Source organism: Dendrobates tinctorius, unplaced genomic scaffold, assembly GCF_039654945.1.
Source record: "Dendrobates tinctorius isolate UK_male_01 unplaced genomic scaffold, ASM3965494v1 ptg000011l, whole genome shotgun sequence".
Classification (NCBI taxonomy): Eukaryota; Metazoa; Chordata; class Amphibia; order Anura; family Dendrobatidae; genus Dendrobates; species Dendrobates tinctorius.
The window spans coordinates 6,842,877-6,987,055 of record NW_027361679.1 but is presented as its reverse complement, the minus strand read 5'-3'; the positions used below and the strand labels follow the sequence as shown (position 1 = coordinate 6,987,055).

At 45.3% G+C, this 144,179-nt stretch overlaps 1 protein-coding gene across 1 annotated transcript; it reads left to right on the top strand.

Moving 5' to 3' along the window:
* Positions 1–90,998: 90,998 nt before the first annotated feature.
* LOC141100905 (uncharacterized protein C4orf54-like) lies at positions 90,999–124,845 on the top strand. Its single transcript, XM_073589668.1, has 2 exons — positions 90,999–95,358; positions 124,262–124,845. Exon 1 carries the CDS (start codon positions 91,112–91,114, stop codon positions 95,348–95,350), a length of 4,239 nt encoding a protein of 1,412 aa, XP_073445769.1. The 5' UTR covers positions 90,999–91,111; the 3' UTR covers positions 95,351–95,358; positions 124,262–124,845.
* The last annotated feature ends 19,334 nt before the right edge of the window (positions 124,846–144,179 follow it).

The following is a 144,179-nucleotide window of genomic DNA, read 5'->3' as shown; positions in this document are numbered from 1 at the left end:
AACACTGACATAAACGATGTACTATTATTAGTCTTGTTCACTGTACTGAAATTTTGTAGCCTGTCAACACAATTGGGTTTAAGCCTCTTTTTGCATGAAGTGAAACACACTGATTTTCGGTAGGGTGGCACACCACATTTAGCAAGTGGACCTCCTAGCGTAGCTATGACACACATGTTCTACCAGGCTCCTGTTGCTTTAACCAGGGAGTCCATCTGAGTGCATCTGACCTTTTATAGATGGGAGAAGAAGACTTTTGTAATGCCAACTTCATACTGGCCTGTGACTCAGCTGTGTATAAAAAAGGCAAACATACAAAAAGGATTAAGCAGCCATGCTGACATGGATTTTCAAAGTAAGAACATTAGCTTTATCAGGTCTAAGGGCCCCGTCACACTGATGAGTCACAAGTTTTGTGACACAACAGCGATCTCACCAGCGAGATCGCTGTGTGTGACAGCGAACAGCGACCGGCCCCCCCTGCTGGTATTGCTGATCGCTCTTGGAAAGTCCTGGACATTTCTTTGATCACTGGTCTCCCGCTGGCCAGCACGCATCGCTGCATGTGACAGGTGGGAGACCAGCGATCAGCTGGTAACTAACGTACACATCGGGTATCTAAGGGACGTGCGTCCCTTAGATACCCGATGTGTACTTTAGTTAGCAGAGCGCTGATGCAGGGAGGTGGTAACTAAGGTACACATCGGGTTTCTAAGTGACGCACGTCCCTTAGAAACCCGATGTGTACCTTAGTTACCAGCTTCCTGCATCAGCGCGCTCGTCTGTTTGACAGCTCACCAGCGATCATGTAGCGACTCACCAGCGATCCTGACACGTTCATATCGTTGTCGGGATCACTGGTGAGTTGCTTTGTGTGACAGGGCCTTAAGATATCTATTCACACTGGTATGTCAGGCGATTGTGAGGGCGTAGGAGCTAACAATTGATCCGGCTGTTTAACAATGTAAATGCCGTGATTGATAGCAATCGCAGCACTTTAGAAGGTAACAAGAGATAGGGGGCTCCTGTTATGAATGGGTCACCGAGGAGGAAAAAACAACACAAGCCAAGTCTCAGAAAACCAGAGAGGTTGGTAACTATGCAGATTGCAGATCCCTGATCTTACCACACAACTAGCAGCAGTCGTGGAGCGTACCTACGATGATCCTAGACGCCTCGTCACAACCGGAGAGCTACATAAGCCTAAAGCAGGAAAAGAGGAAAACTAACTGCCCCAGAGCAGACCCCAAAGGAAAGACAGCCCCCCACATGTATTGACGGTGAAACAAGATGAATACACAAACAAAGGCAGAAAAATAGGCTGAGCAAACGATGGGGCCCGACTAACTAGAAAGAACAGGAAAGGAAAGACACTGTCTGTAATCTGCCAAAAACCCTACCAAAATAATGTCCAACACTTCTGATAGCAAAATTAACCCTGAAGTCACTAGACTTCTCCCACTATATCAGCACTCTGAAATATTCTGAGACAGAGCAAAAAGAGGCCAATCTAATAAGGAACCAAAAGGCAAATACAGATAAATAGGAGTGGAAATTCAGCACAACCCCAGCAGGGGCTGGCTGACCACAAAAAACTGAATTGACCAACAAGAGCAAGTGTGAACAATAGCAAAAACAAACTTATCTTGAGAAGACTGGAACAGAGCTGAAGTCCATGACCTGAGAAGCAGACTGAATCACCAGCACCAGGATAGGGCGTCGGCTGTCTTATATCCAGTCTGATACTCCAGAGATCCAATCGTTATCCTCCTCATCAGGTGGCAGATCACTACCAATTAAACCAACCTCACTACCTCCTGTCACCACCAGAGGGAGAACGGAAGGAGAACTCTCAACTGGTGGAGTGGAAAATGAGTTCACAACAGGCTCCCTTTCCTACCCGATCATCACCACTGTGACATGATCACAGGGACCCGATGGTTGCCATGACACCAGGAGGACCAGTAATGACCTCCTGGACTGTCAGCTACGGTGGCCAGGAGCATTATCCATTTTCACATGTGAAAATGACAAATCTGTGGTTAAAACTACATTTTTGTGGCAAAAATGCATCCTTTTTTTCACCACTCAATGGTATAAAACTCTGTGACACACCTTTAGTGTCAATATGATCACTGCACCCCTAGATAAATTCTTAGAGAAGTGAAATTTGTAAAATGGGGTTACTTACTGTTCTGGCACCACATGGGGCTCTGCCAATGTAACATAGCACCCAAAAACCACTCCAGCAAAATCTGCACTATAATATGGCGCTCCTTCCCTTCTGAGCTTTCTACTGTGCCTGAAAAGTAGTTCCTGATTACATGCAGGGTTTTAGCACCCTGAGGCTATGTGCCCACATAGCATTTTAAAACGCACAGTGAAAACTGGACTCCTTCCCAGAAATCGCGTGGTTTTTTCAGTTCGATTTCACTGCGATTTTACCGCGATTCTGTTTGTGATTTTCCGCGATTTTCTCAAGCACTTTCCAAGCGATTTGAAGCATCGCTTGGAAAGTGATTGACTGGTTGGTCACACTCGTCAAACATAGTGTTTGACAAGTGTGAGCAGCATTTTACTATTAAGGCCGCCTATGCAGCCTCAATAGTAAAAGATAGAATGTTAAAAATGAAAAAAAAAAATTGGGATATATTTACCTTCCGACGTCCCGCGCTGCCATCCCGGGCCTCAGCGTTCCCAGCGATGCCTTGCGAGACCTGTGATGACGTTGGTCTCGCGTTACTATAGCGATCTCGCGAGACCACGTCATCACAGGACCTTGCCGCAAGGCATTACTGGGAACGCTGAGGCCCGGGAATGCAGCGCGGGACGCCGGAAGGTAAATATACCCCGATTTTTTATTCTTTTTTTTACAGGGGTATGGTACCCAGGGCCTGGAGGACAGTCTCCTCTCCTCCACACCGTGGGTACCAACCGCACATGAGACGCTTAAATTTGTGCATGGTGGGCATAGCCACATGCGGGAAGTAAGCGATTCTCATGCATTCCTATGGGTGCGGAATCGCGGCAATTCTTTGCGATTCCGCACAAAAGAATGATCATGCTGCGATTTTTTCCGCGATGTGATTCCGCCGCAGAAAAAAGCGCAGCATTAGCACAGCATGTGCGTAATGCCATAGGAATGCATGGGGGGCGTTCTGTACACGATTTTTAAACGTTTTTGCAGCATTTTTGCGCCGAAAATCGCTGCAAAAACGCTTAAAGATCGCATCGTGGGCACACAGCCTGAGGAGGAATTGCACAATAAACTGTGTGGTCTTATTTTTCCTATTAGCCCTTATACAAATGTAAAATTTTGGGCAAAAACAACATTTTAGTGGTAAAAATGTAATTTTTCTTTCTTCACAGATCAATGGCATAAAATTCTGTGTCAACATGCTCATTGCACCCCTAGATTAATTAATTGAGGGGTGTAGTTTGTAAAATGGGCACACTTGTGGGTGTTATGGCACTTCAGAGGCTCTGCCAATGTGGCAGACCACCCTCAAACCATTCCAGCAAAATCTGCACTCCAAGATGGCGCTCCTTCCCGTCTTTGCACTGTGCCTCAAAAGTAGCTTTCGATCATATATGGGGTATTGGCGTACTCAGGAGAAACTGAACAACAAATTCTAACATTCATTCTCTCCTTTTACCACTTGTGAAAATTAAAAACTTTTGGCCAAAGCAACATTCTAGTGGAAAAAAAATGTAATTTTTCATTCAATCAGCCCAATCTTATACAACTCTATGAATCAGGTATCCTTCCGCACTGTATTCCTCCGCCACTTAAAAAAAAAAAAGTCCCTAGTCTCACTTTATGCCATTGCTGTGTGGGAATTTCCCACGCAGCAATGGCATAAAGTGAGACTAGGGACTTTTTTTTTTTTAAGTGGCGGAGGAATACAGTGCGGAAGGATACCTACCTTCCGTCATTGGATTCCTGCAGCCCGTAGAGAACGGCAGCAACAGCTGATGCTGCCGTTCTCTACCCAAGATCGTCGTGGGACACACTCGTGGACTGCTTCGGATCGTGGGTGAGTATTTTTGTGGTTTGTTATGTTAATATTTATTCCGTAGACGACAATGGCTTCGGGGAACAATGTGACAAGTATTGGTAAGTATGTTACTCTATGTTATATGTACTGTATGTCTATGTATGTATTGTATGAATGTATTGTATGTATGTAGTATATATGTGGTATGTATGTAGTATGTATGTAGTATGTATGTAGCATGCAGTATGTATGTAGCATGCATGTAGTATATATGTAGTATGTATGTAGCATGCATGTATGTGGTATGTATGTAGCATGTAGTATGTATGTGGTATGTATGTAGCATGTAGTATGTATGTAGCATGCATGTAGTATATATGTAGTATGTATGTATGTATGTAGCATGTAGTATGTATGTAGCATGCATGTAGTATGTAGCATGCATGTAGTATATATGTAGTATGTATGTAGCATGCATGTAGTATATATGTAGTATGTATGTAGCATGTATGTATGTGGTATGTATGTAGCATGTAGTATGTATGTAGCATGCATGTAGTATATATGTAGTATGTATGTATGTATGTAGCATGTAGTATGTATGTAGCATGCATGTAGTATGTATGTAGCATGCATGTAGTATGTATGTAGCATGCATGTAGTATGTATGTAGTATGCATGTAGTATATATGTAGTATGTATGTAGTATGTATGTGGTATGTATGTAGCATGCATGTAGTATGTATGTAGCATGCATGTAGTATGTATGTAGCATGCATGTAGTATGTATGTAGCATGCATGTAGCATGCATGTAGCATGTATGTAGTATGTATGTAGTATGTATGTAGTATGTAGCATGTATGTAGTATGTATGTGGTATGTATGTAGCATGTAGTATGTATGTAGCATGCATGTAGTATATATGTAGTATGTAGTATGTATGTGGTATGTATGTAGCATGCAGTATGTATGTAGCATGTATGTAGTATGTATGTAGTATATATGTAGTATGTATGTAGCATGTAGTATGTATGTAGCATGCATGTAGTATGTATGTAGTATGTATGTAGCATGCAGTATGTATGTAGCATGTAGTATGTATGTAGCATGCATGTAGTATGTATGTAGTATTTTTTTTTTTTTTTTTTTTTTTTTTTAACATTTAACACATTAGCCGGATGATGGGACTACTACTGTCCCATCATTGGCTAATGTGTCAATCACTGTCATGGTAGCAGGCATCGCCCAATGGGACTTGTAGTCCCATCGGACGATGCCTGCACAGACCCCCGAAGCCTGCACAGACCACCGGCAGGCCGGCACAGCCCCCCGGCAGGCCTGCACAGACCCCCGAAGCCTGCACAGACCACCGGCAGGCCGGCACAGCCCCCCGGCAGGCCGGCACAGCCCCCCGGAGCCTGCACAGACCACCGGCAGGCCGGCACAGCCCCCCGGCAGGCCGGCACAGCCCCCCGGCAGGCCGGTACAGACCCCGGGCAGTCCACACAGCCCCCCCGGCAGGCCGGCACAGCCCCCCGGCAGGCCGGCAGAGACCCCCGGAAGGCCCGAAATGACGGCGCATCATGATGCGCACACACCGCGCATCATGATGACGTCAGTCTGTCAATCAACTTTGAACTTCCGATTCCGATGCCGAATTCCGATATTGAAAAAATATCGGAAGTCGGTATCGGAATTCCGATACAGCAAGTATCGGCCGATACCCGATACTTGCGGTATCGGAATGCTCAACACTAAGGTTTAGTTTCCAAAATGGGGTCAACTGTGGGATTTTATGCTATCTTGGCATATCAGGGGCTCGTTAAATATGACATGGTGTCGCAATCTAATCCAGCCAAAATGGTGCTCCAAAATTCAAATAGCGCTCCTTCCATTCTGAGCCCTGCCATGTTCCAAAACATTAGTGTACTCAGGAAAAATTGCACAACAAAATTGAATAGTCCATATTTTCCTGTTACGCTTATGAAAATCAAAAATTTGGAGCTAAAGCAACATTTTTATGGAAAAAATGGGGGTTTCCACTGCTTAGACACATCAGGGGCTCTGGAAAAATGGCACAACATCCGTTATCTATTTCAGCTAATTTTCTGCATCAAAAGTCGAATGATGCTCATTTCCTTCCGAGCCCCGCCATGCGCCCAAACAGTAGTTCTCCACCACATATTGGGTATTGATATACTCATGAGCAATTGTGCAACAAATTGATTGGTTCATTTCCTCCTTCTACCCTTGTGAAAATGAAAAATTTGGGGCTAAAGCAACATTTTTGTGTGAAAAATCTTATTTTTTTATTTTAACAGCTCAAGGTTATAAAATTCTGTGAACACCTGTGGAGTCAAGGTGCTCACCACACCTCTAGATAAATTCCTTGAGAGGTCTAGTTTCCAAAATGTGGTTACTTCTGGGGGCTTTCCACTGTTTAGGCACATCAACGGCTCTGCAAATGCGCCATGGTATCCGATATCTACTTTAGCCAAGTTTGCGCTCCAAAAGTCTAATGGTGTTCCTTCCAAGCCTTGCCATGCACCCAAACTAGTTCTCCACCACATATGGTGTATAGCTGTGTTAAAAAAAAATTGCACAACAAATGAAAAATTTGGTGTTAAAACAATTTTGTGGAAAAAAAATTTTTAAAAAAATGTTTTTCTTCAACATTTCTTAATTCCTGGAAAGCATCTAAAGGGTGCATAAGGTGCTCACAGCACCTCTAGATAAGTTCCATGAGGAGTCTAGTTTCCAAAATGTGGTTGTTTGAGGGGGGATTCCACTGTTTAGGAACATAAAGGGCTCTGCAAATGTGACATAGCATCCTCTAAATATTCCAGTCAATTTTGTGCTCCAAACGTCAGTTGGTGCGCCTTCCCTTCTAAGCCATGCCATGTGCGCAAACAGTAGTTTTCCACCAGATATGGAGTATCAGTGTACTCAGGAGTAATTGCACAACAAATTTTATGGTCCATTTTTTCCTGTTACTCATGTGAAAATGAAAAATTTGGACCTAAAGCAACATTTTTATGGGAAAAATGTAATCTTTCATTTTCATGGCTTATGGGGTGTAATTTCCAAAATGGGTTCACTTGTAGGGGTTTCCACTGTTTAGACACATCAAGGGCTCTGGAAATGTGACACAGCATCCGCTATCGATTCCAGCCAATTTTGTGTACCAATAGTCAAATTGCGTTCATTCCCTTCTGAGCCCTGCCATGTACCCAAACAGCAGTATTCAACCCATGTGGGTATCAGTGTACTCAGGAGAAATTGTGCAACAAATTTTATGGTCCATTTTCTCCTGCTACCCTTGTGAAATTGAAAACTTTGCAGCTAGCACAATATTTTTGTTGGAAAATGTATTTTTTCTTTTTCACGACTTGACAATACAAAATTCTGTGAAGCACCTGTCAGTTTAAGGTGCTCACAACACCTCTAAATTAAATCTTTGAGGGGTGTAGTTTGCAAAATATGTCCCTTGTTAGGGGGTTTCCATTGTTTAGGCACATCAGGGGCTCTGCAAACACATAATGGCATTCGCTTTCGATTCCAGCCAATTTTGTTCCAAACGTCAAATGGTGTTCCTTCGCTCCTGAGCCCTGTCATGCGCCCAAACAGTAGGTTTCCACCAAATATAGGGTATCGACGTACTCATGAGAAATTGCAAAACAAATTTTACAGTCCATTGTTTCCTGCTATCAGGGCCAAAATGGAGCTGAAAATCAACCCTGGCATACAAACCAAAGCAGCCCACATGCAAATTGCTGTTTTTAACTAGGAGTGTATTTTTTTTATGCAACCTTTTCTGTACAGTTTCTGGGTGAGAGCACTAAGGGAGTTCAATGGGTGAAAAATGTCAACATATGTCTCTTATTGTCTTTAAAAGTTGGGAGATACGGCATAGTGTGACTGCCCCTTTGCCCCATGACCCCGCAGAGAATTTTTGATTTTTGAAGGGGGGAACCAGAATTAGGACTTGTGGTCAGTGTATATTATAACTTATACACTCAGCCCATTCTTCCACAATGTTAAAGAGGTTTGCCACCCAGTGCACATTGTTAGTCAGCAATGCAGCTTGCCGAATACTAACAGGGTGTAATGTTTGGAGTCAGCTTTACCAGGTGGTTAGGCAGTTGTCACGTAACCATAAGTGTGTGATTTGCCAAACACATTCTCATCCACTTCTCTTAGTTTTCTATTGAAGGAAGCAGATGAGAACGTGTTTGGCACAGCGAGGGCTCACTCACACTGGTGTATAACATGGCTGAGTGCTGTACAATGTTTTATCAGATAGCACTCAGCCCAAGGTTATACTACGAGGCAGTGTAGATCTGTGATGATTTATCAGATAGCACTCGGCCCAATGTTATACTATGGGGCAGTGCAGATCTGTGATGTTTATCAGATAGCAATCACCTCAAAGAAACCACCAGAGCACTAAGTGAAGGAGGACATGACTTTGGGAGGGGTGGACCTTTAACTCCTGCAGCTTTGTTTGTATAGCGGTGTAGATTTTATTAAGCAAGAGTGATATTTCTTTAAGAGGAGGGAGTGTGGTGTTTGCAGGTACGCAGGATGCAGTGACGAGTCGCGAGACAATTTGGTGCTTTCTATATTAACGTTTAGAAGACTAGAGGGAACTTTCCTCAGTCACGGCCTGATCAACAAAAGGGGGTAACACGGGTTGCCCTTGCAGGGGCTCTATACAAGTAAACACAAACGGGTAGACCACGACTACTTCCGGCAATAGCCGGTCACTATAGGGCCGCGGTATGGTCGACTACGTGTCCTTAATTATATAGTCAACTTAGCAGTCCAGACGTCCCTCGCCGTTCGGGATGGTGGTCCTTCGGCGTAGAAGTCACTGGGCCCAGTTGCTGAGGCGTTGACGTAGTCTTTGTGCGCTCCGGCGCGCTGATGACACTGGAGCCCCACAGGCCCCGACGGAGTTCTTGGATGGATGGGCCACAGTCCCTGGCCTGGGGCAAGCGGCAGCTATGTAGGGTGGCGAATCACAGGCCACCTGCGCAGCTAACGGCTGCGACGGGGAGTCCGTGGCCAGCAGAGGCTCGGCCCCTGCTGCGGACTGAAGGGCAGTGATGGCCGTCGACGGCACTGTACTTGCCGTGGCCACTGGTGAGAGCAGGGCGGCTGCGGGTGGCGGGGAACAGGCCGCAGCCGCAGGCTGGAGCGAGATGGCAGCGGCCGCGGGCGACCGTGGGTAAGCCGCGGGTAGGCCGCAGCCACGGGCTGAGGTGAGGTGGCAGCGGCCGCGGGTTGAACTGGGGCCGCAGTGGCCGCAGGCTGGAGCGGGGCAGCAAGTCTCGGATGATCACCTTGGTGCCGTCCCTCTGGAGTCCTCAGTGAGCGTCTTCCCTGGCACTGGTAAGTCACTCTAGCTTGCAGTCGCTCCCACGGTCTCCTGCTGCCTGTCCCGGTCTGCTGACTCATCGTCCTGGGAATTCCCCGCCTCTTTTATACTGGTCCCTCCCCCAGCCCATCTGTCTGTTACAACGGTTCATCCCCAAACTCTGTCCCCCCGGGGACAGTTTCCCCCGGAACCCAGATGACGGCTCCCTTGGTTCCGGCCCGGACACTTCACGGGGGCCGTTCCTCCCACAGGAGCATAGTATGTCTGTGCCTGACGTGTTACTGTGAGGACGGTGGGGCTTATATTTAGGCAGTAACTCTGGTTTTATCCCTCTTTCTCTCACCAGATGAACTGGAGGAAACATGTCTGCAGTTTCAGGGAGTATAATACTGGGGTTATCACCTCACATTACAGATGATAGGAGCACATTCACCTCAGACATCATGTACTAGTGTTGTATAAGCTCCTACATTATATATGGGATCAATATTACCTCAGAAATTCATGTAGCTGCCATGTTGCCTCATGTGTTTGCTACATTTTACCTCACACACTGCAGACACAGCTCCCTCTTCTATGCTGGTGCAGAAATTGTCTTTCCTCCAAACGAAGAGAATGCCGCCTTGTACTTGTCACAGTCCTTGGTACAAACAGTTCATTGGAGAGATCTCTGTATTGCCCTCTGATATACTTGTACATATATATTAAGTCTCCCCTAAGTCTTCTCTTTTCTAGAGTAAAGAGACCTAATTTTGATAACCTTTCTGGGTATTGTAGTGAACCAACTCCATTTATCATTTTAGTAGCCCGGCTTTGAACCCTTTCAAGTTCAGTAATGTCTTTCTTGAACACCGACGTCCAAAATTGCACCCAATACTCCAAGTGTGGTCTGACGAGTGATTTGTACAGAGGGAGAATTATGTTTTCATCTCGTGTCCCAAGACCTCTTCTAATGCATCCCATGACCCTATTTGCTTTGGTGACAGCTGCCTGACACTGGGCACTCCAATTTAGCTTCTTATTGACTGAGATGCCTAAGTCTTTTTCCATGTCTGATTTCCCCAGCAGTTTCCCATTTAGTAAGTAATTATAGCATTTGTTTCTCCTTCCCATGTGCATAACCTTATACTTATCTGTGTTAAACCTCATTTGCCATTTTTCAGCCCAATTCTCCAATTTACTCAAATCTGTCTGTAGTTGCAAACTGTCCTCCTTTGTGTTAACTACCTTACATAGTTTTGTATCATCTGCAAATACTGATATTTTACTGTGTAAGCCATCCACTAGATCATTAATAAATATATTAAATAGTAGGGGGCCCAATACAGAACCCTGTGGTACCCCACTAGTAACCCTGGCCCAATCTGAGTATGCACCATTAATAACCACTCTTTGTTTTATATCACTAAGCCAGCTACCTACCCATCTACACACATTTTCCCCTAGCCCAATCTTTCTCATCTTACTTACCAATCTTTTATGTGGGACAGTGTCAAATGCTTTAGAGAAGTCGAGACAAATGACATCCAATGATTCTCCTTGGTCCATTTGAGAGCTTACATCCTCATAGAAGCTGATCAGGTTAGTTTGACAGGAGCGATCCGTCATAAATCCATGTAGATATGGAGTTAAACATTTATTAACATTGAGATATTCCATAATGGTATCCCTTAGAAACCCTTCAAAAATTTTACCCACAACAGATGTTAAGCTTACCGGCTGTTATGGTCGGCGGAACGCACGTAATAAAAATAAAACCAGGTGCGTTCGCTGCCCGGGGTCCACCGTGCGGTAGATGACAAGACCGCTGCTGGACAATGGCAGATACTCCAATGAGTGAAGTAGTGCGCTCGGGTTAACGTCACCCGAGCAGCTAAGGCCGGCTCTGTTCACGCACAGAAAACCTTTTAACAAATAAATACAGAAACGCTGGCCTTGTTAAACGCACAAGGTAACCAGCGGGGGCATCGCAAACGCGAACGCCAGTGGACTGCTAAGCGCAGCGCGGCAGAACTGCTAAGCGCAGGCACGGCGGTAACTCACGCCGCTAGACGACGGTGCCGACAGGCGGACACCGACGGGCGCTAGTGCTAGGTGCGGTAGCACAGTGGCAAGTAGCTAGCCACTACCTGGAGCTGACTATACACACTCTGTCACCACTCGTAATATCAGAGGGTAGGGGTTTCATAATAAGTCATCCACCAGAACATGCATCCATCACCATTCACACATAGCATAGTAGGTCTACACTAGCGCATGGCCGAGCCGCCATGCGGGCTTTTTATAGCCATGCACTTCCGGGACCTTCCAGTAACCTGGGAAGAACCAATCGGATCCGACGCAGGACCTGGACATGTGACCCCTGCTCTCCACTGAGAGGACAAGTTGCGGGCATGCCCAGTAGCACGGCACGAGGACTTAGCCTCTGGAGCGGTTCTCTGCAGAGCAGGTTGCGCTACCATTGCTGCACCAGAGGTGGCAGCAACATCCAGGCTCACAGAACGAGTCTGGGCAGAATGCCTGGCTCGCCATGATTGCCGAGCAGGAGTCGAAGCGGAATGGGGGACCACCGGATGTCTGGCTCTGGATTCCCGCTGTGCAGCGTCAGGAATCCGACGCCTAACACCGGTCTATAGTTTCCAGGTTCCCTTTTTGAATATTGGTACCACATTTGCTTGCCGCCAATCAAAAGGAACAGACCCTGTTTCTATAGAGTCTTTAAATATAAGGAATAGAGGCCTGTCTATCACATTACTTAACTCCCTTAAAACCCCTTCCCGACCTGTGACACAGCGTATGCGTCATGAAAGTCGGTGCCAATCCGACCTATGACGCATACCCTGTGTCATGAATTCAAAGCCCCCCTGTGGGTCGGATGATCGGGGTCAATGAAAGGTCACCCGACCCGCAGATACAGGGGGCTTTGTAATTCACCACAGGGGGCGTCGCTTCGCCCCCACATGGCTACGATCGCTCTGATTGGCTGTTAAAAGTGAAACAGCCAATCAGAGCGATAGTAATATTTCATCAATGAAAATTGATGAAATATTACAATCCAGCCATGGCCGATGCTGCAGTAGCATCGGACATGGCTGGAGACACCGATTCGACCCCCCCACCGGCGATCCCCCCCGCCACTGAATGACAGCGGCGATCTGCCGCCGCTGTCATCATCTGCCCCCCCCCCATTCCCTTCACTCCACCGCCAGCTTCCGATAACCCCCTCACCCACTCTCACCACCCCCGGCACCTTCTAAGTCCCCCTCTCGCTCCCGGTGTCCAGCAGGTCCGGTTCATTGGCGCCGCCATCTTGGAAAATGGCGGGCGCGTGCACAGTGCGCCAGTCCGAATCTGCCGGCTGCAGATTCCATTATTTCATTTTGATCACTCTCACAGTGATCAAAATGAAATAAAAAGTAAATAAACCCCCCGATTATCACCCCCATAGGTAGGCATAACTAATAAAATAAAGAAAATATTTTTATTTTTATTTTTCCATTAGGGTTAGGGTTGGAAAGAGGGTTAGGGTTAGGGTTGGAAAGAGGGTTAGAGTTGGAAAGAGGGTTAGGGTTAGTGTTGGAAAGAGGGTTAGGGTTGGAAAGAGGGTTAGGGTTGGAAAGAGGGTTAGGGTTGGAAAGAGGGTTAGGGTTGGAAAGAGGGTTAGAATTAGGGTTAGGGTTGGAATTAGGGTTAGGGTTAGAATTAGGGTTAGGCTTGTGGTTAGTGTTATGGTTAGTGTTGGGGTTAGGGGTGTGTTGGGGTTAGGTTTATGGTTAGGGTTAGGGATGTGTTGGGGTTAGGGTTGTGGTTAGGGGTGTGTTGGGGTTAGGGTTGGAGTTAGAATTGAGGGGTTTTCACTGTTTAGGCACATCAGGGGGTCTCCAAACGCGATATGGTGCAACCATTGATTCCAGCCAATTTTGCGTTCAAAAAGTCAAACGGTGCTCCCTCCCTTCCAAGCCCCGACGTGTGCCCAAACAGTGGTTTACCCCCACATATAGGGTATCAGCGTACTCAGGAAAAATTGCACAACAACTTTTGGGGACTAATTTCTCCTGTTACCCTTGGGAAAATAAAAAATTGGAGGCTAAAAAATTATTTTTGTGGAAAAAAAATGTTTTTTCCATTTTCACGTCTCTGTATTATAAAGTTCTGTGAAGCACTTGGGGGTTAAAAGTGCTCACCATACATCTACATAAGTTCCTTGGAAGGTCTAGTTTCCAAAATGGGGTCACTTGTGGGGGGTTTCCACTGTTTAGGCACATCAGGGGCTCTGCAAACGTAATGCGACCGCAGACTATTCCATCAAAGTCTTCATTTCAAAACGTCACTACTTCCATTCCGAGCCCTGACATGTGCCCAAACAATGGTTCCCCCACACATATGGGGTATCAGCGTACTCAGGACAAACTGGACAACAACTTTTGGGGTCCAATTTCTCCTGTTACCCTTGTGAAAATAAAAAATTGCGAGCTAAAAATTCATTTTTTGAGGAAAAAAAAAGATTTTTTATTTTCATGGCTCTGCATTACAATCTTCCGTGAAGCACTTCGGGGTTCAAGGTGCTCACCACACATCTAGGCAAGTTCCTTATGGGTAAAAAAAAAAAAAATAAATAAAAAATAAAAAAATAAAAAAATAAAAAAAAATAAAAAAACAAATCTGAACTGAGACAAGTAAGTTAATGTGTATGCACAATGTAAGTGCATTTTAACACATGACCATTAACCAGAGAAAACAAAGCAAAAAACACAAATATCCTGAACGAAAAGTAAAAAATATACTGCAAATAATGCATAAAGGTAATAATAATAATAAGGGTATTTAGTAAACATAATTTTGATCAAAATAATGTACAAGCCATCCCGCCACGTCACGGCAACCCTTGTGGGACAGTCCCTACTCTAGTATTTAAAACCTTATCACTTGCCAAGTGGCGTGAATGTGAATAAGGGTCGAGCGGCTGAACCACTTGTAACAGCTTAGGCCAGACTGGATGGCTTTCCCAGCTCAGAAAAAGGGCGGTCACACCCCTATATGCACTGAATGCACAATGAAATGAATAAAAAAACAAATCTGAACTGAGACAAGTAAGTTAATGTGTATGCACAATGTAAGTGCATTTTAACACATGACCATTAACCAGAGAAAACAGAAAGCAAAAAACACAAATATCCTGAACTAAAAGTAAAAAATATACTGCAAATAATGCATAAAGGTAATAATAATAATAAGGGTATTTAGTAAACATAATTTTGATCAAAATAATGTACAAGCCATCCCGCCACGTCACGGCAACCCTTGTGGGACAGTCCCTACTCTAGTATTTAAAACCTTAACACTTGCCAAGTGGCGTGAATGTGAATAAGGGTCGAGCGGCTGAACCACTTGTAACAGCTTAGGCCAGACTGGATGGCTTTCCCAGCACAGAAAAAGGGCGGTCACACCCCTATATGCACTGAATGCACAATGAAATGAATAAAAAACAAATCTGAACTGAGACAAGTAAGTTAATGTGTATGCACAATGTAAGTGCATTTTAACACATGACCATTAACCAATTTTGATCAAAATTATGTTTACTAAATACCCTTATTATTATTATTACCTTTATGCATTATTTGCAGTATATTTTTTAGTTCAGGATATTTGTGTTTTTTGCTTCAAGTTCCTTATGGGGTCTAGTTTCCAAAATGGGGTCACTTGTGGGGGGTTTCCACAGTTTAGGTACATCAAGGGCTCTGCAAATGTAACATGATGCCCGCAGACCATTCCATCAAAGTCTGCATACGAAAACGTCACTACTTCCCTTCCGAGCCCTGACGTGTGCCCATACAGTGATCATCCCCCACATATGGGGTGTCAGCGTGCTCAGGACAAACTGGATAACAACTTTTGGGGTCCAATTTATCCTGTTACCCTTGTGAAAAAAAAAATTGCGGTCTAAAAATCATTTTTTTTTAGGGAAAAAAATGATTTTTTATTTTCACGGCTCTGCGTTATAAAGTTCTGTGAAGCACTTGGGGGTTCAAGGTGCTCACCACACATCTAGATAAGTTCCTTGGGGGGTCTAGTTTCCAAAATGGGGTACTTGTGGGGGGTTTCTACTGTTTAGGCACACAGGGGCTCAGCAAATGTAACATGACGCCCGCAGACCATTCCATCAAAGTCAGCATTTCAAAATGTCACTACTTCCCTGCTGAGCCCCAACGTGTGCCCAAACAGTGGTTCCCCCCACATATGGGGTACAACAACCGTACTCAGGACAAACTGGACAACAACTTTTGGGTTCCAATTTATCATGGTACCCTTGTGAAAATAAAAAATTGCCGACTAAAAAATTTTTTTTTAGGAAAAAAAAAAGATTTTTTATTTTCACTGCTCTGCATTATAAACTTCTGTGAATCACCTGGGGGTTCAAAGTGCTCACTATGCATCTAGATAAGTTCCTTAGGGGGTCTAGTTTCCAAAATGGGGTCATTTGTGGGGGAGCTCCAAAGTTTAGGCACACAGGGGATCTCCAAACACGACATGGTGTCCGCTAACGATTGGAGCTAATTTTCATTTCAAAAAGTCAAATGGCGCTCATTCCCTTCTGCGCCCTGCCGTGCACCCAAACAGTGCCCCCCTCCCCACATATGGGGTACCAGCGTACTCAGGACAATCTGGACAACAACTTTTGTGGTCCAATTTCTCCTGTTACCCTTGTGAAAATAAAAAATAGCGTGCTAAAAAAACATTTTTGAGGAAAAAAAATGATTTTTTATTTTCACTGCTCTATGCTATAAACTTTTGTGAGGCACTTGGGGGTTCAAAGTGCTCACTACACATCTAGATAAGTTCCTTAAGGGGTCTAGTTTCCAAAATGGTGTCACTTGTGGGGGAGCTCCAATGTTTAGGCACACAGGGGCTCTCCAAACGCGACATGGTGTCCGATAACGATTGGAGCTAATTTTCCATTCAAAAAGTCAAATGGTGCTCCTTCCCTTCCGGGCCCTGCTGTGCACCCAAACAGTGGTCTATGACCACATATGAGGTATTGGTGTGCTCAGGAGAAATTGCCCAACAAAATATAGGATCCATTTTATCAGGTTACCCATGTGAAAATGAAAAAACTGAGGCTAAAAGATAACTTTTGTGAAAAAAAAGTACTTTGTTTTTTATGGATCAATTTGAGAAGCACTTGGGGGTTCAAAGTGATCACTATGCATCTAGATAAGTTCCTTGGGGGGTCTAGTTTCCAAAATGGGGTCACTTGTGGGGGAGCTCCAGTGTTTAGGCACACAGCGACTCTCCAAACGCGACATGGCTAGCGCTAAATATTCCAGCATATTTTCCATTCAAAAAGTCAAATGGCGCTCCTTCCCTTCTGAGCCCTGCCGTGCGCCCAAACAGTGGTTTATGACCACATAAGAGGTATTGGTGTACTCAGGGGAAATTGCCCAACAAATTTTAGGATCTATTTTATCCTGTTGCCCATGTGAAAATGAAAAAATTGATGCTGAAAGAAAATTTGTGTTGGAAAAATTAAAATGTCCATTTTTTCCTTCCACATTGCTTTAGCTGCTGTGAAACACCCGAAGGGTTAATAATCTTCTTGAATGTAGTTTTGAGTAGCTTGAGGGGTGCAGTTTTTAGAATGGTGTCACTTTTGGGTATTTTCTGCCATATAGACCCCTCAAAGTGACTTCAAATGTGAGGTGGTCCCTGAAAAAAATGGTTTTGTAAATTTTGTTGTAAAAATGAGAAATCACTGGTCAACTTTTAACCCTTATAACTTCCTAACAAAAAATATTTTGCTTCCAAAATTGTGCTGATGTAAAGTAGACATGTGGGAAATGTTATTTAGTAACTATTTTGTGTCACATAACTCTCTAGTTTAACAGAATAAAAATTCAAAATTTGAAAATTGCGAAGTTTACATTATCACTCTGCATTTCCCCTGGCAAATCCTTGTCCTGTGTGAACACTGTTGAAAAAAAAGTATTTAGAACATTTGCTTTTCCCACATCGCTCTCTATGATTTCACCCTCATTGTTCTTTAAAGTTCCGACACCATCAATTTTAATCTTTTTACTGTTTCTATAATTAAAGAATAGTTTGGGGTTTGTTTTACTTTCCTTAGCAATGAGTCTCTCAGTTTCCACTTTTGCTAAATGTATTTGTTTTTTACACATTTTATTTTTTTCTCTATAACTTTTTAATGCTTCCTCATTGCCTTCTTGTTTTAGCTTCCTAAATGCCTTGTTCTTGTTATTTATTGCCCTTTTTACATCCTTATTTAGCCACATTGGTGTTCTCCTGTTCCTAGCCCTTTTATTTCTGTACGGTATGGCTAGCTCGCAGTGGGTGTATAATACTGATTTAGATATTTCCCATTTATTTTCTGTGCTCCTATTTTTGAGCACATTGTCCCAATCAATTCGGCGAAGGTCCTTTCTAAGCTGATCAAACTTTGCTTTCCTGAAATTCAGCGTTTTCGTTACCCCCTTCCAGGGCACCTTACTGAAGGATAAGTGGAATTGTATTATATTGTGGTCACTGTTCCCTAGGTGCCCATCGACTCGTACTTCTGTTATTCTATCTGGCCTGTTGCTTAAAATTAAGTCCAGAAGGGCTGTCCCTCTAGTTGGGCCCTGCACAAGTTGTGACAGATAATTATCCTTGGTTACTGACAGAAATTGGTTTCCTTTCTGAGATACGCAGGTTTCAGTTTCCCAGTCTATGTTGGGGTAGTTGAAGTCCCCCATAATAATCACCTCATTGTGATTTGCTGCTTTGTCTATTTGTTTCAATAATAGATTTTCAGTGGTTTCTGTTATATTTGGTGGCTTATAACAAACCCCTATGAGGATTTTATTACTTTTCTCTCCGTGTATCTCCACCCATAGAGACTCCACCTCTTCATTTCCCTCTTGTATATCTTCTCTTAGTGTGGGCTTTAAAGTGGACTTTATATATAGACAGACTTCACCCCCTTTCCTTTTTGTATGATCCCTCCTAAACAAATCATATCCTTGCAAGTTAGCCGCCCAGTCATAGCTGTCGTCTAACAAGTAAGTAAGGGACAGGAGTTTGGAGGCTGCTGACTGAAGGGTATCAGTGGGGATGTTGAAGTCACCCATGATGACAGTGGGGATGTCAGTTGAAAGAAAATGAAGAAGCCAGGTAGAGAATTGGTCAATGAAGGCAGTGGTCGGGTCTGGAAGTCGGTATATGACGGCCACTTGGAGGTTGGAGGGAGAGTTGATGCGGACAGAGTGGACTTCAAAAGAGGGGAGGATTAGGGAGGGAAGAGGTGGGATTGGGTTAAAGGTGCAGTTGGAAGAAAGGAGAAGACCCACTCCTCCACCATGTCTATTGCCAGGGCGAGGAGTGTGGGTGAAGTGGAGGCCGCCGTAACACAGCGCAGCAGGGGAGATGGTGTCAGCCATGTTTCTGTGAGGCCAAGGAAGGCAAGATTGCGAGAGAAAGAGGTCATGAATCGCATGGAGCTTATTGCAGATGGAGCGGACATTCTAAAGTACTCCCGAGAGAGGGAGCAGGAGGTTGGGTGTCAAGGGCACAGGTTTTAAGTTGGAAAGATTGCGGTAGTTTTTCTTAGGGAGCAGTAGGAAGGGGTAGTAATGGGGGTATGAGCTGTGGGGGTCCAGGATTGGGAGATATGTCGCCAGCAGTGAGAAGAAGCAGAGAAAGGGAGAGTAGGTGGGAGAAGGAGAGTGGGCAGCTTGTTTTATGATTCATTCGGGCAGATTTGAGGTTGAGGAGCAGTTCAGCAGAGGAGGTCAGGTGGTGAGGAAAGAGGGAAGGGGAGATGATTATTTGGTTAGAGGGTGCTGGGGATTAGGGATAGTGAAGGAGAGTGAGGATTAAAGGAGCAAACGCTGTGAGGGCATATGTAAACTTGGTGAAGGAGTAGGAGGGTTAATAGAAAAGCTAGATCCAAGTAATAAGAAGTGCTTACTCAGCAGACATACCCAAAAGACATAGATACATAGAGTGGGGTCCTGAATCCTGCCGTGACTAACTGCCGTAGTAATAACTGCATCTTCAAGATACTTTTGCTGCAGTGATACTTATGCTGCAGGGAGACACGTGCCTGACCCCGCACATGTTCCCCCTTAGGAGGCATCTAAACATATAGGACTGAGTAGAGGATTAGGTGAGAAGGATTGTGGGAACTGATTTGGGATAAATTACCAATTGGCTAGCACACCAGGGGAGGTTACACAATCAAAGGCACAGGGCCTGTCTACATCCATATGCTAGTAACACCTTTCACCTGATAACATCTCTACTGGCCCCAACATGGATATACAGCAGTAAGTATTGAGTTACATGCAACAAATGAATTTAGCAAACATTCAGCAGGCACTGTTATATACCTTTAAATGTGCTGACATGACTGCACAGCTCATACCCCCCATTACTACCCCTTCCTACTGCTCCCTATCTAATAATAATACATGTGCTGACATGACTGTACATCGGCAAAGGAGAATCCTAAATGTGTGCAGTGCATTAGTTGTGAGAATTCAGAAGCCTGCAATGTCAGGATTCAGCTTTGCAGGTTCCAGCAGTCATAGAATCATAGAATCATAGAATCATAGAATCGTAGAGTTGGAAGGGACCTCCTGGGCCATCTGGTCCAACCCTCTGCTCAAAGCAGGATTCGCTAAATCATCCCAGTCAGATGTCTGTCCAGCCTCTGTTTGAAGACTTCCATTGAAGGAGAACTCACCACTTCTCGTGGCAGCCTGTTCCACTCATTGATCACTCTAACTGTCAAAAAGTTTTTTCTAATATCTAATCTGTGTCTCCTCCCATTCAGTTTCATCCCATTGCTTCTAGTCTTTCCTTGTGCAAATGAGAATAAAGTTGATCCTTCTACAATGTGACAGCCCTTTAGATATTTGTAGACAGCTATTAAGTCTCCTCTCAGTCTTCTCTTTTGCAAACTAAACATTCCCAAATCCTGCAACCTTTCCTCATAAGACAGGGTTTGCAGACCGGTCACCATTCTGGTCGCTCTTTTCTGAACTTGCTCCAGTTTGTTGATGTCTTTTTTAAAATGTGGTGCCCAAAACTGGACACAATATTCCAGATGAGGTCTGACCAAAGAGGAGTAGAGGGAAATAATGACTTCACGTGATCTAGACTGTATGCTTCTGTTAATACATCCTAGAATTGCATTTGCCTTTTTTGCTGCTGCATCACACTGTTGACTCATATTCAGTCTGTGATCTATTAGTATACCCAAGTCTTTTTCACATGTGCTGTCACTTAGCCCTATTCCTCCCATTCTATATATGCTTTTTTCATTTTTATTGCCCAGATGTAGTACTTTGCATTTCTCCCTGTTAAAAACCATTCTGTTAGTTGCTGCCCACTTCTCCAGTTTATTTAAATCTTTTTGAATCCTCTCTCTCTCTTCTCTAGTATTAGCTATCCCTCCTAGCTTTGTGTCATCAGCAAATTTAATCAGTTTACCCTCAATTCCTTCATCTAAATCGTTGATAAAGATGTTGAACAATACAGGGCCCAGGACAGAGCCCTGTGGTACCCCACTTGAGACATTCTTCCAACTGGATGTGCAGCCATTTACGACCACTCTCTCGGTCCGATCACTAAGCCAGTTATGAATCCACCTAACAGTTGCCTTGTCCATTCCATACTTAGTCATTTTTTCAATAAGGATTGTATGAGAGACTTTGTCAAATGCTTTGCTGAAGTCAAGATATACTATATCTACAGCATTTCCTTGATCCACCCAATCAGTGATACCGTCATAGAAGGAAATTAAGTTAGTCTGACATGACTTATTAGTAACAAACCCATGCTGACTCTGTTTAATCACTTCATTCTTATCCAGGTATTGACATACTGTACATGTTGTTTAATAATTTGTTCAAAGATCTTTCCTGGTATAGAAGTCAGACTCACCGGCCTATAGTTGCCTGGGTCCACCTTCTTCCCCTTTTTGAAGATAGGAACAACATTTGCTCTTCTCCAGTCTTCTGGCACTTCTCCTGTTCTCCAAGAATTTTCAAAGATTATGGAGAGGGGTTCAAAAATTTCTTCTGCTATCTCCTTCAGTACTCTGGGGTGTAATTCATCTGGACCTGGAGACTTGAATTCATTTAAGTTAGCTAAGTGTTTCCTCACTATCTTTCTGTTTATAGATATCCTGGATTCATCACATGGACGCTTCACTCATATGCGATTTTCATACTTATGGTCCTGTGACAACGAGCTTCTCTTCCTGCTTCTTTCAGTTTTTCACGGAACATTGAGAGAAATAGGGAGAGCAGCTCGTGTGTACATGACCAAATTGCATGTGTGCTGGGGGGGGGCGCCAAATTCTTGCCCCGGTGGCAGAAAGCCTAGATACACCTCTGCATACACCCAGTGTCAATAATATGAGTCCAAGAAATCAAGATATGGCATCCACACAGCTCTGATCTCAACATCATTGAGTCTATCTGGGATTACATAGAAGAATTTCCAGAAGCCTAAATCCACAGAAGATATGTGGTTAGTTCTGCAATATGTTTGGCATTACCTCCATGCTGCGTTCCTTCAAATTATGTACAAGTGTGCCTAAAATAATCAATGTTTTATGCTGTTTTGAAAGCAAAGGGGTGGTTGTACCAAATATCGATTAGATTTAGATTTCTCTTTTGTTCATTCACTTTGCATTTTATTAATTGATAAAAATAAACTATTATCACCTCTAATTTTGAAAGTATTCTTTTCCACATAGGTATGCCTAAAACTTTTGCACAGTGCTGTATATGTAAAAAAAATATGTAAGCAAATTGTAACATTGATCTTTTCAAGCGAGTACAGTATGAGTGGATATAAAGCTTAGTAAAGGCTTAGCAAGCTCTCTCGTCCTCCTGTAGTGTTGATCAAGATGCATTTCATTCCATTGGTATAAATGACTCTGATTCTATGTTTAGCTGCCCGGATGTTACCTGAACCTAATGTCAAGTGAAACTTCTTTCCATGACCCATCAAACTGATAAACTGATGCCTTTAACATACACAGTGTAAAATACAATAAATTACCATACATATACTGTAATATATCCCAACATGTTATTGGGTATTAGATTAGAAAAGACCAATTTCCTATGAATCATAAAATCACTTTCACATTATAGTAAGTCGTTAATATTTCTCTATTTGCTAAATCTCTTCTTTTCCCATTTAGAGTTGACTGGCTAAAAGCAAAAAAGACCACAAACAATAGTGCTTCACATTTATGGGGTAAGGTATCTTTGCTTCATACACTGGCAATTATCGCATGTACTCAAGTATAAGTCGACCCAAGTATAAGCCGAGGCACGTAATTTTGCCACGAAAAACTGGGTAAACTTATTGACTTCAGTATAAGCCGGATATGCATTTTCCCCTCAGCCCTATCCTGGTATGCACGGCTCTCCCGTCCCTGTCCTTGCATGCATGGCTCCACCCGACCCTGTATGCTTGGCTCCCCCGTTCCTGTCCTTATATGCATGGCTCCCTGTCCTTGTATGCATGGCTCCCTGGTCCCTGTCTTGTATGCTTGGCTCCCCGGTCCCTGTCCGTCTATGCTTGGCTCCCCAGTCCCTGTCCTTGTATGCATGGCTCCCTTGTCGCTGTCCTTGTATGCATGTCTCCCCCTTCGCTGTCCTTATTCTTCTATGCATGGCTTCCCCGTCCCGTCCTTGTATGCATGGCTCCTTATCCCCTATCCTTGTATGCATGGTTCCTATAAAAAAAATCCTACTTACCTTGCATGCGTGCCCTCGCTGCATCTTGTTCCGGCGCCAGAAGCTCTTCCTGTGGAGCGATCACGTGACCATGCTCATTAAGGTAATGTATATTCACTCCACGCCTATGGGAATAGAGAGGAATGAATATTCATTACCTTAATGAATGGGGTCACGTAATCGCTCGGCTGGAAGAGCTGCTGGTGCCGGAACTAACGAGATGCAGCGAGGGCACGCAGGAAGGTAAGTAGGATATGTGCTTGAAGCCGGTGGCTGCGGCTGTCACTGTGCACTATTACAGAAAATTTAATATTCATTGCTCTTTAGCAGCGGCACAGGCTTTAGCCATAACCACATGGCTCCTGCGTCTGTGACCCGCTGGTCCGCCACTCCCCCTCCCCCGTCATCTTTCTAGGAAAACTGACTTGTGTATAAGCCGAGGGGGGTGTTTTCAGCACAAAAAATGTGCTGAAAACTTGGCTTATACAGAAATATATACAGTAATAGAAAACATAATAACTTTTTCACTCTTAAATAGTTTAATTTTATTACATGAATGAATAGTACACATGGAAATAAGAAAATTTGTAATATATTTAATCAGAGACATCAGCTTCTTTCTCCTTTAGGACTGATCATTTACTGTATTCTCCAAAAATCTCAATTTACAGATAAAGTCTGTATTCAGTGAAGACAGATTGTTACATTACTGAGATAGAAGATGGCAATTATTACTTATAAAATTCAGTATATGCAGGAGGGGAAGGAGGAGGGAGGAGCTCTGCCTCTAGCTCCTCCCCTATGACAGTCTACATAGAATTGTATCAGTAGCAACCGCCATCTCCTATCTCAGTAATGTAGTGATCTGACTTCACTGACTACGGATTTCACCCGTTTGAGAATTTTGAGAATGAATGATCAGTCCTGGAGGAGAAAGCAGCAGATTTCTCTGATAAGATATATTACTTAGTTTATTATTCATATGTGTCCTATTGATTTATGAAATAGAAATTAAAATGATGGTTATATTTATAAAAGAAAACTCCACCTCACAGCAAAACATCACTATAAATACATAATGCATAAATGAAAAACCTGGTGCCCTATTTTTTATTCCTTTGTCACTGTTCTATGATTCCCAGTCCTACCTTCACATATGTAAATTGGTTGCCAGCATTCTCCACGCAGTGTTCTAGGAGTCTGAGACTGCTTTTGGCTGTTCCATCTATAACAGTGGATAGAGTCTTGGACTATCAAAGCACAGTGTGCATAGTCTAGTGTGAGAAACTCCTAACTGCTCTTCGATGGAGCCGTCCGTAGTAAGGGAATCGTTTCAGTCTTATAGAATACACTATGCATAGAGGATGCTTTCAGACATTTTAAAAGCTTTAAGTAAGGACTGGATATTGGACGAACTGCACTAGAAAAACTAACGAGGACATCAGGTATTTCAAATTCATGTTATGGATTTATTGTGAAATAAATCATAGCACTACTGTGAGGGTGCTCAAGTAGGTTCCCAAGCCAGAGAAATAATAAGAAAGAACTTGGCACTCAACTTATGGTAAGGAAGTCCAGAATTTTTAATATGCAGTCAAAATATCAGGACGTTTCAGTCCCAGTTGGACCTTCATCAGCCCAGCTGCTGTGAGAAACGGAATGGAAGCAAGGCTATATGTGCCTGGAGTATAAGGAGAGCCCAATGTGGGCAAGTGTTGGATATAATCCAGCAGTTACAGCAAAAAATGTATGGGTCAGGTTGACCAGGAGTAAGATATGGAGGCAGGCGCTGTGCCACATCTCTCCTACACTGACTCGGCGTCGGCGTTTGTTGACATACAGTGGACGCCGAGTCAGTGTAGGAGAGACGTGGCACAGCGCCTGCCTCCATATCTTACCTCTGGTCAACCTGTCCCATACATTTTTTGCTGTAACTGCAGGACTATATCCAACACTGTCTCCCACATTGGGCTCTCCTTATACTCCAGGCACATATAACCTTACTTCCATTCCATTTCTCACAGCAGTTGGGCTGATGAAGGTCCAACTGGGACCGAAACGTCCTGTTATTGTGACCGCAAATTAAAAATTCTAGACTTCCTTACCATAAGTTGAGTGCCAAGTTCTTTCTTATTATGGATTTATTGTGACATATTTATTGTGAGGTGGAGAGTGGTTTAATTTAACACTTTGCTTCTAGGTGAGGGGCATAGGAAGAAGCTTTATGCAGTTTAGGCAATAAAGTACCAAAATAATGGTATTCTTGCCATTTCCAGTGTGATCTGTATAAAGCGCTGAATCTTGAATTTTCTGGGGAAGGGACAGCAAGTTATTGTACCTTATGAATCACTTGCAACTAAGAATTCTTTCTTTTGACATTTACACCCAACTTAATTTCCATATGTATTCCAACAGATCTAAAAAATAATATACACAAAACTGCAGTCCTACAAAGAATTGAGTTCATTGCCCCAATAATATACTAACAATGCAACAGTAGGAATATACATGTATATGTTGTCTTACCAGGTGCAATCAGGTCGGCGCATGGGATGGCCGGAAGTGACGCAGCAGCGGCCGTGCATCCGCGACCGACCTGATTGCGGCGTTCATGTGGTACACTTGGGGAGGTCCAGATATAAGAGAATCAGTGATAGCACTATCCACACAGTCCCTCGAGGAAGCCCACCACACGAAACGTGCGTTGGGGCCACGGCAGCAAGCACTAGTTATCCCACATGTGTAAGCACCTTTTGGCAGCACTCTTCAAGGCACTTTACTTATTGTGACAATCCTAGTCTTCTACTTAGGCTATATATGAGCATGAGGACTATAGTCTTTTGGGTAGTCTCCATACATTCGCTATGGAGATATTGTATCCAAGACCTTTTGGATGTATCACACATAATTTTTGCTGCCGAGATGTATAACTGTTTTCCCTCTTGACATCCAACATCTGTCATGTTCTAGTGCCTCTGTGCCCTGTCTTCACCATATCCATTCATCTTTTATAATTTGTTATTTACCATTATTATATAATTTTTTTTGCTATATGTATTTGTATTTAATAAACTTTTTTATATTGATTAACACAAACAGTGTTGCTTTTTCTAATATTATTAGCACATTCTTGGGGATTGAAGTCAATTTTTCTTTGTAGGATTCTAGTATCTGGGAATTGCCCCCCTCTATACGTTTTATATTTATTTTGGTTTATTATTGATGTATCTGGTATGATTTTTTTAGTAAAAATATATATTAAACTGCACCTCCCCTCTCCAAGATTATGGCTAGCACTACACAGCGACAGTAGTCACGTGGCATAAGATTGCAATGTGAAGCTACTACAGGGCATCTAATTATAGTGCAATCACCATAGGTTGCTGCAGCAGAAATACAATCCAAATGGATTTCTGCATGACCACTTTCAATATCAATTGTTGCACCTGGTAACACAACATATACATTCCTACTGTTGCACTGTTACCAGTTGCCGTTAGCCCTAGGTTATATACTGTATTTTCAGACTATAAGATGCACTGGAATATAAGACACACCTAGGTTTTAGAGGAGGAAAATATAAAAAAGTTGATGCCATCTTGGTGTACATCACCCCCCATTCCCATCCTGGTATACGTAGCCTCCCATTCCCATCCTGGTATATATTGCCCCCATCACACTGCACACATAAAAAAATAACTATTCTACTTACCTTCAATCCTCTCACTTGCCGTGTTCTGTTCTGATGTCAGCAGCTGATTTCAGCTTGGCTCATGACTCCTGTTACCGCTCCCCCACCCCCCATTCAAAGCCACAGCAGGTACATCCGGACTATAAGACGCATTTTTGGAGGAAAAAAGTGCATCTTATAGTCCGAAAAATGGTACATATAAATACACACAGCTACAGATTTTTCACATGTCATAAGAAATCTAGCAACTCCATAGATGAAGAATACTTGACCGTTGACATGACACAGGACTCATGGTGGCATTTACCTTTTCTGCTCTACACAATAATTTTTCCAGTCCTCTGGAGTTCAAACCCTGTACTTTCTGCAGGCTGACATGACACTGGTATTGTCAATGTTCCGGTGAGATAACTGCATAACTAGCTCTTATGTCCCTTACCCCAGAACCCCAACTATGATTACAAATAAAAACTATGACACTGTATTTTGGATAATTTTGGCCACATCCTTTATTTAAACAAACATATAATAATACATTCACGCTAATATAATAATAGTAGGGTCCTTGAAGCTCCCAAAATCTGGTAATTACCAAAACAGAAACCATAATAACTCCCAGCTGTTACACCACTGGCTAAGGAGCACCATAACCCAAAGGGTTCCATAGTACACTTAAACTTCCAGGGATCACGACATTCCATTGCCACAAGTCCCCCCAAAATTCACCAGTTCAAAAACCATCTTTTTGCAATTGAGGAATCCATATCCTAATGGATCCCCCAGACCAATTTAGAGCCAACTTCAAGGACCCCCAACCACCACAACGAGGGCACTTTGAATACCTTAAATGCCCAAGACCCCCCTACACCAAAATGATATGGCCTTTTCAATCCCCTCCTGCAATCCCATTGCCCAAAGATCACTGCCCATCACATTCAAATGAACTCCATTCGCTAACCAAAAGTAATTCCACCATTTTCCAGATCAAAATGACGAACTGCAACCCACCATTCCTATTAACAAAATTAGACACTGCCCTATTCACTTTTATCAGTGCCTTGTTAATCTTTTCAACCGACCAAGTGTTCCGCCAGCAATTATTTCAGACCAAACTGTAATCGTCCCTGAAAAAGACATGCAAAGGCGTAACAAGTTGTTGTTGATATCATTGATCAAATCTCTAAAAGGGCGAACTCCTAGGTCGTTACGCCCTACATGTAACACCAAAATATCAGGAGCCCTATCTATACGAGCTCTGTGATGCACTTCTTGCAAAACCCTGCTCCAACCCATGTCCCTAAAACCAAGCTACCTGATCACCGCCATGTTCCTGTTGTAACGCCGGTATGTTTGCATCTTGTTTCCCCGACATTACTCTGCATGTCCCTGCATTAACTCTTTGCGCCTTTCCCCCTAACTAGCAGGGATACTGTTGTCTGTTGCCTCTATGGATGCTGCTCAGTTCCCTGCTCCGCTGCGTAGCCGTACATGCGTGTGTGGCTCCGCTGCACTGCTTGACCACCCGCTTGTGCGGTCCCTGGCTGCTGCTGTGGAAAGCTATCCGTGGGTTTCTAGGTCCTCTGCACTGTGTATGGCTTACCACGTGTGTTCAGGCTTGCAGCTCTCGTCAGGTTTCCTCTGCTATGCTGATTTGTGTCTGGCTGTGCTTAGGGTGCGCGCGGCCACACCTCCCCTGTTTTTATGAGGAATGGGTGTGTGCTTCAATTGCTGCTCCAGCCTATCGCTGTGAGGCAGCTCCTATATAAAAGTTCCCTGCCCTGTGGGGCGTTGCCAGAGCTTCGCCTTATGTCTCTTTATGTCTGTGTGGTGTCAGCACCTGTCCTTCTTGCCTGCAGTTGTAGGTGAGCTAATGTCTGTTTTGCTGCCCTCCAGGAGGCAGAATATCCTGGTCCCTGTTCCTGTCTGCCCTCCAGGAGGCAGAATATCCTGGTCCCTGTTCCTGTCTGCCCTCCAAGAGGCAGAATATCCTGGTCCCTGTTCCTGTCCGCCCTCCAGGAGGCAGAATATCCTGGCCCTTGTTCCTGTCCGCCCTCCAGGAGGCAGAATATCCTGGTCCCTGTTCCTGTCTGCCCTCCAGGAGGCAGAATATCCTGGTCCCTGTTCCTGTCCGCCCTCCAGGAGGCAGAATATCCTGGCCCTTGTTCCTGTCCGCCCTCCAAGAGGCAGAATATCCTGGTCCCTGTTCCTGTCTGCCCTCCAGGAGGCAGAATATCCTGGTCCCTGTGTTAATATTTGGAGTCTTGCCCTGTACCTGTTTCCTGTTGTGTCTTGTTTCCTGAATCCTGAATCTGCTCCTTTACCTGACCCTGTCTGAACTGTGTCCTCTGTTATGTTCCTGAGGTCCCTCTGTGTCTTTAACCCCTTCATGACCCAGCCTATTTTGACCTTAATGACCTGGCCATTTTTGGCAATATTGACCAGTGTCCCTTTATGAGGTAATAACTCAGGAATGCTTCAACGGATCCTAGCGATTCTGAGATTGTTTTTTCATGACATATTTGGCTTCATGTTAGTGGTAAACTTAGGTCAATAATGTTTGCATTTATTTGTGAAAAAAACAGAAATTTGGCGAAAATTTTGAAAATTTCGCAATTTTCACATTTTGAATTTTTAATCCGTTAAACCAGAGAGTTATGCGACACAAAATAGTTAATAAATAACATTTCCCACATGTCTACTTTACATCAGCACAATTTTGGAAACAAAAATTTTTTTTGTTGGGAAGTTATAAGGGTTAAAAGTTGACCAGCGATTTCTCATTTTTACAACAAACTTTACAAAACCATTTTTTTTAGGGACCACCTCACATTTGAAGTCACTATGAGGGGTCTATATGGCAGAAAATACCCAAAAGTGACACTATTCTAAAAACTGCACCCCTCAAGCTACTCAAAACTACATTCAAGAAGATTATTAACCCTTCAGGTGCTTCACAGCAACTAAAGCAATGTGGAAGGAAAAAATGAACATTTTAATTTTTCCAATAAAAATTTTCTTTTAGCATCAATTTTTTCATTTTTCACATGGGCAACAGGATAAAATGGATCCTAAAATTTGTTGGGCAATTTCTCCTGAGTACACCGATACCTCATATGTGGTCATAAACCACTGTTTGGGCGCACGGCAGGGCTCAGAAGGGAAGGAGCGCCATTTGACTTTTTGAATGGAAAATATGCTGGAATATTTAGCGGTTGCCATGTCGCGTTTGGAGAGTCCCTGTGCGCCTAAACATTGGAGCTCCCCCACAAGTGACCCCATTTTGGAAACTAGACCCTCCAAGGAACTTATTTTGATGCATAGTGAGCACTTTGAACTGCCAGGTGTTTCACAAATTGATCCGTAAAAAAAAAAAAGGACTTTTTTTTCACAAAAATTTTATTTTAGCCTCAGTTTTTTCATTTTCACATGGGCAATGGGATAAAATGGATCCTAAAATTTGTTGGGCAATTTCTCCTGAGTGAACAGATACCTCATATGTGGTCATAAACCACTGTTTGGGCACACGGCAGGGTCCCGAAGGGAAGGAGCACCATTTGACTTTTTGAATGGAAAATTAGCTCCAATCGTTAGTAGACACCATGTCGTGTTTGGAGAGCCCCTGTGTGCCTAAACATTGGAGCTCCCCACAAGTGACCCCATTTTTTAAACTAGACCACCCAAGGAACTTATCTAGATGTGTGGTGAGGACTTTGAACCCCCAAGTGCTTCACAGAAGTTTATGACACAGAGCAGTGAAAATAAAAAAATAATTTTTTCTCCTCAAAAATGATTTTTTAGCCCACTATTTTTTATTTTCACAAGGCTAATAGGAGAAAATGGACCACAAAAGTTGTTGTGTAATTTGACCTGAGTACATTGATACCCCATATGTCAGGGGAAACCACTGTTTGGGCGCATGGGAGAGCTCAGAAGGGAAGGAGCGCGATTTTGGAATGCAGACTGATGGGATGTTCTGCGGGCATCATGTTGTGTTTGCAGAGCCCCTGATGTGCCTAAACAGTAGAAACCCCCCACAAGTGACCCCATTTTGGAAACTAGACCCCCCAAGGAGCTTATCTAGATGTGTAGTGAGCACTTTGAACCCCCAAGTGCTTCACAGAAGTTTATAAACGCAGAGCCATGAAAATAAAAAATAATTTTTTTTCCTCAAAAATTATTTTTTAGCCCGCTATTTTTTATTTTCACAAGGGTAACAGGATAAATTGGACCCCTAAAGTTGCTGTTCAGTTTGTCCTGAGTACGCTGGCACCCCATATGTGGGGGGGAACCACTGTTTGGGCGCACGGCAGGGCTCAGAAGGGAAGGAGCGCCATTTGACTTTTTGAATGGAAAATTAGCTCCAATCGTTAGCGGACACCATGTCGTGTTTGGAGAGGCCCTGTCTGCCTACACTTTGTAGCTCCCCTACATATCACCCCATTTTGGAAACTAGACCCCCTAAGGAAGTTATCTAGATGCATAGTGAGCACTTTGATCCCCCAGGTGCTTTACAGAAGTGTATAACGCAGAGCTGTGAAAATAAAAATATTTTTTTTTTCCTCAAAAAATGATTTTTTTAGCCCGCTATTTTTTATTTTCACAATAGTAACAGGAGAAATTTGACCCCAAAAGTTGTTGTCCAGTTTGTCCTGAGTACGCTGGTACACAATATATGGGGAGGGACCACTATTTGGGCACACGTCGGGGCTCGGAAGGGAAGTAGTGACGTTTTGAAATATCGACTTAATGGAATGGTCTGCGGGCGTCATGTTACGTTTGCAGAGCTCCTGATGTACCTAAACAGTGGAAACCCCCCACAAGTGACCCCATTTTGGAAACTAGACCACCCAAGGAACTTATATAGATGTGTGGTGAGCACTTTGAACCTCCAAGTGCTTCACAGAAGTTTATAACGCAGAACCGTGAAAATAAAAAAAAAATTTTTTCCTCAAAAAATGATTTTTTAGCCCGCAATTTTTTATTTTCACAATGGTAACAGGAGAAATTGGACCCCAAAAGTAGTTGTCCAGTTTGTCCTGAGTACGCTGGTACCCAATATGTGGGGAGGGACCACTGTTTGGGCACACATCGGGGCTCGGAAGGGAAGTAGTGACGTTTTGAAATACCGACTTGATGGAATGGTCTGCGGGCGTCATGTTACGTTTGCAGAGCCCCTGATGTGGCTAAACAGTGGAAACCCCCCACAAGTGATCCCATTTTGGAAACTAGACCACCCAAGGAACTTATCTAGATGTGTGGTGAGCACTTTGAACCCCCAAGTGCTTCACAGAAGTTTATAACGCAGAGCCGTGAAAATAAGAAATCTATTTTTTTCCTCAAAAAATGATTTTTTAGCCCGCAATTTTTTATTTTCACAAGGTTAACAGGATAAATTCGACCCCAAAAATTGTTGTCCAGTTTGTCCTGAGTAAGCTGGTACCCCATATGTGGGGGGGACCACTGTTTGGGCACACATCGGGGCTCGGAAGGGAAGTAGTGACGTTTTGAAATACCGACTTGATGGAATGGTCTGCGGGCGTCATGTTACGTTTGCAGAGCCCCTGATGTGCCTAAACAGTGGAAACCCCCCACAAATGACCCCATTTTGGAAACTAGACCACCCAAGGAACTTATCTAGATATGTGGTGAGCATTTTGAACCCCCAAGTGCTTCACAGACGTTTATAACGCAGAACCGTGAAAATAAAAAATCTTTTTTTTTCCTCAAAAAATGATTTTTTAGCCCGCAATTTTTTATTTTCGCAAGGTTAACAGGATAAATTCGACCCCAAAAGTTGTTGTCCAGTTTGTCCTGAGTACGCTGGTACCCCATATGTGGGGGGACCACTGTTTGGGCACACATCGGGGCTCGGAAGGGAAGTAGTGACGTTTTGAAATACCGACTTGATGGAATGGTCTGCGGGCGTCATGTTACGTTTGCAGAGCCCCTGATGTACCTAAACAGTGGAAACCCCCCACAAGTGACCCCATTTTGGAAACTAGACCCCCCAAGGAACTTATCTAGATGTTTGATGAGCACTTTGAACCCCCAAGTGCTTCACCGAAGTTTATAACTCAGAGCCGTGAAAACAAAAAAAATCATTTTTTTTCACAAAAATCATTTTTTTAGCCCCCAATTTTTTATTTTCCCAAGCGTAACAGGAGAAATTAGACTCCCAAAGTTGTTGTGCAATTTTTCTTGAGTACGCTGATACCCCATATGTGGGGGTAAACCACTGTTTGGGCACACGTCGGGGCTCGGAATGGAGAGAGTGCTGTTTGAAATTTTGAACGCAAAATTGGCTGGAATAAATCGTGGCGCCATGTCGCGTTCGGAGACCCCGTGATGTGCCTAAACAGTGGAAACCCCTCAATTCTAACTCCAACTCTAACCCCAACACACCCCTAACCCAACCCTAATAATAACCCTAACCACAACCCTAACGCCAACACACCCCTAACCCTAATCCCAACTCTAACCCTAATCCCAACCCACCCCTCACCCTAATTCCAGCCCTCACCCTAATTCCAGCCCTCACCCTAATTCCAGCCCTCACCCTAATTCCAGCCCTCACCCTAATTCCAGCCCTAACCCTAATTCCAGCCCTAACCCTAATTCCAGCCCTAACCCTAATTTTAACCCTAACCCTAATTTTAACCCTAACCCTAATTTTAACCCTAACCCTAATTTTAACCCTAACCCTAATTCCAACCCTAACCCTATTTCTAACCCTAACCCTATCTGTAACCCTAATTCCAACCCTAACTCTAGTCCGAACCCTAAATGGAAAAAAAAAATTCTTTTTATTTTATTATTTGCGCCTGGCTATGGGGGTGATAAAAGGGGGGTGTATTTACTTTTTTTTTCATTTTGATCACTGTGAGAGTGTATCACAGTGATCAAAATGAAAAATGAACGGGCAACCGGCAAATTCATGGGCGCCACCATCTTGGACAATGGCAGGCGCACTGCGCATGCGCCCGCCATTTTGCAAGATGGTGGCGCCCATGATCCGGACGCCGGGAGCCACGGCGGGACACCGGGAGCACGATCGGAGGTCCCGGGAGGATCGGAAGGTGGGAGGGAGCGATAGGAAGGGGAGGGGGAGCAGATGATGACGGCGGCGACCGATCACCGCCGTCCATCGGTGGCGGGGGCCGATCGGCCCTGCCAGTCGGTGTGTGGGGGGGGTCGGGTGTCGGTGTCCAGCCATGTCCGATGCTATTGCAGCATCGGCCATGGCTGGATTGTAATATTTCACCAAATTTCATTGGTGAAATATTACAAATCGCTCTGATTGGCTGTTTCACTTTTAACAGCCAATCAGAGCGATCGTAGGCACGTGGGGGCTAAGCCACGCCCCCAGGGATTAACTGTAGCATGTCCTCTGTGTGCGGGTCGGGTGACCTTTCAGTGACCCCGGTCACCCGACCCGCAGGGGGGCTATTTATAGCATGACGCCTACGTAGGCGTCATAGGTCGTTTGGGCACGACTTTTCATGATGCCTACGTAGGCGTCATGGGTCGTGAAGGGGTTAAACCCTGTGCCTAGTGACTGAGACTCTTTGCTAACTGACTTTCCATGATCTAACCTGGGTTCATCTTGGAAGTAGGAGCCTGGTCTGCCCGCTGAGTTTCTGCTACTATGTGCTCAGCTTGTTATTCGGTGCAATCCCCGGCCGATTCCAGTCCAACCCGGCCGGGCTTGCACCAGACCGCTTGGGTTCCTTTTTAGGTCGCTGCCAGATGTCCGGAGCCTGATGACCGTGGCCTATCGTCCGGAGCCTGATGACCGCGGCCTGATGTACGGTGTCTGACGATGTGCTATGCCTGATGTGCTGTGCCTGATGTCCTCCACCAGATGTTCAGATCCTATGCTTCCCTGCCCGATGTCCGGAGCCTGCCGATCGCTGCCAGAGGTCTGGAGCCTGATGACTTCGGCCTGATGTCCGGAGCTGATGTTCTCAGCCTGATGCCCGGAGCCTGTCGATCGTGCCCAGATGTCCGGAGTCCGATGCCAGTGTGCTGATGCTCTATCTGAGATCCAAGTCCTGATGTCCTGCCTGAGACCTGATGTCCGCTTGGTGTCCTGATGTCCTGCCTGAGACCCGATGTCCTGTTGTCCTGCCTGGTGTCCTGATGACCTGCCTGAGATCTGATGTCCACCTGGTGTCCTGATGTCAACCTGGTGTCCTGATGTCCACCTGGAGCCCTAATGTCCTGTTTTTGACCTGTTGTCCTGATGTCCAGTCCATGTTCCTGATGTCCAGTCCATGTTCTTGATGCCCTTCCCATGTCTCGATGTCTGGTTAGTGGTCCTGGTCATCCAGCCTGTGTCCAGATGTCTGGTCCTTGGTACAGGTGGTCCAGCGTGTGTTCCAGAGTAGGTCCCGCCTGTGTTCCTGGAGAGTCTCCAGCATTGTTTCCCGGTGATGACTCTGCCTGGCTCTAACCAGCCGATGACCTGTGTTGCCATACCGAAGTTCCTGTTCCTGTCCTGCCTGTGTCCCGATGTTCCGCCGGTTCCCTGAGGTCCCCCTGTGATAACATCTGTCCTGGGTGTGTGTCTGATGTTCTCCTGCTGAGCCAGTGCTATGCCTGAGGCCTGAGAGGCCGTCCTGATATGCCCGTGCCAGATGACCCTGAACTGCATAAACCCATGATGACCCCTGCCATCGTCTGAAGTCTGTCTGAGGTTGGTGTCTCATGTTCTCCTGCTGAGCCTGTGCTACGCCTGAGGCCTGAGAGAGGCCACCCTAGTATGCCAGTGCCAGACAACCCTGGACTGCATCAACCCATGATGTCCTCCTCCCTTCGTCTGTTATCCTGAGACGTGTACCCTTCCCTGATGTGCAGAACCAGGAGCCTGGCATCATTATGTTTTGTTCCTGTACTATGTCTGTCTTTGAGTAAACTTTATGTCTTATACCTGAAGTTGTGCGGTGTCATGTTGTTCTGCTACTCTTCCACATGCTCAGCTGCCACAGATTCTGCTCGCTGCCCTTCCCTAGTCTGGGTAGGTTCAGGTTACTCTATGTGGTCCAGTGGGTCCACATTCCGTCCCCACCTGGGATGCTCACCCCACGTCGGCATGGACGGTCGACGTGGAGGCTCCGGCTGGGCCACGTCCGCGGTCGCAGTCATGACACCTGTCTACCAAGATGTTTACCCTCCTTCCTCACATCCGCCCGCAGCGCTCCCCAGTGGACGTATGAATGGCCCAGGATCCATATGAAAAGAGGATTGGAACCTGTAATGAAAACACAGACTTGTTAACAATATTCCACAAATATTTAGATGCAACCACCGCCACACCCTAATGAGGTAATTGCCCGACTAAACCCTGAGGTCTAATGTATCAATGATAGCGCTTAGACTCCCACTGCCCAATGCGCTGTACTGTTTCAGCACCAAGCCCACCTACAACTCCTTCCGTCGCCGCCCCAATATGAAAAGTTTGGGGCAAAATTTGAGGAATCTAAACCGAAAAACTGTATGCACTTCCAAAACACTGCAGTAAACGGATATTTGGACAAAAAAGACCCGTCTACGTGACACAGTAAAGGTCCATCCCAACTGGGCTTGAAAACATTGAAAAACCGCAAAAAACATAACAGACACATAGCGGATTCTGGAATGGCTCCTAAAACTACCCGTTTTCCCCTTCCTTCCTGATCCATTTTTTATTTTTGGATACAGAATTCTATCCCCCCGTTGTACCAATAACATCCGCGACCAAAAGTCCCCCAATCACTTTTTTGCTAGGAGACACAATCTCCCTCACCCTTAACCCCTTCACCCCCAAGGGTGGTTTGCACGTTCATGACCGGGCCAATTTTTACAATTCTGACCACTGTACCTTTATGAGGTCATAACTCTGGAACGCTTCCATGGATCCCGGTGATTCTGACATTGTTTTCTCGTGACATATTGTACTTCATGTTAGTGGTAAAATTTCATTCAAATAACTTGCGTTTATGTGTGAAAAAAATGGAAATTTGGCAAAAATTTTGAAAATTTCGCAATTTTCCAACTTTGAATTTTTATGCCCTTAAATCACAGAGATACGGCACACAAAAAACTTGATAAGTAACATTTCCCACATGTTTACTTTACATCAGCAGAATTTTGGAACCAAAATTTTTTTTTGTTAGGAAGTTATAAGGGTTAAAAGTTGACCAGCGATTTCTCATTTTTACAACACCATTTTATTTTTAGGACCACATCACATTTGAAGCCTCTTTGAGGGGTCTATATGATAGAAAATACCCAAAAGTGACACCATTCTAAAAACTGCACCCCTTAAGGTGCTCAAAACCACATTCAAGAAGTTTATTAACCCTTTAGGTGCGTCACAGGAATTTTTTTGAATATTTAAAAAAAAATGAACATCTAACTTTTTTTCATAAAAAAATAATTCAGGTTCAATTTTTTTTATTTTACCAAGGGTAACAGGAGAAATTGGACTGCAAAAGTTATTGTGCAATTTGTCCTGAGTACGCAGATACCTGATATGTGGGGGGGAACGACTGTTTCGGCGCATGGCAGAGCTCAGAATGGAAGGAGCGCCGTTTGACTTTTTCAATGCAAAATTGGCTGGAATTCAGATTGGACGCCATGTCACGTTTGGAGAGTCCCTGATGTACCTAAACAGTGGAAACCCCCTACAAGTGACCCCATTTTGGAAACTAGACCCCCCAAGGAACTTATCTAGATATGTGGTGAGAACTTTGAACCCACAAGGGCTTTACAAAAGTTTATAACGTACAGCCGTACAATTAAAAAATCATATTTTTTCCACAAAAATGATCTTTTCACCCCAATTTTTATTTTCCCAAGGGTAACAGGACCCTAAAAGTTATTGTGCAATTTGTCCTGAGTATGCTGATACCGCACATGTGGGGGTAAACCACTATTTGGGCGCATGGCAGAGCTCGGAAGGGAAGCAGCGCCATTTGACGTTTTTGGCTGGAATTGAGATCGGACACCATGTCGCGTTTGGAAAATCCCTGATGTACCAAAACAGTGGAAACCCCCCACAAATGACACCATTTTGGAAACTAGACCCCCTAAGGAACTTATCTAGATGTGTGGTGAGAACTTTGAACCCCCATGGGCTTCACAGAAGTTTATAACATAAAGCCATACAATTAAAAAATCATATTTTTTCCACAAAAATGATCTTTTCACCCTCAATTCTTATTTTTCCAAGGGTAATAGGACCCTAAAAGTTATTGTGCAATTTGTCCTGAGTATGCTGATACCCCACATGTGGGGGTAAACCACTATTTGGGCGCATGGCAGAGCTCGGAAGGGAAGCAGCGCCATTTGACGTTTTTGGCTGGAATTGAGATCGGACACCATGTCGCGTTTGGAAAACCCCTGATGTACCAAAACAGTGGAAACCCCCCACAAATGACACCATTTTGGAAACTAGACCCCCTAAGGAACTTATCTAGATGTGTGGTGAGAACTTTGAACCCCCATGGGCTTCACAGAAGTTTATAACATAAAGCCATACAATTAAAAAATCATATTTTTTCCACAAAAATGATCTTTTCACCCTCAATTCTTATTTTTCCAAGGGTAACAGGACCCTAAAAGTTATTGTGCAATTTGTCCTGAGTACGCTGATACCCCACATGTGGGGGTAAACCACTATTTGGGCGCATGGCAGAGCTCGGAAGGGAAGCAGCGCCATTTGACGTTTTTGGCTGGAATTGAGATCGGACACCATGACGCGTTTGGAAAACCCCTGATGTACCAAAACAGTGGAAACCCCCCACAAATGACACCATTTTGGAAACTAGACCCCCCAAGGAACTTATCTAGATGTGTGGTGAGCACTTTGAACCCCCCAGTGCTTCACAGAAGTTTATAACGCCCGGGCGTGAAAATAAAAAATTCGTATTTTTTCCACAAACATGATCTTTTAGTCACCATTTTTTTATTTTCCCAAGGGTACCAGGAGAAATTGGACCTTAAAAGTTGTTGTCCAATTTGTCCTGAGTATGCTGATACCCCATATGTGGGAGAAAACTACTGTATGGGCACACGTAGGGGCTCGGAAGGGAAGTAGTGACGTTTTGGAATGCAGACTTTGATGGAATGGTCTGCGGGTGTCATGTTGCCTTTGGAGAGCCCCTAATGTACCTAAACAGTGGAAACCCCCCACAAATGACACCATTTTGTAAACTAGACCCCCCAAGGAACTTATCTAGATGTGTGGTGAGCACTTTGAACCCCCCAGTGCTTCACAGAAGTTTATAACGCCCGGGCGTGAAAATAAAAAATTCGTATTTTTTCCACAAACATGATCTTTTAGTCACCATTTTTTTATTTTCCCAAGGGTAACAGGAGAAATTGGACCCCCAAAAGTTGTTGTCCAATTTGGCCTGAGTACGCTGACACCCCATATGTGGGAGAAAACTACTGTATGGACACACGTCGGGGCTCGGAAGGGAAGCAGTGACGTTTTGGAATGCAGACTTTGATGGAATGGTCTGCGGGTGTCATGTGCGTTTGGAGAGCCCCTGATGTACCTAAACTATTGAAACTCCCCACAAGTGACCCCATTTTGGACACTAGATCCCCCACGGAACTTATCTAGATGTGTGGTGAGCACTTTGAACCCCCAAGTGTTTCACAGAAGTTTATAACACTCGGACGTGAAAATAAAAAAATCATTTTTTTCCACAAAAATGATATTTTTGCCCCCAATTTTTTATTTTCCTAAGGGTAACAAGAGAAATTGGCCCCCAAAAATTGTTTTGCAATTTGTCCTGAGTAGGCTGATACCCTACATGTGGGGGTAAAACACTGTTTGGGCGCATGGCAGAGCTTGGAAGGGAAGGAGCACCATTTGACTTTTTCAACTCAGAATTGGCTGGAATTGAGATCAGACGCCATGTTACATTTGGAGAGCCCCTCATGTGCCCAAACAGTGGAAACCCCCAATTATAACTCCAACCCTAACCCCAACACACCCCTAACCCTAATCTGAGCCCTAACCCTAGCCCTAACCCTAGCCCTAACCCTAGCCCTAACCCTAGCCCTAACCCTAGCCCTAACCCTAAGGCTGTGTGCACACGCTGCGGATTTTGCTGTGGTTCCGCAGCGGTTTTGGCTGCTGCGGACCCGCAGCAGTTTCTGCTGCGGTGTACAGTACCATGATTCCCTATGGGAATCAAAAACCGCAGTGCAGACGGTGCGGAATTTTCCGCGCGGATTATCTGCGGTTTTCAATCCGCAGAAAGAATTGACATGTCAATTCTTTCTGCGGATTCTCCTGCGGTTTGCCATCTCCTCTATTGAGGAGATGAAAAACCGCAGGACAAAACCGCAGAGCAATCCGCAGGTAAAACCGCAGGTCTTTTGACCTGCGGTTTCACCTGCGGATTTTACAAAATCCGCGCGGATGAATCCGCACCTAATCCGCAGCGTGTGCACACAGCCTTACCCTAACGGGAAAATGGAGATAAATACTTTTTTTTTAGTTTTATTATTTTTCCCTAACTAAGGGGGTGATAACGGGGGGTTTGACTTACTATTTATGGCGGTTTTTATGTTTGGCGGCTGTCACACGCTAAAAGACGCTTTTTATTGTAAAATAGTTTTTGCATCACCACATATTGAGAGCTATAATTTTTCCGTATTTTGACCCACTGAGTCATGTGAGGTCTTATTTTTTGCGGGACGAGTTGACGTTTTTATTGGTACCATTTTCGGGCACGTGACATTTTTTGATCGCTTTTTATTCCTATTTTTGGGACGCAGAATGAACAAAAACCAGCGTTTCATGAATTTCTTTTGGGGGGTGCGTTTACACCGTTCCACGTGCGGTAAAATTGATAAAGCGGTTTTATTCTTCGGGTCAGTACGGTTACAGCGATACCTCATTTAGGTCGTTTTTTTATGTTTTTGTCGGTTTTATGCAATGAAAACTATTTTATATAAAAAATAATTATTTTTGCATTGCTTTATTCTGTGAGCTATAACTTTTTTATTTTTTCGCTGATGATGCTGTGTGGTGGCTCGTTTTTTGCGGGACAAGATGACGTTTTCAGCGGTACCATGGATATTTATATGCGTCTTTTTGATCGCGCGTTATTACACTTTTTGTTTGGCGGTATGATAATAAATCATTATTTTTTGCTTCGTTTTTTATTTTTATTTTTTAAGGGGTTCACTAAAAGGGTTAACTAATGGGACAGTTTTATAGGGCGGGTCATTACGGACGCGGCGATACCTAATATGTGTACTTTTATTGTTTTGTTTTTTATTATTTCCAAAAAATGGATTTATTGAGGGAATATTTTTTTTTTTTTTTATAATTTATTTGGCGATTTTTTTTAATTTATTTTTACATTTTTTTTAAATTTTTTTTTTACTTTATTACATAGTCCCAGGTGGGACATCACTGTCCTGTGACAGATCGCTGATCTGTCACATCACAGATCACTGTGACAGATCAGCAATCTGTCACAGGCATTGAAGAAGACTTCCTCTTGCCTGCGCTTTGCAGGCACTGAGGAAGCCAGCTTCCTCAGGTCCCCGAAAGCCCCCGTCGCCATCTTGGATTCGGGGGCCTGGAGGATAGGAGCCCCCCGCAGCAGCGCTGCACATTGCGCTGCCGTGGGGGGCTCAGGGAAGCACGGAGGGAGCCCCTCCCTCCCGATGCTTCCCTTTAACTCCCGGTACACCGCGATCATGTTTGATCGCGGTGTGCAAGGGGTTAACGTGTCGGGGGCGGTCCGTGACTGCCCCTTACACATAGTGCCGGGTGTCAGCTGTGATAATCAGCTGACACCCGGCCGCGATCAGCGGCGCTCACCACGTGGGCGCCGCTGATCGCGGTAGACGTACTATGCCGTCCACGGTCATACGGGCCCGGGTACCGTGGACGGGATAGTACGTCGGATGTCAGGAAGGGGTTAAAGCTCCTAAGATAGAGATTGAAAAGGATAAACAAAACAGACAGACCTCAAAATCTGAACTACAAATTGAACCCAATACCCCCCTAACCTTTCCAAGACCCCAAATAAAACCGGATGTCTAGTATCCTTCCGGCCACTCCCCCTATGGAAACCTTTTACTGCCTGATTAATTAGAAAATATTTTGTCATATCTCTCTGACCACGCAGCTAAAAGCCGAAAGCCAAAGCCGCGATAACAGGAGAGGCCTTTGCCAATGACTATCCCTCGGGTGCTCCCTGACTTAGCCACATCAGCAGTGCACCTACATGATACTCGTCATGTTTCAAATAGCCTAAATACTGCAGATGTTAGCATGACCCCACAGCGGCGGCCCGTGGTAAAAAGCTTACTGCAGGTCAGAAGGCATGGGATGATGAGACTACTCTTCTCATCAGCCTACGTCTGCTGTCACTGATAACAGTGATGGCAGGAGCCGCTGATGGCAGATGCAGTCTCTCGTTAGCCGTCACCTGTGCTGACACTTAAAAAAAGTCAAAAAATTGCATGCATATTCAAATAAACACATTATACTTACCTAACACCAAATCCCCGATGCCCTCGTCTCCGAGAAAAAATGGAAAATAAAAAGACAACATATACTCACCTTAATGCCCATGTCTCCTAGACAAAAATAAAAAATAATAAACCACCATATACTCTTCTGTCTGCCATAGTCCACATAATCTCAAGTGTCCCACGGTGATCTCAAGTGTAAAACAGTCACATTGGGAGATGTGACTGTTCTACCCGGGTGCTGGCGAAACACTGACAGGTTATCGCTCCTGCAGTGTATCACTGAGATGCTGTGAGAGAGGTTACTGGAGTTCATGAGCTGATCAGCTCCACTGCTCCCACTTATGGCACCACCACTGTGTGAGTACTTTCTCACGCAGCGCTTACAGAAAACTTTTGACCTCTGTCATTGCCAACAAAAGATATATAACAAAATATTGAGATGAACTTTTGTTAATGACCAAAAACTTATTTTCCACCATAATTTGAAAAATAAATCTTGTCAAATCAGACAAGGTGATTTTCTGGATTTGTTTTCTTATTTTGTCTCGCATAGTTGTGGTCTACCTATGATGTCAATTACAGGCCTCTCTCATCTTTTTAAGTGGGAGAACCTGCACAATTGGTGGCTGTCTACTTTCCCCCCCACTGTATTACTAGAGATGGGCGGACACCTCGATATTCGGGTCCGGCAGGTTCGGCCGAACACTTACAAAAAGTTTGGGTGCCAGAACAGTACCCGGTCCCTATTCACTTGAATAGGGGGCCCGAACATCCAGTGTTTACCACACTGTCATGTGTATGACAGCCCGACAATCACCGCTTTTGATTGGCGGTGAAATCATCCCCTCAGGCGGGAGAGCCATGGCTCCCATGCCGTCAAAAGACAGTGTGATCGCTCAGCTGTGATCGGAGGTATAAAGTTTACCTCCGGCCACTGGTGTTAGCGAATGGGACTACTGATCCCATCATTTGACGCCTGCTGTTGCTAATAACAGTGAGAGCATGAGCTGATGGGCGTATTCATTAGCCAGCTCCTGCGCTGTAAGTAATTAAAAAACGGCATGGGTTCCCCTGTATTTTTGATAACCAGCCAGGCAAAATTCACAGCTGGGGGCTGCAACCCTCAGCTGTCAGCTTCAACAAGCCTGGTTATCAGGAACAGAGGGGTAGCCACACTGTTTTTTTAAATTAATAAATAATTTAAAAAAACGGTGTTGGTCCCCCCATTTTTGAAAACCAGCCTTGCTAAAGCTGACAGCTGGGGGCTGGAAGTCTTAGGCTGGTAAGGGGACCATGGATATTGGCCCCCCCAGGATAAAAATAGCAGCCCACAGCTGCCCAGAAAAGGCACATCTATTAGATGTGTCAATTCTGGCACTTTCCCTTCTCTTCCCACTTGCCCTGTAGCGGTGGCAAGTGGGGTTCATATTTGTGGGGTTGATGTCACCTTTGTATTGTAAGGTGACATCAAGCCCACGGCTTAGTAATGGAGAGGCGTCTATAAGACATCTATCCATTACTAATCCTATAGTGGTATGGTAAATAATCACACAGCAAGAATAAAGTACTTTACTATAAATATAAAAAACACACTTTTAGCTTTCTATTTAAAACTAACAAACACATTTAGGCGGGGATCATGACACGAGTCCCTCGCATCAACACCGGGCGCAGCCGCCGGCACTCAGGACCCGGAGCTGCAGCTGCATAGAAATACATGCAACCACAGCTCCGGTCATGAGTGCAGGCAGTAGCGCCGGGTGTTGATGCGAGAGACTCGTGCGAGTTTCTCGCATCACACACGGTAGTGTGATCCCAGCCTTATACTCACCAAATGCCTAATTCCACAGAAGCCCTCGTTCTCCTGTCATAAAACTAAACTAAAATTAAAAAAAACTATCCCTCACCTCTCTGTCTGTCCCACGCAGTAATTCATGTCTGGGGGAAAAACAGTTTTCAACCTGGACAGTGCCAAGATGCGACCGTCCAGGCTGAGAACCACTGGTGACTGAACTGCTGCGAGCGCAGCCTCAGTGACCAGCGGTGACATAATTGAGGTTACCTCCAGTCACTGAGGCTGCGTTCCCAGCAGGTCTGAACTGCCGTGACCTCGGTGAGATCCCCCCAGCAATGTGCTAGCTGGAATCTCACCCCCGCAGGTTATTTTTTTAAATTATTTATTTACAGCGCAGGAACGGCTGATGAAGGCCGGCGTCACACTACTGTAGAATACAGATGAGTGCAATGCAAGAAAACATTGCATAGCACTCGGCCCAGCGTTAGTCTATGGGGCAGCACACATCAGCGTTTATTTTCTCAGCTGTATTCGACATGCGTGTAAAATAGCAGCATGCTGTGATTGTCACCATGACTTGGCCGAGACTCGCCAAAGCAAGTCTATGGGTGCAAGAAAAAAGATTGCACAGCACTCGGACCATGTGAGTGCTATCTGATTTTTACGAAACCGATGTCCTTTGAAAAGCCATTCATGTGCCGCATGCAATAAAATCACACTGATTGGTTAGAATGGAAGAGATAGAATATAGTACATACACATAGAATGTATATATATGTGTGTATGTGTGCCACTGACCTATATATATACAGTATATATATATATATATATATATATATATATATATACAGAGGCGTAGCTAGGGTTTTGGTTCAGGGGGGGCGAAACTTCTGAGTGGGCCCCTAACCAGAGAACCTCAATAGATGACCGCGCTGCTGCCAAAAATAATCTACATGTAAAAAGACCAATATTGATATTACCGCCATATGGTCAGTGGTAAATAATACCAGTCCTACAGAACATATAATAGATTACAGCAGAGTTACAGATAGTGACTTACCGCTGACGTTTTTTCTGATGGAGTTATTCACTTTTCACGTCTTTTCCATCTGGCTCAGACCGTCATGACTTCTCCAGCCAGGACTCGGCTACAGAGAATACAACAAGACACGTTTCACTTCTCACATTTTCAGCACTGTCACCAATTGGACTATTCTCAACCAGCACAAACTGCTCATCCTGCTGATACCCCAATGCTGAGCCGCTGCTGCCGTATGTGTCCCTATTACTGCACCTGATACCCCAATACTGAGCCGCTGCTGCCGTATGTGTCCCTATTACTGCACCTCATACCCCAATACTGAGCTGCTGCTGCCGTATGTGGGCCCTATTACTACACCTGATATCCCAATACTGAGCTTCTGCTGCCATGTGTCCCTATTACTACACCTGACACCCCAATACTGAGCCTCTGCCATATGTGTCCCTATTACTACACCTGATACCCCAATATTGAGCCGCTGCTACCGTGTGTCCCTATTACTGCACCTGATACCCCAATACTGAGCCGCTGCTGCCGTATGTGCCCCTATTACTGCACCTGCTGTGTGGTTCTGTGTGACTTCTAAATTTTAAAGCAACCCTCTACAATATGTATCCCTATTACCACACCTGATACCCCAATACTGAGTCGCTGCTGCCGTATGTGTCCCTATTACTGCACCTGATACCCCAATACTGAGCCGCTGCTGCCGTATGTGTCCCTATTACTGCACCTGATACCCCAATACTGAGCCGCTGCTGCCGTATGTGCCCCTATTACTGCACCTGCTGTGTGGTTCTGTGTGACCTCTAAATTTTAAAGCAACCCTCTACAATATAGTAATGCCGGGTGCAAGTGCCCTAGAAAACAGTGCCCACATTTTGTCCCCTAGAATGTAATAGTGCCCTGTGTGCCCCTTTGAGTCACAGTAACCCAAGTTCCCCTATAATAAGTGCCCACTTTACATTTAGTAATGTCCCAAGTCTCCCCCCTGTACAGCTCCTCTATACACAGTATGATGCTCTCTTATACACAGTATAATGCCCCCTCACTGTATGATGGCCCCGTCACTATAATCACTGTATGATGGCCCCCTAGATAGCATCCATATAGCACAGTGGTCTCCAACCTTTCTGACCTTGAGAGCCACATTCAGCTCCCATCTCCTTCAAAGTAGTGTTACTCAAAACCCCCATTACAGGTATAGTGATAACCAATGCTTTTCCACATAAATCATTCCAAAGCATCACACTGAGATCCAGGGGTTCCCACAATACTCCCATTCAGTATTCTCCCATCAAGGACTCCCAACACACTGTCACATCCAGCTTTGAGCACCTCCTCTAACAGGTAGTACCATCCTCCAGCGTACGATACCTAAAACATCTCTAAACCCCTAAGACCAGGATATGTGCAACCAGATCTGCTCTTCTGTGCAGGGCTACTCACATAAATCACTATTTTGTGATGTACTCTTCATACCTGTTTGCTAGACCAGGAGCTAATGCACCAAGCTGGCAGACAGTCGCAAGCCACAATTCATGGGACTGCGAGTAACATGTGGCTCCTGAGCTACAGGTTGGGGACCCCTGATATAGTATAATACACCAGATAGTCCTCAATATAGTATAATGCACCCCCATAGGCAGAGTCTATAGTATAATGCACCCCCATAGGCAGCCTCTATATTATAATGCACCCCCCATAGGAAGCCTCTATATTATAATGCACCCCCATAGGCAGCCTCTGTATTATAATCCACCCCATAGGCAGCCTCGGTATTATAATGCACTCCCCATATGCAGCCTCTGTATTATAATCTACCCCCATAGGCAGCCTCTATATGATAATGCATCCCCATTGGCAGCCTCTGTATTATAATCCACCCCATAGGCAGCCTCTGTATTATAATGTGTGGCGCCCCTGAGGCTTCAGTCGCCACAGAGGTTCTGCACCTTCTCCTAAGGTGTAGTGCCCCACCATCCAGGTAGGCTGGGAACTCCCTTCCGCATTCCAACACCTGCACCCCACACACAGGAAAGTTCAGCAGGGACCCATCCATGCTTTATGCTGGAAAGGTCATAGGGTGCCCTTGGTGGTCCCTGGCTTCGTAACACGAGAGGTGCTGGGGAGGCGGGTGGAGTTAGATATAAAAGAGAGGGAAGGTGTAGCATTTCAGGTCAGTCTAGGGTGAGTCCCAGAGAAGGAGGTCAGTCAGACGAGGGTCTGAGAGAGAGAGAAAGAGAGCAGGCTGACAAAATTTCAGCCTGAGAGGAGCTCAAGGTCGGAAGAAGGCAGTCAGTCAGGAGAGGCTGAGGACTGGTCTTAGTGGAACGAGCTCCCTAGGAAAGGAAGAGAAGGAGAAAGAGACGTAGACTGGAGACTACAGATTCCATAAGAGAGATAGAACAGATCGGAACGAAGGAAAATAGAAGGACGGTGGGAAGCTGGTTGAAGAAAGATAGAGAACCCTTCCAGTCCAGAGAGCGCAAAGACCGGGGCCCGGTCCCCGAGGTTGATAGGATCTTTATGTCCGGCAACAGACACCGGAGGAGTAGTGAGCCGCTAACGCCTTGCTCCCATCATAGACTTGGGACACAACAGCAACTGAATAGAGAGATAGGACGCAGTGAGGAGTCCCCGAAGCAGGCTACAGCTGTCTGTCATACAAGTAAAGACTAGGAACACCTTGAGAGAGGCATTCCAGGGTAACTAAGTACTGGAGTGCTTCGCACCTAAAGGCGCATTGGAGGAGTCGTTCAGTAAGGTACATGTTGGTGGAGTGTGGAAGGGAGAATCCTATCCTGCCTGGAGGTTGGCTGGAGCCCTGACCTGGAGAACACAGTGCGGAGGCAGGCAGTTGTGTGAACTGCAAACAGTGAGTAAAGCTTTGGAACCGCATACTCGGGTGTCCTCCAGTTATTCCCGCACCACTACACCTGGGTACCAGCCTACATACCATTCTGTGCCTCTCCTTATCCATTGCACCTACACTGCCCTGGGACTACAGCTCCACCTGTGGGGAGCTACACCATCTTTGCTGCACCACACCATCAGTCCCAGCGGATCTGTATGCAGCGTTGGCTTACCATCTTACTTGCCAAACACCACGGGTGGCGTCACGGACTATTCATATAAACTTTAACACCATTAACATCACCGCCACTGATATTGGGCGCCCAGGGCCACGGACCGGGTCACCGCTGCTGTGACACATTCCCAACTCAACACCGGCCTGGTACCGAGTAACCCCGCTGCCCTGGGTGTGCGAGGGCGACCCATAATGCTCTCCCTATAAGCAGCTTCTGTATTATAATGCACCCCATAGGCACCCTCTCTCTTATAATGCACCCCCATAGTCAGCCTCTGTAGCCCCAGAGGCAGCCTCTATACCCCCATGGACAGCCTCTTTATTATAATGCACCCCCATAATCAGCCTCTGTATTATAATGTACCCCCATAGGCAGCCTCTGTATTATAATGCACCCCCATAGTCAGCCTCTGTACCCCCATAGGCAGCCTCTGTACCCTCGTAGACAGTCTCTGTATTATAATGTACCCCCATTGTCAGTCTCTGCACCCCCATAGACAGCCTCTGTATTATAATGTACCCCCATAGGCAGCCTCTGTACCCCCATATTCAGCCTCTGTATTATAATGTACCCCCATAGGCAGCCTCTGTATGATAATGTACCCCCATAGTCAGCCTCTGTACCCCCATAGACAGCCTCTGTATTATAATGCACCCCCATAGACAGCCTCTGTACCCCCATAGACAGCCTCTGTACCCCATAGGCAGCCTCTGTACCCCCATAGGCAGCCTCTGTAACCCCATAGGCAGCCTCTGTACCCCTATAGGCAGCCTCTGTACCCCCATGGGCAGCCTCTGTAACCCCATAGGCAGCCTCTGTAACCCCATAGACAGCCGCTGTACCCCTATGGCAGCCTCTTTACCCCCATAGGCAGCCTCTGTACCCCTATGGCAGCCTCTGTACCCCCATAGGAAGCCTCTGTAACCCCATAGGCAGCCTCTGTAACCCCATAGGCAGCCTCTGTACCCCTATAGGCAGCCTCTGTAACCCCATAGACAGCCTCTGTAACCCCTATGGCAGCCTCTGTACCCCTATGGCAGCTTCTGTACCCCCATAGACAGCCTCTGTACCCCTATGGCAGCCTCTGTAATCCCATAGACAGCCTCTGTACCCCTATGGCAGCCTCTGTACCCCTATGGCAGCCTCTGTACCCCCCATAGGCAGCCTCTGTAACCCCATAGGCAGCCTCTGTACCACTATAGGCAGCCTCTGTATTATAATGCACCCCATTAAAAAAATAAATAAATTTAATACTCACCTCTCTTCCTCCCGGCTCCTGCGCTGCTCCCTGCTCTCCCGCTCATCTCCTGGCAGTGGGCGCTGGGCAGTGATGTCAGCGCGACCGCTGTCAGGGAGAGGGGGATGATAGAAGGAGCGCTCACTCCCTCTCTCAGCACTGCGGTCAGCTGTATGGGCTATATGCCGATACAGCTGACCCTGCAATGACGGGCGGGGGGCCCACCGCTGGCACAGGACCCCCCACCGCCTGCTCAGGGGCCCATAGTGGCAGAGCAGGGAGATCAATTCTCCCTGCTCTGCCGCAGAATGTAATTGTATCGGCGCGCTGCGCACGCCAATACAGTTACAGTAGTGTAGCTCGGGGTGGGCCCCCTCAGACCGGGGCGACCTCCCCCTCTGCTCCCCCCGGTAGCTACGCTACTGTATATATATATATATATATATATATATATATATATATACACACACACAGTTGTGCTCAAAAGTTTACATTCCCTGGCAGAATTTTTGCTTTCCTGGCCTTTTTTTCGGAGAATAAGAATGATAACACCAAAACTTATTCTCCACTCATGGTTAGTGGTTGGGTGAAGCCATTAATTGTCAAACTACTGTGTATTCTCTTTTTTAAATCATAATGACAACCCAAAACATTCAAATGACCCTGATCAAAAGTTTACATACCCTAGTGATTTAGGCCTGATAACATGCACAGAAGTTGACACAAATGGGTTTGAATGACTACTAAAGGTAACAACCTCACCTGTTACCTGTGACAAATGCCAAATGTTCAGGATGCAAAGACTTCCCCTGACGAAGGCACACCGTCAAAACACGTGTAGGGGAAGTGGCACCATCAAATGATTCCTGGCAAGACATGCATGCTAACTATATTTGTGATATCTATTTAGGATACTATGGGTCAAATATCCACACTTTAGTGGTGTACCTTAAATGCATTGTAGGCACTTCAGACGTGTTGAATCATTGGAATATGGTATATACAATTTATGATTAGTGGTTTGGATGCAAAGTTACTATGCTTGGTACATTAGCTTCTCACATTTTAACCCTTCTATCCTTATGGTGTATTAGAATTACATCTTAGTCTTGCCCACTATCTGGTGGTGCCACTTATTTTCTTTGGCTCATCACCATGCACCATTGGCACTGTCTTAAATGTACTGTTTGTCCCTTTTAGTACTTCTAATAAAATATTGCAATTTTAATTGTTCATTATACGCTTTGTTTTATATGCTTTCCCTGTTTTAGCGCAGAACAGCTATTTACATAGTCCTACTTGGATGCTACAAACAACAATATTAACAGTAAAATATATTTTCTACTAGATAATATATATATATACTGTATTTTGATTTGTAACAACATTCGCTAAGGATTTAAATTTTGCTGTTATATATTAAATACAAATAGAATAGGTAGATATATAGATGTCTGTCACAAATACAATTAGTACAGTGTGTTTGCAGCTTACTGAGCATGTATTTAATAAATGAATCTTTTTCTGAAAAAAATGGCGTGGGCTCCCGCACAGTTTTCATAACCAGCAGAGGGAAAGCAGACGGCTGAGTGTCAATATTTATAGCCTGGGAAGGGGATAATTACCATGGAGCTTCCCAGGCCATTAATATCACCTCACAACTGTATACTTTGCCTTTACTGGCTATAAAAATGGGGGACCTTAAAAAATGACATAGGGTCCCCCTATAATAACCAGCAAAGGCTATGCAGACAGCTGCGGGCTGATATTAATAGCCTAGGAAGGAGCCATGGATACTGACCCCCTCCAGGCTAAAACATCAGCTCTCTAGGATGCGCCAATTCTGGCACTAAGCCTCGCTCTTCCCACTTGCCCTCCTGTAGCGGTGGCAAGTGGGGTGATAGTTGGGGGGATTGATGTCACCTGTGTATTGTCAGGTGACATCAAGCCCTGAGGATAGTAATGGAGAGGCGTCAATAAGACGCTCCCATTACTAACCCCACAGTCACATTATATGAAAACACTGACACCCAGAAAAAGCCCTTTAATTGAAATAAAGACACAGACTCCTTTAATAATGTTAATTAAACCATGCCTATGACCTCGTCCATGCCCTCGCCATCTGCATAAGAGGTAAAAAAAACAACAACATTCCTCACCTTTCCGCAGAGATGCCCCCAGCTGTCTGTTTTGCCTGGCTGGTGTCGGGATCCCTCAGATATCTCTTTCATCTGAAGGACCGATGTTCTTGGGTGTAAGGCACCATATGTCTCTAATTGATTGCTCCGTCGAGAAGAATAACACAGACACAAGCTGTATGATACGACTCGGGATGCCTGCCAAGACGCCTCTGGCTTATCAGTTAGGCTTCCATCTTTTATATCAAAGAATTTAGACATTTACAGTCATGCGCAGTATAAAATGATTTCACAACTTGTTTTCTACAAAGAAAGTCATATAGGCTAAAAAACAGGAGTATTTGACCTTGGTTCACAAGGGAGATGTCTGAGACATCTCCTCGAAGAAAAGATAAAGTTCAGCAGAATTCATTTAACTCATTCAGTTCTTATCATTCCCCCCTTTGACATCTTCATTTTCCACAATCTGGAACACTGCATCCTGCAACAACAGCGGATAGTGGCTCGTTCAACAGGTACTATCCCAGGCCGACGGGTTGCCCAAGGGAGACAGGTCTTCTACCTTCTCCATCCCCCAGATACTGAAGCCACGTCCATCATTGCAAGAGTACGCTCCTTCATGCCAGAAATGAGATGTCAATCTAGGACTCAAAGGAATAATAGTTCAATTCTTGTTGTTTACAGTCAAACTTCCTTATCTATTTCTGCATCTTTTCTTGCATATAGAGATACACCAAAAAACAAGTTTCAGTAGCACATATATTACAAGGAGACAAATGGCAATACGTAATAAACTTAGTATAATCCCAGCTATCCAGCCTCCAATACCCTTAAACCAATTAGCTGGATTAAGAAAGGAGAAAGTGTCTGACCACCAACTATCTTTAGTACGATCATTGTCTTTATCATACTGATCTCTAAGTCTCAGGACTTCAGAAGGAGACAAGCCTGTGTTTCTATTTGGAGTGTGTCTGACTGAAAAGAGTGCAAGAGGCAAGCACTCCACCCAGCTCTTTCCTGTCTGCCATGGACTTTTGAATTTTCAGTTTGTGTCCCATTTAGTCTTTCCACTTTCCCTCTACCTTGTGGCCTATATGGTGTATGAAATGTTTGCTGTACACCCGGGGCCTGCATGACTTCCCTCTTTATTTCTCCCGTGAAGTGTGCACCCCTATCTGTTTCTGTGGTTTCTGGGACACCATACCTGCAGATCAGTTCTTTCATCAGTTTGTCTGTAGTCATTTTAGCATTTGCACGTTTTACCGGATAGGCTTCTGGCCAACCAGAGAAGAGATCTACACATACTAGGATATTTGCATACACTCCTACCTTGGTAGCTGTATGTCGTCAATCTGCCGTCTCTGAAACGGGTAGAGAGGCCTAGGTGTCGCTTTCTTAGGGACTTTTACTGTTTTACCTGGGTTGTGCTGTGCACAGATGAGGCATGATTGTACAAGTTTCGCGGCTGCGTAACTGAAACCAGGAGCGATCCAGAAGGCATCTACCATGGCACACATGTGACTTTTTGAGGTGTGATTGGGGCCATGTGCTGCTTGCGCCATGATTGGGAACAGGGACTTTGGTGGGCACATTTTATCCTTATTCTCCCATACTCCATTTGAGTTCAAATCAGCTCCCAGTCTCCCCCGGTGTACCTTCTCTGTTTGGGCAGCTTTATGCTGGATGGATTTCAGGACATCTAGACCCAATGTGGCTGGAATACGCTGACTCCCCGCCACCGTCCACTGCTCTCTCTAGGCCGCCTTGTGCTATTTTAGCAGCCTTGTTCGCCCTTCTATTGCCCTCTACCTCCACGGAGTCACCTTTGTGTGTGCTTTTACCTTGACAATGCCAACCTGGACTGGTAACATCAATGCCTCCATCAATTGTTTCACCAGCTCTGCATTTTTAATGGGCTTCGAATCTGTGAAAATATTAGCGACTTTACCTGCAGCGGCTCTACACGCCTCAGTGAGTGCCTTCAACTCTGCCTCCTGCGCCGACATGTGAGGAGAGAGTGGCTCCGCTCGGATTACCTCATGTGAGGATACTACTGCATATCCAGTGTAGAATCGTCCATCCTGGTGGTATCTGGGGCCATCTACAAAAAAGAAACTCAAAGTCTGCATTAGGAACAGGTTTTTCATGAATGTGTGCAAACCCAACTGTCTCCTGACTCATCAGTTCTATGCAGACATGTTCATGCGTCATGTCAAAGTATCCTTCCTCACTTGCTAATACGGTCACCAATTCCCCCTTTTCTGAATCCACAGGCAGGAGGGTGGCTGGATTCAGAACGTTACATCTTTTGAGGAGTGACATACTCAGGAATTAGTAGAGCACACTCAAGTCGGAGCTGTCTGGCCATAGACAGATGTTTTGGTTGAACTTGTAGGAGTATGGCATGGATGTCATGTGGGGAATAGATTGTCAAAAGAAACGTCAGTGTGATCTCACATGCCTTCCCTATTACGTCTCCACTTTTTTCCTTGTGCTCCAGCATACATGACAGGTTGTCTTATTGTCCTTGTTTGCTCAATTTCTTTAGCTACCTTAAGGAGATCTTTCGGATCTACATGTCTCCATTCAGGTCTGGCTGTCTGTACTGCGTCTCGTAAGTCTTTGTTCATACCGTCAATGAATGCATTCACCAGTATTCTAACATCAAGTGGGTTTATGCAAATGTACCCCATGTCTGCCCATTTCAGCTGTAACCGTCCAAAGTACATCTCTACTCTCTCTCCTCTTTGCTGTGTCACATTAGTCAGGAGTACAGACTGCTCTGATTGTTCCACTGCAGCCCATTGTCTTAGTGACTCACAGTACGTCTCCCCAGATCGTGCAGATTTATCATCCATGCCGCCATGCCCCAAGCTTGATTCTTTGTCACATCTGTATGTGTCTTATTTATATGATCTAGTGCGTCACCTGCCTTTAAACTCACCAACCTCTCTAGGTCTGCCCAGGTACACTTATATGTCTGCTTCTTATGATCTTGTCTGGATAGGATTTAGTGCAATTCGCTTAGGTCAGTAGCACAGGTCACACAAGTAGCTATTCAGTCTGGGTTTGTCTGAGTCTGACCACAGTGTTTACAAGTCCATCTGTTTTGTCTGGGTCTCTGGTTACACTTTGTCAATCAAACATTCATAATACACCTTCCATACTGCTGCACATTCTCAAGCATCATTTATTCACTTGCTATTTTCTTCCCTTGTCTGTGCCTTTTTGTACATCCAAACATTCACACTCTGGTATTTTTGCCTTTTTCAATATTTGTCCCACTTGTTTTACTGCTTCCTTCCTTCTCTGTCTTTTGTAATTTGCCTAGCTGTGCACAATTTGCTTTACAAATCAATCACACAACTAGAAGCAGGTTCAAACACATTAATGACCAAGCAATCACTTACAATGACCAAACAATCACTTACAATTCCCTTCTAAATTAGGCACCATATCTTACTTTTAACTTCCAATCTTCAATTAAGTACTGTTGCTTTAAAATGCACAAATCTTTCAGCGCGTACCTTACGGATAGAATTACAGAGAATTTTAAGCACAGCTCACACTCAGCAGAGATAAGAGCGAAGGGAGAAGAAAAACTGCGCAGCGCCATCCTTCCTTCCTCCCGTCAGAATGCAGCGTCGTCCTTCACAGAATTCTGTAGTTCTTTAGACTTATCAAAATCAATTTCTACAAAGAAACTCAAAATCACGGGATTTCACTGTAAGGGCAGATAACTGTATAATGTGAGTAACCATGCCTTGCCCTTTTTCTGGCCAAATGCATTCAGGAAACTTTACAAAGTAATGCCACATATAACACGAACTATATCATTACTCAATTCATTCAGTCTCAGATGTAGATTTGAAATATCTATAACGCGTCTGTCCGGGATTCCACCACAACTAGAAAGGTCACAAATCTCTTGACACAAAAATGATGTGTGATGATTCATTCATACGTGCTCATTCACTGATTTTTTTTTTTTTTTTATACTCAATTACTCATCTCTCATCTTATTCAGAGGTTCTCATAGACATATATACAAGGATTCACACAGCCTGCCTATCTTGCACTTTGGATTTGATTAATACTTTTTCCAGGTTCTTTGCTGCACTACTTCCATATCTATCCTCAATTATATCACATAACCAATTTCCCTCCTCAGGTGTCTTTCCCTGACTGTTCCCCATTTCTTTATCCTGTTTCTCTTGTTCCTTCCTGTTAATCCTCCCTTCCTTAGGTGGTGTATTGGGTAAGCTCAAGACTAGGCTCTACTATACCTCGTTACCTTCTTCCTAAGGTGCCAACAGGTTAAACGGGGTGTCTGTTCCTCCTTGTACTACGTGTCTTGTGTACTTATATGCTATGTAACATCCAAACAGAAACACTCCCACAACACACAGGATTGTAAACAAAGTATCCATTTATCGTGGTTCTTCAGTCATATCCTGTCACAGGCTCATTTCGCGGTCCTGTGCTCATTCGATCACACTCTTATCTGTCACAAGGTTTATTCGTAAAGGGTGTTGATTTAAGCTTAGGCGGTGACCTCCCCGAAAGGACGCTGTCACATAACCCAGTTAGGCAATATCACCACTCTTTGAACGAATACCTACTGTGCAGCTTATTTTTCTACTTTCCACAACCTTTCAAATCAAAGTAGCCATTCAACAACCTCCCTGATTCCTAACACGGAATCTTCTATTGTGGAGAACTTGTCCGTCGGGGCTTTGCAGCATGAACTGTTCACCCAGCCTTATATTCCGTCATGTCAGACCTCTCCCATTTCGATTTGCATCAGTTCTTTTTCTAAAAATAGCTGTGCACAGACAGAACCTACAGTAACCTCTCATTCGAGCAGAAATTACATATGCGTGTCACACCCGATTTCCTCAGAGTTCTTATATGGACCTGATCTTACGGCCCCCTCCTCTACTAGATTCCCCTTTATACGGACCTTAGTTATAATGATAGATTATGAAGAGCAGAGAAGAGAAGAATTGATCTCTTACCTGGCCAGGTGTTTAGGTCTGCTGTTCACAATTTCATCAGTAACTGAAGTGGTCTGTAGGTCGGGTAGTCTTGGAGAGGTGCCTATTTCATGTCCCTGTTTCGGGCGCCAGGAAACTGTCGGGATCCCTCAGATATCTCTTTCATCTGAAGGACCGATGTTCTTGGGTGTAAGGCACCATATGTCTCTAATTGATTGCTCCTTCGAGAAGAATAACACAGACACAAGCTGTATGATACGACTCGGGATGCCTGCCAAGACGCCTCTGGCTTATCAGTTAGGCTTCCATCTTTTATAGCAAAGAATTTAGACATTTACAGTCATGCGCAGTATAAAATGATTTCACAACTTGTTTTCTACAAAGAAAGTCATATAGGCTAAAAAACAGGAGTATTTGACCTTGGTTCACAAGGGAGATGTCTGAGACATCTCCTCGAAGAAAAGATAAAGTTCAGCAGAATTCATTTAACTCATTCAGTTCTTATCACTGGTTATCAAAAACTAGGGGAAATCACGCCATTTTTAAAAAAAATTATTTATTTACAGTGAGAGGTCGGCTGATGTATACTCCCATCTGCCGCTCCTGCTCTTGCTGTTATTAGCGGCGGCAGGTGTCGGATGAAGGGAGCAATAGTCCCATCCACTGACATCAGTGACTGGAGGTAAACTTTATACCTCCAATCATGGCTGAGCGCTCATGCTGTCTTTTGACATCATGTGAACCGCGGCTCTCTTACCGGTTGGGATGATTTCAAAGCTGATCAGAAGCAGTGTTTGCAGCATTGCCATGCACATGACAGCATGACAAACACCCGATGCTCGGGTGGCCGAACCCGACCAGTAACGCGGACTTAATGGTGAAGTCTGTGTTCGGTGTCAGTGCCTGAGCAGTAGGTGTTCGGTACGGACGCCGAACTTTACTGTTTGGGTACGCCCATCTCTATTTATTACCAATTATTGTCCACTTTGACTGTTTACATGTTGTCTTTCATGCTCAGGACTAGAGTTGATATAAGGTTGCTTTTCTTTGTTGAATCTATTGTTTCTATCAAATAACTTTGCTATATATTTTGTATGGATACAAATTTGATATTGTAATAAATTGTGTAGCACTCCGTATTTTTTCTGTGGTTGATATATTATAGGAGTTTACAATTACTATCTATCCAGTAAAAACTATATGGGGGATCAAAAATTATTCTTGGAAAGAATATATTTCTACCCTTTGGTTCAAATCAATGTTCTGTGATTTTATTATTGTCTTTTATGACCCTTTCTTTGCATTGATTTGAAAGACTGCGTCTCCGCAAGATAAATTGACATACTGCGGTCTGTATAGACGTGGCGCATGTCCGTCTCCGCTGGTGATCCGTAGGCATAGTCCTATCCACTATGCTGTAACATCTGGATGCTGCGGGTTGGGCACTGCGGATGTTTACTGACCATGAGAGCGTACCCTAAGAGTTTTGTAAGCATATTTGCCTCAAAAAGGGCTTTGTAAACATATGAACGATGCCTCCAAAAAACATGGCAAAAACCGTCTAAAGAAGACACCAAAGAAAAGGTTAACAAAACATTAAAGAGGTGGTCCACTGCAATCTTTATTGTGCACATTGATTTAAATCACTGAAATAAGTATTTTTTCAAATAAATTATTTTTTCATATTTGACGGTGAGTGGCACTATCTCTACTTGCGCAGTGCCTGTCACATGACCCCCGACTGCAGCCGCTGCTGATATCCGGTGATGGTCATGTCATTTTCTGGACTGTGGAGGCTGCATCACCGAGGCATGACCCAGTCTCAAGCAGACTGTGACCTCTCTGCCCCTGATTGACTGGGATGTGGATAGTGTTTCACTGCATGTTATAGCCCAGTATTGAGCACGCTATTCTGACTCATGGATATGTAGAACGTATGGTGCCTGGATAGACCTCTCTTTCTGGGCCCCTTCCGTATCGACCTGTACTCATGTTCATACCGATTAATCAGACAGCTTAACTCAGCCACGATCTCATGTAAGAAGACTCCAGGAAAAGAGGGATGCTTTAACTGAAATTCTTGTATTATGATGAAAGCAGCAGGTAAAAAGGAATATTCTTCAGAGGACATGTAAGAAGATGCATACAGATGGAGGGACGATCACAAAATGGAGAATAAGGGAGGGAACAAACATACATCACAGGACTACAGGGAGAGAGTTGGGACAAAATACAGGGAAAGGCAAACTTCTGCCTAGCAACAGGGATACAACACAAGCAATGCAAATATTAAATGATTTCCCAAGTCGTGGGACATGACACTCCCCGTCTGAAATCCTTGGATTTCACGATGTCCGTAACTCTTCGAAGTCGTTCGAACCTGAAAAACAAGAGAAAAGAAAAACATGCATGCAATAATAAACAAACATTTTTAAAGTCCAACTCGTTGTTGACCCGTAGATCACACCGGAAGATAAGTCCAAGTCTATTAAACCCATCTTCGGATTGGGGAAGCCGCAAACATGCCAACTCTTCCACCAACCCAGCAATCCAATGGCAATGTTCAAAGTTCAATCCAATGGAAAATGTCAATGTTCAATAAAACTGGGGGATGAGTAGGAATGCTCCCCGCCGTGAGCAACGTCCAGGAGCAATGTTCAGTTCATGGGACGTCCTCCTTTGGTAGAAGCAGCACGAGATCAGTGACCGGACGGAAGAAGGTTCGGGTAGAGCCTTTTGTCACCTTAACTTCTGTCTTACGAGTCTTTCCGTCCTCGCTGGGCATGACCTTGGTGATAAGACCCATTGGCCAGTCGTTACGATGTGCCTCTTTGTCTTTTAAGAGGACAAGGTCTCCTTCTTGGAGATTGGGACTGGGTGTCTGCCATTTGTGACGGTTTTGAAGCAGGTGCAAGTATTCGGTCTTCCAACGGTGCCAAAACACGTTAGCTATGTGTTGTACTTGCTTCCACTGACGTTTGTAAATGTCCTTGTTATCGAAATTCCCGGGAAGAACTGTAGCAGCTCCAATCTTCTGTGTAAGAAGTGTAGCTGGGGTAAGGATTATTGGAGCATCAGGGTCAGATGATACTGGGACCAAAGGTCTAGCATTTATTATGGCTGACACTTCTGCGAGGAAAGTGACCAGAACTTCATGAGTAAGGGGAAGTTTATGGTCCAGCAACATGGAGTCAAGGATCCTTCGTGCAACTCCAATCATGAGTTCCCAGGATCCACCCATGTGTGAAGAGTGTGGAGGGTTGAATACCCAAGTGCATCCATTGTCGGACAAGAAATTGTCAAACTGCAATTCCTTGCAGGCTCCTACAAAGTTGGTGCCACAGTCGGACCGGAGTTGCTTTAAGAACTTCAAGGATTTATTCCATGTCTCCCACCTTTGCTGTTTCTGAGTCGGCAGCGGGGTGTCCCATTCAGTGTTCTCGGCAGTGAGCTGTCTTAACAGTATCTTGCCTTGAATAGTGATGGGTGCTACAAACCCGAGAGGATCGTAGATGCTGTTTATGACAGATAGGACTCCTCGTTTGGTAAAGGGTTTGTCACAGGGCGACACTTGGAAGGTGAAGGTGTCCTGTTTGATATCCCACAGTAGACCAAGGGTGCACTGTGTGGGAGGAACATCAGAACCTAGGTTGAGGTCCTTTAGGTTCGTGGCATGGTCCTCAGATGGAAACGCGCTCATTACCTCTTGACTGTTAGAGATGATCTTGTGGAGTCTGAGGTTTGATGTGGATAGCATTTCCTGTGTCCTGGAGAGTAGGTCAATTGACTCTTCACTTGTGGGCAAGGACTTTAGCCCGTCGTCTACGTATAGGTTCTTCTCTACGAATTGGCGAGCATCGGATCCGTACTCTCTCTCACCTTCCTGGGCTGTCCGTCTCAGTCCGTAGATCGCCACAGCAGGTGAAGGACTGTTGCCGAAGACATGGACCTTCATCCGGTACTCTATGACTTGATTGTTGACATTGTTGTCTTTGTGCCATAGGAACCTAAGATAGTTTCTGCTGTCTTCCTTCATGATGAAGCAATGAAACATCTGCTGAATGTCGGCCATTATAGCAACAGGTTCTTGTCTGAAGCGGATCAATACTCCAAGGAGGCTGTTGTTCAGGTTGGGTCCAGTTAGTAGCAGGTTGTTGAGCGAGAGTCCTTCATACTGAGCACTGGAGTCAAACACCACTCTGATCTGGCTAGGCTTGTGAGGGTGATAGACACCAAAGGATGGAAGGTACCAACATTCTTCTCCTTCCTTCAGTGGTGGCGCAGGTTCAGTATGATCTCTGTCAAAGATGTTCTGCATAAAGTCAATGAAATGCTTCTCCATCTCTGGTTTCCTCTTTAAGGTACGTTTTAAGGATGAGAACCTTGCAGTTGCTTGCTGCAGGTTGATCGGCAACCTCGCTCTTGGGAAATGAAAGGGTAAAGGAGCTACCCAACTGTTGGAGTCATCTTGAACAAATTCTTTGTCCATAACCTTTATGAATTCTTTATCTTCCCTTGTGGGTGCTAACTTGTTGTCTTCATTTGTGGAATCGAACACTGTTGACCCAAGGTTTTTGTCCCAGGGCTGGAGCATGTTCATGTTGTTGAAGGACTCCTGTTGCCTCTTGGTGTTGCTCACTTTCTCTTTCACCCAGTAATGATGTGGGCATGGCTGAAAATGAGTGCTGCGACCATTTGGCAAGATGTGTGTTTTGTAAGAGGAGATGTTATTAGGTCTCTTCATCTTGAGTATGCAAACATTGCCTATAATTACCCAGCCTAGATCAAAGCGTTGGGCAAATGGTGTGTCGTGTGGTCCGTTAATTTGCTGACGTACCTTGTGCAGCCGGAGAATGTCTCTGCCAAGCAGAATCAGGATATCTGCGCTGTTGTTGAGGGCTGGTATCTTGTTTGCTATCTCCTTGAGATGTGGGTGATGAACAGCAGCCTCTGGCGTTGGGATCTCTTCTCGACTGGATGGAATCTGGTTGCACTCGACATGTGTAGGTAAGGGTATCTCTACGGTGTTGTCGAGGGATGTCGCTATAAGACCACTGGCCCTTCTCCCAGAGACCTCTGTAACACCGCTGCAGGTACTTAAGGTGTAAGGGTAAGCATTTCCCTTTAAGTTAAACATATCAAAGAGTTCTGACCTTGCAAGTGATCGGTTGCTCTGATCATTCAAGAGGACGTACACCTTCACGGCTTTCTCTGGGTGACCGTTGGGATATACGTTCACCAGACAAATCTTCGCACAGGACTTGTCCCAGAGACCTTCTCCGCAGACTTCTGTGCATGAAGAAGATATTGTGGTATGACTTGCAGTTTGAGCTGCGTCCTCCCCGCCATGGCTCGTGGTGGGGGAAGGAGTACGTGTAGAGTCTGGACGGTATGGGTGGAGTGCTTGTACGTGATCCTCACTGTCACACTCCATACATTTAATTGTAGTTTTACAGTCTTTAGCAAGGTGTTCAGTAGAAGCACAACATCTGTAGCATACCCCAAACTTCTTTAGAAGTTCCTTGCGTTCTTGGAGCGGTTTCTTCCTGAAGCCGATGCACTTTTTTAGGGGATGTGGCTTATTGTGGATGGGACACTCACGATTTGGGTTCTCTATCTTTTCACCCTTGTTGTTCTTGCCTGGGGCTGATGTTGGTAAGGGAAGAATATCCGTCTTCTTCACTGACACTGGACCCCTGCGGTTTCTGTCATTCGAGCGTGTGCTCACGTATTTAGAATTAGGTGAAGCTGGGCCACTGGATTCTCCGTAGGAAAAGCTTGGGTCGTTCTTACGCTCTGCAATGTATTTTATAAACTCACAGAAGTAAGAGAACGGAGGAAATGACACTTGATGGTCTTTCTTGTATTTTGACCCTATTGCAGTCCACTTCTCTTGTACATTGTATGGTAGCTTGGAGATAATGGGGTTTACTCCACGAGCAGTGTCCAGGTAGCTAAGGCCAGGTAGGTGGGTGTCTGCCTTGGCCAGCTGGAGCTCTAACAGCAGGTCACTGAGCTCAAGGAACTTTGAACTGTCCTTGCTGGATATCTTTGGAAAACTCTGTAGTCGCTTGAACAGTGTATCCTCTATGGCTTCTGGACTGCCAAAGTTTCTCTCTAGTCTTTCCCATGCAGCCATGAGACCAGCCGTTGGATTACTGATATGTACAGACCTGAGTCTCTTGACACGCTCTGTGGATTGTGGTCCTAACCATCTGATCAGCAGGTCCAGCTCTTCCGCAGCAGTGATGCCGAGGTCACTAGTTACGGTTCTAAAGGCACTTTTCCAACCTCTGTAATTGTCAGGTTGGTCGGCGAACCTTGTGAGACCGGTTTTAGTAAGTTCACGACGAATCATGTACCTTGCGAAGTCGGACATGTCTGTTCTTTCTGACTTAGGATGCACAATTGTAGGCTGAGCGGTGTTGTACATAGGGGTGGAGACGTCTTGGCCTTGAAGCATGGGGAAGTATGGAGTGGCATATGCATTTAGTCCAGCAACTGGTTTGGTGGGTATAGTTTCTGCTACCTGCGGAGGTGGCACTGTGTGGTTGTCGAGGGTATAATGACCTGCCGACATATTGGGTTGCATGTAGGTATTAGTCTGTGGAGTTTGGTGAGATGCAGGGTTTTGGCGCATACTGGAATATGAAGGAAGTTCAAGTTTGGGAGCATTGTACTGACCTTGAATGCAGGATTCTGTAAGTGGATCGGCATCCTGGTGCTCTGGAGAAGCGTCAACACCATCAGGAGTGTTAGTGATGATCTGCGGTTCGCCATCTTGGCTTAGCACGTAGTCTCTTGTGCGTTCAATAGGGTCTTCTGCCTCCATTTCACACAAACTGACGCTGTCACTTTGACTCCCACTGATAGCCTGCTCGAGTACCTTTAATTCTGCCATGGCTGTTGCATGCTCACATTCCTTTTCTAGAGCTTCCATGCGTGCCGCTTCAGCGTCCATTTCTGCTCTATTTTGTGCAGCAGCTGCATCCATTTCTGCTCTCTTTTGTGCAGCAGCTGCATCCATTTCTGCTCTCTTTTGTGCAATGGCAGCTTGTACCTTAGTAGTTTCAGCCTTAGCACGTGCTCTTATAAGCTGCTCACTAAGAGTAGAATATTTTGATGAACTTGACCTAGATGAACGATTTGAGTGCTTACACGATTTGGAAGAGCGAGTTGATGCATCTGGTGTCCGTGCGATTCTAGCCTCTATCTTGGCTTTAATGTCACGTACAGTGCAGTCTCTTTCAGAATTAAGCTGCTGGAAACCTTGCAATTCCTTTAAAGTCTCTGGGAGATTCAGTTTCTTCAGGAGAATAATGTATTGGTCACTCTTCTCCATATACATTTGGTATGCTGTGCATAATTGTTCTAGGGCTCCCTCTGGTGGTAACTCATGAGAAGCAGGCCTTGATACAGTGTCTATGTGACCCAGCACTTTCTTCCATACTGAAGACACATCACTATATAATTCACATTTTGCAGTCTCTAAATTCTCCATGACTTTCCATGTGGGTTTGACTGTACGTTTTCCCCTTTCGCTAGATGGTGGATGGGGGTCTGGGTCTCTTTCCTGTGCTTGTAAGTCTGGTAGGGACATTGTATTCCTTGCTTCAGACATGATTAAATTGTAGGCAGGAAGAGTGGATGATGAGGGTTATACTTCTCACTGTTCAGCAACAGGAAATACACAGACTCTGCACAGAGTTGATACTTTGTATCTAATGCTGGAGCAGCTGCAGGGTCTTGCAATGATGGGAGTTATATTCCTCTCTGTTCAGCTGCAGTGTGGCTTCTATGCACGCTGGGGTCTGGCTGGAACTGGGTTACAGTCTATCTGGAAAATGTCCTTTTCCACTGAGATTCAGCACAGACCTTGAGTTACTGTCTCTGAAGGCAGGTTATTCCTTTTTACTATTCTGACTCATGGATATGTAGAACGTATGGTGCCTGGATAGACCTCTCTTTCTGGGCCCCTTCCGTATCGACCTGTACTCACGTTCATACCGATTAATCAGACAGCTTAACTCAGCCACGATCTCATGTAAGAAGACTCCAGGAGAAGAGGGATGCTTTAACTGAAATTCTTGTATTATGATGAAAGCAGCAGGTAAAAAGGAATATTCTTCAGAGGACATGTAAGAAGATGCATACAGATGGAGGGACGATCACAAAATGGAGAATAAGGGAGGGAACAAACATACATCACAGGACTACAGGGAGAGAGTTGGGACAAAATACAGGGAAAGGCAAACTTCTGCCTAGCAACAGGGATACAACACAAGCAATGCAAATATTAAATGATTTCCCAAGTCGTGGGACATGACACACGCGATGTAGAAGATTTTGCTCTCTTCTTCTCTTCTTTCATTGGCATTTGATTCAGGGACTCTTCCACTGAAAGCAGAGAGGAAATTCTTCAACAACACGCTCAACACTGGGCTGTGACTAGAGATAAGCGAATATATTCGGAAAAAGATTGCCAAACATAAATTCGGTACGAATAAGGTACATTCGGATTCGTGAGCGGTAACACAAGCATTTTTCTTAAAATCAGAAAAAGTCAGTAACATTCGGCAAAAGATAGAATAAAAGCCAGTAATTCATGTGCCGTGTACAGTAAAATCACAGAGTGAAAGGTTAGCATAGAATAGATATATACACATAGTCTACGTATGTTGTGTCCCATGAATGGGATCAGCCCTTTGTGTGTTTTCTGTTATGCATTGTATTCTGTTGTTGCTAGGCAGAAGCTCTGCCCTTTGTAGTTGTCCCCTCTTCTCTCCTGTAGTTGATGATGTTAGCCTTTGCTCCTCCCTTCTTCATTATCAGTTTGCTGTAGCCATCTTTGGATGTACATGTGTACTTCTCTGTTTGGGATTACTCTTTCCACCTGCTGCACTGTACTTAATACAAGATTTCAGAGTAACTCAACTCTGTTTCTCCTGGACTCTTATTACAAGTCAGTGTGGCCGAGTTGGAACTATCTGAGGACATATTGCATGTGAGTACAATAATCATACAGTTATCTAAGGGATTTCTGGCTAAGGATTAAAGGGAACCTGTCACCCCCCCCCAGGCGTTTTTAAGTAAAAGAGCCACCTTGTACAGCACTAATGCTGCATTCTGTCAAGGTGGCTCTTTTGTTTAGCGTCCCTTCCACCGCCAAAATAATCGTTTTTAAAATTGGTCAGACATACCTGATGTTTGTCAGGGGGGCATGGCTTTCCCCCCTGGACACATAGCCTCACATACATCATATATGTACTGTATATATAATAGACAGAATAAAAGCTGACAATTCAGAAGGTGCGTAGTGTAAAATCACAGCAGGAGCCAAAAGGATAGAATAGATGGATTACATACAGTAAATACAAATAGACTAGATAGATATACAGATGTCTGTGACAAATACAATTAGTACAGTGTGTGTACAGCTTACTGTACATGTATTTAATAAAAGCTTATTTTTCTGAAAAAAATGGCGTGAGCTCCACTGTAATTTTTGAGAAAGCCGACGCCTGGGACCCGATGTTTGTAGCCTAGAAAGGAGTACCCATAGGGCTTCCCAGGGTATTAAAATCAGCTCACAACTGTATACTTTCCTTTACTGGCATATAAAATGGGGGACCCCTAAAAAAATGACTTAAGGTCTCCCTTTAATTAATGACCAGCAAAGGCTATGCAGACAGCTGCAGGCTGATATTAATTGCCTAGGAAGGGGCCATGAATACTGCCCCCAAGCTGAAAACATCGGCTCTCAGCCACCCCAGAAAAGGTGCATATTTAAGATGCGCCAATTCTGACACTTAGCCTTGCTCTTCCCACTTGCCAAATAGCGGTGGTAAGTGGGGTGATAGCTGGGGGGTTGATGTCACCTTTGTATTGTCAGGTGACATCAAGCCCTGAGGTTAGTAATGGAGAGGCATCAATAAGACCCCCCATTACTAACCCAATAGTCATATTGTTTAAAAACACAGACACCCATAAAAAGTCCTGTAATTGAAAGAAAGACACAGACTCCTTTAATAAATCTTAATTAAAGCACACTTACAACCTCGCCCATTCCCCATATGCCCTCATCATCTGCAAAAGAGGTAAAAAAAATAAACAACAATATTCCTCACCTTTCCGCAGATGCTTTTAATCCATTTGTCCCACGATGGGTCTAGCTCTGCTACATCTAGATGGCAGGCTGCATGGTTTCGACCATGCAGCCAGTCATCCAGTAGACAATGAGCACCGTGCTGACATCACATAGGTGAAGTTAGTTCATAGGCCTTGAACTCACAGGACCTGTCAGATGGCACCTCAAGCAGGAGAACGTTCTCACGCTCGCGGTACCCTCAGGCAGGGAATAGCAGTTTAGCAGTTCACAGGCAGACACTGAGCACACGAGTTTTTCTCAAGGTGCTAGAGGGGATCTCACTGAGGTCACGGCAGTTCGACCCTGCTGTGAACGCAACTTCAGTGACCGGATGTAACCTCGATGACATCACCACTAGTCACTGAGGCTGCGCTCGCAGCAGCTCATTCACCAGTGGTTCTCAGCCTGGAAGGTCGAATCTTGTCACCGTCCAAGTTGAAAACTATTAATCCCCCAGACATGGATTACGGTATGGGACAAAACGACCAACAGGTGAGGGATATTTAGTATTATGTGAACAACAGTATTTTGCTGACTAAAGAAATATGTTATTTTTATTCTTCCTTGTGGTGCAATATAAGGATTTGTGCTATATGATTACATGCTGTTTAGACCTTTGGTTGTGACCTTATACAATTCATCTTGCCTACTACATAGCTTTTCTGTATATTCAGGTGAGGTATTTACCTTCTTATATGTGCTTTGTGTATATACATATTTTATTGTGTTGTGATTCTGTGTTATTTTTTAAATAAACTTTGTACTTTTTGGATTTTTGTTCCTTTTTTCTCCTTAGGTGAGGGATATTGTTGTTTTTATTTTAGCTTTATTACAGGAGAACAAGGGCTTCAGTGAAATTAGGCGTTAGGTGAGTATAATGGTGTTTGCTATTTTTAAATAAAATGGAAAACTGTGTTTAGTCTTATTTCTAATAAAGGACTTTATTCTGGCTGTGTATTTATTTACCATGTAACTACAGGATTAGTAATGGATGGGGGGGGCAATATCCATGGCCCCTTACCAGCCTGAGAATACCAGCCCCCAGCTGTCTGCTTTAGGAAGGCTGGTTGTCAAAAATGTGGAGGACGTCATGCCATTTTTTAAATTATTTAAATAATTAAAAAATACGGCATGGGGACTCCTCTATTATTGATAACTAACCTTGCTGAAGCTGACAGCTGAGGGTTGCAGCCCCCAGCTGTGAGTTTTGCCTGGCTGGTTATCAAAAATACAGGGGAACCCATGTCGTTTTTTATTTATTTACAGCCAAGGATCGGCTGATGAATACTCCAATCCGCCACTCCTGCTCTCACTGTTGTTAGTGGCAGGTGTCAGCTGATGGGAGATGTAGTCACATCAGCTGACACCAGTGACCGGAGGTAACCTCGATGTTGTCACTGCCAGTCACTGATGGTGTGCTCGAAACAGCTCAGTCACCAGTGGTTCTCAGCCTGGATGGTCGCATCTTGGCACTGTCCAGGTTGAAAACTATTTATCTCCCAGACATGGATTACGGCATGGGACAGAAAGACCGACAGGTGAGGGATATTGTTTTTTTAGTTTTATTACAGGAGAATGAGGGCTTCGGTGGAATAGACTTTAGGTGAGTATAACCATGTTTGTTATTTTTAAATAAAATGCAAAACTGTGTTTAGTCTTATTTCTAATAAAGGACTTTCTGGCTGTGTCATTATTTACCATGTAACTATAGAATTAGTAATGGATGGCTGTCTTATAGATGCCTTTCCATTAGTAATCTGTGGGCTTGATGTCACCGGACAATACAAAGGTGACATCAACCCCACAAATATGAACCCCACTTGTCACCGCTACAGGTCAAGTAGGAAGAGCCGGGCAAAGCGCCAGAATTGGTGCATCTAATAGATGTGCCTTTTCTGAGTAGCTGTGGGTTGCTATTTTTAGGCTGGGGGGCAATATCCATGGCCCCTTACCAGCCTGAGAATACCAGCCCCCTGCTGTCTGCTTTAGCATGGCTGGTTGTCAAAAATGGAGGGACCCCACACCGTTTTTTTAAATTATGTATTTAAATAATTAAAAACACGGCGTGAAGACCCCTCTGTTCATGACAACCAACCTTGCTGAAGCTGACAGCTGAGGGTTGCAGCCTCCAGCTGTGTTTTTCCTGACTGGTTATCAAAAATACAGGGGAACCCATGCAGGTTTTTTTTATTTATTTACAGGGCAGGAGCGGCTGATGAATACTCTCATCCGCCACTCCTGCCCTCACTTGATTTTAGCGGCAGCAGGTGTAGCTGATGGGAGTAATAGTTCCATCAGCTGACACACGTGACCAGAGGTAACCTTTATACCTCCATTCACAGCTGAGCGCTCACGCTGTCTGACAGCATCGGAACCGCAGCTCTCAGACCGGCGGGGATGATTTCACCACCGATCAGAAGCGTTACGTGCTGTGTATGTTCGGCTATATTCAGCGATTAAATCGACTATTAAATCATCGAATATTGCAAATTCGGTGATTGTGAGCAAAACTGAACATTGAAATATTCTCTCATCTCTAGCTGTGACGTGTGCTGAAGCACCACCCACAGCCCAGTCAGTCAGGGGGAGAAGTCGCAGTCCGCATGAGACTGGGCCACGCCTCGGTGATGCAACCTTAACCTCCAGAGTCCAGAAGTTGACGTGACCATCACTGGATATCAGCGGCGGCTGCAGTTGGAGGTCATGTGATCCGCGCTAAGCAGAGATAGTGCCACTCACAGGCTAATATGAAAATATAATTTATTTGAAAAAATACTTATTTCAGTGGTTTAAATCAATGTGCACAATGAAGATGGTAGTGGACCACCTCTTTAACAAAAACTCTCCAGTATAAAAACATACAGAGTTTTGCTTGAAAAACTCATGGGCTCATACTTGCCTATATCTTAACAACCTATATATTATGTCATTAAAAAATGATGAGACACAAACAGAAGTTTTGCATAAAGGCCGTGGAGTTTATTTAGGGTAACCCAAAGAAAATTCAAATAATAAAAAACTTTAGTCAATCATTTAATAAATAATATACCAAAAATTGCCTCAATACATTAAAATCTTGTCCACCCAGCATTAGCTGGGCGAGCCCCTCAAAAGAAACACAGCGACAAAAAACAATAATTAAATCGGGGCTGGGAGATGCTTCAATCTTCAGTCAGACAGCGTTGGGTCCAAAAAGCAGTGGATTAAACAGATGCCCTCTTCTCGCCTAAACTAACATCTGCCAATCAATGTCCTGTTACCAAAATCTGCCTTGGCACGTGACATGCCAAAGAATCAGCCAAAAAGTTGCTACCAAAGTTCAAATGAACCTTGTAAAAGGGGGGTGAAAAAGGAAAGAATACATGGAATGAACGCCCTCCCCTTAGTGAATAAAAGGGGGGTCGCATGATAACGCGGCTCCCATAACTATTAATTTGATGGTGTTCAGTTGTTTTTTTTTAAGCTCTGGTTTACAAAGAGTTAATGTTTCAGTAAGCTGTGATATTTCACGAGCAGGTTCCCTGTTGTTAGGCAGATTGGCTTCCTGCTCTTTTTTAGAACCTGTTTGATTGGCTGACAGAGTAAGAGCGGGAAGAATTTGTGGTATATAATCAGCTGTTTGTGACAGTTACCTCTGTTTACCTCAAGATTTCAAGATAAGCAGGATGGAGATGGATTCACTACTTCAGCAGTTACTTATGAGGCAACGTAAGAACTCCAGAGAAGCCGGCCCACGTCATCAGACACAGACGCCGGCATGTCAGTGAGGCGACGGGGAGGAGCACCCAGTGAAACAGCGGTAAATTTGAACTTACCAGAGACATCTAGCCGCGGCAGCAGTAAAAGAGCTGCAGCGGCCCAGGGAACCCCAGTACAAGCCAGGCAGCGTTCAGCAGCGGTCTGTGCAAATCAAGACAGCGAGGCTGTGGCTGCTGCTTTATCATGGAGAGCAGTCTCGACGGCAATGGATACCGAAGTATGCCAGGAATCATCTCCTCAGCAGCATTCGCCTGCCGTGACAGGCTTGAGTGCCGAAGCTTCCTTGGACCCGTTCGACACACAGGATCAGAGGGGTGAGATTTTTTAATGTCCCTTTATCTACCCCATTGCATGCTAATTGAAGTGTTTGGTTAAAGAAGTGTTAAGTGAATGTATGTCTGCAGGAACAGCCCCCAGTGTTACGCCCTCATGAGGTTACAGCCAGCAGCAGAGTAGTTGTAAAAACAGGGCTGCTAGAAGTCCTGTTAAAAGAATCTTTGTCAAGTGAGATGTTCCCACTTGATTTCCATATTAATATGTCAGTAAAAAAACAAATTTGGCACAGGGAATACATTGATATTTTCTCCCTTTTACCGTCAATTAAAGAACAATATCATAGATATGAAAGAAAAGATGAACCGGAAGAAAAGAAACAGGTGGTTATTACATAGTAACATAGTTATTAAGGTTGAAGGGAGACTTTAAGACCATCTAGTTCAACCCATATCCTATCCTAACTTGCCCTAACATGTTGATCCAGAGGAAGGCAAAAAAAACCCATGTGGCAACAGTAAGCTTCACATTGGGGAAAAAAATTCCTTCCCGACTCCACATACGGCAATCAGACTAGCTCCCTGGATCAACGCAATATTAAGGAGACTAGTGTATATACCCTGTAATATTATACTTTTCAAGAAAGGCATCCAGTCCCTTCTTAAATTTTAGTAGTGAATCACTCATTACAACATCATATGGCAGAGAGTTCCATAGTCTCACTGCTCTTACAGTAAAGAATCCGCGTCTGTGAGTATGCTTAAACCTTCTTTCCTCCAGATGTAGAGGATGCCCCCTTGTCCCCGTCACAGGTCTAAGAGTAAAAAGATCATTAGAAAGGTCTTTGTATTGTCCCCACATATATTTATACATTGTAATAAGATCACCCCTAAGCCTTCGATTCTCCAAACTAAATAACCCCAAGTGTAATAACCTGTCTTGGAATTGCAGACCCCCTAGTTCCCTAATAACCTTGGTCGCTCTTCTCTGCACCCGCTCCAGTTCAGCTATGTCTTTCTTATACACCGAAGACCAGAACTGTACACAGTATTCTAAGTGTGGTCGCACTAGTGACTTATATAGAGGTAAAATTATGTTCTTCTCATGAGCATCTATGCCTCTTTTAATGCATCCCATTATTTTATTTGCCTTTGCAGCAGCTGCTTGACTCTGGCCACTAAATGTGAGTTTGTCGTCCACCCATACACCCAGGTCTTTTTCAGTGACTGTTTTGCCCAGTGTTTTACAATTAAGCACATAATTATACAACTTGTTCGTTCTACCCAAGTGCATGACCTTACATTTATCCCCATTAAAGCTCATTTGCCATTTATCAGCCCAAGCTTCTAGTTTACATAAATCCTCCTGTAATATAAAATTGTCCTCCTCTGTATTAATTACCCTGCAGAGTTTAGTGTCATCTGCAAATATTGAAATTCTACTCTCTATGCCCCCTACAAGGTCATTAATAAATATGTTAAAAAGAAGCGGGCCCAAAACTGACCCCTGTGGTACCCCACTGCTAACCGTGACCCAGTCCGAGTGTGCTCCATTAATAACCACCCTTTGTTTCCTATCCCTGAGCCAGCTCTTAACCCACCTACACATATTTTCCCTTATCCCCATTGTTCTCATTTTATGTATCAACCTTTTGTGTGGCACCGTATCAAAAGCTTTTGAAAAGTCCATGTACACCACGTCCACTGCATTCCCTTGGTCCAGTCCGGAACTTACCTCTTCATAAAAGCTTATCGGATTAGTCTGACAGGAACGGTCTCTTGTAAACCCATGTTGATATTGGGTCATAAGGTTATTCTTCTCCAGATACTCCAGTATAGTATCTCTTAGAAAACCCTCCAGGATTTTACCCACAGTTGAGGTTAAACTTACTGGCCTATAATTTCCAAGTTGTTTTTGTCCCCTTTTTGAATATTGGCACCACATTTGCTATACGCCAGTCCTGTGGTACAGACCCTGTTATTATGGAATCTTTAAAGATTAAAAATAGTGGTCTATCTATGACTGTGCTTAATTCCTGCAGTACTCGGGGGTGTATCCCATCCGGGCCCGAGGATTTGTCAATTTTAGTGATTTGTAGACGCCGCCGTACTTCCTGCTGGGTTAAGCAGGTGACATTTAATGGAGAATTTTTATCCCTGATCATGTTATCAGTCATGGGATTTTCTTGTGTAAATACTGTTGAAAAAAAGTCATTTAGCATATTGGCTTTTTCCTCATCCTCATCAACCATTTCACCCAGACTATTTTTAAGGGGACCAACACTATCATTTTTTAGCTTCTTACTATTTATGTAGTTAAAGAATATTTTGGGATTATTTTTACTTTCTCTGGCAATGAGTCTCTCTGTCTCAATCTTTGCTGTCTTGATTTGCTTTTTACAGAATTTATTTAATCTTCTGTATTTATTTAATGCCTCATCACTACCTACTTGCTTTAATTCTCTAAATGCTTTATTTTTATCTCTTATTGCGCCCCTTACAGCTCTATTTAGCCATAGTGGTTTCCTCCTATTTCTCGCATGTTTATTCCCATACGGTATATATTGTGCACAGGTCCTATTCAGGATGCTAATAAACGTCTCCCATTTTCTTTGTGTATTTTTACGTCTCAGGATATCGTCCCAGTTAATTGCACCAAGATCATCTCTCATCCGTTGGAAATTTGCCTTCCTGAAGTTTAGTGTCCTTGTAACCCCTCTACTACACATCTTATTAAAGGATACATGAAAACTTATTAATTTGTGATCACTATTACCCAAGTGACCCTCAACCCTTACATTTGATATGCGGTCTGGCCTGTTGGTTAATATTAGGTCTAGCAGTGCCCCCCCTCTTGTTGGGTCCTGAACCAGTTGTGAAAGGTAATTGTCTCTCATCGTTGTCAGAAACCTATTACCCTTGCTGGAACTGCAGGTTTCGGTTCCCCAATGTATTTCAGGGTAGTTGAAGTCCCCCATAATAATGACTTCTCCTTGAGTCGCTGCTTCATCTATTTGCTTTATGAGGATATTCTCTGTAGCTTCCATTATTTTTGGAGATTTATAACAAACCCCTATCAGTAATTTATTATTTTTCCCCCCTCCCCTTATCTCTACCCACAGAGACTCTATATTTTCATTAGATTCATATATATTATCACGAAGGATGGGTTTTAAGGATGATTTTACATATAAACACACGGCTCCCCCTCGCTTATTTGTTCGGTCATTTCTGAACAGACTATAGCCCTGTAAATTAACAGCCCAGTCATGGCTCTCATCCAGCCATGTCTCAGATATCCCCACCATGTCATAATTATGTTCCAACAACATTAACTCCAATTCCTCCATTTTGTTGGCGAGACTTCTGGCATTAGTATACATGCACTTTATGTATCTCTCTGTACCTCTATTCTTTCTTAAATTATTAACTGTTCTAACCCCACCCCCCATGCCACCTCCACCCCCAATGTCATTATTTGTGCCCAGGTCTCTATCTGCACTGCCTTCCCCTCCTATAAAAGGAATACCCTCCCCCCGTCCCTAGTTTAAACACTCCTCCAACCTTCTAGCCATTTTCTCCCCCAGCACAGCGGCACCCTCCCCATTGAGGTGCAGCCCGTCCCTATCGTAGAACCTGTAGCCAACTGAGAAGTCAGCCCAGTTCTGCAGGAACCCAAACCCCGCCTTCCTACACCAATTCCTGAGCCACTTATTAACCTCCCTAATCTCCCGTTGCCTCTCTGGCGTGGCACGTGGTACAGGAAGTAATTCCGAAAATACCACCTTGGAGGTCCTTGCTTTAAGCTTACAGCCTAATTCCCTGAAATCATCTTTAAGGACCTTCCACCTACCTCTAACTTTGTCATTTGTGCCAATGTGCACCATGACCGCTGGATCCTCTCCAGCCCCTCCCAGTAATCTGTCAACCCGATCAGCGATGTGTCGGACTCGAGCGCCAGGTAGGCAGCACACCGTTCGACGATCCCTGTCTTTGTGACAGATTGCCCTATCTGTTCCCCTAATAATTGAGTCTCCCACTACCAGAACCTGTCTGGCCTGCCCTGCTCTCCTATTCAGAGGTCATTTAATAATTGGCTTCATGCATTTGCTATCTATGCTGCTGTACTGGGTGAAAAACACCCTTCGTTATGTTCGGGGCTGTTTCAGCATTTAGATTCAATTTTGGATGCATATCGGAACTTTGGGGGCATGTCATGGTTACAATATGACGAAGCATTTCGTCAAAAATTAGCCATGCACCCTAACCTATCATGGGGTAAAAAAGACCTGGGATTATGGCTAATTTTGATGTTGCCCCAGAAGTTCCCATCATATAAGCAGAATATGTCTACACCTAGTAAAAAAGGGGTGTGTTTTGCATTCAACGAATCAAGCTGTAAGTGGGCTGCAAACTGTCGTTTTCGCCATGAGTGCTCGTTTTGCGGGGGTACACATGCAATGTTTAGATGCTTCAAACGTCAGTCACAAAATGGTCAACAAGGACCCAATAAAGATGCACTTTCAAAGAGCGCTGACTCCAGTGAAGTTACAAAATATGGTCCCATGGTTAGAAATGTACCCAGACAAGGGGAGTAGTTACATGCTAAAAAATGGTTTCTGTAACAGATTTTTTGCTCCAACATTTTCAGGTACTGGTTGTAAACAATGGAGCAATTTGCGATCAGCGTTAGATTATCCAATGATAGTCGAGGAAAAAATATTAAAAGAGATGGAAGCAGAGTAGAGGGCCCATTTGACTCTCCTCCGTTTGATAATTTCAGGGTCTCTCCCTTGGGTTTAGTTCCTAAAAAAGAGGTGGGTTCATTTAGATTGATTCATCACTTATCGTATCCCATAGGAAGTTCTCTAAACGATGAAGTGGATACGGAAATTTGTTCAGTGAAGCACACTTCGTTTGATGTTGCAGTGGAGTTTCTGCAAAGTTTTGGTCACAAGTCATTGCTAGCAAAATATGACATAAAAGCTGCGTTCAGGTTGTTACCAGTTGATCCGAGAGTTTTCAATTCCCTTGGTTTTTGTTTTAAAGATAATTTTTTTTTTTTTGATAAATGTCTCCCTATGGGGTTTTTTCATTATCTTTTTATTATTTTGAGACGTTTTCAACTTTTCTTCAATGGGTAGTGGAGTCCAAATCAAAAGGCGGCGGATAAGTGCATTATCTTGATTTCTTGTTTATTGGTCCCAGAGATTCTGACGTTTGTTTTGCTTTGATGGATAAGTTTGTTAAAGTTTGCGAGCATTTTGGAATACCTATGGCAAAAAAAAACAAAAAACATGACTCCTTGTACTTCTTTAGAAAAATATTCAGGATTGAGAGTCCTCAGTAGTTGATACCTTTTAATGGCTAACTGAAAAGATGGTAATACATTGCAAGCTTTCGAGACTACTCAGGTCTCTTCATCAGGCTTGTTATGTTGTGTAGTGCTGCAGATGGCAGGCTACTTCCTCCTTTCTTTCTCCGTTAAGCCCTGCCCATTGCTGCACCTCTTCCTTTAGCTCCACCTATGTCTGCATGCGTCCTGCGTACCCTATCTTTAACATTGGGTACGCAGGCCATGCGAATGTATGCTGACGCATCTGCATGCGTCGTTTTGACGCTGCGCCGAACACAAGTTGCATTTTGTTGTGGTCGGGGGGCACGTCAAAACGACGCATGCGGATGTGTCAGCATACATTCGCATGGCCTGCGTACCCAATGTTAAAGATAGGGTACGCAGGACGCATGCAGACGTAGGCGGAGCTGAAGGAAGAGGTGCGGCAGTGGGCGGTGCTTAACAGAGAAAGAAAGGAGGAAGTAGGCTGCCATCCGCAGCCCTGACGAATGTTAGTGTGAAGCTAGCCTAGATTCATTAATGTTAATCACGAACAGCACACGGATAGACTTCAATGGGTGATTTCGATCCACAGTCGGCAAAAAAACACAGACATGTGAATGGGACCATAGCTTATAATGTGTACGATGTTTCATCTGTGAAAACTATGGATACAACACAGAAGTAAAAAACAGATGACTGATTGAGGCTTTTTATAGTATGTTCCCACATTTGCATTTTATACCTGCAGATTTTCAGCATCTAATACAATCCTATGGGAAAAATCTGCACATAAAACTCATTGTACCCGCAAAAGCAATAGACGAGTTGTGGATATTAATCATTCACCGCAGGTCAGTTTACGCTGCAGAAAAAGAAGCAGAGCGGACATGAAATTTCTATAAATAATGTCTACTCTTATGGAACCTTAAGGCGCTGCGGTTTTTGTGCAGCTTAAATACACAGTGTTAAAACTGGCCAAAAACTCACCGTGGGTACTTAACGCGAAGGTCTTAGGTAGTGATAAATGTAGGAGTACTCATTTTTTCATGGAAAGAAATGGCCTATTTGTGGACTGTTGGCTTAATAAAGTATTACTAAGTCAATATTTTGTTTTTGTATAATTCTATTACTTTAATATTTACATCCTTCTTGAAAAATATCAAATAAGGTCCTACATGGTCAAGAAAAACCTTTACAAAAGGCGTTGTTAGACAGGACTCAATATCTCACACATCCGTCTGTCATGCTCTTACTGCTATGTAGTCCTGGAAAAAGCCTACCAAAAATAATCTACGATCCGCCACCACTCCACCATATCACTATCCTGTTGACCAACCGGTCTCCAGGCTTTGTCTTCTGTTGGGTACAAACTTGTAACAGGTGATGTCAATCACTGGCTGCAGCAATGAATAACATGTCAGTTACTGACTGTCTGCAATGGTTACAGGTCTGTCCTTGCTGTAAGGCCTCATTCACACAGTCAGTATTTGGTCAGTATATTGCATCAGTGTTTATATGCCAGAATCAGGAGTGGAACTTGTAGGGAAAAACTATCATTGAAACATAGACAACTGTTCTGAGCTTTGGAGACACTCCTGGATCTGGCATACAAATACTGCCAAATTACTGATCAAAAATACTGATGTGTGAACAAGCATCAAGACCTATGATTTTCTCGCCTTCTTAATGAGGGGGTATAGTGGTGTCAGACGCTCCTGATTCGGGACGAGCTGTAAGCTTCTTCATGAATCTGGAGTATGCGCTATGCCAGAAATCTTACCGATGCATGGAATGCAACAGCTCCTCATGAATTACACACGCTGTGGCATCACACCCCTGTTGCACTTATATATATTATTTATATTGTAGACTGGTTGTGGATTGAGCAATGAATACAATGCAGGTCTTCTGCCCAAAACTTAACAGCATTGTAGGCATAAATAAAGTTGTCAAATTCGGGTCAGGAGACCTGTGGCCAGTATTTGCATCTCTGTCCGTACTCAACAAATTTTTTGAATTCGACCTTATTCACATGTCCAAATTAAACCTTGATTCTAAGGTTCCTGTTTTAGTCTGAGATCTCTGACTGACCTTGGATCCCCTGACCTAAAAATACTTATGAGACACTGTTAATTTGGGTAAGGAGACCTACTATAAAAAGGGTCATAAAATATGACCTCTATGCAGTCAAGTGAATAAGGTCGTAAGGTCGGAGTGCACGGATAGGGTATTCATAATCATAGAATGCCAAAAATGTGCAGCTCCTAACCATGCAGCATAGTATACAGAATAAGCCCTTCGTAAAAGTTTTTTTTTCAGATAGAGCTCATACCAGCGATAGTCTAGGAGCCATCAACAGGTCAGGTTTTAAGGATTTCCTTAGTATCGCCCAGGTGGTGGAATTATTGCCTGTGCAGGTGAGCAGATCTCACCTGTGCAATTTTAAGGGAAATCCTGAAAACATGACCTGTTGGTGGCTCTTGAGGACTGGAGTTGGGGAACACTGGTCTATGGGGTAGTTCACATATCCAAATTTTTCCTTGAACAGTTGGTTCGCCCAAAAGCAGGGAGACTTGTCCAGTATTCATCTGAGTGTCCGATCAAACTTGCCAATGCAAGTCTATGGGTCACTGGAAAAAAATCGGAGAGAACTCACATGCCATCCATGTGGTTGGTGTTAGCTTTTCATGGACTGCTTGGAGAATTTTTTTTTTCCATCCAAGAAAACTTTATGAAACTCTGACACTCTGGTCAGGGCCGGTTTTAGGCAAAGTGAGGCTCTAGGCACAAGTTTAAAATGGGGCCCCAATGCTACCATATTGCATATCACACAGAAGCATTTCTGTTGCATCTACATGCGCTGAGCTCAGGACGCTAAATGAGTGTGATCGACAATATTGAAGTCATTCAACACTTGTTTCCCGACCTCTTTACACCAACTGAGGAAGAATGATGGGAACAGAACAATCACTATTAGATCAATCTGTCCCCATACAGTATGTTATCAGCAGCACATCTACAGTTTACAACGGAGATGTGCTGCTGAGAACAATGATTTCTGTTGCGGCATAAACAATCTAATCACTTGATGAATATGCAGCATTTTGCTTGTTTAGTATAATACACCCCATAGTCCTCCACATAGTATAATGTGCACCACAGTCCTCCATATTGTAAAATGCACACCCTGTAGTCCTCCATATAATATAATGCGCCCCATAGTCCTCCATATAGTATACTACACCCCCCATAGTCCTCCATATAGTATAATACACTCCCCATAGTCCTCCATACAGTATAATACACTCCCTATACAGTTGTGGCCAAAAGTATTGACACCCCTGCAATTCTGTCAGATAATACTCAGTTTCTTCCTGAAAATGATTGCAAACACAAATTCATTGGTATTATTATCTTCATTTAATTTGTCTTAAATAAAAAAACACAAAAGAGAATGAAGCAAAAAGCAAAACATTGATCATTTCACACAAAACTCCCAAAAATGGGCCAGACAAAAGTATTGGCACCCTCAGCCTAATACTTGGTTGCACAACCTTTAGCCAAAATAACTTCGACCAACCGCTTCCGGTAACCATCAATGAGTTTCTTACAATGCTCTGCTGGAATTTTAGACCATTCTTCTTTGGCAAACTGCTCCAGGTCCCTGATATTTGAAGGGTGCCTTCTCCAAACTGCCATTTTTAGATCTCTCCACAGGTGTTCTATGGGATTCAGGTCTGGACTCATTGCTGGCCACCTTAGAAGTCTTCAGTGCTTTCTCTCAAACCATTTTCTAGTGCTTTTTGAAGTGTGTTTTGCGTCATTGTCCTGCTGGAAGACCCATGACCTCTGAGGGGACCCAGCTTTCTCACACTGGTCCCTACATTATGCTGCAAAATTTGTTGGTAGTCTTCAGACTTCATAATTGCATGCACACGGTCAAGCAGTCCAGTGCCAGAGGCAGCAAAGCAACCCCAAAACATCAGGGAACCTCCACCATGTTTGACGGTAGGGACCGTGTTCTTTTCTTTGAATGCCTCTTTTTTTCTCCTGTAAACTCTATGTTGATGCCTTTGCCCAAAAAGCTCTACTTTTGTCTCATCTGACGAGAGAACATTCTTGCAAAACGTTTTAGGCTTTTTCAGGTAAGTTTTGGCAAACTCCAGCCTGGCTTTTTTATGTCTCGGGGTAAGAAGTGGGGTCTTCCTGGGTCTCCTACCATACAGTCCCTTTTCATTCAGACGCCGACGGATAGTATAGGTTGACACTGTTGTATCCTCGGACTGCAGGGCAGCTTGAACTTGTTTGGATGTTAGTCGAGGTTCTTTATCCAACATCCGCACAATTTTGCGTTTTCCGTCCACATCTAGGGAGGTTAGCCACAGTGCCATGGGCTTTAAACTTCTTGATGACACTGCGCACGGTAGACACAGGAACATTCTGGTCTTTGGAGATGGACTTGTAGCCTTGAGATTGCTCATCTGGGCAGGTTTGGACTGACTGTTGGTGTGTCCCCTGATGTCCCTGTCTTGTTGCACCCATGCCCTCCCCCCCAGCAGTGCTGGGAGCACCCTTTATGGAAAGTTGTACATTTAACTCTGCTAAGCTGTGACTCTTCAGTCTTTATAGCTACAAGCTGAGTGTAATCATGGCCACTGCACTCTGTAAACCTACTCTTATGATTTCAAGGGACGATTTATTATTCTGGAATCATCCACAATTTCTCATGGACTCCCCTTCTTGGAGCATGATTGCTAATTCAACAATTGAGTACATAAAATCCATTACTTCTGTGAAACCTGTGGAGGTGTACTGCAAGAGAGGTAGGAGAGGAGGCATCCTGGCACGCCTTCGGAGGAGAGGGTTCAGAACAGCTCTTCCTTCACTCCACTTGGCTAATGTCCGTTCCTTATCTAACAAAATGGAGGATCTGAGCTTACTTTGTAACATGAGATCTGATATGGCCAATTCAGCTGCTCTTTGTTTTACTGAGACCTGGTTGAATGAAACCATCCCTGATTGTAGTCTGGATCTACCTGGTTTTGTTATCTACAGAGCTGACCGTGATTGTGTAGCTTCAGGTAAAGAAAGGGGGGGTGGGGTATGTCTCTACATCAACACTAGCTGGTGCTGTGATGTTAACATACTGGGAAAAGGTTGCTCTCCAGATCTAGAGTACCTTGCACTCAATTGTAGACCATTTTACTCTCCAAGAGAGTTTTCATCTATGGTTCTGGATGCAGTATATATTCCCCCTCAAGCATCTGTTAAAGCTGCTATTGGTGAATTAGCTTGCAAAATATCAGAATGGGAGAAAGGATCTCCAGAAGCATTTGTGATCGTAATGGGTGACTTTAACAAAGGAAATCTCAACCTGGATCTCCCCAAATTTACTCAACATATAAACTGCTTCACGAGAGAGAATACGCTTGATCACTGCTGTACAGTCATAAAAGGAGCCTACAGGGCAGTGAGGAGAGCAGCAGTGGGCTTTTCAGATCATTGTCTAATTCATTTAATTCCAGCCTACAGGCAAAGGTTGAAAACATCCAAACCTACAGTTTATACAAAGAAGACATGGTCTGAGGAGGCAAAATTGCAACTGCAAGCATGCTTTGAATGCACGGACTGGGAGGTATTCCAGGAAACATGCTCGGGTCTGGATGAATGGGTTGATGCAGTGTCCTCATATATCCGTTTTTGTGAAGACACGTTTATTCCATCCAAATCTGTCCACTTTCGGGGAAACAACAAGCTGTGGTTTACAAATAAAGTCAGGTTGATCCGTAAGAGAAAAGAGGAGGCTTATAAAGCAGGCGATATTACTGAATTCAAGAAACTTAGGAACTCGTTATCTAAAGAGATCAAGTTAGCCAAACACGAGTATGCAAAGATTCTGGAGGAAAGGTTCTCATCAAAAGATACTAGATCTGCATGGAGAGGATTAAGAGAGGTCACCAATTATAAAAGACACCCCACTATAGTGAACCCCAGCAGAAGTCTGGCAGCAGAGTTAAATGAATTCTACTGCAGATTTGAGGCTAGCTCTACACACAGTGGCTATTCATCTCTAAGCTCCTCAGTCTGTTCATATAAAGATCATTCATTGTGCAACACCCAAGTAGTGATCTCCGAGGCAGAGGTCATACGCATCCTGAAGGGACTTAAGGTCAAAAAGGCACCTGGCCCTGATGGTGTATCTCCAATGTGTCTGAAAGTATGTGCTACCCAGCTTGCCCCTATACTGACAAATACAGTATATACAATGTGTCACTGAAAGAGTGCGTTGTACCTCAGTGTTGGAAAAATTCCACAATTATCCCTGTCCCCAAGAAAGTGGGATCCTCTGAGTTGAACGACTATAGACCAGTAGCACTCACATCTGTAGCTATGAAAGTCTTCGAAAGAATTATGATGTCCCACCTGATAAAATTCATGCAGAAGCTATGGGACCCGCTTCAGTTTGCCTATAAGGAGAATCGTTCGGCAAGCGACACTGTCAATCTGGCACTGAAGTACATTTTGGATCATACAGATGAACTGCACTCATATGTCCGGATTCTTTTCATGGACTTTAGCTCAGCGTTCAATACCATTGATCCGAATTTACTTCATAAGAAAATGGTAGCTCTTGGAGTCCCTCTCAACTTATGCTTGTGGATTTATAACTTCCTGACAGCCAGGATACAGAGTGTAAAAGTTGGACCATTCACTTCGGACACCTTGGTCACAAACATCGGGGCACCTCAGGGGTGTGTTTTGTCCCCGTTACTGTTTTCTCTCTATATGAATGATTGCATCTCTTCAGCAGACTCAGTAAAAATCTTGAAATTTGCCGATGATATGACACTGATTGGTCTCATCAGGGGAAATGCTGAAGACTTGTATCGGAGTGAGGTGAAAAGAATATGTGACTGGTGTAAAGCCAATAATCTTGTACTCAACACTAAAAAAACTGCTGAGATGGTTGTGGATTTTAGGAAAGATCAACATGAGATACTTCCAATCTACATCCATGACGAAGTGGCTCTTAGGGTCACAGAGACCAAATTCCTTGGTGTTATCATCTCTCATGATCTTAAATGGGGGAAAAACGTGGATGCTGTTATAAGAAAAGCACAACAGAGGATGTTCTTCCTGCGTCAGCTGAAAAGATATGGTTTGTCTAAGAATCTGCTGATCTTATTCTTTAATGCTGTCATCAGATCTGTGATTTGTTCCTCTCTGATAGTCTGGTATGGGGGAGCCACTGCGCATGACAAACTCCGCTTACAAAGGACTTTCAGAACAGCAGAGAGAATTATAGGTTCCCCCCTGCCTAAAATCCAGGATCTTTATGATAAGAGTATTCGATCCCACGCATTGAAAATTTCATCCGATCCCTCTCACCCGGGACACTCCTCATTCCAACTACTCCCTTCAGGACGTCGCTTCAGAGTCCCCAAATGCAGCACCAACCGCCATATGAACAGCTTCTATCCACTCTCTGTTCAACAATTAAATCGTCATGTGTAGACTATATACTGTATCTGTCTTGTTAGATATTACTTGTTGTATCTGTTGTTATATATTATGTTGCCTCTTTGCCACAAAGAATTCCTTGTATATATGTAATATGTACTTGGCGATAATAAATTTGATTGATTGATTGATTGATTGCTTCATCACAATTTGGTTTCTCAAGTCCTCAGACAGTTCTTTGGTCTTCTTTCTTATCTCCATGCTCAATGTGGTACACACAAGGACACAGGACAGACGTTGAGTCAACTTTAATCCATGTCTACTGGTTGCAAGTGTGATTTAGTTATTGCCAACACCTGTTAGGTGCCACAGGTAAGTTACAGGTGCTGTTAATTACACAAATTAGAGAAGCATCACATGATTTTTCGAACAGTGCCAATACTTTTGTCCACCCTCTTTTTTATGTTTGGTGTGGAATTATATCCCATTTGGCTTTAGGACAATTCTTTTTGTGTTTTTTCATTTAAGACAAATTAAATGAAGATAATAATACCAAAGAATTTGTGTTTGCATTCATTTTCAGGAAGAAACTGAGTATTATCTGACAGAATTGCAGGGGTGTCAATACTTTTGGCCACAACTGTAGCCCTCCATATATTAAAATACAATCCTCAATCCTCCATATAGTATTAATACACTCCTCATAGTCCTCCATATATTAAATACTCTCCTCAGTCCTTCATATAGTATTAATACACTCCTCATATTCCTCTATATATTAAAATACTCTGCTCAGTCTTCCATATAGTATAATACATGCCTTATAGTGCACCATAGAGCATTATACACTCCCCATAGTCCTCCATATAGTATAATACTTTAAGACGATATTTACCATTGTGCAGCAATGTCATATATAGATATAATTCATATCATCATTGCACAAAATATAAATTAAAATGAATATACATAAATCATGAAAGTAATTTTGTAAATATTGGAAATTATGCTACTAAAATATATATCATAAAAAGTCATTCCACCACCATTGGATTATAAATGATAATACATGTGTAAATCTATATCCATAATGTGCTATAATAACCATGTCACATACAGTATAACCCTATAGCTATAGAGGCCAGCATGTGACCATTCAGTGACGAAGGACGCTGGTTCCGAAACGCGCGTCGGGGAGTGCCTGGCATTACCGCAAGAGGCTGTCTTTATATTGCTGGTATGTAACACATGGCTGTATTGGTTCACATATCACTGAATGGTCACATGGTGGTATCACTTTTTATGATATATATTTTAGTAGCATAATTTACAATATTTACAAAATTACTTTCATGATTTATGTATATTCATTTTAATTTATATTTTGTGCAATGATGATATGAATTATATCTATATATGACATCGCTGCACAATGGTAAATATCGTCTTTTGACAGATCTCAGGAATTATCTTTATTTATGTATGTTGTGATTCTGTATTAACTTTGGTATGCCATAGGCACTTTTTTCTTGCACATTGTTTACGTTTGCCTAAACCGATTTATTAAAGGCTGTTTTTATATATATTTAGTCTTCCCGTTTCTATAACAGAATTGTCCATACATAGTGGTTTGTTTATACTGATAATTGAATGGGTTCCATTCAATCTTTATGACACATCAGGAAGATTGGTCCTTTTATAAATTGTATATATGCACTACTTGATTTGAATATAATTATTTTACTATATTGGTGCATGTTTTTTATTCATTATTCACTCTATTTCCTCTCTACTGTGTCTATTTTGTTACTATGTTACTATGTAGTACAATTCACTTCCCATAGTATAATGCACCCCATAGTTCTTCATATAGTATAATGTATTCCCCATAGTCCTCAATACAGTATAATGCAGCCCACATATAGTATAATGCAGCCACCCCACAGAATATAATGTAGCCCCTGAGTATAATGTAGCCCCACCATCCAATATAATGTAGCCCCCCATAGAATATAATGCAGCCCCCATAGAATATAATGTAGCCCCTCCATAGAATACAATGTAGACCTCCTCATATAGTTTAATGCAGCCCCGCATAGAATATAATGTAGCCTCCTCACAGAGTATAATGAAGCCCCCCATACAATATAATGCAGCCAACCACAGAATACAATGTAGCCCCTCATATAGTATAATGTAGCCCCCTCATAGAGTATGATGCAATCACCCCTCATAGAATATAATAAATTTAATACAGCCCCCCTCCCCATAGAATATAATGCAGCCTCCCCCCCAGAATGGCCCCATAGACCAGTACTCACTCACTGATATATTTAAAAGAAAAACACAATCCTCACCTCTCCTCGTGCCCTGCGCTGCTCCCGTCACATGACGCTCTCTCCATCATTGCTTTGAACTGTACCGGCGTCTATGATGCCGGTATAGTTGAATGCGTCAGTGCTGGCGGCAGGCAACTGGCTGGGAGCCCCTGGGGGAGTGGGAGCCCTAGGCAGCTGACTGGTCTGCCTGCCGCTAATGCCAGCCCTGACTCTGGTCAAACTCTGATCAAAAACACTGATGAAACTTGAACTGCTCATCTCATATGAGAAAATTACTGACATCTGACTGAGTCCGTGGGAATATTATTTTTGTGTTTCTGTTGTGGAAACAGAAATACAGAATTTGTGCGGAACACGGATCTTTCATGTGAAGGACACAGTGGGCATCTGAGAGACCCCTTAAATGTAAAGTGCCCATCATTTTACAACAAAAAAGAGCACAGTATGCTGCACTACGGCTTTCAGTAGGGCTAAATTCACACAAGTATAAAAATATTTTCCGATATTCATCCAGAAAAAAAACCTTATGATTTTCATCTGTATTATTATCCTTCTGCCGCTGGTGTGTCCGTTTTTTATCAAAAAATGTGGCATATTTTTTTATCAGTAATTAATGGGGTTGTCCAGTACTCAGACAACCTCTTCTAAATACCTGTTTCCCGCCAATAAAATAATAACACAAAGGGCTCACTCCCACTTGTGAAGTAAGCGGACAACCGATTTGGCATGAGAAAACAATAGCAGCAAGCTGTGTCCATGAATCGGATCGCACGTACCCATATAAGTCATCACACTGCACTCGGATATCACCCAAGTGCAGTACGATTCCCGCACATGCCGGCAATGGAGGAGATGGAGAAATTAATTGGATGCTATACTCTAGTGTCTCTCTGGCCTTATAATCACTACAGGAGTAGACAGAAAGACCGGGCACAGCTGCGCCACTCCAGGACTGTAAATGGATGCCGGCTCCAGGACCTCGGGGGTCACAGCATAGTTAGAAAGATGACCATCCAAATCAAAACACAGAGAAGTGGCACAGGCACTCACCGTCCCATTTAAAGTCCTTTATTTGGATATCATATCAAAACAGCAATGAAGTACGGAGAGGAGACGCAACAGACAACGGCCGTTTTGCGCTGGTATGCCCTTCTATGGGACGGTGAGTGCCTGTGCCACTTCTCTGTGTTTGGTCTCTCTGGCCTTATACTCTCCTCCAATGCCGGTGCCAATTCAGCGGAGTAGGCACTGGATCTCCCAGAGATCATGTGACATTGTTACACCATGCGATCCCCGCTGACCAATCAGCATTGACTTCACTCTCCGTTCCTTGAGACAAATCAAGACATCTGGAAGAATGCGAGAGCAGCCACAGCTCTTACTTCCTCTGGAGGCAAATTACATCTGTAGGAGAGGAGCGTGAAGCCAGCAATGTTTGGCTGCAGAGATAGTGTGACATTATGTCATGTGGTCCCCGGGAGAGCCAGTGCTGACACCACTTGATGTCGCCATCACTGGAAGTGAGTATAATGATAGGGAATTTAGATTGTGGGGACAGTGATGATAACGTCTGTAGAGCACTGTGGAATATTATATAAGCATTATAAAGAAATCCGTATGTCTGTTCTGTCCATCCGTACGGCATAGATTTTTTCCATGAACAATTTAATAAAGGTCAAATCCAGTTTCCTATTATTAATATCGTAATGTATCCGTGAAAAACACGTGACGGTGGCCCACATGTGATCTAGATTTGATGCCTTATAATGGGTGCGTCTGACCCAGAATACTGAATGCTGTCAGTTATTACACGCACACCGTCGGACACTGTGTGACCTGTGCACTAAACCCCTGGTGGTCAGTGTGCTGTCTGTACGCTAAGTCTGACCGTAGCCGTAGCCTGATAGTGGTCAGTGTGCTGTCCGTACGCTAGGTCTGACCGTAGCCTGATAGTGGTCAGTGTGCTGTCCGTACGCTAGGTCTGACCGTAGCCTGATAGTGGCCAGTGTGCTGTCCGTATGCTAGGTCTGACCGTAGCCTGATAGTGATCAGTGTGCTGTCCGTACGCTAGGTCTGACCATAGCCTGATAGTGGTCAGTGTGCTGTCCGTACGCTAGGTCTGACCGAAGCCTGATAGTGGTCAGTGTGCTGTCCGTATGCTAGGTCTGACCGTAGCCTGATAGTGGTCAGTGTGTTGTCCATACGCTAGGTCTGACTGTAGCCTGATACTGGTCAGTGTGCTGTCCGTACGCTAGGTCTGACCGTAGCCGTAGCCTGATAGTGGTCAGTGTGCTGTCCGTACGCTAGGTCTGACCGTAGCCTGATAGTGGTCAGTGTGCTGTCCGTACGCTAGGTCTGACTGTAGCCTGATAGTGATATAGAAAGATAGCGTGCACTCGAGTCTTAGTAATGAGGTGCAGGTGTAATGGACCAATAGGTCCTATTACCAATAATAATATAGATTCACCGCACACTCAGAGGAATATAATGCCAACAAGTGTTCATTTTATTATGTACAAAACATGTGGGAGCCAAAAAAGAATATAGAGCACTAGATGGAAGCGATATACATATAACGACGTTTCGGCTCAGCCCGAGCCTTTATCAGTTTATCGCTGAATCTGGTTTCAGATCTTTGAATAGATAGGAAGAGAACTCCCAAGAGAATAGCCCAAGTAAAACGGCTGTAGCTGTAGTGCTGTAAAGCGGCGCTCCCGCGCCTGGCTGCAATGGCGTCATTGCTGTCCGTATGCTAGGTCTGACCGTAGCCGTAGCCTGATAGTGGTCAGTGTGCTGTCCGTACGCTAGGTCTGACCGTAGCCTGATAGTGGTCAGTGTGCTGTCCGTACGCTAGGTCTGACCGTAGCCTGATAGTGGTCAGTGTGCTGTCCGTACGCTAGGTCTGACCGTAGCCTGATAGTGGTCAGTGTGCTGTCCGTACGCTAGGTCTGACCGTAGCCTGATAGTGGTCAGTGTGCTGTCCGTAAGCTAGGTCTGACCGTAGCCTGATAGTGGTCAGTTTGCTGTCCGTACGCTAGGTCTGACCGTAGCCTGATAGTGGTCAGTGTGCTGTCCGTACGCTAGGTCTGACCGTAGCCTGATAGTGGTCAGTGTGCTGTCCGTAAGCTAGGTCTGACCGTAGCCTGATAGTGGTCAGTGTGCTGTCCGTACGCTAGGTCTGACCGTAGCCTGATAGTGGTCAGTTTGCTGTCTGTACGCTAGGTCTGACCGTAGCCTGATAGTGGTCAGTGTGCTGTCCGTACGCTAGGTCTGACCGTAGCCTGATAGTGGTCAGTGTGCTGTCCGTACGCTAGGTCTGACCGTAGCCTGATAGTGGTCAGTGTGCTGTCCGTAAGCTAGGTCTGACCGTAGCCTGATAGTGGTCAGTGTGCTGTCCGTACGCTAGGTCTGACCGTAGCCTGATAGTGGTCAGTGTGCTGTCTGTACGCTAGGTCTGACCGTAGCCTGATAGTGGTCAGTGTGCTGTCCGTACGCTAGGTCTGACCGAATCCTGATAGTGGTCAGTGTGCTGTCCGTACGCTAGGTCTGACCGTAGCCTGATAGTGGTCAGTTGGCTGTCTGTACGCTAGGTCTGACCGTAGCCTGATAGTGGTCAGTGTGCTGTCCGTACGCTAGGTCTGACCGTAGCCTGATAGTGGCCAGTGTGCTGTCTGTACGCTAGGTCTGACCATAGCCTGATAGTGGTCAGTTTGCTGTCTGTACGCTAGGTCTGACCGTAGCCTGATAGTTGTCAGTGTGCTGTCCGTACGCTAGGTCTGACCGTAGCCTGATAGTGGCCAGTGTGCTGTCCGTAAGCTAGGTCTGACCGTAGCCTGATAGTGGTCAGTGTGCTGTCTGTACACTAGGTCTGACCGAAGCCTGATAGTAGTCAGTTTGCTGTCTGTACGCTAGGTCTGACCGTAGCCTGATAGTGGCCAGTGTGCTGTCAGTACGCTAGGTCTGACCGTAGCCTGATAGTGGTCAGTTTGCTGTCTGTACGCTAGGTCTGACCGTAGCCTGATAGTGGTCAGTGTGCTGTCTGTACGCTAGGTCTGACCGTAGCCTGATAGTGGTCAGTTTGCTGTCCGTACGCTAGGTCTGACCGTAGCCTGATAGTGGTCAGTGTGCTGTCCGTACGCTAGGTCTGACCGTAGCCTGATAGTGGCCAGTGTGCTGTCCGTAAGCTAGGTCTGACCGTAGCCTGATAGTGGTCAGTGTGCTGTCCGTACGCTAGGTCTGACCGTAGCCTGATAGTGGCCAGTGTGCTGTCCGTAAGCTAGGTCTGACCGTAGCCTGATAGTGGTCAGTGTGCTGTCCGTAAGCTAGGTCTGACCGTAGCCTGATAGTGGCCAGTGTGCTGTCCGTACGCTAGGTCTGACCGTAGCCTGATAGTGGCCAGTGTGCTGTCCGTAAGCTAGGTCTGACCGTAGCCTGATAGTGGCCAGTGTGCTGTCCGTACGCTAGGTCTGACCGTAGCCTGATAGTGACTGTGTTTGCGATGCCGCGCACACAGGAATTAGCGCTTTATGGAATTTTTTAGTTTTTTGGAGGGGACGGTGTAAATTTACAGAAAGCTTCTCACTTGGGTCCCTCATCTCCAGGGGGTCGCAGCAGAGCCCCCGCACTCTTTCCTGTATGGAGACCAGGGCTTGCTCACATAGGAGACCCTCTGTACATACACCTATAGTTGTGGCCAGCTGTGGACCCCCAGTGCCAGGGTTTTCTAGGACAGTTGACACTCGGGACTCTCACATGTGCCAGCATTTCAATAGGAAAAAGGGTGAAGGCTGAACATGCCCAGAGGGCGGATGGAAGGAATGCCCCCTGTGCTGATGGTGGGACAATGCTGCAGACTACAAAGGGACTGGCATGAAGCACATGGCAGCCCCCTCATGTGTCCCCCTCAATGTCACTTACACCGCTCTCAGGGTGACGTATGATCCCATTCAGGAAAAGAAGAATGTCCCATCCGCATCGCCTTCATTTCTGCGGGCAGCTCTCCTCCGCCGGTGCAGCCACTCGGACTGACAGCCAGGCGCCATGCAGCAGGCGGTGAGCGGGCACAGCCAGCAGGGGGCAGAGCTGGGAGCAGGGGACGCGCCGCAGAAGAGAGCAGCCGCCGGCAGCACGGCCGGGCTCACCGTCACCCTGAGCGCGGTGGGCAGAGCGCCGGGCATGGAGGACGGGCACAAGGGCCCCGAGCAGCGCCCTGGGGCCAGGGACCCCCCGTCCCCTGTCACCGTGCCCCACCAGGGCTGTGCCAACGACGAGGCGCACTACATCACCACCCACGAAATCCAGCTCTGCGAGGCTGACCAGGAGCCCGACTACCCGGCCTTTGGGCTGGCCCCAGCCACTTGGAGTGAGCCGGTGGACAGCGCCCCCTGCAGCTTCTTGGAATACGCCTCGTTTGACAGCCAGGGGGGCACCCCGACCGATGAAGAGGACTGCAGCTACTACTTGAGCACTGCCAGTGATCCCAACCCCACAGACAGCCTGGGCAGCACCGAGCTGGTGAGCAGCAGCAGCTCCCGGAGCAGCTCCCAGAGCAGCACCCGCAGCCGGCAGGACGAGGCCACCCCGGGGGTCTCCACGGGACAGATCCTCCTGTCAATCCAAACCGCAGCCAAGGCTATAAATGAGCCTGGCCCCATCCAGAGCAGCGCCCCTGCCAGTGATGCCGGGCATGATCCAGCCATGAGCCTGACTACAGCCCCGGGGAGCAGGGCGCTGCAGCGCCACCCTCACCCTGCATCGGATGCCCACAGGCTGGTGGCCCTCCCGGCCAGGCTGCAGGCTCGCAGCGGGGTGCACGCCGACATCTCCAGCGGCGCCTCCAGCGCGGTCAGCGAGCTGGACGATGCGGACAAGGAGGTGCGCAGCCTGACCTCCAGGGCTTTCCGCAGCCTGGCCTACCCCTACTTCGAGGCCATCAACTTCAGCTCCAGCGAGTCCACCACGTCCCTGTCTGACCAGAACCTCGGGATCAACAGCTGGTCCACCTACCTGGACTGGAAAGGAGGGTCCTTCCTCTCCCAGAAAGCGGAGAAGACCCTGCACCAGCACACATCATCTACCGCCAACTTTGGCCTCAAGAAGCTAGGCAAGGACGCAGGCAAGGAGCAGCAGGTGTATGTGCAAGCCAACAAGTCCGAGACCAAGGCTTTCGAGCTGGTGGTCAGCGAGGTGGGGAAGGGGGCAAACCCAGCCTCCTCCAAGCGCATCAAGTCTGGGTCCCGGGTGGTGACTTTGACAGAGACCCTAAATTTCAGCACTGATCATGCTCCAGGCTCAGCGTGCACAGATGGAGTTACTGAGACCCTGCCCAAAGACCGCGCAGCTCCGAGCCTGGAGGTGGCCAAGCAGAGCAGCAGCGCCCTAGTAGAAGCCATGGACGGCACCCACAAGTCCAAGTATGCCTCCAGTCTGCTGAAGAACATCATCTCCAAGAAGATGCAGCTGGAGCAGGAGTTCAAGATGGAAAGAGGGGAGCTCAGCGACACTTCTCACAGAGCAGCCCCCAAAGAGGGTGAGGGCACCAAGGACAAGGGTCTACAGAGGCAGAACTCCAAGTTTTCCGAGGCGAGCTCAGACTTCACCCTGGTCAGCACTGAGGATCTCGGGGAGTTCTTCTCAGCGACCCCGAAAGAGGCCACTTCTTTAGATAAACGAATGTCACCCTTTGAAACCCACCGAGAAGAAACCATCTGCGAGATGAAGAAGACTGCGTCCGAGACGATGAAGGGCATCTTTCTCCGCAGCCAGAACAGCGCCTTCAGGTCATGGAAGGAGAAGGAGATAGAAAAGATGGAGAAGAAAATCGAGGAGAACGTCGCCAAAGCGAGAAGGATCAAGATCCCACTAGAAAGAGACTGGAGAGCAGAGCTGGGCGAGATCTCCAATGTGCAGGCCACCAAGATGTCCCGGCTCTATGTCCCTGGCATCCAGCACACTCCGAAGGAGAAGCAGGTGGAGAAGCAGGCGACCAAGTACTCGGTGTCCACCTATGCCCACCAGACCTGCTTCAGCCGCAATGAGAACGAGCTCAAGAGTGAGAAACTCCAGATCCTGGAGGCTTCAGTGAGCAGGCTGACCCCGAGGGTCACCCCCAAGCCTCAGGAGATTAAACTCAAGCTAGGATTATCGGCAGAGAATAAAGATAGCCCCTTCAACATTGCCAAACTGCTGACCCCCAACAGTGCTGCCAGCCTGACCAAGGCAGCTGAGGACCTGAGGAGTCAAGTCCCCTGCAGAGCCGAGGTTCTGGAGAAGATGCCCCAGTTCCTTGTCCGAGATGTGAGAGAAGCCAAATCCAAGGTGCCAGGAGCCATTCACCAGGTGAGGGACGTCAGGAAGCTGCTGAAAAGCTCCTACAGCCAGGACCCAGGTGAGGGCAGGGCCAGCGTGCTGTCTGACCACAGTGCCACCGACCCCAAGGCTAGGCTGGCCCCTAGGATCTCCTCCTCGCTGTCCCCCATTGTGATCACCTGCCAGGCTGTGAAGAGCAAGGAGGAGAGTGAGAAGGGCAGTCCTCAGGACACGGAGATGGGGCCAGAGACTGTCCTGGTGCACCGGGCATCGGGAAGGTTGCCGGTGGCCACCATTGCGCCCAGTAAAACAGCCCCCACCATGCCGGTGGTGAAGATCGTATCCAAAGCGTCCAAGTGGAAGCAGGAGAAGCCAAAGGAGCCCGAAGGAAAGCCTGAGCCCAAGTCCCCGCAGTCCCAGGTGGCCCTGCAGAAGCTCACCGCCGCCGTGAAGACCATGGAGCAGCTCTATGTGTTTGATAAGGAGTGGAAGCGCAAAGAGGAGCCGCAGCAGCTGAAAGGCAGCCATGTGCTGTCCATGATCGCCGGCCACGGTGCACCAGAGGAAGCCAAGCCTGTGGCGGAGATCCCCCGCAAGGCGCCCGAGCCGCTGGGGCGCCGCCATTCTCACCCAGGTGCAGAGAGCAGCCCCGGCAAGCCACCGGAGAACAAGGCGCCGCCCAGGACCTTCCAGGTGTCCAAGTTCACAGAGGCGAAGAAGCAGGAGGAGACGAAGCCGAGCTCCAGAGCCGGCAACGTCAATGTGTTCACTGTGAGCGCTGCCCCGGCCAGGAGCAAGCAGCAGAGCATGGAGGCCAGCCTCAACACCAAGAACACCCGGCCACAGCCGCCCTCCACCCTGAAGATCCCCGGCGTGGCCATCGAGGAGCCCAAGAAGACAGATGTGCAGCCTCCTTCCCTGGTGCGCAAAGCCAGCGCAGACTTCGAAAACTACCTCACCATCCCGGTGAAGGCGGCCACAGAGGCCAAACCTCCAGTAAGTATCCGGGATCCACCGACCAACACCCGGGACCCTGGCACAGCTGCCCTGGAGAACACTGGCACAGCTACCAGGGACCCTGGCACAGCTGTCCGGGAGAAAATTGGCACAGCTTCCCAGGAGAACATTGGCACAGCTGCCCAGGAGAAAATTGGCACAGCTACCCGGAACCCTGGCAAAGCTGCCCGGGAGAACACTGGCAACACCAAAGAAGTGGCCCCGAACCCATATAGCAGTGCCAGCACCCGAGAGGCCGCCTCTGTGATCCGGGATTCTGCAACCTTCTGCACCCTCCCTCCATTCAGCACCAAGACACAAGACTCAAGCCCCAAGAGCCCCATCAAAGCCCCCAGAGACTGGAACAGCAAGGTGAGAGAGGGTGTGCAACCCACCAGAGCAGCCTCTGCAGGCTCTGAGCCTCAGACCCCTGACTCAGTTCCACCAGCTGCCATCTACCATCACCCTCTGCCACCTATGGCCATGGCAATGCCCAGTGCCCAAGGCCCTATCTATTACTCCCCTCCTTTGACTTCGGCCACTCCAGCTGAGATGTACCCCCAGACCCAGAGAAAGATGTTGGTAGACCTAGCTACAGGACAGTACTATCTCGTGGACACTCCTGTGCAGCCAATTAAAAGGAGGCTCTTTGACCCAGAAACTGGACAGTATGTGGATGTTCCTGTGCCCCCACCTCCTGTTACCCCAGTTCCTCTCCCTATGCCACAGTTAGCCCTAAGCCCTGGAGCATATGGACCCGCTTATATGTTTTATCCTGGCTTTTTACCCACTGCGCCAACTGCTGTTCTTCCCCCAAACCACCTGCAGACACAACTCTCCACTCCAGTGAGTGAACACTCCTATGAAATGCCAGTAGTGGACGTATCCCACCCTGTGGATATGGGTATGGCTGATAGCCCTTACTATTTAGCTACAGGCTCTGCGACTGCCAATCCCGCCATAGCACAAGCCACTAGTATCAGAAGAGGATCCTTAGGCTGCCCCGATGGAAAGCAGGTCATCAGTATGTTATCGCAGCCTGGCCCGAGGATTGTGGCTCCACCATCCTTTGATGGCACCACCATGCGCTTTGTAGTGGAGCACAGATGAACACACAGGTAAGATTACGTCAGATTTGGATTTTCTATTTCAATTACTAGTCTGGCCTTATGAGTCCAGTAGGTGGTTCCATCAATGACTGACACCCTATAGAAGTGTGTCCACAGACACAGCCATCAATCACTGTGTGGCCCACCCACTAGACACCTATGCCCAGAACATGCAGGGATGTAAAAGAATAAAATGACTGAATCTTTTCTTGCAGCACACTGCATTTCTTCTGCCTTTGTATACATATACTCGGAGACGTCCTAGTGTATTTATCTGAAGGCCTTGACGTACACCGTACTGTGGCTTCTGTCAGCCATAGGAATACATCCATTAGGGAAAACCATATATGTTATGCCTGCTGATTGGTGTACAAGCGTTTAGTGAGCGTAAAAGGGTGCCTACACTGAAAAGACCTACAGATTGAGAGGGGTCTGGAGTTTGAGACCCCAACCAATCACTCTTTTAACATGTGAGCTGCTTAGGAAGCAGAAATCCTGCATGATTGCACCCCCATATCCTTGGACAGACCCCTAGACTTTCTATTAGGCCGGGATCACACATGAGAGAAACTCGGACAAGTCTCGCATCTTAATATCCGACACTGCCGCCGGCGCTCGGGGGCGCGAAGCATGCGGCTCCATGTATTTCTATGCAGCTGTACGCTTCGCTCCCGAGTGCCAGGTATTAAGATGCGAGACATGTCCGAGTTTCTCGCCTGTGTGATCCCGGCCTTAAGCTTGTACAAAGGCACAAACGCTCCTGCGCCCTGAGCACCTCATATGCAGGCGTCAGGACTTGCACCCCACCAATTGGCGGGGCCTTTCGGGCCTTGTCACATAATGTGCACAGAGCTTTTAAGCCCTTTTTGCCCAAAATGATTTTTCCATGTGCCAAAAAATGGAAAAAACCCTGATGTATACTGCCAGACAGTGTCGAAACTATAAAGTTATGGGCCCCGGTGCGAACTTTCAAATGCCTCCCCCATGCCAAAATATTTTCCACTCAAAATCACATTTTCTCTATTCATTTTGCACACTATAGCTTTGTTGCAGTGTTGTATAGTCTGACCCCAGTGGCGTAACTAGAGTATGATGGGCCCCGGTGCAAGATTTAGGCTACGACCACACTATCAGTATTTGTTCAGTATTTTTTCTCAGCATTTGTAAGCCAAAACCAGGTGAGGAAAATGGGACAAGGTATAATAGAAACAAGTGCACCAATTCTGCATGTTTGACCCACTCCGGGTTTTGGCTTACAAATACTGATGTGAAGTACTGACTAAATACAGATAATGTGGCCGTATCCTTAGACTGGTGAATAAATTATATATATATATGCACCCTCCATCCTGGTATATATGTGCCTTATCCTAACCCTATTCTTGTATATATATTGCCCATTCTGTTACATGTCCGTTATCCGGTGCTCCATCCTGGTATTTATTTGTCCCCTGTTCTGTCGTTGTTGTTCTGTAATGTATAAAAGAAAATAAACCATTATACTCATCATGGGCTTACATAGAAGTCATGGGGATCCATATAAGAAGTATAATGCACCCCATAGTCCTCCATATAATATACAGCACAGTTCCTAGTCATCCATGTAGTATAATCAAATGCACCTCAATAGTCATCCATAAAGTATAATGCACCCCATAGTACTTCATGGTAGAAAAATATACCTCTTAGGTTAATTTGACATTAGCGTTTTTTTTGCGCAGCGCATCGTGTACAATAGAAACGCATGCAAAAAGCGCATCATGCGTTTGCGTTTTTTTATGCGTTTTTTGTTCTCTAGGGGTTAAAACTAGTGTCTACACATTTTCTTACGCCAAAAACGCATGCGCACGAAAATGCAGACGAACGCATGTCCATGCGCATGCCTACGTTCCCATAGACTGTTATGCGTTATTTTGTAGCATGCCGTGTGCAAGCACGCGCATGCGTTTTTTTGCGAAGCCAAAAATGCAGCAGGTTGCGTCTGGCGCGCCTAGGTGCACCTTGAAAATACACATGCGCACGAAAGCACATACGAACGCGTGCCAACGCAAGACCATGCGCACACCATGTTAAACATAGGTACCCATGACGCATGCACATGGACGCGCACGATGAGCTGCGCAAAAACGCTAATGTGAAACCAGCCTTAGACCTCATAAAGTATATTATGCACCCCATAGTCATATGGAGTATAAAATGCAGCACCCCCATAGGAGTATAAAATGCAGCAGCCCCATAGCAGTATAAAATGCAGCAGCCCCGTAGCAGTATAAAATGCAGCAGCCCCATAGGAGTATAAAATGCAGCAGCCCCATAGCTGTATAAAATGCAGCAGCCCCGTAGCAGTATAAAATGCAGCAGCCCCGTAGCAGTATAAAATGCAGCAGCCCCATAGGAGTATAAAAAGCAGCAGCCCCATAGCAGTATAAAATGCAGCAGCCCCGTAGTAGTGTAAAATGCAGCAGCTCCATAGCAGTATAAAATGCAGCAGCCCCATAGCAGTATAAAATGCGGAAGCCCCATAGCAGTATAAAATGCAGCAGCCCCATAGCAGTATAAAATGGAGCAGCCCCATAGCAGTATAAAAGGCAGCAGCCCAAAACAGTATAAAATGCAGCAGCCCCATAGCAGTAAAAAAATGCAGCAGCCCCATAGCAGTACAAAATGAAGCAGCCCCATAGCAGTATAAAATGCAGCAGCCCCATAGCAGTAAAAAATGCAGCAGCCCCATAGCAGTACAAAATGCAGCAGCCCCATAGCAGTATAAAATGCAGCAGCCCCATAGCAGTATAAAATGCAGCAGCCCCATAGCAGTATAAAATTCAGCACCCCATAGCAGTATAAAATGCAGCAGCCCTATAGCAGTATAAAATGCAGCAGCCCCATAGCAGTATAAAATGCAGTAGCCCCATAGCAGTATAAAATGCAGCAGCCCTATAGCAGTATAAAATGCAGCAGCCCCATAGCAGTATAAAATGCAGCAGCCCCGTAGCAGTATAAAATGCAGCAGCCCCATAGCAGTGTAAAATGCAGCAGCCCCGTAGCAGTATAAACTGCAGCAGCCCCGTAGCAGTATAAACTGCAGCAGCCCCATAGCAGTATAAAATGCAGGAGGCCTATAGCAGTATAAAATGCAGCAGCCCCGTAGCAGTATAAAATGCGGCAGCCCTATAGCAGTATAAAATTCAGCAGCCACATAGCAGTATAAAATGCAGCAGCCCCGTAGCAGTATAAAATGCAGCAGCCCCGTAGCAGTATAAAATGCAGCAGCCCTATAGCAGTATAAACTGCAGCAGCCCCGTAGCAGTATAAACTGCAGCAGCCCCGTAGCAGTATAAACTGCAGCAGCCCCATAGCAGTATAAAATGCAGGAGCCCTATAGCAGTGTAAAATGCAGCAGCCCCATAGCAGTATAAAATGCAGCAGCCCTATAGCAGTATAAAATTCAGCAGCCACATAGCAGTATAAACTGCAGCAGCCCCATAGCAGTATAAAATGCAGGAGCCCTATAGCAGTATAAAATGCAGCAGCCCCGTAGCAGTATAAAATGCAGCAGCCCTATAGCAGTATAAAATTCAGCAGCCACATAGCAGTATAAAATGCAGCAGCCCCGTAGCAGTATAAAATGCAGCAGCCCTATAGCAGTATAAAATGCAGCAGCCCTATAGCAGTATAAAATGCAGCAGCCCCGTAGCAGTATAAAATGCAGCAGCCCTATAGCAGTATAAAATGCAGCATCCCCATAGCAGTATAAAATGCAGCAGCCCTATGGGAATATAAAATGCAGCAGCCCCATAGCAGTATAAAATGCAGCAGCCCCATAGCAGTATAAAATGCAGCAGCCCCATAGCAGTACAAAATGCAGCAGCCCCATAGCAGTATAAAATGCAGCAGCTCCATAGAAGTATAAAAGGCAGCAGCCCCATAGGAGTATAAAATGCAGAAGCCCCATAGCAGTATAAAATGCAGCAGCCCCGTACCAGTAAAAAATGCAGCAACCCCATAGCAGTATAAAATGCAGCAGCCCCATAGCAGTACAAAATGCAGCAGCCCCATAGCAGTATAAAATGCTGCAGCCCCATAGCAGTATAAAATGCAGCAGCCCCATAGCAGTATAAAATGCAGCAGCCCTATAGCAGTATAAAATGCAGAAGCCCTATAGCAGTATAAAATGCAGTAGCCCCATAGCAGTATGAAATGCAGCAGCCCCATAGCAGTTTAAAATGCAGCAGCCCTATGGGAATATAAAATGCAGCAGCCACATAGCAGTATAAAATGCAGCAGCCCCGTAGCAGTATTAAATGCAGCAGCCCTATAGCAGTATAAAATGCAGCAGCCCCATAGCAGTATAAAATGCAGCAGCCCTATAGCAGTATGAAATGCAGAAGCCCCATAGCAGTATAAAATGCAGCAGCCCTGTAGCAGTATAAAATGCAGCAGCCCCGTAGCAGTATGAAATGCAGAAGCCCCGTAGCAGTATAAAATGCAGCAGCCCTATCTATAATAATAAATGCCCTAACCAGCTTCCAGTTGTAACAACTTCCGTCCAGTTGTAACCGATGACGTCACCACACACACGCACATGTTAACCCTCAACACACCACACCGCCTCAACACACACTCCTCTCACCTTTCACCTCCACTCATGTCCACTCACTCTTTCACTCCACATACCTTCCTTTCTCTCACTCCGTTTCTCATACTCACACCGTCATCGTCGCTGCCCCGACACCTTCCTCCGCCGCCGCGATCCAGGATCCAGACGTTCTCCAGGCCGCCGACATGTTCTTGCGGCGACACCATCTTGGATTTCGTGAAATCCCGCGATATTAAAGATGGCGTCGCCGCAACAACATGTCGCTGGCGTGGACGACATCGGGATCCAAAAAGATGGCGTCGGCGAAATCTCGCGAGATTACGCCGACGCCATTTTGGATCCCGATGTCCACGCCAGCGACATGTTCTTGCGGCGACGCCATCTTGAATATCGCGGGATTTCACGAAATCCAAGATGGTGTCGCCGCAAGAACATGTCGGCGGCCTGGAGAACGTCTGGATCCAGGATCGCGGCGGCGGAGGAAGATGTCGGGGCAGCGACGATGACGGTGTGAGTATGAGAGATGGAGTGAGAGAGAAAGGGTCGTATGTGGAGTGAAAGAGTGAGTGGATGCGAGTGGAGATGGTGAAAGGTGAGAGGAGTGTGTGTGTTGAGGGTTAATATGGCAAGAGGTGTGATGCTATCGCATCCTCCCGATGCGATAGCATCGGGCCATAATCTAGTAGCAGTATAAAATGCAACAGCCCCGTAGCAGTATAAAATGCAGAAGCCCCATAGCAGTATAAAATGCAGCAGCCCCATAGCAGTATAAAATGCAGCAGCCCCATAGCAGTATAAAATGCAGCAGCCCTATAGCAGTATAAAATGCAGAAGCCCTATAGCAGTATAAAATGCAGTAGCCCCATAGCAGTATGAAATGCAGCAGCCCTATGGGAATATAAAATGCAGCAGCCACATAGCAGTATAAAATGCAGCAGCCCCGTAGCAGTATTAAATGCAGCAGCCCTATAGCAGTATAAAATGCAGAAGCCCCATAGCAGTATAAAATGCAGCAGCCCTATAGCAGTATGAAATGCAGAAGCCCCATAGCAGTATAAAATGCAGCAGCCCCATAGCAGTATGAAATGCAGCAGCCCTATAGCAGTATAAAATGCAGTAGCCCCATAGCAGTTTAAAATGCAGCAGCCCTATGGGAATATAAAATGCAGCAGCCACATAGCAGTATAAAATGCAGCAGCCCCGTAGCAGTATTAATGCAGCAGCCCTATAGCAGTATAAAATGCAGCAGCCCCATAGCAGTATGAAATGCAGCAGCCCTATAGCAGTATGAAATGCAGAAGCCCCATAGCAGTATAAAATGCAGCAGCCCCGTAGCAGTATAAAATGCAGCAGCCCCGTAGCAGTATGAAATGCAGAAGCCCCGTAGCAGTATAAAATGCAGCAGCCCCATAGCAGTATAAAATGCAGCAGCCCCATAGCAGTATAAAATGCAGCAGCCCCATAGCAGTTTGAAATGCATGAGCCCCATAGCAGTATAAAATGCAGCAGCCCCGTAGCAGTATAAAATGCAGCAGCCCTATCTATAATAATAAATGCCCTAACCAGCTTCCGGTTGTAACAACTTCCGTCCAGTTGTAACCGATGACGTCACCACACACACACACGCACATGTTAACCCTCAACACACCACACCGCCTCAACACACACTCCTCTCACCTTTCACCTCCACTCATGTCCACTCACTCTTTCACTCCACATACCTTCCTTTCTCTCACTCCGTTTCTCATACTCACACCGTCATCGTCGCTGCCCCGACATCTTCCTCCGCCGCCGCGATCCAGGATCCAGACGTTCTCCAGGCCGCCGACATGTTCTTGCGGGACGCAATCTTGGATTTCGTGAAATCCCGCGATATTAAAGATGGCGTCGCCGCAACAACATGTCGCTGGCGTGGACGACATCGGGATCAAAAAAGATGGCGTAGGCGAAATCTCGCGAGATTACGCCGACCCTATTTTGGATCCCGATGTCCACGCCAGCGACATGTTCTTGCGGCGACGCCATCTTGAATATCGCGGGATTTCACGAAATCCAAGATGGTGTCGCCGCAAGAACATGTTGGCGGCCTGGAGAACGTCTGGATCCAGGATCGCGGCGGCGGAGGAAGATGTCGGGGCAGCGACGATGACGGTGTGAGTAGGAGAGATGGAGTGAGAGAGAAAGAGTCGTATGTGGAGTGAAAGAGTGAGTGGATGCGAGTGGAGATGGTGAAAGGTGAGAGGAGTGTGTGTGTTGAGGGTTAATATGGCAAGAGGTGTGATGCTATTGCATCCTCCCGATGCGATAGCATCGGGCCATAATCTAGTAACAGTATAAAATGCAACAGCCCCGTAGCAGTATAAAATGCAGAAGCCCCATAGCAGTATAAAATGCAGCAGCCCCATAGCAGTATGAAATGCAGAAGCCCCATAGCAGTATAAAATGTAGCAGCCCCGTAGCAATATAAAATGCAGCAGCCCCATAGCAGTATAAAATGTAGCAGCCCCATAGCAGTATAAAATGCAGCAGCCCTTTAGCAGTATAAAATGCAGCAGCCCTATGGGAATATAAAATGCAGCAGCCACATAGCAGTATAAAATGCAGCAGCCCCGTAGCAGTGTAAAATGTAGCAGCCCGATAGGAGTATAAAATGCAGCAGCCCCATAGCAGTATGAAATGCAGCAGCCCCATAGGAGTATAAAATGCAGCAGCCCAACAGCAGTATAAAATGCAGCAGCCGCATAGGAGTATAAAATGCAGCAGCCCCATAGCAGTATAAAATGCAGCAGCCCCATAGCAGTATAAAATGCAGCAGCCCCATAGCAGTATAAAATGCAGCAGCCCCATAGCAGTATAAAATGCAGCAGCCCCATAGCAGTATAAAATGCAGCAGCCCTATGGGAATATAAAATGCAGCAGCCCCATAGCAGTATAAAATGCAGTAGCACTGTAGCAGTATAAAATGCAGCAGCCCTATGGGAATATAAAATGCAGCAGCCACATAGCAGTATAAAATGCAGCAGCCCTATATCAGTATAAAATGCAGCAGCCCTATAGCAGTATAAAATGCAGCATCCCTATAGCAGTATAACATGCAGCAGCCCCATAGCAGTATAAAATGCAGCAGCCCTATGGGAATATAAAATGCAGCAGCCACATAGCAGTATAAAATTCAGCAGCCCCGTAGCAGTATAAAATGCAGCAGCCCTATAGCAGTATAAAATGCAGCAGCCCCATAGCAGTATGAAATGCAGAAGCCCCATAGCAGTATAAAATGCAGCAGCCCCATAGCAGTATGAAATGCAGAAGCCCCATAGCAGTATAAAATGCAGCAGCCCCGTAGCAGTATAAAATGCAGCAGCCTTATAGCAGTATAAAATGCAGCAGCCCCGTAGCAGTAAAAAATGCAGCAACCCCACAGCAGTATAAAATGCAGCAGCCACATAGCAGTACAAAATGCAGCAGCCCCATAGCAGTATAAAATGCAGCAGCCACATAGCAGTATAAAATGCAGCAGCCACATAACAGTATAAAATGCAGCAGCCCCGTAGCAGTATAAAATGCAGCAGCCCGATAGGAGTATAAAATGCAGCAGCCCCGTAGCAGTATAAAATGCAGCAGCCCTATAGCAGTATAAAATGCAGCAGCCCCATAGCAGTATAAAATGCAGCAGCCCCATAGCAGTAGAAAATGCAGCAGCCCCATAGCAGTATAAAATGCAGCAGCCACATAGCAGTATAAAATGCAGCAGCCCTGTAGCAGTATAAAATGTAGCAGCCCCATAGGAGTATAAAATGCAGCAGCCCCATAGCAGTATAAATTGCAGCAGCCCCGTAGCAGTATAAAATGCAGCAGCCCCATAGCAGTATAAAATGCAGCAGCCCTATGGGAATATAAAATGCAGCAGCCCCATAGCAGTATAAAATGCCTTAGCACTGTAGCAGTATAAAATGCAGCAGCCCTATGGGAATATAAAATGCAGCAGCCACATAGCAGTATAAAATGCAGCAGCCCTACAGCAGTATAAAATGCAGCAGCCCTATAGCAGTATAAAATGCAGCAGCCCCATAGCAGTATAAAATGCAGCAGCCCTATGGGAATATAAAATGCAGCAGCCCCATAGCAGTATAAAATGCAGCAGCCCCGTAGCAGTATAAAATGCAGCAGCCACGTAGCAGTATAAAATGCAGCAGCCCCATAGCAGTATAAAATGCAGCAGCCCCATAGCAGTACAAAATGCAGCAGCCCCATAGCAGTATAAAATGCAGCAGCCCCATAGCAGTATAAAAGGCAGCAGCCCCATAGGAGTATAAAATGCAGAAGCCCCATAGCAGTATAAAATGCAGCAGCCCCGTACCAGTAAAAAATGCAGCAACCCCATAGCAGTATAAAATGCAGCAGCCCCATAGCAGTACAAAATGCAGCAGCCCCATAGCAGTATAAAATGCAGCAGCCCCATAGCAGTATAAAATGCAGCAGCCCTATAGCAGTATAAAATGCAGCAGCCCCATAACAGTATAAAATGCAGCAGCCCTATAGTAGTATAAAATGCAGCAGCCCTATGGGAATATAAAATGCAGCAGCCACATAGCAGTATAAAATGCAGCAGCCCCGTAGCAGTATAAAATGCGGCAGCCCTATAGCAGTATAAAATGCAGCAGCCCCATAGCAGTATGAAATGCAGAAGCCCCATAGCAGTATAAAATGCAGCAGCCCCATAGCAGTATAAAATGCAGCAGCCCCATAGCAGTATAAATTGCAGCAACCCCATAGCAGTATAAAATGCAGCAGCCCTATGGGAATATAAAATGCAGCAGCCCCATAGCAGTATGAAATGCAGAAGCCCCATAGCAGTACAAAATGCAGCAGCCCCATAGCAGTATAAAATGCAGCAGCCCCATAGCAGTATAAAATGCAGAAGCCCCATAGCAGTATAAAATGCAGCAGCCCCATAGCAGTATAAAATGCAGCAGCCCCATAGCAGTATAAAATGCAGCAGCCCTATGGGAATATAAAATGCAGCAGCCCCATAGCAGTATGAAATGCAGAAGCCCCATAGCAGTACAAAATGCAGCAGCCCCATAGCAGTATAAAATGCAGCAGCCCCATAGCAGTATAAAAGGCAGCAGCCCCATAGGAGTATAAAATGCAGAAGCCCCGTAGCAGTATAAAATGCAGCAGCCCTATAGCAGTATAAAATGCAGCAGCCCCATAACAGTATAAAATGCAGCAGCCCTATAGCAGTATAAAATGCAGCAGCCCTATGGGAATATAAAATGCAGCAGCCACATAGCAGTATAAAATGCAGCATCCCCGTAGCAGTATAAAATGCGGCAGCCCTATAGCAGTATAAAATGCAGCAGCCCCATAGCAGTATGAAATGCAGAAGCCCCATAGCAGTATAAAATGCAGCAGCCCCATAGCAGTATAAAATGCAGCAGCCCCATAGCAGTATAAAATGCAGCAGCCCCATAGCAGTATAAAATGCAGCAACCCCATAGCAGTATAAAATGCAGCAGCCCTATGGGAATATAAAATGCAGCAGCCCCATAGCAGTATGAAATGCAGAAGCCCCATAGCAGTACAAAATGCAGCAGCCCCATAGCAGTATAAAATGCAGAAGCCCCATAGCAGTATAAAATGCAGCAGCGCCATAGCAGTATAAAATGCAGCAGCCCCATAGCAGTATAAAATGCAGCAGCCCTATGGGAATATAAAATGCAGCAGCCCCATAGCAGTATGAAATGCAGAAGCCCCATAGCAGTACAAAATGCAGCAGCCCCATAGCAGTATAAAATGCAGCAGCCCCATAGCAGTATAAAAGGCAGCAGCCCCATAGGAGTATAAAATGCAGAAGCCCCGTAGCAGTATAAAATGCAGCAGCCCCGTACCAGTAAAAAATGCAGCAACCCCATAGCAGTATAAAATGCAGCAGCCCCATAGCAGTACAAAATGCAGCAGCCCCAGAGCAGTATAAAATGCAGCAGCCCCATAGCAGTATAAAATGCAGCAGCCCTATAGCAGTATAAAATGCAGCAGCCCCATAGCAGTATAAAAGGCAGCAGCCCCATAGGAGTATAAAATGCAGAAGCCCCATAGCAGTATAAAATGCAGCAGCCCCGTACCAGTAAAAAATGCAGCAACCCCATAGCAGTATAAAATGCAGCAGCCCCATAGCAGTATAAAATGCAGCAGCCCATAGCAGTATAAAATGCAGCAGCCCTATAGCAGTATAAAATGCAGCAGCCCTATAGCAGTATAAAATGCAGGAGCCCCATAGCAGTATGAAATGCAGCAGCCCCATAGCAGTATAAAATGCAGCAGCCCTATGGGAATATAAAATGCAGCAGCCACATAGCAGTATAAAATGCAGCAGCCCCGTAGCAGTATAAAATGCAGCAGCCCCGTAGCAGTATAATATGCAGCAGCCCTATAGCAGTATAAAATGCAGTAGCCCCATAGCAGTATGAAATGCAGCAGCCCCATAGCAGTATAAAATGCAGCAGCCCTATGGGAATATAAAATGCAGCAGCCACATAGCAGTATAAAATGCTGCAGCCCCGTAGCAGTATAAAATGCAGCAGCCCTATAGCAGTATAAAATGCAGCAGCCTCATAGCAGTATGAAATGCAGAAGCCCCATAGCAGTATAAAATGCAGCAGCCCCATAGCAGTATAAAATGCAGCAGCCCCATAGCAGTATAAAATGCAGCAGCCCCATAGCAGCATGAAATGCAGAAGCCCCATAGCAGTATAAAATGCAGCAGCGCCGTAGCAGTATAAAATGCAGCAGCCCTATAGCAGTATAAAATGCAGCAGCCCTATAGCAGAATAAAATGCAGCAGCCCCATAGCAGTATAAAGTGCAGAAGCCCCATAGCAGTATAAAATGCAGCAGCCCCATAGCAGTATGAAATGCAGAAGCCCCATAGCAGTATGAAATGCAGCAGCCCCATAGCAGTATAAAATGCAGCAGCCCCGTAGCAACATAAAATGCAGCAGCCCCATAGCAGTATAAAATGTAGCAGCCCCATAGCAGTATAAAATGCAGCAGCCCTATAGCAGTATAAAAGGCAGCAGCCCCATAGCAGTATAAAATGCAGCAGCCTCATTGCAGTATAAAAGGCAGCAGCCCCATAGCAGTATGAAATGCAGAAGCCCCATAGCAGTATGAAATGCAGCAGCCCCATAGCAGTATAAAATGCAGCAGCCCTATGGGAATATAAAATGCAGCAGCCACATAGCAGTATAAAATGCTGCAGCCCCGTAGCAGTATAAAATGCAGCAGCCCTATAGCAGTATAAAATGCAGCAGCCTCATAGCAGTATGAAATGCAGAAGCCCCATAGCAGTATAAAATGCAGCAGCCCCATAGCAGTATAAAATGCAGCAGCCCCATAGCAGTATAAAATGCAGCAGCCCCATAGCAGCATGAAATGCAGAAGCCCCATAGCAGTATAAAATGCAGCAGCCCCGTAGCAGTATAAAATGCAGCAGCCCTATAGCAGTATAAAATGCAGCAGCCCCATAGCAGTATGAAATGCAGAAGCCCCATAGCAGTATAAAATGCAGCAGCCCTATAGCAGTATAAAATGCAGCAGCCCTATAGCAGTATAAAATGCAGGAGCCCCATAGCAGTATGAAATGCAGCAGCCCCATAGCAGTATAAAATGCAGCAGCCCTATGGGAATATAAAATGCAGCAGCCACATAGCAGTATAAAATGCAGCAGCCCCGTAGCAGTATAAAATGCAGCAGCCCCGTAGCAGTATAAAATGCAGCAGCTTCATAGCAGTATGAAATGCAGAAGCCCCATAGCAGTATAAAATGCAGCAGCCCCATAGCAGTATAAAATGCAGCAGCCCCATAGCAGTATAAAATGCAGCAGCCCCATAGCAGCATGAAATGCAGAAGCCCCATAGCAGTATAAAATGCAGCAGCCCCGTAGCAGTATAAAATGCAGCAGCCCTATAGCAGTATAAAATGCAGCAGCCCCATAGCAGTATGAAATGCAGAAGCCCCATATCAGTATAAAATGCAGCAGCCCCGTAGCAGTATAAAATGCAGCAGCCCTATAGCAGAATAAAATGCAGCAGCCCCATAGCAGTATAAAATGCAGCAGCCCCATAGCAGTATGAAATGCAGAAGCCCCATAGCAGTATGAAATGCAGAAGCCCCATAGCAGTATAAAATGCAGCAGCCCCATAGCAGTATAAAATGTCGCAGCCCCGTAGCAACATAAAATGCAGCAGCCCCATAGCAGTATAAAATGTAGCAGCCCCATAGCAGTATAAAATGCAGCAGCCCTATAGCAGTATAAAAGGCAGCAGCCCCATAGCAGTATAAAATGCAGCAGCCTCATTGCAGTATAAAAGGCAGCAGCCCCATAGCAGTATGAAATGCAGAAGCCCCATAGCAGTATAAAATGCAGCAGCCCCGTAGCAGTATAAAATGCAGCAGCCCTATAGCAGTATAAAATGCAGCAGCCCCATAGCAGTATGAAATGCAGAAGCCCCATAGCAGTATAAAATGCAGCAGCCCTATAGCAGTATAAAATGCAGCAGCCCTATAGCAGTATAAAATGCAGGAGCCCCATAGCAGTATGAAATGCAGCAGCCCCATAGCAGTATAAAATGCAGCAGCCCTATGGGAATATAAAATGCAGCAGCCACATAGCAGTATAAAATGCAGCAGCCCCGTAGCAGTATAAAATGCAGCAGCCCCGTAGCAGTATAATATGCAGCAGCCCTATAGCAGTATAAAATGCAGTAGCCCCATAGCAGTATGAAATGCAGCAGCCCCATAGCAGTATAAAATGCAGCAGCCCTATGGGAATATAAAATGCAGCAGCCACATAGCAGTATAAAATGCTGCAGCCCCGTAGCAGTATAAAATGCAGCAGCCCTATAGCAGTATAAAATGCAGCAGCTTCATAGCAGTATGAAATGCAGAAGCCCCATAGCAGTATAAAATGCAGCAGCCCCATAGCAGTATAAAATGCAGCAGCCCCATAGCAGTATAAAATGCAGCAGCCCCATAGCAGCATGAAATGCAGAAGCCCCATAGCAGTATAAAATGCAGCAGCCCCGTAGCAGTATAAAATGCAGCAGCCCTATAGCAGTATAAAATGCAGCAGCCCCATAGCAGTATGAAATGCAGAAGCCCCATATCAGTATAAAATGCAGCAGCCCCGTAGCAGTATAAAATGCAGCAGCCCTATAGCAGAATAAAATGCAGCAGCCCCATAGCAGTATAAAATGCAGCAGCCCCATAGCAGTATGAAATGCAGAAGCCCCATAGCAGTATGAAATGCAGAAGCCCCATAGCAGTATAAAATGCAGCAGCCCCATAGCAGTATAAAATGTCGCAGCCCCGTAGCAACATAAAATGCAGCAGCCCCATAGCAGTATAAAATGTAGCAGCCCCATAGCAGTATAAAATGCAGCAGCCCTATAGCAGTATAAAAGGCAGCAGCCCCATAGCAGTATAAAATGCAGCAGCCTCATTGCAGTATAAAAGGCAGCAGCCCCATAGCAGTATGAAATGCAGAAGCCCCATAGCAGTATGAAATGCAGCAGCCCCATAGCAGTATAAAATGCAGCAGCACTATGGGAATATAAAATGCAGCAGCCACATAGCAGTATAAAATGCTGCAGCCCCGTAGCAGTATAAAATGCAGCAGCCCTATAGCAGTATAAAATGCAGCAGCCTCATAGCAGTATGAAATGCAGAAGCCCCATAGCAGTATAAAATGCAGCAGCCCCATAGCAGTATAAAATGCAGCAGCCCCATAGCAGTATAAAATGCAGCAGCCCCATAGCAGCATGAAATGCAGAAGCCCCATAGCAGTATAAAATGCAGCAGCCCCGTAGCAGTATAAAATGCAGCAGCCCCGTAGCAGTATAAAATGCAGCAGCCCTATAGCAGTATAAAATGCAGCAGCCCCATAGCAGTATGAAATGCAGAAGCCCCATAGCAGTATAAAATGCAGCAGCCCCGTAGCAGTATAAAATGCAGCAGCCCTATAGCAGAATAAAATGCAGCAGCCCCATAGCAGTATAAAATGCAGAAGCCCCATAGCAGTATAAAATGCAGCAGCCCCATAGCAGTATGAAATGCAGAAGCCCCATAGCAGTATGAAATGCAGAAGCCCCATAGCAGTATAAAATGCAGCAGCCCCATAGCAGTATAAAATGTTGCAGCCCCGTAGCAACATAAAATGCAGCAGCCCCATAGCAGTATAAAATGTAGCAGCCCCATAGCAGTATAAAATGCAGCAGCCTCATTGCAGTATAAAAGGCAGCAACCCCATAGCAGTATGAAATGCAGAAGCCCCATAGCAGTATAAAATGCAGCAGCCCCATAGCAGTATAAAAGGCAGCAGCCCCATAGCAGTATAAAATGCAGCAGCCCCATAGCAGTATAAAATGCAGCAGCCCCATAGCAGTATAAAATGCAGCAGCCCTATGGGAATATAAAATGCAGCAGCCCAATAAATTTTTCTTTTCCTGGCCGTCCTCCAGCGTTGTCCTCACCCACGATTCGGCTGAGGCGCACAGCATCGTTTCGGCGTTTGACAGTGACATCATATGTCGGCGACGTGCGTGCTGACGTCAGCTGCCGGCCTGTGATTGGCCTGTGGCTGTTAACTGTTTCCGTGTAGGAGGAATCTCCTGCGCGGCATCAGATTTTAACAGATCGTGTATGCACCGTCTACCGCATACACTGAGAGTTTTACCAGCACATATGATAAGAAAAAAAGGATGATGTAGCCGGAAAAGTCCTTAAAGGGAACCTGTCACTCTGAAAATGCCATGCAATCTGCAGGCCCCATATTATAGAGCAGGGGGCGCAGAGCGGATTGATATACAGTATAGTGTTATGAGAAAACCTTTTTTTGGTCCAGTGGGTTGTCCTATCAGTGACTGACAGCTTTCTTTGTATAACTGTGCATATAGAGATAGCTGTCAGTCACTGACAGGTCCGTCCACTGGAGTGAAAAGCCAAGAAAGAGCAAAGGTTTAAATGATTATATCACAGATTATACTGAATCTTTTCTCACAAATCTATATATCGATCTAATTAGCTCCCCTTCTCTATAACATGAGGCCTGCAGATTGGATGGCATTCTCATGGTTCCTCTGTAGGGTTGAGCAGGTTCGCAGGATGCAGTGTCGAGACACTAGACGAATGGTGGTTTACGAAATTACTTTTATCTAACTTTAGCCGCTGGGCTTGGCTGAATAAAACAAAAATTAAGAACAAAACAAACAGTCCACGCAGGGACTCAACAATCTTAACCAAATATAATGCCACTTAGCCTTCCAGGGACTGCTGGTTTCAGGAGCGTGGCCGCATAGAGGTCGCTGAGGCTGCTGTCTTGAAGTCTCGCTTCCCGGGTAGGAATGGGGCTCAACAGGCCCTGAAGAAAGCGATGACGGTGGGGCGCAACAGGCCCTGAAGACAGCGATGCCGGTGGGGCGCAACAGGCCCTGAAGAAAGCGATGCCGTTGGGGCGCAACAGGCTCTGAAGAAAGCGATGCCGTTGGGGCGCAACAGGCCCTGAAGAAAGCGATGCCGTTGGGGCGCAACAGGCCCTGAAGAAAGCGATGCCGTTGGGGCGCAACAGGCCCTGAAGAAAGCGATGCCGTTGGGGCGCAACAGGCCCTGAAGAAAGCGATGAAGGTGGCGCGCGGTGATGACGCAGTTCTCCAGATGACCTGTAGCCGTCCTTTATCAAGGAGTCACTCCCAAAGTCGGGGTAGCGGGCCTTTTATCTCGCCTGTGACGAGGTTGCGTATCTTCATGCCGGTGACGGCCGGGTCGGCGTGATGGGGGAAGGCTGGGGGGAAGTGTCCAGGCCTCTGTGGCCGGGTAACGGGTAGTCACGGCCACAACCTGAGGTAAAGTTCCTCTCTCACCAAGGCGGGGGGCAGCAGGGATGATTCTCTCAGAACGGGGGCAGGGAGCAGTCTCTCGGAACGGTCTCTCACGTCTCTCTCGTCGGTAAATCACCAACTTTCTCCTCACAGGCTCCTCTCGGTGCCCTTGCAAGTCACCCTGTGTCCTGCCTTTACTCTCACTCTCTCCCAACTGCCACTGCCGACCGTCCCCTGCTCCTTTTACCCTAGCCCCGCCCCCTGTCGCCCTGACAACCTCAGTCGCATGTCTCCCTTTGTAATCCTCCTGATGTGATTCCTTCAATAACCCTGATGGCGGTCCCCCTGGTTCCGGCCCGAACACTATATGGGGGTCCTCCTTCCAACATTCCCCCACCCTGTAAGCTCGCCAGTCCTCGGGCGAGGGCGTCATTCTATTGAGATTGGCCTGTAAGGGTGTCGATATTCGTTGCCATACGAACTGGTCTTGTTCATACCGTTCGGGGGGTTTGCCGGCTGTTGACCGCTCGGAGCGTTTAAGTTCTACTGGGGTGAAATCTTCTGGGGTGGTGGACATTGGGGGGCTGCAAGATGCAGGCGGGTTAATTGGGTCAACTGGTTCATTATTGAGTGGAGGGCCTTTGGGGTTTGGAGGGACATCCTCGTCGTCCGAGTCCCAGCATCTGGACTCCGGTTCGGATGTCAACGGGATGGGTTCCAGTTGTTTCGGGTCAGTGGAAATACACGGGCGCAACATATTACGATGCACAATACGGGTGGGCACTGTTTCATCCTGCTCGGGCCGTATTTCGTACACAGGTCCTTCTGGGTGGATACGGCGTAATACCCGATAAGGACTCTCTTCCCAACGTGGCTCCAGTTTGTTCTGGGGGCGTTGATCCAGTACCAGCACACGGTCTCCGCTTTGGAGATGGGGAGGGGAAGTTGTATTCTTTCCTGGGTGTTCCCAGTCTTGGAGTTTGGTATGTACAATTCGGTGAAGAGTTTGCAGCCTGTGGCGATGATTTCTGACCCAGGACGACACTCCGGTCCAGGGCTGAGGCTCTTCGGGGTCCAACTCTACCTCCGTGATTCCTTTACCCTCTCGTCCAAACAGCAGGGAATAAGGCGTATAGCCCGTAACTCGATGTACCCGGTTATTATAAACCCATACTAGTTCAGAAACATATTCAGGCCAACAAGCTTTCTTGTCACTCTCCAGAGTACGCAGCATTTGAATCAATGTCCGATTAAATAGTTCACAAGCCCCATTTCATTGCGGGTGATACGGTGTGGTCCGGGATTTGTCAATCCCATAGAGATGATGTAGTTCCTCCATAACTTTCCCCAAAAAACATGCTCCCTGGTCGGAATGTGTAAGTTGAGGACAGCCGTACACTTATATAAAGTTTCTGCAAATTGCGGAGGCGGCCGACAGTGAACAGTGACAGTGACCACAGTGAACTTGGTGAAATGATCCACCATAACGAGGCAGTGTTCGTATCCCTGGAATGCAGGACCAATGGTCAGATAATCCACCATCAGAAGCTCAAGGGGTGCTGAAGTCACAATAGTCTGTGTTGCGGCTCTCTGAGCGGTCGGTTTGGCCAATTCACATAAGCGGCAGGTACGGCAAATTTCATCCACAACAGCCGACAACCGTGGGTGATAAACTTTCTGTTGTAGCCATTGCAAAGTCTTTTTAACTCCAAAGTGGGCCCCTTTTTCGTGAGCCTCTCGAGCCAGTTCGTGTAGTTGAGCTCCAGGCGTAACCACCTGCCACACAGTCGTTGAGGTTGTTTGCGACGTGAATTTACGGTACAGTAGTCCCTTTCGGATAATCAGTCTCTCCCATTGTCGCAGCATCAGCGACAGGTCTTGGGTCAAAGTTTGCCGTTGAGTACCAGTGGGTAATTGACCAGCGGCGACCCATGTCCGGAGAAGTCCAATTTCTTCATCTTCTTGTTGTTGTTGTATCCACTTATCCCGAGATTGTTCCAGAATGCCCCTGTGGGCCTCTGGGGAAGATACTTTTGAATCAACATTGGTGAGCACGGCAGCGGTGAGAGCGAACGGTATTTCTTCCCCTTCTAATTCTTCGTCTCGATTCTGTCCGGGAGTTGTATGTCGAATCCTGGAGAGGGCATCTGCATGGACATTCTCGGCCCCTCTTTTGTAGATAATCTTATAATTGTACTTCGCCATCCGGGCCACCCATCACTGCTCCAAAGCCCCCAACTTGGCGTTTTCCAGATGTGCCAGTGGGTTGTTGTCAGTTTGCACTACCACCTCGGAGCCCGCTAGGTAGTTTGCGAATCTCTCCGTCATAGCCCACACCACTGTGAGGAGCTCGAGCTTAAAAGAGCTGTAATTGTCAGGGTTACACTCGGAGTCATGGAGTGAGCAACTTCCATATGCGATCACTCTCTCCCGGCCATCCTGAACCTGTGACAACACAGCCCCCAGCCCATGAAGACTCCTGTCAGTGTGCAGGATAAACGGCTGAGAGAAATCCGCATAAGCCAACACTGGGGCATCCGAAAGTGCAGCCTTGAGGTCTCGGAAGGCCTCTTCTTGAGGGTGTTGCCACTGGATTTTTCGCCCATTGGCCCCAGCGGGAGCCCCATTCAGCAGGTCATGCAGGGCTCGAGCTGGACATGCAAAATTCTTTACGAAGCGACGGTAATATCCAGCTAACCCCAGAAAAGCCCGCACGTCTTTCACCGTCTCGGGGGTAGGCCATTCCTGGATAGCAGCAATCTTCTCCCGGGATGGCCTCACACCCTCTGCCGAAACGACATGACCCGGGTACTCTATCTGAGAGCAAAATAGGTGGCATTTCTGAGGCTTCACCTTCAACCCGTACTTTTGCAGCCAGCTGAGTACTTGTCCCAACCGCTTCAGGTGGTCCTCGAAGGAGGCGGCATAGACAATGATGTCGTCCAGGTAGATCAACGTGGCCTCAAAATTAAGATCCCCTAGACATCGCTCCATCAATCGCTGAAAGGTCCCAGGGGGCATTGGCCAGCCCGAATTGCATCCGATTAAACTCAAACAGTCCCATGGGCATTATGAACGCCGTCTAAGCTCTGTCCTCTTCTGACATGGGCCCCTGCCAGTACCCACTGGCCAAGTCCAGGGTCAAAAAATATGTTGCCTTGCCCAATGCAGACAGAGATTCTTCTATGCGGGGCAATGGGTATGAGTCTTTAATAGTGCAAGCATTCAGTTTACGATAATCCACACAGAATCGTAGTGTACCATCTTTCTTCCGGACTAACACGATGGGGGCCGCCCAGGGGCTTTGACTTTCCCGTATCACCCCTTTTTGCAGCATTTGAGCCAGCAAAGTTTTCACCTCTTGATAGAGTTGTGGCGGAATCTGTCGATATCGTTCTCGGATAGGGGCCGCTCCTGCTGTGGGGATCTCATGAGTGATGGCGGTGGTACCAGGTCTGTGGAGTCGGAGTCGGAGTTAGTTTTGGTCGGAGTCGGTAGAAATGTACCGACTCCGACTCCAGCTTTAAAAAAAATGTATTAATATTTCATAATTGAACTTTCATATGAATTTTATAAATGTTACTCAAATATACACTCACTGGCCACTTTATTAGGTACACCTGTCCAACTGTGTGTTAAGACTTAATTTCTAATCAGCCAATCACATGGCGGCAACTCAGTGCATTTAGGCATGTAGACATGGTCAAGACAATCTCCTGCAGTTCAAACCGAGCATCAGTATGGGGAAGAAAGGTGATTTGAGTGCCTTTGAACGTGGCATGATTGTTGGTGCCAGAAGGGCTGGTCTGAGAATTTCAGAAACTGCTGATCTACTGGGATTTTCACGCACAACCATCTCTAGGGTTTACAGAGAATGGTCCGAAAAAGAAAAAAAATCCAGTGAGCAGCAGTTCTGTGGCCGGAAATGCCTTGTTGAAGCCAGAGGTCAGAGGAGAATGGGCAGACTGGTTCGAGCTGATAGAAAGGCAACAGTGACTCAAATTGCCACCCGTTACAACCAAGGTAGGCAGAAGAGCATCTCTGAACGCACAGTGCGTCGAACTTTGAGGCAGATGGGCTACAGCAGCAGAAGACCACACTGGGTACCACTCCTCTCAGCTAAGAACAGGAAACTGAGGCTACAATTTGCACAAGCTCATCGAAATTGGACAGTAGAAGATTGCAAAAACGTTGCCTGGTCTGATGAGTCTCGATTTCTGCTGCGACATTCGGATGGTAGGGTCAGAATTTGGCGTAAACAACATGAAAGCATGGATCCATCCTGCCTTGTATCAACGGTTCAGGCTGGTGGTGGTGGTGTCATGGTGTGGGGAATTTTTTCTGGTCACTCTTTGGGCCCCTTGGTACCAATTGAGCATCGTTGCAACGCCACAGCCTACCTGAGTATTGTTGCTGACCATGTCCATCCCTTTATGACCACAATGTACCCAACATCTGATGGCTACTTTCAGCAGGATAATGCGCCATGTCATAAAGCTCGAATCATCTCAGATTGGTTTCTTGAACATGACAATGAGTTTACTGTACTCAAATGGCCTCCTCAGTCACCAGATCTCAATCCAATAGAGCATCTTTGGGATGTGGTGGAACGGGAGATTCGCATCAGGGATGTGCAGCCGACAAATCTGCGCCAACTGTGTGATGCCATCATGTCAATATGGTCCAAAATCTCTGAGGAATGCTTCCAGCACCTTGTTGAATCTCTGCCACGAAGAATTGAGGCAGTTCTGAAGGCAAAAGGGGGTCCAACCCCTTACTAGCATGGTGTACCTAATAAAGTGGCCAGTGAGTGTATATGTTCTATCAAACTATGAACAACAGTGATAAGCAGTTCTTCTGGAGATAGAGACATTTCTTACTTCTTGTGTGTCACTGTTCTCCACTGCCCTTATCTAATCTTATACTTGGTTAACCTCATGCTGCCCCAACCCCCCTACTTACAATGCATGAAACGGAAAGTGAAAATGTGTTGCAAATTCTTAGTAGTAAAGCTTCTCCTCTAGACTAGATCATACTAGGTGTGCGTCTTCCAAGCATCTCACAGCTGCCTGCTACTCAGAAGAGGAAGACTGTAAGAAGTATTATCCTTTCAACAAACTTTGCATCAGTTAACTGTGAGTACATGAGGAATAATAACAGTATTACTGACCACTATATCAGTTGTACGACCTGGCAATAATTTTGTACAATTGTTTTTAGGAAAAACAATTGTCATTTGGATTGTGAATGCAGAATTAAAAACCTGAGAATGTCAAAGAAGCATCACATTAAATCAGCTGTATTTGAACATTTCACCATCACTCAAGATAGAAAACATTATGTCTGTCAGTGTATGACAAATGATCCAGACGAAAACAAATGCTGTGAAGCCAAGATGAGTGCATATTCAGGCAAAGATAAAAATGCTCCTACCAGAGCTTCTAATCTAAAGAGACATTTACAGCGCTTTCATCCAGAAGTACTGAAAGCAGTGGATGAGAAAGACTGCATCCAAACCAATGAACCAGTGCCCAGCTCTTCCAGCCAAACAAAGGAGCAGAGAACTTTGCAGCCATCAGTTGCAAGATATTTTGTCAGTGACAAAGTTACTGTGACAATGACAGTAGATACATTTAAAAAACAGATCATAGAGCTTGTTGTAAAGGATAGTGTGCCTATTTCATTATTTTCACGACCAGCTTTTATGTGTCTGAATGGGGAAATGGCCCGCAAGCTTGGTGTTTCTCTGGAGAGAGAGAGTATTAGAAAATTAGTAATCGAAGAAGCTTTTAAACAAAAGGAAGAACTTAAAAAAACTCTCAAGGGACGCTTTCTGTTTCTTAAAATGGATGCCTGCACACGTCACAGAGTGAACTATTTTGCCATCAATGTCCGATTTGTTTGTGACAAAAATGAAATAGTTACCAAGACATTGGCAGTAAAAGACACCAAAGCTCATCACACCAGTGAGTTTCTCCAGGTCTTGGTGGAAAAGGTTCTGCAAGACTATGAACTTAAAAAAGAGCAAGTTCTTTCTGTCGTAACTGACAATGCTTCAAATATGATAAGTACTATTAAGCTAATGAATGAGAGTAATGATGGTGACCAGCAGCTAGAAGAACATTCTGGGTCCACAGACACAGAAATGTTTGAAATAGAGTAACACAGTATTGTAACTGAGGAGCAAACTGAAGTTGCTTCAGATGAACAGCAACATGATAGTTTAGATGATCTTGTTGAAACTGTGTCAATATGTTCTTTCATTCATCACATGCGCTGTGTTGTGCATACGCTACAGCTGGCTATAAGAGACAGTCTGCAAGAAGGACATGCTGCTGCACTGATTGGCAAGGTGAGAAAATTGGCTACTGTTGCCAGAACCCCTAAAGATGACTCAATTTTGAAGAGACGTGCTGGAAAAGGGGAAATTATTGATCAAGCCACACGATGGGGCAGTACTTACTTAATGATTCAGCGCTTGGTTGAACTGAAAACCTTTCTTGTAGACATGGCTAACCCTCAACTGACGCTAAATGAAAGTCAGTGGAATCAGGTGACTGAGCTGGAAAAATTGCTAGAGCACCCATTTACAGTGACTAAAAAATTACAAGCAGAGGACTTAACTCCAGGTATTTTCTTAAAGGAGTGGAAGAACCTGATGTTTCGCCTGTCCCAAAGAGGAGGGTTAATTGCAAGTGGCATTGCTACATCAATGAAATAAAGAGAGGAGCTACTATTACAAAATAACATTCTTTTGGCAGCTGTTTATGTAGACCCAATGCATCGGATTCTTCTAGATGATCAACAGCTAAGTAAAGGAAAATAAGCTCTGTTTGAAATAGCAGTAAGGATGAAAGGGTTGCAGAACAGTCAGGAGGAACAAGAAGAATTTGGTCGTCCTGCCACATCTTCACCCTCATCATCAACTGATGAAGAATTTAATTTCGAAAAATATTTGGATCACAAGGACCGTGCAAAGCGTTCCCGCATAGAAGAAGAGTCATCCCCATCAAGGAACACAGCCAGTACATTTCAGCAGAATTTTTCATGTGCACTAAAAGAAATTGAGAAATTTGACCGTTCATCAAAAATAACAGTGCAACAAGCGATTCCTCTGTATCCTGACATTGTCAGAGATGTTGCCCGAGTGGTTACTGCTTTGCCACCAACACAAGTTAGTGTAGAGAGGTTGTTCTCTGCTCTCAAAATAATTAGATCAGATTTGAGGGCATCCATGAAGGAGGATCTGACAGAGGCAATACTTTTTCTGAGGACAAATTTATAGATTTCTTCTTATTAACTGCATAAAAGTGTTTATTGCATATTTACTTACAGTTTAGAAAAGTTTATAAAAGTTATTTGCTATATTCTAATTGTATTCTAATAAATGTAGTTTTTGCTCTAAGTGGTCTGATTACTTATATGATGGTGAGAAACTGAATAAGCATGATGTTTAACATTTTACAACAGTAAATTTGTTATGAATTGGCCATTTATGAAGGAGTCGGAGCCGGAGTCGGAGTCGGAGCCTGATAAAATCCAGGAGTCGGAGTTGGAGTCGCAACTGTGGCTTACCGACTCCACAGCCCTGGGTGGTACACCCAAAGTCGTCCTCATGGCTAGCAAATACTTCATGGTACTGTCCCAGCAATGCTTTTACTTGTGAAAGTTGGGCTGCAGTTAGTCCAGAAAGCTCAGCCCGCATCTGCTCCAAGATATTTCGGCCTTTCTCTTGTGTCGAGACTTCGTGGGCCTGTAAGGTTCGTATTGTTACCTCCCAAGGATCCCCGGGGTGTACTCGTAATTGAACCGCAGGAGCGGGCAGCACTTCTTCTAAAGGCTTTACTAGTTTAGCCAGTACAGTCCGTGCTTTCAAAATGGTATCTCGGCCTTCAAGGTTAACGCTGCGTACCAGGACGGTTCCTTTTTGCACCGTAGCGAGGGAACGGGCCACCAGTATGCCAGGAGGCAAGTGCTCTGAGTGACACGGCTCCACCTGCACCTCCACGCCCTCCAAAGGTATCGGGGCCCGAATTGGCAGGGCCACCACTGTCTGTCCAGGAGGCAGCACAAGCAGGGGTGCCGCTGACGCGATGACCTTGCGCAGAGCCTCACCCTCCTGGCAGTCCCGATGCACCCTCGCACCAGCTGCTGGAATACCTGTCCCTGAGCTGTGCGAGAACCCCACTGCTTCAGTGTCCTTTGTGTGGGATCATTAAGCAACAGGTTACCAAACTCTTTTAAAATATTCATGCCTAGGGTGACGGGGTGTCGTCGATCAGCTTCTCCTTGAGTCAGCACCACCCCTCTGCGGCCAAGGGGTTTACCGCACAACGTCACCTGCACCCACACTACCCTGGCAACCGGGACCGGCAGTTGGTTGGCGGCTACTAGTCTAATCATGGGCCCCCACTGAGGCCTTGCTGCCTCCGGAAAGTTTCGTTGAAAGTACGCTGCGGGCATAGTGGTTACTTGTGACCCCGTGTCCACCAGACACCGGACGGCCCGGCCCTCTACTTCTGCCCAAACTACCGGACACTTTGCTACCAAATCTTCGGGACTTCCACCACCCCTAGTTGTGGTTTTCGGCTCCGAGCGGCGTCCCCCCAGCCCGGAGCCCTTTAGTTTAATGGCCGCCGGGGTGGGTATCTCCCACGCCGCGGACACTCTCGGGCGAAGTGGCCTGGTTCTCCACACTCATAACACCGGGCCGGTATAGACTAACCACCCCGCGGAGAACGTGACCCCCAGGGACCGGGATTAACTCTAGGTCGTCCAGTCTCCGGTTCGGTTCTTCTCTTTACTTCAGCCAACTTGCTCTTAATGTTTTTCAATTCTCGCTTCATCTCCTCCACCCACTGAGGTTCCCCAACTGTGTTCGAGGAGGCCTCCACACCTCGGACCTTCCCCACGGGGACCGCCATCCCTTGCTCTTGCTCCCGTACCCGGGCCTGACTTCCCACTTCTGAAAAGTCTATTTGGGGATTCATTCTGATCTGTTACCGTAATGCCTGCTTTATCAGTGGATCTCGCAGTCCAGTCACCAGTAGGTCACGTAGGGTAAGGTCAACAGGTCCTACCCCTACCCCGTCTTTTCTTTCAATAGCCGTATGCAATTCTTGGAGTACATTCATATACTGAGTAATCGTCTCCCCCTCTGCCTGCATCCGACTAAACAGACGGGTCCTTAACTCTCCCACATTAGTGGGATCACCGTGGGTCTGTTCCACTATCTGCAACACCTTTTCAAAAGTGTTGCGGTGCCCCGGAGGTTTCAACATCACTGACCTCCGCACCTCCCCGTCTAGAGTCATGAGTGCCACTTCAGCTTCCAAGTCAGGGGTCATTGGGTGCATCCGAAAGAGCCCCCGCATTCGCTCTGTCTAGCTCCATAGCATAGTATTGGAGCCGGAGAATCTAGGCAGGTTGTTCAGCATGGCCCCCAATGAAATGCTAGTACGGGGGCCATCATTATCTACGGAGTATACAGCTTCCCCCTGACCTGGGCCACCACCGTCCACGCTCGGAGACTGCATCCTGCCGACTACGCCAAGTGTAGGGTTGAGCAGGTTCGCAGGATGCAGTGACGAGACACTAGACGAATGGTGGTTTACGAAATTACTTTTATCTAACTTTAGCCGCTGGGCTTGGCTGAACAAAACAAAAATTAAGAACAAAACAAACAGTCCACGCAGGGACTCAACAATCTTAACCAAATATAATGCCACTTAGCCTTCCAGGGACTGCTGGTTTCAGGAGTGTGGCCGCATAGAGGTCGCTGAGGCGGCTGTCTTGAAGTCTCGCTACCCGGGTAGGAATGGGGCTCAACAGGCCCTGAAGAAAGCGATGACGGTGGGGCGCAACAGGCCCTGAAGACAGCGATGCCGGTGGGGCGCAAGAGGCCCTGAAGAAAGCGATGCCGTTGGGGCGCAACAGGCCCTGAAGAAAGCGATGCCGTTGGGGCACAACAGGCCCTGAAGAAAGCGATGCCGTTGGGGCGCAACAGGCCCTGAAGAAAGCGATGCCGTTGGGGCGCAACAGGCCCTGAAGAAAGCGATGCCGTTGGGGCGCAACAGGCCCTGAAGAAAGCGATGAAGGTGGCGCGCGGTGATGACGCAGTTCTCCAGATGACCTGTAGCCGTTCTTTATCAAGGAGTCTCTCCCAAAGTCGGGGTAGCGGGCCTTTTATCTCGCCTGTGACGAGGTTGCGTATCTTCAGGCATGTCTCCCTTTGTAATCCTCCTGATGTGATTCCTTCAATAACCCTGATGGCGGTTCCCCTGGTTCCGGCCCGAACACTATATGGGGGTCCTCCTTCCCACACCTCCTTCCCTATAGCAAGCTGCTGACAGGCAGGACAGCATTATGCTCGTGGCAGGATTCCTCTACTGTATTCTTGTATTTACATGGCTGAAAAGGAAATCCAAGTTTTTCTTTACATGTATATGAGCTGTTAATATCTCTGGGCTGGACATAGATCTCCTTAAGATCTGCCTTCAGATAAAATAAAAGGGTGCATTACCTGTGTGAGACACGTAACTAATACGGTAGGACTACACCCTGGCACTGACTAACAGCCAGCTCTGCACTGATGAGCTGGCTGTCAGTCAATGCCAGGGTGTGAGGCCATGCTGGCTGCGCCTCTGTGACCAGAAGTCAGAGGTTGTGGGGAAGAATTAAGTTCATATCCTCGTGGTAGCCGGGCTCTCAGAACGCAAACCCAATATTTGCAGGTTAGTAGTGTTCGGGGACATGACAAGTTCCCTTTAATGGTGTCCTGTGTCAGTTATAATCACACACAGCTCTGCAGTGAGATTAGGAGAATAGAGAGCGGCCATTGTATATCACACTGGTAACGTACCCTTTTATTTAAAATAAGCTCTGGAGGCAGATTCTCAGGGAGATCTATGTCCAGCCCATAGGTCTGAACAGCTCATTTACATATAAGAAAAATGTGGATTTCCCTGGAATAAGACATTGCAGATATCAAAGTATAATTTTATTCAGCTTCCTATATGGACGGCTTAGGAGGGTTGATCCTACTGACAGGTTCCCTTTATTAGATGCACTCAATGTTATATATGGCATGATAATTTGACCCACGTCTACCCTGAGACTAGGTGAATAACTAATCAGTCATAACTGTATTTCTAGATAAGTTTGTATTGTTGGATCCTTTATATTATTTACTGTTTGTATATTATGACTGAGAGACCCAAAATACAAATATTTAGAATTATAATACAATATAGTAAGTATATTAGAACTGTAAAATAGGGCGGACATATCATTGGTGCAACCTGTGCAGCCACACAGGGGACCAAGAGGTAAAAAGGCCCATTTCTACCTCCAAAGCAGGTGAAATTGTGTATTGTGATGCACTATTGGACCACAAAGGGCCCATATAGTGTTCTTGCGCAGGGGCCCTTTTCTGTCTGTGTCCGCCTTTAGTAAGATCTCATTCATGTAGATTAGTTTTGTGAAGGGAGAAGTGCAATGATTCACCCACCATGCACCCGACGCGCGTTTCACAGATGCTTCGTCAGGGGGGATTTTTGGTTTGATATTCCAGACCTCCTTCAGGCTAGAGGATAGCATTGTATAGAGTTGTGTGTGGAAGCACTGAAGGGGTGTGAATCCTGACACTAATGGAAGGCGCTCCATCAGAGATCATTAGGCTATGTGCACACGCTGCTGATTCACCTGGGTCTTTTTCCGCACGGATCCGCAGGTAAAAACGCAGGTAAAGTGACCTGCGGTTTGGCCTGCGGTTTCACACCTCTACTATGTTAAAGATGTGAAACCGCTGTGGAATCCGCCCAAACAATTGACATGCTGCGGTTTGTAAACCGCAGCAAAACCGCGTGGAAAAGACCGCAGCATGAGCACAGCAGTTTTGAAATGCCATTGGATAACATGGTACTGTACCATGTCTGCGGAACCGATGCGTTTCCGCAGGGCCAAAACCGCTGCGGAAGCGCAGCAGAATCCGCAACGTGTGCACACAGCCAACTAAAGCTCTATGAACCTTCAGTGACCCACTTTTCCCCAAAGGATTACTCCATCTCATAAAATGACATAGTCCACGGATATACGATCACTTTATGTTCAATGGTGGTCTAACGTCTTGGACCCCCACGATCCTGAGTATGAAAGCGGCCCAGTGCTGGTGTAGGGCTGAATCCTCTTCACTTTGTTTTCCTGCCCAGTGACACCCAATCACCTGGAAGTGCAGGGAATAGGGTGACCAACATTTCCTTGCAAGTTACCTAAAGTGATACTGTGCCCAGGAGAGTTACGCTGTGAGGGCACCCATTAGCTGGCCACAGCTTCCCTTACCCCAATACGTTGGTATAAGCGAGTAGCACTGTATGGCGAGTGTGAAGAGCTTAGCCTTTATTATTGTTTTTCTCACTTTACTTTTCCATATCTCCTTACAGTGAATTTGTCTGCTGATTCGGACCAAGTTCCACATTATGTTGCAGGGTGTGGGACTTGCAGGAACATTGGTGGGCCCTACGGACGCCTACAAGATAAGCTTTGCACACACACTGTGAAACAAAGCGGAGAGTCATTGATGGACAACACGAGGTGGAGACAGAAAGTCATCACAGCTGATGGATTGTGTGAGTTTGGGTTCGTAGCTAGCATAGTTAGATTTCCATTGGAGCCCTAGCTGGTCTTCTAATTAGTGTACTTTTTCATAAGCTCGTATGTGTATTTCTTTTTCGCAATGTTTCTTTGGAGTATGGATTATTGCAGGAAAACATGGATCTGTTAGGGGAGCTTTGTTTGCCATGACATTAATGCTTTCAATGTATTACTGTCCTTATGTACTTTTGGGCATTAGAAACACTGAGTCTGATTGATATTCGTAGTGAAACTAGTAGGTAGGCCACCATGTACACCATGTCAGATTGCAGCTACTGTGGGTTTTCTATGCTGCAGGCAGGTACCTCATTCATTTATGGATATAATTGCCATAAACTTGAAGAATCACATCTGTCTCTGGCAAATCACTGTCACACGGGTAATATCTTATGCCTTAGGCTAGTTTCACACTAGCGTATCTACACGCAGCGTACGGTGCCGCTAAGCCCCGCCCCCTGCCGCGCCCCCTCCGGTCATCTCCTCCTACTAGCGCACATCGCTGCATGCGATCTGCGCACCCTATCTTTAGCATAGGGTGCGCAGACCGAGCGCTAGTAGGATTTTGCGTGCGCTGCGCCCTTTTGACGGTGCGCCGAACACACCATGTTGCATTTTGGTGCGCTCGGCTCACCGTCAAAAGGGCGCAGCGCACGCAAAATCCTACTAGCGCACGGTCTGCGCACCCTATGCTAAAGATAGGGTGCGCAGATCGCATTCAGTGATGTGCGCTAGTAGGAGAAGATGACCGGAGGGGGCACGGCAGTGGGCGGGGCTTAGCGGCGCCATGCGCTGCGTGTAGATACGCTAGTGTGAAACTAGCCTTTCTGCATGCTGATTTCTATACATGCTGATGTATGCAGAGGACAAGCTGATGTCTACGTATGTAGAAACATTGCTGCAAAGCACTTACCAAGAAAATAGTGTCTGATCTATTTATGTACAAGCAACCACGGCTCATTTAGTGGCCAGACTGGTAGAAATCTCCCAGGAGTATATTAGTGCCCCATATATTTACATTAGAAATATATGTGATGTATGTGGATCATGGCTGGATCTGTCACCAGACTACATGATGTAATCTGCAGATCTTTTAGACCTGATGAGACTGGTGTTTGTATTTGTAAAATCCATATTAGAAAGGCTGTATTGTCCTTTTTTAAGGCTTATCCCCCTGATATTAAAGGAAGCGTTTATTTGTCCGACTCAAAAAATGATCATTTTAATATCAGGATTATACAGCCTGTGTGACATTGATTTTCAAACTATGCACATAGGCTTCAGCAGGTTAGCTAGAACTATTTAATAATGCATGCAGCTTATATCATGAAGTCTGGTGACAGATTCATTTTAAAGGGAATCTGTCACCTGTTTTTTGCCATCTCATCTCAGAGCAGCATAATGTAGAGAAAGAGACCCTGATTCCAGTGATGTATCACTTAGATTACTGGATGCAGCAGTTGTGATACAATCAGACTTGTTAGATGTAGCAGAGCTCAGAAAGCTAAACACTACAGCTCTCTGTGTACATTGTATATCGACAGTGAGCTGCTAGTCTGTGCTGGAGGCGTGGTCAGGCCAGTAGACAGGTAGGCAGCTAGTGCAGCAGTGATAATCTCCTGCTTGGTTCACCGGTCTGTTCCTCTGCCATATTAGTCCAGAGAGAGCCGTGCGCAGTCGCTGCAATAGAAAGTTATATCAAATCAGTTGGAAGGTGAACGGCCCATTTTTTCCACTATGCTTCCCACACGTTTTGTGAAAAGTGCCAAGCATCATTAAATGGAAAAATGTGCACCAAAATTTGCAACTTTTTGCAGCCAAAAGTTAATAAATCTCGCTTAAAGCACTTTCCTGCCATCACCGCAGGTTCATATTCCCAATGTACTGCCTGCAGCATAGACGGTCTGCTGAGATGCTCTTGGTATGGTGTCCACATCTGAAGCTCCAGCGTAACGGTCAATAACTCTATGGATGTCCACGGCGTTCATGTCGATTATTGATGTGTGTTGGGATACTGTTTCTAAGGATGAAGGATTACCATTAATGCAGCAAAGACTGTATTCAGCCGTATTAAACTGCTGGGCAGTGCACAACATGACGTCTTCTATACTTTTTATTTTTTACATCAGAGTAACATCTTTTTTATGGATTTTATGCAATGGGTGCTTATTGGAAATCTTGTTTGACACTGTACCATATGTATAGACAGACTTCTCTCAGGAAGACCTTTTTTCACATTTGGCTTACCAAAGAGTACACGAATGCCTTTGCCATTTCCGTTCGGTTCTCCTTAGGGAGGCGTCTGGGTGTTGAGGAGCTTTGAAGATGAAATCTTAGGAACTGTTTGAAGAGTATGTTTTGGGAAGTTGATAATGCGGAGTATGGGAGTAAAAAGCAATTGTCTCACAGCTATTTAGGGGGTGTTTGGCCAGTTAAAGGATAAATAACCTTTTTTGCTTAAGCCTCAGCTCTCTTTTGCAATAGCATTTTTGTAGCATGGTTTAATTGAAAAATTTGGGACTATTTAGATTCTACAGCCTTTCCGTATCAGAGTACTTAGCAGACTGCAGAATGAATTAAGAGTTAAGCTGTCAGTGAGCTCTACTTATGGTTTTTGTTATAACTCTTAACTCTCTTCTTCTGAGCAATCTTCTAAAGCCTCCTTATACATTAGACTACAGCCAACCAAACCCATCAATAATGGTGAGATCAGCAGACTATCTAAAGTGTATGGGGGTCTCCTGCCTCTCTCGCGACAGATGATGTTGCGGGAGAGAAGGATCCAGCCTGTTGAACTTCCAACAGCCAGTCCTTTTGTTCTCCGGGAAATAATCCACTGCCTGGCACGGGCTCCCTCATGGAGAACACATGAGGACTTGGCCAAGCGTAACGTTCCTGTGTATGGGGAAATTGGGAGAGATAATGATCAGCCGATCATTCCTTCAGCCAACAGCTGTGTAATGTGGGGGCTTTAAAAGTTGAACTTTGATTTGGTCATTCATCATTTTAGTTGAAGAGCAGAAAAAAAATAAGGGTTAGGACTCACGTAGGCGTCTGTGGATTTTGGTCTGATCTCGGACCACAATGCATGGATTTGAAACGGATCTCCCAATCCAATGTGACAGCCTCATAAAAATACATGAAGCTGTCATGCCCTTGTCACGAGACCCGCAGCCAGTCCATGCATCACAGACTCTACAATCAGACTAGCTCACTGAACGTTTCACTGCTCACTTATTCTGCAGTCTGCAATGTACTGTGATAAATAGAGGCAGTAGAAAGCAGTCTAACATTTTTAATGAAACTCCGCATGGTGCTCAGAGAGGCATTTAGAGCTTTTCACTTGATAATTGGTAAAGGTCACACTATATGTATTCCTATCAATGGGGAAACCAGAAGAGGAGTGAAAACTTCTGTAATAGATTGAGCTTTTTGTTCTTGACATATTTAAAGTGTAACTGCACTTTTCGAAAACTGTCTTGATCTGTGAGGATCGTTAAACGGTAAGGCAGCAGAAGCGGTCAGCCAAGCCCTGCTCTCCTCTGACACCAGAGATGGGCTCATGGACTTTCTGCCATTCTTTAGCTTCCGAGGAGATTGGTGCTTCGCTGAGCATTTGGGACTTCCTTTTAGGCCGGAGTCACGCTTGCGAGAAACTTGCACGAGTCTCGCGTCTCAATACCCGGCACTGCCGCCGGCACTTGGACCGGAGCGCTCAGCTGCATAGAAATACATGCAAGCCGCACACTCCGGTCCCGAGTGCCGGCGGCAGTGCCGGGTATTGAGGCACAAGACTCATGCAAGTTTCTCGCAAGTGTGAGCCCGGCCTTAGTCAAAGTCTCAGGAATCGGGCACTGACCAATCAAAACTCTTGATGTGTCTCTAAGTTTTCTAAGCGCAGTTAATCACAAATATGGAGATTATTACTGATTTATACGTGTCTTTCATAGCTTTGTACATATATATATATTTCACAGTGATATAGAAATGTCAGATTGTGCCTTTGTCATCTTTTATTTTATTAAAAAATAGTGACATTTTGGTAGTGTAAAATGTACGGTACCTAAGTTTTAGGAATCGTGGTGGAGCAGGCTCCAAATATCCATGGCACGTGTTACTCTATCATCTGCCCAGCACTCATAACTTGTGGAATAGAACATAAACCTATATAATCCCATGTTACAAGGGAACTTTTATGGTGTGATATCTACAATCTTCTTCTCATTAAAGGAGAATCTTTACCGCAAGAGATATTGACATGTTGCGGATTTAAAAAACGTTTATATAGAGTGAAAGAAAGCACAAAGGGCATGAGAAGTCAATAAATTCCATCCACTTTGCTGAAAATGTAAGATGTTGCGGTTTTTGCTCAACAAAATAAATCAGAAATCACCAAAACTCACTAAAATATTATCTTGGGAACGTAACCTAAATCTACTTTTAGCTTTAGCTCAGGAAAACTGCATTGAGAAAAGAAGTGGAGTTTTTCATAAAAGAACCCTAAGGGCTTTCTCATGCAGATCAATTTTTCACGCTTTTTTGATAAGATTCAGAATTGTATCCAAAATAGTCCTTTCTTTTTTTATTTTGAACTCTTCAGGATCTTAGATCCGCTTTCTAGAAAAATGCACAAAAACCTTCTCTGAACGTTACTGTGTGGACCTGGCCGGATTGTAGCCTGACACGTCCATATATGGTGCTGTACATTGGTTGCTAGCGTTGGTTATGTTCCGAATGATTAGTATGTGGTTAGATGGACGCAGGAAGTGAAACGCATTGAAATGAAATGTAAGGCTAAGTCAAGGGTTTATCCCAGAGAATGATTAGTAACAATGACACGCATATAAGGAGTCAGCTCAGACGCCCTCCAGTCACTTGACCATCGATTCTTTATCACGCGGTTTTCCAAGAGTCCAGGAGTTCTTCAATACTGAAAAGATATAACAGCTTTGCTACTTTACCCCCTTGTTATCATTAATTTTTGAAAAGTGTCTATCTCCAAAATGCTGCTATTCTATATATCTGGACAAAACATGTTATATTGCTGTGAGCCATGTGTCACCTTACCGTGAGAGAATCCCAGCACAGGTGCAGAGAAGAGGGAGAACCTAATTTCTCCATCTTCTCCATAGTCTCTCTGTGTGTACATTGGACTGCACTCGGATGACATCTGAGTGCAGTCCAATGTTTTACATGCACCCATAGACTTAGATGGGTCCCCCATAATATAGCATGTAGCCGTGTTTATAGCCTTAATGCCGATACATTAGTAGAAGAATGCTGTAGTTCTCAAGCATCTCACTAGGTTTTGTATCCTGGACAGTGTTAGTTACATGTGTAGTTACTGTGGGTGCAAAGCAAATGAAGTCCTGCAAATACCCTACAGCGTATATCATTTTCAACTGTATTTTTTCATTTAAATGGGGTTTTCATTACTTTGATATTTCTGATCTATTCTTAGGCTAGTTCATCAAAATAAGATCTGTGGGGGTGGACGGGTCTGACATCTGACGCCCCCACCAATCAGCTGCTATCACCTCCAGCTTTGGCTGGCTGTAACTGTACAGAGCGCCACACCACTGCCTAGTGGCTGATACTGGGTACTGCAGATCAGCCCGTCTCCTCTTCAGTAGGTGCTGATGCGCAGTACTCTGCAGCCGCCAATATACAGTGCACGAAGCTGTACACGGTTTGCATCCGGCCTCTGGGGGAGGAGATGTAGCTGGTCTGTGGGGGTCCTGTCAGACCCCACCAATCTTATATTGATGACCTATCCTAACAATAGATCATTAATATAAATTTAGTGGACAACCCCTTTAAGATGCAATATAGTCTTTGTCATTTTGAAATGTATGTAAGTGACCTAAAATAGGTGAAAGAGGATGGATGAGTTTTTAAGCTTTGGAAAGCAATACGTCTGAAATGCACTGCAATATTTGTGGAAATATGGCCATTTTATATATATAGCAAATATTGATGTTTTATGCTTGAAACCTTTGAATATGTCTGTTTTTATTATACTAAATATTTGTATTGCATATAACTGTTACAGTGGAAATATATTTTTAATAAAAGACTGGAAAAAATGCAGGAGCTTGTGTAATTATTCCATTGATTAAGAGACCTCACATAGTGTTATTTGCATCTGTATATAGAAAGAACGTCACATTAAAAAAAATGTAATGTCACACGGGTTTGACTTTAGTGGGTGCAAGAATTGCAGTCGCTCCTTTTCCTGGAGAACAGGGAGGGGGCAAAAAGTTGCTTTGGTCCAAGCAAGAATACCAAACCCATTAAAGAGGACCTGTCACTAGGTCAAAGGTTGGCAGTTTTTTCTTTTTTCTTCCCACTGTTACACTCAGTATTCCATTTTTTGCTTTTTTTGAAATCTGTCATACAGTTCCTGGTCTAGAGTCCTTTTTTTTGTGCCAATTTTTATGATTTTTAACAAGGGGGTGTTAATCACAGGGTTCTAACGCAGAGGAGCCTAAAGACACGCCCCAGAGGATTCAGTGAGCCACACCCCCTTGTAACGGCTATGAAAATTAGAAGTAGATGAAAAGGGCCACATCTCTGGAACCGTATGGCGGATTTAAAAACAAAACAAAAACTAAATACTAAGGGGAGAAGCAGGAATAAAATTTCGTCAAAACCTGGCCACTTTTAAACTTGTGACAAGTCCCCTTTAAAGATTTTTGGTAATTTGGGACCTGTTGAAGATTACACATTGGGACACAGCAAGTTACCATGTCATTAATGACCGCGCTCTGTCGAATGGTAAATGTTATTGTATATATGGAGTACTCTGCATGACTACAAAGAACTGAGGAGCTCTTTTGTCTGTTATCTTTCCCATTGCGATGCCTTGATCTTATTTTGTGTGCACCTCTCATCACCTTCCCTAAAATTTCAATGCACCCCACTAACTTTAAAGCTCGTCAACAGATTCTCTCACCCCAGATACGTCTTACAAAGCAATCTGAAACCCAAATCTCCAGAAAACTGTTTCTTTCCTTTTCCCCACCAGTCATAGGTTGGTAATGCTGCAGTTGGCCAGACGTGGGGATGCCAATAATGTTTAATTCTTTCAGAACAATCGCTCTTTTGCCATGTTCCATCTCATTGACGTCATTGTTATGAATAGAACATCGCAGATTGTTGGGGAAGCTTTAAAGAACATTTAAAGGGACACTGCAGGCAAACTGATGCACTTGATATGTCTAAGGTGCATGTCTATGGGATTCGAACACCACCAAAAAGGCACTTTATCTGGCATGTATACCTTCTAAGGCCCTGAATTAGGCAATATTCAGGGTATTCTTTTAACTTCTAGTTTTTCATTTTTTCAGCCTTTGCGAACAGACATGCGATACATATTTCAATAGTGGTAGCTGTCTTATAAACGTTAAGGTAATGTAACCATAAGAATATCACTCAAGAACGACCATTTCATACACATTCTCCCTATTCTGAGTGTTGACGTTCCCAGATTACAGCTGACAGCCACAGTCATATGTTCTGAATTACCTGGAAGCCTTTTCCGAGCTCCAAAATAGCTGCCTCCCACGTACAGGGATAATGGCGAATGACAAAATCTTTCAAATTAATAATATTTCTATGTTAAGTTTGTTTTTGTGATGCACATGTCATAACCCACGTCCTCTACTAAAGCCCTTGACGCATCTTCTTCCAAACGTTTGGATTAAACCTTGCTTTTTTGTTTGGAAAGTCATTTACTAGGTTTACACAAGTGTGGGATCACGTTGCTGTTGAAGCACACTTATTTATTTTTGGACTGTGAGACCCCTATTTGGCATGACCCTGTGAAACTGAAAACTACTGTGTGCAAGATTTACGGTTCCCTGCACAGATGGAAGATTAGTTCTGATTCACTAAGATATTCCTACATCAGTGAGGACAAAAATGAATGTGAACGATTGAAACCTATTTTAATAACCTAAATATTTATAGAAATGTGTATAGGTACAAAACACCACGTCTATAGAAACTGAAAGAGTTACTGAGAGCAAAAATAACCCCAAAAAGTAACATTTTAGATCATCCGGAATAAATACTTGGAGGAGAACCCAAGAAATCATTCCGATAACGCTGGCACTTCTGCATTGTATCCGGTATTTTGAGTCATATACTAAATATTTAGTATTTTGGCTGATTTGCTAAAACTATATGCACCAGAAATTTGGTTTCATTATTGCCAATTCCTGCTTTGTGCCATGTTAGACATGATTTTCTAAAAGAGGCATTGATGTTTTAGAGAAGGTGGAGAACCTTTCTTTCTCTGTCCACCTCCGAGGAAATCGAATCACACTCTGATCAAACTCTGATCAGAGTGTGATTAGCGTAATCGAACCAATTTTCTCAGATAGGCCGGAGTCACACTACAGCGAGATACGGCCGAGTCTCGCAGGTTAAAACCAAGCTCTGGCACCGGCACTCTGGAGCGGAGTGTGCAGCTCCATGTATTGCCCTACGCTCCGCTCCAGAGTGCCGGTGCCAGAGCTTGGTTTTAACCTGTGAGACTCGGCCGTATCTCACTGTGTGTGATCCCGGCCTTATGGAGGAAACGGCCATCTGTATCTGTCTCCAAAGTTAGACAGCTTTAGGAAATCACAGCCCTTGGCCCCGATTCATCATTGCTGTTCCTCCACTTTTCTGGAGTAATTTGCTCTTTATTAGTGGCTTTAGTGTTGGCCACCTTATTCTCTATACGTTTGTGACAAGTTTTAAATTGCCTTTCTTTTTTAAGTCTTTTTTTTATTGTTTCTCGACAACTTGGCTTTACCAGATGTTTTAGACAGACTCATGAAATGCCATTTTCTCCAAATTCTGCATTCTTTGGGCTCTTCTCTCTCCAGACCCTGCCTGCAGCAAGATTTCTAGAGGAGTTTTCAATTTGGTACATTTTTGCGACTCTTTTTTAATAAAGGATTTGTGTGTTATGTTGCTAAAAAATGGCAAAATTTGGTAAAAGGAGAAAAAAAAACATTTTTTGATTTTGCACCAAAATTTATAATCTGCGTTTGCTATTTGGAAGAATCTGAAGCAAATACTGTTGGTGAAAAAAAAAAAAATAGCAAATGATGAATTGAGCTATTATTGTGTTGATTTTTTTTTGTTCAAGAATAAATATGGGTTGTTGTTCATGGCAAAAAATAAGACATCCCGTGAAAATAAGCCCTATCCCAGCTTTCAAAGCAAAAAATAATATAAGACCCTGTCTTATCTTGGGGAAACACAGGTAATAGATATCACAGCCTCCAATTAATGTATACATATTTAACATTTCTTGGCCTATACATGAAATAGGGACAAACAAAAGTTAATTGAATGGGGCGTTAGAAATATAGTCTCAGATGTTATAAATTCCTATATAATTTTATATGGATTCTCGGAGACAGTCAATGGAAAGGATCAAGCCAACAGTTATTCTCACACTTTTTTCTACCATGGCATCTCTGTTTTCTTCGTGAGTTTGCCAGTGAACATGCCTCCAATAAAACTATGATCCAGCGACGCGGATAACAAAGTATCCTAGTGATAATTCCCCCCTGACTTCTTAAATCACTTGTAATCCAGACATCCTAGCATGATCTGCACCCATTTCTGCATGGTTGTCATAGTGCGTTGTCCAGTACACACATTTGCAAGATACCGTATTTTTGGAAGATTAACAGTCTTGTTGTTCTTGTAGTCATGGTGTCTCAGGGCTTTAAGCTGTTACCTTGGGTCTCACAGCTGTTCAGAATAAAGCCACAGGCACTCTCATTATGCCCAGCTGTCGGAGCAGCTAATAACCAAGTGCACTGTCATGTTAACTGACCTCATGGAGATTGTATGCATCATGGCTGAAATCGGCACACTTTACAGTGGACTCATTTCCTCCACTAAAGGATGTATATCTATATTGGTAATTACCTCATCCCTTATGTGAATTTCCTGTCCAAGCACATTTTTTATTACTATAGTAATACATGTATGAACTGATTTCTAATTATGTAAAATGGTTCTCATACTGTAAATGTTAAAGGGTTTATCCACTTGACTTTAATTTCAATAAATATGTTGGTGACATGATTTTTTAGCATTTACTGATATACAAGTATTTGAGGTTGTCCTCTTGAACTTGTTAATGCAACCCTCAAAGGCTTCACAAGGCTCCTGTTTAGGGATGAGCCTACCTATAGAAGTTCGGGTTCGACTGAACTGCATTGCAAAGTTTGGTTCTGGTACCAGAACTCTACCCGAACATTAATCAGAACCCCATAGAAGTCAATGTTGACCCAAACTTTGGTGTTGTAAAATAGTTGTAGTAAGTTCTAGGGGGCTGCCAAAGGAAGCAGAGTACCCCCCACAGAATATCTCTCCTTCGCCTGAAACTCCTAACACTAAAACGGACTTCCGGGAGAAGTCCATGTTTAAAGTTCCTGGTACAAACCCTAAATTTTATAGTTCGAGTTCGATCATTTCTACTTATGTTCTTAAAATTGCAAGTAATGGATGAACATGTGATCATCAGCCTCCTCCAATAGACAAACAGCTTCCCATGTGCAGTGTTGTAATTGGAGTAAGCTGGTGGACGGGTCTGGTCAGATGACCCTCAATCAAATGCCATTTTAAGAACAGAAGAACTATGCATGGGATAATATGTTATACCGAAAGCTTCTGATAACACTTAAATATCAAATAACTTAAAAGGAATCTGTCACCCTTTTTTTGGACTATTAGCTGCCGCCACTGACATCAGGGGCTTATCTACAGCATTCTGTAATGCTGTAGATAAGCCCCCGATGTAACCTGAAAGATAAGAAAAACACGTTAGATTATACTCACTGGAGGGGGCGGTCCGGTCCGATGGGTGTTGCGGTCCGGTCTGGCGCCTCCCATCTTCATACAATGCTGTCCTCTTCTTCCCTTCCTGTAGTGGCTCCGGCACAGGCGCACTGCTCTGCCCTGTTGAGGGCAGAGCAGAATACTGCAGTGCGCAGGCGCCAGACCTCTCCCGACACCTGCGCACTGCAGGACTCTGCTCTGCCCTCAACAGAGCTGGAGCCACCACAGGTAGGGAAGAAGAGTATGTCACCTTTAGAAGATGGGAGGCACCGGACCACGACACCCCTTATCTACAGCATTACAGAATGCTGTAGATAAGCCCCTGATGTCAGTGGCGGCAGCTCAGAGTCCAAAAATGGGTGACAAATTCCCTTTAAGCAAACACACATGGACACCACTTTAAAGTGGAGGAAATTGGCTATCGCCATTTTTATTAAAAGTTTCATTATCAAAACACAACTTTAATAAAATACCTTCAGAAATACTTCACCAAAATTGTAAACACCAAAAAGCAAAAGGTTTTGCCAAAAGCCCAATTCTATTTGCGAGTGAATCGCCCCCTTCAAAGAAGACGTGACGAAAAAAATACACATTAAAGGGTTTATACGAGACCTTAATTTTGTGTATGGGCCCAAAAACTGCCCGATGACAATGTCTGCCAGTGGTTTCCCTGCTTCCACTAACATCACGTTGACAAAGCAGTCTTCTGTTCTGCTCTGTAGATGTGGCGTCACTGTCAATATCATGCTGATTAACAGCTAGCTTCCTGCTGCATAACTACGGGGAGCAGGCTGTCAATCAGACAGATGTTGGCAACCACACCTCACTGACAGAGTTAATGTTAGCAGAGTTAGTGATCAACTACCTGACTATTCATTCTTAGCTCCATACACAAAATAATAAAAGTGCTAGATAACCCCTCAGGGAGGGATGGTGGTAAAGGGGGTTTTACACTAAGCGATATCGCTAGCAATATCGCTAAAACGTCACTGGTTTTGTGACGTTATAGCGATATTGCTAGCGATATCGCTATGTGTGATACTTACCAGCGACCGGCTCCCCCGCTGTCCATCGCTGATCGCGCGAGAATGTCCGGCTCCATTTCTCGTCGGGCGCTTCCTGCTGAGACTTCCTGCTGTGACGTCCAGCGACGCGTGGAGGTGGGCGGGAGGACGCAGGATCGCTGTGTGTGAATGGTAAGTATCGTGCGCTGCGTCGCTGCTGCATCGCTGTGAGATCTTTCTGTATGAAAGCTCACTAGCGATCATTTAGCGATGCACCAGCGATCCTGACCGGGTCGGATCGCTGGTTGGATCGCTGGTGCATCGCTAAATGTAAAAGGGCCTTAAGGCAAGAAGCAGTCTTCAAGGCAGATACATTTGACTAGCCCAAATCCCCTGTACATGGTCTTTTATACAGTAGCAGTGGGTCACTCGGGATTTTCTTAGCCCAGTGAGCCACTCTTACGTAAGCAAACAATGCATATTTATTCTTCTGATACAGCAGCCTCGTAGGTTCAAAGACCCAAACACTGCTCATAGCTGCCCAGACTTAATCTAACTTACGACGACCAAGCCATAGGTCAAACATTGACCCAGTCACCTGCCGTCACTATCCAAAACCCACTCTCCCCAACAACCAAGGGACACCAGGAAAATATTAGTGGGAAAATTTCCCTTCAAAACTTCTCTGAGGAGATAATGGGGATTTAAGTGGGTAATCAATTATCCATAATGGATCTCTACATATTTACTGGGATCCTCCAGTTGGTGAAGAAGGAAGTGTCACACTGTGACGGTCTTCGGTAAGGAAGGGGCGCCTCAAACTGTCCCTGGAACTGGGACCCTAACTATCCCTGTTCTGGGGGTACTTTTGAAGGTAGAGAGGCCCGAGTCTCTGACCTTACTATGCTCCTGTTAAACCCTGATCTGTCTCCTCTACCTCAGGCATGGGACAGAACTGTAATGTAAACAAGACACAAAGACAAAACAAAGATAACAGAAAACCTCTCTCATACAAATGCACTAACCAACAATAGGAAGGAGGATGGGGAAAAGGAGGAATAAACTAAAAGGGAACATTGACCAAGAAATAAATAAACACGAACTATGACAAACCACAGAACACTTCTACAACAACTCTACTCCAACCACTTAGCTTTGGCATACAGCACAGGAAGACGAATCTTTCACCGGCATCGGCAAGAAGGTCCCAGTTTAAATAGGAAGAGGTAATGACCAGATCAGAAGCAGATGAAATGGAGTTGCATGTTTCTGACCAGCATAGAAAGGGTTGTTAACCTCATCTGCATCAGAACAAACAATCCATTTAATATGGAACACAAGTCACACCATTTCTAAACAAGACCAATGATTCATTAACCGAAGTGACCGTCTAACTCAGGTTTTCCAGGGGGAAGTGACACCCTAGTGACAGGAGGAGAATCTGTAATACTTATATATCAGTATGTGCCACAAAATCATGCCCCCAACACGTCTGGAAGGAAAATGGGGAGTGGCAGGAGTGGGGCGATGCTGTGGGCCCTGACTAATAGCAGGGGTGTACCGGCTGTGTGAAGCAAGAGAGGCAGGAGTGGAGTCCCCACGGAGCACATTGACCTTGCGGTGGGTCAAGAAAATGGTGCCGGTGTCAGCGCATGTGCAGATTAAGATCTCGGCACAATGACGAACCGAGATCTCAATCTCCGCACGTGCCACCTCCGGCGCCATTTTACTGAATATACCAGCACAATCTACTGAAGCCCACCGCAAGGTAAATGTGCACAAGTGCCACCCGCAGTTAGGACAATGCTATATTTTATACACTAAACAAGATACTGACACCAGGCAGCTGAGTGGACAGAGAAGAGCCAAAGTCCCTATCCATAGTCCCATCCTACAGGCCTGATCAACCAAGCTACAGATTTTTAAGTGAGGGTATCTATTAAACCAGTAGGACAGCGCCTTTATGCCCATACATTTAGTTTAATATGCCTGATCCTGATGACAGGTTCTACTTTTTTTTTCCTATTTTCCTTCACTAAAACCTACATGCCTCTTATTATCCGGTGCATCTTATAGTCTGAAAAATACAGTATGTTATTCTCTGAAATGCTTCTGCGTTTCAGAGAAAACAAAGTTTAATAATCCAGCCAGGAAGCTGTAAGAGACTTGATTATACCAGTACTCCTCCAAACAGCTTCTCCCCGCACTTCTCTCGCTATGAGAGAGACCTGTCAATCACCTAGAGTGGTGCAGTCACAATGTGTCCTGAGTCGATCCGAGACTACCTATCTGTAAACTGTTTTCTCTGAAACCCTGGTTTGAATGTGCTACCAGGCTTCAAATATTGCTACTCATGGTTTGTGCAGTATGAATCGATTGACGGGTTCCCTTTAAAAAGTTCTACTTCACCAATTTTCAGACTTTTTTTTAGATGTGAATTACCTTGCCTATTGCTAAACACATTTACAGTGGGGAAAAAAAAAGTATTTAGTCAGCCACCAATTGTGCAAGTTCTCCCAGTTAAAAAGATGAGAGAGGCCTGTAATTGACAACAGGTAGACTACAACTATGAGAGTCAAAATGAGATAAATCCAGAAAATCACCTTGTCTGATTTGGCAAGTTTAATTTTGCAAATTATGGTGGAAAATAAGTATTTGGTCACCTAAAATCATGCAAGATTTCTGGCTCTCACAGACCTGTAACTTCTTTAAGAGGCTCCTCTGTCCTCTCATTACCTGTAGTAATGGCACCTGTTTGAACTTGTTATCAGTATAAAAGACACCTGTCCACACCCTTAAACAGTCACACTCCAAACTCCACCGTGGTGAAGATCAAAGAGCTGTTGAAGGACACCATAAACAAAATTGTAGCCCTGCACCAGGCTGGAAAGACTGGATCTGCAATAGGCAAGCAGCTTTGTGTGATGAAATCAACTGTGGGAGCAATAACAAAAAAAAAGAAAGACATACAAGACCACTGATAATCTCCCTCGATCTGGGGCTCCATGCAAGATCTCACCCTGAAGGGTCAAAATGATTACAAGAGCAGGGAGCAAAAATCCCAGAACCACACTGGGGGAACTAGTGAATGACCTGCATAGAGCTGGGACCACCGTGACAAAGGCTACCATCAGTAACTGTAATGCTCGCGCCCTGACTGGTTGGAGCGAGCATGGGGGTGTGGCCCCACTGTTCCACAAACCAGACTACCCTGGAAGGGGCGTGACTAAGCAACTACCTTGGTGTTCACTGGAGCCTCCGATGGTGAGGCCAGGCTTGTGCAGCAAGTAGCTGCCAGGTACTACTCCAGGGCGGTGTCTGGCTGTAGCAGCTGATCGCACTGGGGGACGGAATGCTAGGACAGGTGTGGGCGACAAGCTCAACTGGCAGACAGGCAGGTGCACACAGCTGGTACTCTGGCGAGTAGGTAAGCACAGCAGGTACTCTGGCAGGCAGGCGGGCGTGGCTGAGACCCTGGCAGTCGGGCACGGCTGAGACACTGGCAGGCGGACATGGCCGAGACACTGGCAGGCGGGCACGGCTCGGACAGAAGAGGCAGGAACTGACTTGGGAAGGACAGAGGAGTGGAATGAATGGTATATGGCAGTGATGGTGAACCTTTCTGAGACCAAGTGCCCAAACTGCAACCTAAAACCCAATAATTTATGACGAAGTGCCAACACATGCCAAATGCCCCATCATGATCCCCTTCATGTAGAAATATGCCCCATCATGATCCCCTTCATGTAGAAATGCCTCATCATGATCCCCTTCATGCAGAAATATGCCCCATCATGATCCTATTCATGCAGAAATATGCCCCATTATGATCCCCTTCATGAAGAAATATGCCCCATCATGATCCCATTCATGCAGAAATATGCCCCATTATGATCCCCTTCATGCAGAAATATGCCCCATCATGATCCCATTCATGTAGAAATGCCCCATCATGATCCTCTTCATGCTGAAATATGCCCCATGATGATCCCCTTCATGAAGAAATATGCCCCATCATGATCCCATTCATGCAGAAATATGCCCCATTATGATCCCCTTCATGCAGAAATATACCCAATTACGATCCCCTTCATGTAGAAATGCCCCATCATGATCCCCATCATGCAGAAATATGCCCCATCATGATCCCCTTCATGTAGAAATATGCCTCATCATGATCCCCTTCATGTAGAAATATGCCCCATCATGATCCCCTTCATGTGGAAATATGCCCCAGCAAGGCACTGACTGAGAGAAATAGTTGCTCAGGCATCCTCCAATGGGAGAGGATGCCTTAAGTACCTGAGGCCTCTTGGCAATTGGCTGGGGACACCTTAGGGAGGTGCACACTGACCCTATAAGAAACAGGATGTGCCGGGGCCGCCCTATGCACACAGCTACGAAGAATGAAGCCAGCAAGCAGGAGACATGAGGTTTCACAGCAAGGAGCCGGCAGAGGACAGAACACACAGCATGACCCGGAGTAGTGAGTAAGTTGGTGTGTATGGCAGGTGGGGGATGGGAGGCCATGCAGTGATGCCGGCAGGGTTGTTACAGTAACACTACACCGCCAGGGATCCAGATCCTGCTGTGCAAGACGTGTCCCCCTGCTTAAGCCAGTACATGTCCGGGCCCGTCTGAAGTTTGCTAGAGAGCATTTGTATTATCCATAAGAGTATTGGGAGAATGTCATATGGTCTGATGAAACCAAAGTAGGACTGTTTGGTAGAAACAAAACTCGTCGTGTTTGGAGGATACAGAATGCTGAGTTGCATCCAAAGAACACCATACCTACTGTGAAGCATGGGGGTGTTGTCAACCTTGTGAAGACTTACAGAAAACGTTTGACCTCTGTCATTGCCAACAAGGAATATATACCAAAATATTGAGATGAGCTTTTGTTAATGACCAAATACTTATTTTCCACCACAATTTGCAAAATAAATCTTGCCAAATCAGACAAGGTGATTTTCTGGATTTGTTTTCTCATTTTGACTCCCATAGTTGTGGTCTACATATGATGTCAATTACAGGCCTCTTTCATCTTTGTAAGTAGGAGAACTTGCACAGTTGGTGGCTGACTAAATACTTTTTTCCCCACTGTACTGTGTGGCACTTGAACACTTATTCAATAAGGGCTTCAACCCTTTCTTATTGGTTTACCATGACTCAGATAAAACAGCCCAGTGATGTCATGACACCACTGGAGGACACAGTCAGGAGAGGGCCTCTGTGCAAGAACAATATATGGGCCCTTTGCAGTTCATTAGCTCATTGTAATGCACGTTTCCACCTGCTTTGGAGGTTGTAGTGGCCCCCTTATCTCTTGGGCCCCTGTGCAGCCACACAGGTTGCACTAATGATATGTCAAGCCCTGCATGACACAAAATAGTGTAATTTATGTCTTTACTTTACGTCTGTCAATGGTTTGAGTAATGTTGAAATATCTTAAAAAAGAGAACCCATCATATGAAAAAAAGGCTATTAACCTGCAGATGTGGAGTTAATCTGCAGATGAATAGCATTCTAAAGCTGCCAGCGCGAACAGCCCTGCTGCCGGGAGGAAATTGACATTATTCTTTCCGGTAACCTAAGGGTTTCAGTCATAGAATTTGGCCGACGTGGTTTCAGTCACTGCTCAGTGGACCGTGAGTTGCGGCTGTAACTGTGCCCCCGGCACTGACTGACAGCCGGCTCAGCACTAGAGCCACATCACCTATGAAGAGATGCGCGGACACAAGTGGTCACATGAACACCTATACCAGCGCTATATCTAGCCTTCATGCTTTTTACTCACAGCACAGGGCCAGCAGAAACTTGTGCTAGAAGAGACAACCATGATAGTATTATAGTGTTCACTACTAATAAAGATTTACTCTTCTACACCCTCCCACCTACACCAGGTGTTCAGTGAAGTGCTCTATAAAAAAAACACACTTTGTTACCTCAGGTTCTTGCGGTACTGGCGCTTTCATGTTATTTTATTACCACATAAAATAAATTGTACAGTTGTGGCCAAAAGTATTGACACCCCTGCAATTCTGTCAGATAATACTTAGTTTCTTCCTGAAAATGATTGCAAACACAAATTCTTTGGTATTATTATCTTCATTTAATTTGTCTTAAATGAAAAAACACAAAAGAGAATAAAGCAAAAAGCAAAACATTGATCATTTCACACAAAACTCCAAAAATGGGCCAGACAAAAGTATTGGCACCCTCAGCCTAATACTTGGTTGCACAACCTTTAGCCAAAATAACTGCGACCAACCGCTTCCGGTAACCATCAATGAGTTTCTTACAATGCTCTGCTAGAATTTTAGACCATTCGTCTTTGGCAAACTGCTCCAGGTCCCTGATATTTGAACGGTGCCTTCTCCAAACAGCCATTTTTAGATCTCTCCACAGGTGTTCTATGGGATTCAGGTCTGGACTCATTGCTGGCCACCTTAGAAGTCTCCAGTGCTTTCTCTCAAACCATTTTCTAGTGCTTTTTGAAGTGTGTTTTGGGTCATTGTCCTGCTGGAAGACCCATGACCTCTGAGGGAGACCCAGCTTTCTCACACTGGGACCTACATTATGCTGCAAAATTTGTTGGTAGTCTTCAGACTTCATAATGCCATGCATCCCAAAACATCAGGGAACCTCCGCCATATTTGACTGTAGGGACCGTGTTCTTTTCTTTGAATGCCTCTTTTTTTCCTCCTGTAAACTCTATGTTGATGCCTTTGCCCAAAAAGCTCTACTTTTGTCTCATCTGACCAGAGAACATTCTTCCAAAACATTTTAGGCTTTTTCAGGTAAGTTTTGGCAAACTCCAGCCTGGCTTTTTTATATCTCGGGGTAAGAAGTGGGGTCTTCCTGGGTCTCCTACCATACAGTCCCTTTTCATTCAGACGCCAACAGATAGTACGGGTTGACACTGTTGTACCCTCGGACTGCAGGGCAGCTTGAACTTGTTTGGATGTTAGTCGAGGTTCTTTATCCAACATCCGCACAATCTTGTGTTGAAATCCCTTGTCAATTTTTCTTTTTCGTCCCCATCTAGGGAGGTTAGCCACAGTGCCATGGGCTTTAAACTTCTTGATGACACTGCGCACGGTAGACACAGGAACATTCAGGTCTTTGGAGATGGACTTGTAGCCTTGAGATTGCTCATGCTTCCTCACAATTTGGTTTCTCAAGTCCTCAGACAGTTCTTTGGTCTTCTTTCTTTTCTCCATGCTCAATGTGGTACACACAAGGACACAGGACAGAGGTTGAGTCAACTTTAATCCATGTCAACTGGCTGCAAGTGTGATTTAGTTATTGCCAACACCTGTTAGGTGCCACAGGTAAGTTACAGGTGCTGTTAATTACACAAATTAGAGAAGCATCACGTGATTTTTCGAACAGTGCCAATACTTTTGTCCACCCTCTTTTTTATGTTTGGTGTGGAATTATATCCAATTTGGCCTTAGGACAATTCTTTTTGTGTTTTTTCATTTAAGACAAATTAAATGAAGATAATAATACCAAAGAATTTGTGTTACAACTCTCACCAGGTTACAGTCTGCTTTGCAAAATGGGAGTTATCCATCACTCTGTTTGTGACTCAGTGTAAGCTTCCTGCTATTCTAATCCTTTCAGGGACCAAGGCTTCCCGGAGTTTAGAAACTTCCAGTATAGCTTCTACTCACTGTGTATTTCCCCTTTGGCAATTTGCAGCTTGGGTCCTGTGTGAGGCAGCTCAAGTTCCCTCTTGCACGATCCTTCACTGATCCTAGTTCGCTGCAGTTTTCCCGGGGTAAACACGATCCTGTTGATTGTATAATCCCACACAGTCTCTCAGCTTACCACCCTGCTCTGAAAGCAT

Coding starts and splice junctions, on each gene's coding strand:
- LOC141100905 (XM_073589668.1), top strand. CDS start 91,112: ATGGAGGACGGGCACAAGGGCCCCGAGCAGCGCCCTGGGGCCAGGGAC.